The 144,179-nt window shown below is 44.4% G+C and overlaps 1 pseudogene; it reads right to left on the bottom strand.

Annotated features, from left to right (window-relative positions):
• Window positions 1-66,728: 66,728 nt before the first annotated feature.
• LOC138666479 (zinc finger protein 432-like) lies at window positions 66,729-134,120 on the bottom strand (annotated as a pseudogene).
• Window positions 134,121-144,179: the final 10,059 nt, after the last annotated feature.

Here is a 144,179-nt window from a genome sequence, read left to right as displayed (position 1 = left end):
GGGAAGAAGACTTCCAGATCCACAATTGCAAATTGGATCAAAAGAGCAATCCTGGAGGCTTATCAAATTCAGGGCCTTCCTCCACCAGGAAAGCTTACAGCCCATTCTACTAGAGCAACAGCTGTCTCCTGGGCCGAGAAAGCCAGTGCTTCCATCGAGCAAATATGCAGAGCGGCTACATGGTCCTCGGTCCATACGTTCTCCAAACATTACAGGCTTGACCTGATGTCAAAAGAAGACTTAGCCTTCGGAGAAAAAGTCTTTAGTGCTGTAGTCCCTCCCTAAAATTACTCTTGGGTACTGCTCCAGGTGTGCTGTCGTGGGGGGTTACTAGAGAAAATAGAATTATTCTTACCGTTAATTCGGTTTCTAGTAACCCACCACGACAGCAGGAGTAATCCCTCCCTTTGCTTAATATACGTTCTGTCAATTTCCTGTCCCTATTAGGAAAGGGGTAACATCCTCCAGGTGTGCTGTCGTGGTGGGTTACTAGAAACCGAATTAACGGTAAGAATAATTCTATTTTTTGTACTATTGTATGGTTACTATGTGCATGTTGCATCTTTTACATGTAATTTAATAAAGTATTGTTACCTTTTCTGACTACCTTTATGCTCCTTATGTACTCCTTGTTCATATATCTTATGGAATTGGTTCTTTTGTTTGGTGGGGGGTTATTTTGCACTATTTAGTGCCTTTATCCCCCTCCTGTATCTATTATGTTGCCTGGTTGTGTTATCACAGTTAATAACTTACTTACAGATAATGACTTACCGCTGACGTCCTGTCTAATGGAATCGTTCACTTTTCCATATGGCCCAGACCAACATGACAACTTCTTCCAACCAGGACTCGTCTGCAGAGAATATAACAAAGACACATTTCACTTCTCACATTCCAGCCCCATCACCATCTATTCCCAACCTGCACAAACTCCTCATCCTGCTGATACCCCAATACTGAGCCGCTGCTGCCGTATGTGTCCCTATTACTGCACCTGATACCCCAATACTGAGCCGCTGCTGCCGTATGTGTCCCTATTACTGCACCTGATACCCCAATACTGAGCCGCTGCTGCCGTATGTGTCCCTATTACTGCACCCGATACCCCAATACTGAGCCGCTGCTGCCGTATGTGTCCCTATTACTGCACCTGATACCCCAATACTGAGCCGCTGCTGCCATATGTGTCCCTATTACTGCCCCTAATACCCCAATACTGAGCCGCTGCTGCTGTATGTGTCCCTATTACTGCCCTTGATACCCCAATACTGAGCCGCTGCTGCCGTATGTGTCCCTATTACTGCACCCGATACCCCAATACTGAGCCGCTGCTGCCGTATGTGTCCCTATTACTGCACCTGATACCCCAATACTGAGCCGCTGCTGCCATATGTGTCCCTATTACTGCCCCTAATACCCCAATACTGAGCCGCTGCTGCTGTATGTGTCCCTATTACTGCCCTTGATACCCCAATACTGAGCCGCTGCTGCCGTATGTGTCCCTATTACTGCCCCTGATACCCCAATACTGAGCCGCTGCTGCCGTATGTGTCCCTATTACTGCCCCTGATATCCAAATACTGAGCCGCTGCTGCCGTATGTGTCCCTATTACTGCACCTGCTGTGTGGTTCTCTGTGCCCTCTAAATTCTAAAGTAACCCTCTATAATATAGTTATGCCAGGTGCAAGTGCCCTAGAAATCCGCGCCCACATTTTGCCCCCTAGAAAGTAATATTGCCCTGTGTGCCCCTTTGATAGTCACAGTAACCTGAGTTCCCCTATAACAATAAGTGCCCACTTTACATTTAATAATGTCCAGAGTCTCCCCCTGTACAGCTCCCCTATGCACAGCATGATGCGCTCCTATACACAGTATAATGCCCCCTCACTGTATAGTACCACCCACACAGTATACTGACCCCTTAGTAGCCTCCAAACTGTTTGATGGCTCCAACACTGTATGATGGCCCCTTCACTGTAATCTCCACACTGTATGATGGCCCCATGGATAACCTCCATATAGTATAATGTGCCAGATAGTCATCAGTATAATACAAGGCAGCACCCCCATAGGCAGACCCTGTAGTATAAAGCAGCACCCCACCCCATAGGCAGATCCTGTATATAAGGCAGCACCCCACCCATAGGCAGATCCTGTATATAAGGCAGCACCCCACCCATAGGCAGATCCTGTATATAAGGCAGCACCCCCCATAGGCAGATCCTGTATATAAGGCAGCACCCCCATAGGCAGATCCTGTATATAAGGCAGCACCCTCTCCAAAAGGAGATCCTGTATATAAGGCAGCACCGCACCCACAGGCAGATCCTGTATATAAGGCAGCACCCCCTCCTATAGGCAGATCCTGTATATAAGGCAGCACCCCCCATAGGCAGATCCTGTATATAAGGCAGTACCTCCCATAGGCAGATCCTGTATATAAGGCAGCACCCCCCATAGGCAGATCCTGTATATAAGGCAGCACCCCCTCCCATAAGCAGATCCTGCATATAAGGCAGCACCCCCTCCCATAGGCAGATACTGTATATAAGGCAGCACCCCCCCATAGGCAGATCCTGCATATAAGGCAGCACCCCCTTCCATAGGCAGATCCTGCATATAAGGCAGCACCCCCTTCCATAGGCAGATCCTGCATATAAGGCAGCACCCCCTCCCATAGGCAGATCCTGTATATAAGGCAGCACACCCTCCCATAGGCAGATCCTATATATAAGGCAGCACCCACCCATAGGCAGATCCTGTATATAAGACAGCACTCCCCCCATAGGCAGATCCTGTATATAAGGCAGCACACCCTCCCATAGGCAGATCCTATATATAAGGCAGCACCCACCCATAGGCAGATCCTGTATATAAGGCAGTACCTCCCATAGGCAGATCCTGTATATAAGACAGCACTCCCACCATAGGCAGATCCTGTATATAAGACAGCACCCTCATAAAAAAAACAATAAGTACTCACCTTTCATCCTCCTTGTTCCAGCGGCGCTCCCGCTCATCTCCTGACAGTGGACGCCGGGCGATGACGTTATTGCGCCCGCTGTCAGACGATGTGGGGGGATGATGGGAGGAGTGCAGCGTAGCGCTCCTTCCCTCATCACTGCGGTCAGCTGTATTGGCTAGATGCCGATACAGCTCACCATGCGATTATGGCGGGGGACCCACTGCTGGCACCGGGCCCCCCCCGCCTGCTCAGGGGCCCCATAGCGGCAGAGCAGGGAAATCGATTCTCCCTGCTCTGCACCAGAATGTAACTATCGCCACGCGTACAGTTACAGTAGAGTAGCTCCGGGTGGGCCCCCTCAGAGCACCGGGCCCGGGGCGCCTGCACTCTCTGCCCCCCGGTAGCTACGCCACTGGTATAGGGGAACCTCAGCAGATGATCCTGCTGTAACCGAAAATAAATCAGTAAACAAAGACCAACACTAGCGCCATATGGTGACTATACAGTGGTAGATACCAGTGCTGCAGAACATATAAGAGATTACAGTACAGGAACAGATAATGACTTACAGCTGATGTTCATTCTTATGAAATCGTTCGCATTTCCATCTTGCCCAAACCGACATGATGACTTCTTGCAGCCAGGACTCGAGCAGAGATTACAACAAAAACACATTTGAATGCTCACATTTCCATCCCCATCACATCTATCCCCAACCTGCACAAACTCCTCATCCTGCCGATACCCCAGTACTGAGCCGCTGCTGTTGTGTCTCTATTACTGCACCTGCTGTGTGGCACAAAAGTGGTGCTCCTCATACGTCCCCACATAACAATGCCACCACTGTGTCTCTTACATAGTAATAATGCCTCCTTTGTGACTCCACAGTTTGACAGCCCCCCACAGTAGCACCCACACTGTATGTTGGCATCCACAGTAGCCTTCAAACTGTAAAATGGTCCTCACATTAGCTATCATAATGTATAATGGCAATCACATTAGCTGCATGCTGTATAATGGCCCCCGTGTCATGTCTCACGACTTGAGAAATCATTAATATTTGCATTGCTTGTGTTCAATCCTTCTTTCTAGGCAGAAGTTTGCCTTTCCCTGTATTTTGGCCCAACTCTCTCACTGTAGTCCTGTGATGTATGTTTGTTCCCGCCCTTATTCTCCATTTTGTTATCATTCCTCCATCTGTATGCATCCTACTACATGTCCTCTGTTGAATATTCCTTTTTACCTGCTACTTTCATCATAATACAAGAATTTCGGTTAAAGCAACTCTCTTTTCCTGGAGTCTTCTTACATGAGATCGTGGCTGAGTTAAGCTGTCTGATTAATCGGTATGAACGTGAGTACAGGTGAATACGGAAGCGCCTAAAAAGAAGGGTCTATCCAGGCACCACTACGTTCTACATATCCATGAGTCAGAATAGTAAAAAGGAATAGTCTGCCTTCAGAGACAGTAACTCAAGGTCTGTGCTGAACCTCAGTGGAAAGGGACATTTCCCAGATAGATAGTACCCAGTTCCCAGCCAGACCCCAGCGTGCATAGAAGCACACACTGCAGATAAACAGGGAGAAGTATATCCCTCATCCTCCACTCTTCCTGCCTGCAATCAAATCATGTCTGAAGCAAGGAATACAATGTCCCTACCAGACTTACAAACACAGGAAAGAGACCCAGATCCCCATCCACCAGCTAGTGAAAGGGGAAAACGTACAGTCAAACCTACGTGGAAAGTCATGGAGAATTTAGAGACTGCAAAACGTGTCGTATATAGTGATGTGTCTTCACTGTGGGAGAAAGTGCTGAATCACATAGACACTGTATCAAGGCCTGCTTCTCATGAGTTACCACTTGAGGGAGCCCTAGAACAATTATGCACAGCATACCAAATGTATGTGGAGAAGACTGACCAATACATTATTCTCCTGAAAAAACTGAATCTGCCAGAGACTTTAAACGAATTGCAAAGTTTCCGGCAGCTGAATTCTGAAAGAGACTGCACCGTACGTGACATTAAAACCAAGTTAGAGGCTAAAATTGCACGGACACCAGATGCATCAACTCGCTCATCCAAATTGTCCAAGCACTCAAAACGCTCATCTAGGTCAAGTTCATCAAAATATTCCACTCTCAGCGAGCAGCTTATAAGAGCACGTGCTAAGGCCGAAACGTCTAAGATACAAGCTGCCTTTGCGCAAAGGAGAGCAGAAATGGATGCAGCCACAGCACAAAGGAGAGCAGAAATGGATGCAGCCACAGCACAAAGGAGAGCAGAAATGGATGCAGCCGCAGCACAAAAGAGAGCAGAAATGGATGCGGATGCAGCACGCAAGGAAGCTCTGGAGAAGGAATGTGAGCACGCGACAGCCATGGCAGAGTTAAGGATCCTGGAGCGAGCTATCAGTGGGAGTCAAAGAGACAGCATCAGTTTGTGTGAAGTGGAGGCAGAAGACCCTATTGAACGCACAAGAGACTACGTGCTAAGCCAAAATGGCGAACTGCAGACCATTACTAACATTCCTGATGGCGTTCATGCTTCTCCAGGGCACCAGGATGCCGATCCACTTACAGAACCCTACATTCAAGGTCAGTACAATGCTCCCAAACTTGAACTTCCTTCGTATTCCAGTATGCACCAAGACCCCGCATCTCACCAAACTCCACAGGCTAATATCTACAGGCAACCCAATATGCCGGCAGTTCATTATACTCTCGACAACCGCGCAGTGCCAGCTCCGCATGTAGCAGAGACTATACCCACCAAACCGGTTGCTGGACTAAATGCATATGCCACTCCATACTTACCCACGTTTCAAGGCCAGGACGTCTCCACCCCTATGTACAACACTGCTCAGCCTACGTTCGTGCATCCTAAGTCAGAAAGAACAGACATGTCCGACTTCGCAAGGTACATGATTCGCCGCAAACTTACTAGAAACCGGTCCCACAAGGTTTGACGACCAACCTGAAAATTACAGAGGTTGGAAAAATGCCTTTAGAACCGTAACTAGTGACCTCGGCATCACTGCTACCGAAGAGCTGGACCTGCTAATCAGATGGCTAGGACCACAATCCACAGAGCGTGTCAAGAGACTCAGGTCTGTACATATCAGTAATCCAATGGCTGGTCTCATGGCTGCATGGGAAAGACTAGAGAAAAACTTTGGCAGTCCAGAAGCCATAGAGGATGCACTGTTCAAGCGATTACAGAGTTTTCCAAAGATATCAAGAAAAGACAGTTCAAAGTTCCTAGAGCTCAGTGACTTGCTGTTAGAGCTCCAGCTGGCCAAGGCAGACACCCACCTACCTGGCCTCAGCTACCTGGACACTGCTCGTGGAGTAAATCCCATTATCTCCAAGCTACCGTACAATGTACAAGAAAAGTGGACTACACTAGGGTCAAAATACAAGAAAGACCATCAAGTGTCATTTCCTCCATTCTCCTACTTCTGTGAGTTTATAAAAGACGTGGCAGAGCGTAAGAACGACCCAAGCTTTTCCTACGAAGAATCCAGTGGCCCAGCTTCACCTCCTTCTAAATACGTCAGCGCACGCTCGAATGACAGAAACCGCAGGGGTCCAGTGTCAGTGAAGAAGACGGATATTCTTCCCTTACCAACATCAGCCCCAGGCAACAGTAACAAGGGTGAAAAGATAGAGAACCCAAATCGTGAATGTCCCATCCACAAGAAGCCACATCCCTTAAAAAAGTGCATCGGCTTCAGGAAGAAACCGCTCCAAGAACGTAAGGAGCTTCTAAAGAAGTTCGGGGTATGCTACAGATGTTGTGCTTCTACTGAACACCATGCTAAAGACTGTAAAACTACAATTAAGTGCATGGAGTGTGACAGTGAGGACCACGTACAAGCACTCCACCCATTCCGTCCTGACTCTACACTTACTCCTTCCCCCACCATGAGCCATGGCGGGGAGGACGCAGCTCAAACTGCAAGCCATACCACAATATCTTCTTCATGCACAGAAGTCTGCGGAGAAGACCTCTGGGACAAGTCCTGTGCGAAGATTTGCCTGGTGAACGTGTATCCCAACGGTCACCCAGAGAAAGCCGTGAAGGTGTATGTCCTTCTGGATGATCAGAGCAACCGATCACTTGCAAGGTCAGAACTCTTTGATATGTTTAACTTAAAGGGAAATGCTTACCCTTACACCTTAGGTACCTGCAGTGGTGTTACAGAGGTTTCTGGGAGAAGAGCCAGTGGCCTTACAGCGACATCTCTCGAGAACACCATCGAGATACCGTTACCTACACTGGTCGAGTGCAACCAGATTCCATCCAATCGAGAAGAGATCCCAACGCCAGAGGCTGCTCTTCATCATCAACATCTCAAGAAGATAGCAAACAAGATACCAGCCCTCAACAACAAAGCAGATATCCTGATTCTGCTGGGCAGAGACATTCTCCGGCTGCACAAGGTACGTCAGCAAATTAACGGACCACACGATGCACCATTTGCCCAACGCTTAGATCTAGGCTGGGTAATCGTAGGCAATGTTTGCATACATAAGATGAAGAGACCTAACAACATCTCCTCTTACAAAACACACATCTTGTCAAATGGTCGCAGCACCCATTTCCAACCATGCCCACATCACTACTGGGTGAAAGAGAAAGTGAGCAACACCAAGTGGCAACAGGAATCCTTCAACAACATGAACACGCACCAGCCCAGGGATGAAAACCTCGGGTCATCAGTGTTCGACTCTACAAGTAGTGACAACAAGTTGGCACCCACAAGGGAAGATAAAGAATTCATAAAGGTTATGGATAAAGAATTTGCTCAAGATGACTCCAACAGTTGGGTAGCTCCTTTACCCTTTCGTTTCCCAAGAGTGAGGTTGCCGAACAACCTGCAACAAGCTACTGCAAGGTTCTCATCCTTAAAGCGTACCCTAAAGAAACCAGAGATGGAGAAGCATTTCATTGACTTTATGCAGAACATCTTTGACAGAGGTCATGCCGAACCTGAGCCACCACTGAGGGAGGGAGAAGAATGTTGGTATCTTCCATCCTTTGGTGTCTATCACCCTCGCAAGCCTAATCAGATCAGAGTCGTGTTTGACTCCAGCGCTCAGTTTGAAGGCCTCTCTCTCAATAACCTGCTCCTAACTGGGCCCAACCTGAACAACAGCCTCCTTGGAGTATTGATCCGCTTCAGACAAGAACCTGTCGCCATAATGGCCGACATTCAGCAGATGTTTCATTGCTTCATCGTGAAAGAAGACAACAGAAACTATCTTAGGTTCCTATGGCACAAAGACAACAATGTCAACAATCAGGTCATAGACTACCGGATGAAGGTCCATGTCTTCGGCAATAGTCCCTCACCTGCTGTGGCGATCTATGGTCTGAGACGGACAGCCCAGGAAGGTGAGAGAGAGTACGGATCCGATGCTCGGCAATTCATAGAGAAGAACTTCTACGTGGACGATGGGCTCAAGTCCTTACCCACAAGTGAAGATGCAATTGACCTACTCTCCAGGACACAGGAAATGCTATCCACATCAAACCTCAGACTCCACAAGATTATCTCTAACAGTCAAGAGGTAATGAACGCGTTTCCATCTGAGGACCATGCCACAAACCTAAAAGACCTCGACTTGGGTTCTGATGTTCCTGCAACACAGCGCAGCCTTGGTCTACTGTGGGATATCAAACGGGACACCTTCACCTTCCAAGTGTCAGCCATAATAAATGCTAGACCTTTGGTTCCAGTATCATCCGACCCCGATGCTCCAATGATCCTTACTCCAGCTACACTTCTTACACAGAAGACTGGAGCTGCTACAGTTCCGCCTGGGAATTTCGATAACAAGGACATTTACAAACGTCAGTGGAGGCAAGTACAACATCTGGTTAACGTGTTTTGGCATCGCTGGAAGACTGAATATTTGCACTTGCTTCAAAACCGTCACAAATGGCAGACGCCCAGTCCCAATCTCCAAGAAGGAGACCTTGTTCTCTTAAAGGACAAACAGGCTCATCGTAATGACTGGCCAATGGGACTTATCGCCAAGGTCCTACCCAGTGAGGACGGAAAGACTCGTAAGGTAGAAGTTAAGGTGACAAAAGGTGGCTCTACTCGAACCTTCTTCCGCCCGGTCACTGAACTCGTGCTGCTTCTACGAATGGAGGACATCACATGAACTGAACATGCTCCTGGACGTTGCTCACGGCGGGGAGCATTCCTCCTCGTTCCCCAGTTTATTGAATATTGATATTTTCCATTGGATTGAACTGTTAACATTCCCATTGGATTCTGGGTTGGTGGAAGAGTTGGCATGTTTGCAGCTTCCCCAATCTGAAGATGGGTTTAATATATTTGGACTTATCTTTCGGTGTGATCTACGGATCGACAACAACGAGTTGGACTTTAAAATCTTTGTTTATTATTGCATGCATGTTTTCTTTCCTCTTGTTTTTTCAGCTTCGAACGACTTCGAAGAATTACGGACATCGTGAAGTCCAAGGACTTCAGACGGGGAGTGTCATGTCTCACGACTTGAGAAATCATTAATATTTGCATTGCTTGTGTTCAATCCTTCTTTCTAGGCAGAAGTTTGCCTTTCCCTGTATTTTGGCCCAACTCTCTCACTGTAGTCCTGTGATGTATGTTTGTTCCCGCCCTTATTCTCCATTTTGTTATCATTCCTCCATCTGTATGCATCGTACTGCATGTCCTCTGTTGAATATTCCTTTTTACCTGCTACTTTCATCATAATACAAGAATTTCAGTTAAAGCAACTCTCTTTTCCTGGAGTCTTCTTACATGAGATCGTGGCTGAGTTAAGCTGTCTGATTAATCGGTATGAACGTGAGTACAGGTGAATACGGAAGCGCCTAAAAAGAAGGGTCTATCCAGGCACCACTACGTTCTACATATCCATGAGTCAGAATACCCCGCATTAGCCCCCACGTTGTATAATGGGCCCCGAATTAGCTCCCAAGTTGTGTAATGGCGCCCACTTTATCTCCCTTGGATTCTGGTCTCTGTCCCTTTCTGTAAGCTTCAGATTGCAGAAAATAAAAACAGCCAGTAAGTGCGTATAGAGTCCATCATATGGGTATAGGTCCCTGAATGCATCCTGGTAACCCAAAAAAGGAATACTTTTGTCTGGACAAGACCCTAAAGAGGGGAATGGAAAGCGAGAAGCAGAAGAGAGAGAGGGAGGTAAAATATCACACGTAAAGAAGAAAGTGCGCTCCCCCTCCCCCCTGTACATCTTCTCTTCTTTTTTTCCCTTCTCCTCCTTTGGGGTCCATATTATTCAGACTGAAAATACGGTACATGTGCATCTATAATCTATATGCGATTGTCTATACGCACCTACTGGCTGTTCCTATTTTATTCTATTTGGCTCTTTATCATATTGTGAGGTAGTGACCCTTGTTACAGCTAGGGGACGCTGATTGTGCTCTCCGGAATGTGACCAGCGGTATATGAAGGCCATAGGTGTGCATGGCAGTCGCAGGTGTAGCTGTGATTGCAATGTGAGGCAGTGACTCGTGTTACATGTAGGGGTCGCTGTGTGTTCTCCCCAAGTTGTGCATGAAGACGGATGGAGCCCATAGGTGTGCAAGAGAGTCATGGATTTCCAGTCCGGGTTTTCAATGTGGCTGAAGACCACAGGTTTGTGTGTTAAAAGCCCTGCAGTAAGGGGTATGGGTGTGTCAGGTGAGGTGCATGTCTGTTATGTTTGCTAATGACAGGTGTTATGAAGGCAATCCAGAAACACAGTGTGCTTAGCGATCAGAGCGCACACAGTGATCTGACAAATACCCAAAAATACAAGAACGAGCTCTGAGACGTGGAAACTCTGTAGACTGCACACCTGATCCTATCCTAAACACAACTAAAAGCGGCTGTGGATTGCGCCTAACAACTACCTAGGCAACTCGGCACAGCCTAAGAAACTAGCTAGCCTGAAGATAGAAAAATAGGCCTGACTTGCCCCAGAGAAATTCCCCAAAGGAAAAGGCAGCCCCCCACATATAATGACTGTGAGTAAGATGAAAAGACAAAACGTAGGGATGAAATAGATTCAGCAAAGTGGGGCCCGATATTCTAGGACAGAGCGAGGACAGTAAAGCGAACTTTGCAGTCTACAAAAAACCCTAAAGCAAAACCACGCAAAGGGGGCAAAAAAAAACCACCGTGCCGAACTAACGGCACGGCGGTACACTCTTTGCGTCTCAGAGCTTCCAGCAAAACAAAAGACAAGCTGGACAGAAAAAAAGCAACAAAAAAGCAAAAGCACTTAGCTATACAGAGAAGCAGGTCACAGGAACAATCAGGAGAAGCTCAGATCCAACACTGAAACATTGACAAGGAGCAAGGATAGCAGCATCAGGCGGAGTTAAGTAATGAAGCAGTTAACGAGCTCACCAGAACACCTGAGGGAGGAAGCTCAGAAGCTGCAGTACCACTTGTGACCACAGGAGTGAATTCAGCCACAGAATTCACAACACATGTCAGTGTCAGTCTGGTGTGTGCTGGTGTGCAGAGCAGAGGCCTGCAGAGCACTGGCTTGGTGCATGGAGGCACAGGCTAGCAGAGCCAGCACCCAGGGCAGCTGAATAGCCTGGCACCTGCAGCATATACAGCGATGCTAGTCGTCCATGGTGACTGATCTTGGATGTGGACAGTCCTGTGCCCAGAGGTGGATGTCCTGCGCCCGAAAGAGGACTAGCATGTGTAACGATTGCAAACAGGGGGATATGGTGCCCGACTGCTATCCAGGGGATATCTTGGGCTGTGTACGGCTGTGTGGTAGAGACTGTGATACAGCGATACAGGACACCCACGGGAACTATAGAGATATAAAAGACAGCGCCTCACATGGTGAAATAAATCACAATTTATTCTGCCTTCTGTGGCGACGTTTCGATCTCAAAGATCTTTTTCAAGCACAGCACAATACAGTCTTAATCCCCCTTAAGTAGTGTAAAACACCACCCCCTTATTAGCACGAACCAATCAGCACTTATGGATACATAAACAATCAATTAAATATCATAAAACACTTCACAAAATGCTGGGCTGGGAAAGTGTCCCAGATTGACACAAAGCGCATTTCCTGATCACTCATCCATCTATAGACTGTTCTAATACAGGCAAAGGCTCTCTAACATCTCCTACCACTGTAAAAAAGTCCTTCACCAATCGTATCACCGCATCTCTATTGTCATGGTGATGTTTGCTCATCAGCGCCATAAGGCCACACCTCCAGGTGCTTCGGACCAATCGCTATACATCTTGTAGTGCACATGCTCCGGCGCCTTCATCCCGTAGGTCACACTATGCAGCGCTACGTCACAGCTGTGAGTCTCTTCTCCAATCGATTGCATGCTTCCTCCGCAACTCAGGAAGCTGAATCATGGCGTCTACAACAACAATCCCCCAGGGGCACTCCGCCCCCATTAACCCTGTGCATGTCCCAGCAGAAGCCACACTCGGCTTCACCCGAACACAGAAACAAAGCTGCATACATGGTCAGTAAAACTGCTGTAACCCACCATATAAATAAAGCGCTAAACGTAGCATAACATAACAGTGCTAAATAGAGATACACAGCGATTAAATTGCCCAAACATAGATCATACGCAGCGATAAACTTTATGCATAAAAAGCCACATCATCATTTAGAAATAGACAAAATTAGAAAAAATACTAATTATACCCCAATCTCATATCACAGAATCTTATAATCACATCATATGTGGCAACATTCCAGATTAATCATAGCAAATGGCCTGAGCACAGTGGGAGACCCCAACCCCCTCTTTGTCCAAATATATATCTATAATATTTTATTTTAAAAGTGTATCAGATATCTAGGGGTACAGAGAGGTATCCCAGTGTGCTCTCACCAATACATCAAGATCATGTAGAGCGCATGTCATAGTCAGGGCCGGACTGGCCATCGGGCAGTTCTGGCAAATGCCAGAGGGGCCGGTGCCAGGAGTGGGCTGCTGCTGCTGCTGCTATCAGTGGCGCCAGGGCCGACTCCTCCCGCTAGCGCCGACTCACCCCCCCCGATCGCCCGGCCCGCATTCAACTATACCGGCGTCTATGACGCCGGTACAGTTGAATGCAATGATGGAGGAGAGCGCGTCTGCTGCCGCTCCCTTTCCCATCATTCCCCGCTCTGCCTGGCGCTGACACTGCGGGTGCGCGATGACGTCATATCATCGCGCACCTGCTGTGTGGCCGGCAGACTGCAGCTGCTGAGACTGGAGCCGGGAGCAGCACGGGGCTCGAGGAGAGTTTTATAAATATACTAGATTGTGGCCCGATTTAAACGCATCGGGTATTCTAGAATATGCATGTCCCCGTAGTATATGGACAATGATGATTCCAGAATTCGCGGCAGACTGTGCCCGTCGCTGATTGGTCAAGGCAACTTTTATGACATCATCGTCGCCATGGCAACCATTATGACATCTACGTCGATACTGTGCCCGTTGCTGATTGGTCGAGGCGAATTCGCGGCAGACTGTGCCCGTCGCTGATTGGTCGAGGCAACCTTTATGACATCATCGTCGCCTTGCTGTGCCCGTCGCTGATTGTTCGAGGCCTGGCGGCCTCGACCAATCAGAGACGCGGGATTTCCAGGACAGACAGACAGACAGACAGAAAGACAGACAGACAGACGGAAAAACCCTTAGACAATTATATATATAGATCAGTGAGTGATAACTGGATTGTGGGGCAATTGGGGGGGCTGTGTTGCATTCTATGGGGGCTGTGCTGTATTACATTCTATGGGGGCTGTGCTGTATTACATTCTATGGGGGGCTGTGTTGCATTCTATGGGGCTGGGCTGTATTACATTCTATGGGGGCAGGCTGCATTACATTCTATGGGGCTGTGCTGTATTACATTCTATGGGGGCTGGGCTGTATTACATTCTGTGGGGGGGCTGTATTACATTCTATGGGGGCTACATTATATTCCATGGAGGGTTGTATTATATTCTGTGGGGAGGTGGGCTGTATTACATTCTATGGGGTGCTGCATTATATTCTATGGGGGCTGTATTACATTCTCTGGGGGCTACATTATATTCTATGGGGGCTGTATTATATTCTATGAGGGGTGATTGCATCATACTCTATGAGGGGGCTACATTATATTCTATGGTGAGCTGCATTATACTATATGAGGAGGGCTGCATTGTATTCTAAGGAGGGGCTACATTATATTCTATGGGGGCTGCATTATGCTCTATGAGGGGGCTACCATATATATGCAGGGGCTGCATTATACTATATAAGAGGGCTGCATTATATTCTCTGGGGGGTTACATTATACTCAGGGGGCTACAATATATTCTGTGGGGTGGCTGCATTATACTCTGGAGTGGCATCATTATATTATGCTAGCTGAAGAGCCCGGCGTTGCCTGAGCATAGTAAATATCTGTAGTTAGTTATAGCACCTCACTTCTCTTATTTTCCCATCACGCCTCTCATTTTCCCCCTCACATCTCTCATTTTCTCCCTTACACCTCTCATTTTCCCCTTCACTCCTCTCATTCCCCCCCTAACACTTGTCATTTCAACCTCACATCTGTCATTTTCCGATCACTCCACTATTTTCCCTCCTCTCATTTTGCACTCACACCTTTTCATTTTCACCTCACACCTCTCATTTTCACCTCACACCATGGGCGCACATACCGCCGATTCAACCTGTGCAACTGCATCGGGCCCAGAGCGGGAGGGGGCCCCCGACGGACATACAAAGCAATGAGGTGATTGACAGCCGGCGGCAGGATTACTGCTAACAGGAGAAGCAGGGGCCCCGCTCTGCTGCACACGTGATATGACGGTCAAAAAGGGCCCCCCTTCCTGACCTCACCTGTTAGCATACATTACGCTGCTGTCCGGCTGTCACTGGTGCAGTGTGGTGAGGGACAGAAGACGCTGGAAGAGAGGAGTGAGGGAGGGCCTCCCTCAGTGAGTCTGTCACTGAAGCTGCGTCTCTGCTTGTGACTCCCTGCTGTGCAGGTGCGCATTCTTCCCAGAGCCTCAGTGATCGGCAGGACTGGGATACACATGAAAATAGGGGGAGGGGAGGAGGAATTACTGCTCTAGGTAGGAGAAGGCCTGGCCTGCCGGGAGTCTGCAGGTGCAGGGATGAGAGCTGACAGTCTAGACAGGCTCCATGTCTCCCCTGCTCATTTCCTGTGTTCTGGGCCTGACCAGTTCCCTGCAACTGCACTCTGTAGGTACTGTACATATTCCATGTGATGGATGTTGATCTGTCTAGTGTGTGTTTGTGTATACTGCTGTTTGTATATATAGCTAGTGTGTGTATACTGCTGTGTGTATATATATGCTAGTGTGTGTACTGTTCTGTGTATATATATATATATTGCTAGTGTGTGTGTGTGTGTACTGCTGTGTGTATATAAATTGCTAGTGTATGTGTGTACTGCTGTGTGTATATATAGCTAGTGTGTGTGTATACTTCTGTGTGTATATATAGTGTGTGTGTATACTTCTGTGTGTATATATAGCTAGTGTGTGTGTATACTGATGTGTGTATATATTGCTAGTGTGTGTGTACTGCTGTGTGTGTGTGTATATATATATATATATATATATATAGATAGTGTGTGTGTATATATTGCTAGTGTGTGTATACTGCTGTGTATGTATGTATATATTGCTAGTGTGTGTCTATACTGTTCTGTGTATATACGGCTAGTGTGTATACTGCTGTGTGTGTGTATATAGGGCTAGTATGTGTGTATACTGCTGTGTGTGTATACCGCTGTGTGTGTATATAGGGCTAGTATGTGTGTATACTGCTGTGTGTGTATATAGGGCTAGTATGTGTGTATACTGCTGTGTGTATACTGCTGTGTCTGTGTATACTACTGTGTGTGTATACAGGGCTAGTATGTGTGTATACTGCTGTGTGTGCATAAAGGGATAGTGTGTGTATTTTCTGCTGTGTGTATACTGCTGTGTGTATAGGGCTAGTATGTGTGTGTATACACATATGTTATTATAGGTATTTTATATACAGTGTACATGCATGAGGGGTGCCCTGAATATATTTCCTGCACAGGGGCCCATTGCTGCTTGTGTCCGCCCCTGCCTCACACCTCTCGTTTTCCCCTCAGTATATACATGCTTGTCATCTCCCTTATATATATAGTATACACCTGTATGTCATCTCCTGTATATAGTACAGTTAGGGCCAGAAATATTTGGACAGTGACACAATTTTCGTGATTTGGGCTCTGCATGCCACCACATTGGATTTGAAATGAAACCTCTACAACAGAATTCAAGTGCAGATTGTAACGTTTAATTTGAAGGGTTGAACAAAAATATCTGATAGAAAATGTAGGAATTGCACACATTTCTTTACAAACACTCCACATTTTAGGAGGTCAAAAGTAATTGGACAAATAAACATAACCCAAACAAAATATTTTTATTTTCAATATTTTGTTGCAAATCTTTTGGAGGCAATCACTGCCTTAAGTCTGGAACCCATGGACATCACCAAACGCTGGGTTTCCTCCTTCTTAATGCTTTGCCAGGCCTTTACAGCCGCAGCCTTCAGGTCTTGCTTGTTTGTGAGTCTTTCCGTCTTAAGTCTGGATTTGAGCAAGTGAAATGCATTCTCAATTGGGTTTAGATCTGGAGATTGACTTGGCCATTGCAGAATGTTCCACTTTTTGGCACTCATGAACTCCTGGGTAGCTTTGGCTGTATGCTTGGGGTCATTGTCCATCTGTACTATGAAGCGCCGTCCAATCAACTTTGCAGCATTTGGCTGAATCTGGGCTGAAAGTAGATCCCGGTACACTTCAGAATTCATCCGGCTACTCTTTTCTGCTCTTATGTCATCAATAAACACAAGTGACCCAGTGCCATTGAAAGCCATGCATGCCCATGCCATCACGTTGCCTCCACCATGTTTTACAGAGGATGTGGTGTGCCTTGGATCATGTGCCGTTCCCTTTCTTCTCCAAACTTTTTTCTTCCCATCATTCTGGTACAGGTTGATCTTTGTCTCATCTGTCCATAGAATACTTTTCCAGAACTGAGCTGGCTTCTTGAGGTGTTTTTCTGCAAATTTAACTCTGGCCTGTCTATTTTTGGTATTGATGAATGGTTTGCATCTAGATGTGAACCTTTTGTATTTACTGTCATGGAGTCTTCTCTTTACTGTTGACATAGAGACAGATACACCTACTTCACTGAGAGTGTTCTGGACTTTAGTTGATGTTGTGAACGGGTTCTTCTTCACCAAATTAAGTATGCGGCGATCATCCACCACTGTTGTCATCCGTGGACGCCCAGGCCTTTTTGAGTTCCCAAGCTCGCCAGTCAATTCCTTTTTTCTCAGAATGTACCCAACTGTTGATTTTGCTACTCCAAGCATGTCTGCTATCTCTCTGATGGATTTTTTCTTTTTTTTCAGCCTCAGGATGTTCTGCTTCACCTCAATTGAGAGTTCCTTTGACCGCATGTTGTCTGCTCCCAGCAACAGCTTCCAAATGCAAAACCACACACCTGGAATCCACCCCTGACCTTTTAACTACTTCATTGATTACAGGTTAACGAGGGAGACGCCTTCAGAGTTAATTGCAGCCCTTAGAGTCCATTGTCCAATTACTTTTGGTCCCTTGAAAAAGAGGACGCTATGCATTACAGAGCTATGATTCCTAAACCCTTTCTCCGATTTGGATGTGGAAACTATCATATTGCAGCTGGGAGTGTGCACTTTCAGCCCATATTATATATATAATTGTATTTCTGGACATGTTTTTGTAAACAGCTAAAATAACAAAACTTGTGTCACTGTCCAAATATTTCTGGCCCTAACTGTATATACCTGTATGTCATCTCCCCTGTAAATAGTATATACCTGCTGTATGTCATCTCCTCCTGTATATTGTATATACCTATGTGTCATCTCCTCCTGTATATATATATACCTGTATGTCATCTCTTCTGTATATACTATATACCTGTATGTCATCTCCTCCTATATATAGTATATACCTGTATTTCATCTCCTGTATATAGTATATACCTGTATGTCATCTCCACTGTATATAGTATATACCTGCTGTATGTCATCTCCTGTTTATAGTATGTACCTGTATGTCATCTCTCCTGTATATAGTATATACCTGTGTGTCATCTACTCCTGTATATAGTATATACCTGTGTGTCATCTCCACTGTATATAGTATATATGTGTGTGTCATCTCCTCCTGTATATAGTATGTACCTGTATGTCATCTCCTCCTGTATATAGTATCTACCTGTGTGTCATATCCACTGTATATAGTATATATGTGTGTGTCATCTCCTCCTGTATATAGTATGTACCTATGTGTCATCTCCTCCTTTATATAGTATATACCTGTGTCATCTCTTCTGTATATACTATATACCTGTATGTCACCTCCTCCTATATATAGTATATACCTGTATGTCATCTCCTGTATATAGTATATACCTGTATGTCATCTCCACTGTATATAGTATATACCTGCTGTATGTCATCTCCTGTTTATAGTATGTACCTGTATGTCATCTCTCCTGTATATAGTATATACCTGTGTGTCATCTACTCCTGTATATAGTATATACCTGTGTGTCATCTCCACTGTATATAGTATATATGTGTGTGTCATCTCCTCCTGTATATAGTATGTACCTGTATGTCATCTCCTCCTGTATATAGTATATACCTGTGTTTTCTCCCCTGTATATAGTATATACCTCTGTGTCATCTCCCCTGTATATACCTGTGTGTCATCTGTATATAGTATATACCTGTGTGTCATCTCCTCCTGTATATAATATATACCTGTGTGTCATCTTTCCTGTATATTTTATATATCTGTGTCATCTCCCCTGTATATAGTATATATCTGTATGTCATCTCCTCCTGTATTAGACCGTGTTCACACGTTATTTGGTCAGTATTTTTACCTCAGTATTTGTAAGCTAAATTGGCCGCCTGATAAATCTCCAGCCAACAGGAAGCCCTCCAGTATATGTTAGCTCACACATACACATAATAGACAGGTCATGTGACTGACAGCTGCCGTATTTCCTATTTGGTACATTTGTTGCTCTTGTAGTTTGTCTCCTTATTAATCAGATTTTTATTTTTGAAGGATAATACCAGATTTGTGTGTGTTTTAGGGCGAGTTTCATGTGTCAAGTTGTGTGTGTTGAGCTGCATGTGGCGACATGCATGTAGCGACTTTTGTGAGATGAGTTCTGAGTGGCGACATGCGTGTAGCAACTTTTTGTGTGTCGAGTTGCATGTGACAGGTTAGTGTAGCAAGTTGGGTGCAACAAGTTTTGCGCATGGCGAGTTTTGCGCATGGCGAGTTTTAGGTGTGGTGCCTTTTGAGTATGTGCAAGTTTTGTGTGAGGCAACTTTTGCATGTGTTGCAACTTTTGTGCATGTGGCAATTTTTCCGCGTGTGCAAGTTTTGCGTGTGGCGAGTTTTCCATGAGGTGAGTTTTGCACGTGTGGCGAGTTTTGCGTGAGCCTAGTTTTGCATGTGGCGAGTTTTGCACGTGGTGAGTTTTGAGCGGTGACTTTTGTGTTTCGACTTTTATGTGGCGAGGTTGGTGTATGTGTGGTGAAATGTGTGCTGAGGGTGGTATATGTGTGCAAGCACGTGGTAGTGTGTTCCGCATTTTGTGTGTGTTCATATCCCCGTGTGTGGTAAGTATCCCATGTCGGGGCCCCACCTGTTGTGAATTCTGTTTTCGAACTCCCTCCTGTGGTCATGAATGGTACTTCGGCGAGTTCTGTCCATGGACTCCCTCTGGTGGCTGTGAGTGGAGCTGCTGCTTCTGAGGTTCCTTCCACAGGTGACGTAGTTTATTCTTTGGCTGGCTGTTCTATTTAACTCCACTCAGATCGTTACTCCATGCCACCTGTCAATGTTCCAGTACTGGTTCAGTTCGCTCTTGGATCTTTCTGGTGACCTGTCTACTCCAGCAGAAGCTAAGTCCCTGCTAGCTAATTATTTGTTCATTGTTTCCTTGTCCAGTTGGCTATCATGATTTTGTCTTGCTAGCTGGAAGCTCTGGGATGCAGAGTGGCACCTCCGCACCGTGAGTCGGTGCGGAGGTCTTTTTTGCACACTCTGCGTGGTTTTTTGTAGTTTTTTGTGCTGACCGCAAAGATACCTTTTCTATCCTCAGTCTGTTTAGTAAGTCTGGCCTCCCTTTGCTGAAACCTGTTTCATCTCTGTGTTTGTGACTTTCATCTTAACTCACAGTCAATATATGTGGGGGGCTGCCTTTTCCTTTGGGGAATTTCTCTGAGGCAAGGTAGGCTTTATTTTCTATCTTTAGGGCTAGTTAGCTCTTAGGCTGTGAAGAGGCGTCTAGGTCGTGTTAGGTATGCTCCACGGCTATTTCTAGTTGTGTGACAGGATTAGGGGTTGCGGTCAGCAGAGTTCCCACTTCCCAGAGCTTGTCCTGTGTGAGTTTAACCATCAGGTCGTTCCGGGTGCTCTTAACCACCAGTTCCATAACACCCACTGTAGCAACTGTACGATATATACTCTTAGGCACCATCGCTCTCACTCCTTAACCCCTCTCTGACCTTAGATGTACTATCCCATCGAGGTGCCCTGGGCCTATCTGACCCTCGACGGGATAGTACGTCATAGCGATCGGCCGCGCTCACGGGGGGAGCGCGGCCGATCGCCAGCTGCCTATCGCAGCTGACATCCGGCACAATGTGCCAGGAGCGGTCACGGACTGCCCCCGGCACATTAACCCCCGGCACACCGCAATCAAACATGATCGCGGTGTGCCGGCGGTACAGGGAAGCGTCGCGCAGGGAGGGGGCTCCCTGCGGGCTTCCCTGAGACCCCCGCAGCAACGTGATGTGATCGCGTTGCTGCGAGGGTCTCCCTACCTCCCTCCCTGCTCCAGGCCCGGATCCAAGATGGCCACGGCATCCGGGTCCTGCAGGGAGGGAGGTGGCTTCACAGAGCCTGCTCAGAGCAGGCACTGTGAAGCCTGCAGTGCTCTGAGACAGATCGGTGATCTGACAGAGTGCTGTGCAAACTGTCAGATCACCGATCTGTGATGTCCCCCCCCCTGGGACAAAGTAAAATTTTTTCCAAATGTGTAAAAAAAAAAAAAAAAAAATATTCCTAAATAATAAAAAAAATATATATATTATTCCCATAAATACATATCTTTATCTAAATAAAAAAAATAAAATAAAAGTACACATATTTAGTAATGCCGCGTCCGTAACGACCCGACCTATAAAACTGTCCCACTAGTTAACCCCTTCAGTAAACACCGTAAAAAAAAAAAAATGAGGCAAAAAACAACGCTTTATTATCATACCGCCGAACAAAAAGTGGAATAACACGCGATCAAAAAGACAGATATAAATAACCATTGTACCGCTGAAAACGTCATCTTGTCCCGCAAAAAAACGAAGCACCATACAGCATCATCAGCAAAAAAATAAAAAAGTTATAGTCCTCAGAATAAAGCAATGCCAAAATAATTATTTTTTCTATAAAATAGTTTTTATCGTATAAAAGCGCCAAAACATAAAAAAATAATATAAATGAGATATCGCTGTAATCGTACTGACCCGAAGAATAAAACTGCTTTATCAATTTTACCAAACGTGGAACGGTATAAACGCCTCCCACAAAAGAAACTCATGAATAGCTGGTTTTTGGTCATTCTGCCTCACAAAAATCGGAATAAAAAGCGATCAAAAAATGTCACGTGCCCGAAAATGTTACCAATAAAAGCGTCAACTCGTCCTGCAAAAAACAAGTCCTCACATGACTCTGTGGACTCAAATATGGAAAAATTATAGCTCTCAAAATGTGGTAACGCAAAAAAATATTTTTGCAATAAAAAGCGTCTTTCAGTGTGTGACGGCTGCCAATCATAAAAATCCGCTAAAAAACAACTATAAATAGTAAATCAAACCCCCCTTCATCACCCCCTTAGTTAGGGAAAAATTAAAAAAATGTATATATTTCCATTTTCCCATTAGGGCTAGGGTTAGGGCTAGGGTTAAGGCTAGGGTTAGGGCTAGAGTTAAGGCTACAGTTAGGGTTGGGGCTAAAGTTAGAGTTAGGGTTGGGGCTAAAGTTAGGGTTTGGATTACATTTACGTTAGGAATAGGGTTGGGATTAGGGTTAGGGGTGTGTCTCCAAACGCGACATAGCGTCCGATCTCAATTCCAGCCAATTCTGCGTTGAAAAAGTAAAACAGTGCTCCTTCCCTTCTGAGCTCTCCCGTGTGCCCAAACAGGGGTATACCCCAACATATCGGGTATCAGCGTACTCAGGACAAATTGGACAACAAATTTTGGGGTCCAATTTCTCCTGTTACCCTTGGAAAAATACAAAACTGGGGGCTAAAAAATAATTTTTGTGGAAAAAAATAATTTTTTGTTTGCACGGCTCTGCGTTATAAATTGTAGTGAAATACTTGGGGGTTCAAAGCTCTCACAACACATCTAGATGAGTTCCTTAGGGGGTCTACTTTCCAAAATGGTGTCACTTGGGGGTTTCTACTGTTTAGGTACATTAGGGGCTCTGCAAACAATGTGACGCCTGCAGACCATTCCATCTAAGTCTGCATTCCAAATGGCGCTCCTTCCCTTCCGAGCCCTCCCATGCGCCCAAACGGTGGTTCCCCCCCACATATGGGGTATTAGCATACTCAGGACCAATTGGACAACAACCTTTGGGGTCCAATTTCTCCTGTTACCCTCAGGAAAATACAAAACTGGGGGCTAAAAAATAATTTTGTGGGAAAAAAATTTTGTTTTAGTTTTATGGCTCTGCATTATAAACTTATGTGAAGCCCTTGGTGGGTCAAAGTGCTCACCACACATCCAGATAAGTTGCTTAGGGGGTCTACTTTCCAAAATGGTGTCACTTGTGGGGGGTTTCAATGTTTAGGCACATCAGTGGCTCTCCAAACGCAACATGGTGTCCCATCCCAATTCCTGTCAATTTTGCATTGAAAAGTCAAATGGCCCTCCTTCGCTTCCGAGCTCTGTCATGCGCCCAAACAGTGGTTTACCCCCACATATGGGGTATCGGCGTACTCAGGACAAATTGTACAACAACTTTTGGGGTCCATTTTCTCCTGTTACCCTTGGTAAAATAAAACAAATTGGAGCTGAAGTAAATTTTTTTGTGAAAAAAAGTTAAATGTTCATTTTTATTTAAACATTCCAAAAATTCCTGTGAAGCACCAGAAGGGTTAATAAACTTCTTGAATATGGTTTTGAGCACCTTGAGGGGTGCAGTTTTTAGAATGGTGTCACACTTGGGTATTTTCTATCATATAGACCCCTCAAAATGACTTGAAATGAAATGTGGTCCCTAAAAAAAAAATGGTGTTGTAAAAATGAGAAATTGCTGGTCAACTTTTAACCCTTATAACTCCCTAACAAAAAAAAATTTTGGTTCCAAAATTGTGCTGATGTAAAGTAGACAGGTGGGAAATGTTACTTATTAAGTATTTTGTGTGACATATCTCTGTGATTTAATTGCATCGAAATTCAAAGTTGGAAAATTGCAAAATTTTCGCCAAATTTCCATTTTTTTCACAAATAAACACACGTATTATCAAAGAAATTTTACCACTATCATGAAGTACAATATGTCACGAGAAAACAATGTCAGAACCACCAGGATCCGTTGAAGCGTTCCAGAGTTATAACCTCATAAAGGGACAGTGGTCAGAATTGTAAAAATTGGCCTGGTCATTGACGTGCAAACCACCCTTGGGGCTTAAGGGGTTAAGTCCCCCTTGATCACATCTGGCAGCTGTCAATTTGCCTCCAACACTTTTCTTTTCACTTTTTCCCCATTATGTAGATAGGGCCAAAATTGTTTGGTGAATTGGAATGCGCGGGGTTAAAATTTCGCCTCACAACAAAGCCTATGACGCTCTCGGGGTCCAGACGAGTGACTGTGCAAAATTTTGTGGCTGTAGCTGCGACGGTGCAGATGCCAATCCCGGACATACACACATACACACACATTCAGCTTTATATATTAGATGTGGGCTGCATTATACTCTATCGTGGACTATGGGGAATACATTATACTATATGAAGAACTATGGGGTGCATTATACTATGGGAAGTGAATTGTACTACATGGATGACAATGGCGGTGCATTATACTATATGGAGCACTATGAGGAGTGTATTATACTATTTGGAGGACTGTGGCAGTATATTATACTATATGGAGGACTGAAGAGTGTATTATACTATATGGAGGACTGAGCAGTGTATTTTAATATATGGAGGACTATGAGGAGTGTATTATACTATATGGAGGACTGAGGAGTGTATTATACTATATGGAGGACTGAGGTGCACATTATAATATATGGAGGACTATGAGGTGTATTATACTAAACAAGCAAAATGCTGCCTATTCATCGAGTGATTGGATTGTTTATGTGGGAACAGAAATCCTTGTTCTCAGCAGCACATCGCCGGTGTAAACTGTAGTTGTGCTTCTGATAACATGATACTGTATGGGGACAGATTGATCTAATTGTGATTGTTCTGTCCCCATCATTCTTTCTCAGTTGGTGTAAAGAGGCCGGGAAACAAGCGAATGACTTCAGTATTGTCGATCACACTCGTATAGCGCCCTGAGATCAGGGCATGTAGATACAGCAGAAATGATTCGCAGGGAGACCAGGCAAGGATGATGACAGTTGTAGTTAGCACCTGACGCCTGGGAATAGCGCTAACTCTACTGCTTTTCCCAGCCGCCAAAGCATTTAATTCTGGTATGTGTAATGATTTTTAGGGTTGATGTCAGCTGCGTAATGTCAGCTGCTATCAATCCTTGGTGTAAGTAATGGAGAGGTGTCTATCAGACACCCCCACTACTAGCCCAGACCTGGCGAGACCCAGCGACTCTGAAGAGTGGTGACAGTAGTAACAGTACCTCTCTTTACAGTCGCCGAGCTCCGTGCAAAACCCGGAATATCTGAAGAACGGTGACGTTACTGATGTCACCGCTTTTCAGAGTCACTGGGTCTCATCCTGCACAGCGGAACCAAAAGTGGCTGTAGGCAAACTTTATGGCGCATCAGAATGAGGTTCCATAGCCTTTGGTCGTCTCATCCCTTCATTATCTACGAGATCCAGTTATGAAGGTAAAGTAGCGGCTTTTCTTGGTACTGCAACTAAAAGCAATAAATAGGACTGAGCTGTAATGCTGGATACAGCTGTAATTATATGTTATATAATCGTGTTACACTCCCCTCACTTCTTGTAACCTACAAGTGAACAAAGATATTATACAGTCACCATGTGACAAGTGGGCCTGTGTAACTTCAAATGCCAGGGCTGAATTTTAGTCCCAGTCCGGCCCTGGAGGTGTCCCAGGCTGAAGGTGTAGATGGAGAAGAGTAGGGGTCCTAAAACTGAGCCTTGAGGGACACCGACAAGGGGCAAGGTTAGGAGATGATGTGGGAGAGGGAGACACTGAAAGTTCGGTCTGTAAGATATTAGGAGATCCAGGATAGGGCAAAGTCTGTGATGCCGAGAGATGATTGACACTGTGGACCATTCCCTCCTGCTACAGATTCTAAGGCAGAAGACAGGTCAAGGAGAAGGAGGACAGAGTAGTGTCGCTTGCTCTTGGCTATTAGTAGGTCATTGGTGACTTTAGTTAGGGCAGTTTCAGTTGAGTGATGGGGTCGGAAACCAGATTGTAACCGGTCAAAGAGGGAGCAGGAGGAGAGGTGGGAGGACAGTTCAAGATGGACATGCTGTTCCAGTAGTTTGAGGCATAAGAGAGAAGAGATATTGGGTGATAGCTAGACACAAAGGATGGGTTGAGAGAGGGCTTTATGAGGATGGGTGTGATCATGGCATGTTTGAAGGATGAGAGGAAGACAAGTTGTGAGAGGTTGAAGAGGTGTGTTATGGTTGGGATGAAGACTGTGGTGAGGTTAGGGATGAAGTGGGATGGCAGCGGATCAAAAGTGCAAGTGGTGAGATGTGATCTTGACAGGAGGGTGGAGAGCTGATATTCTGTCATGGTGGAGAAGCTGGTTTTGGAGGAACAGGGTTGAGCAGCAAAGAGAGGCATTGGGTGCTGCGGGCCAAAGCTTTCTCTGATCATATCAATCTTTTGTTTAAAGAAGAAGGCAAAGTCTTCAGCAGAAATCAGAGGGGAGGGAGGAGTTGCTGGGGATGGAGTAGAGAATTGAAAGTGTTAAAAAACTGTTTAGGGTTATGAGACAGGGAGGATATGAGAGATGAGAAATAGGTTTGTTTTGCTGCAGTGGGTGTGGACTTGAAGCTGGCGGGGGACTGCTTGTATGCCATGAAGTGCTCGGCAGAGTGGGATCTCTTCCATCTTCGCTCAGCGACCCTGGAAGCCCATCTCAGTTCTTTGGTCAGGCTGGTCTTCCATGGCTGTCAGGTGATTGTACGAGTTTTGATATGCATGAGGGGGCGGTCGAATCGAGTGTTGCTGTTATTATGGTGTTATAAAAAGTGGCAGCAGCATCTGTGTCATGAAGGGAAGCTATGTCTGAAAGAGGGAGAAGGGACTCAGAGAGTGATTGTAAATTGAGGTGTCTGAGATTTCTGCGAGGGTGAGTGAGTTTGTGGAGTGGGGGTTGCGCACTAGGAGAAGAGAGGGAAGAGAACGTCAGTAGATTGTTGTCAGACAGGGGGAGGGGGGAGTTATTGAGATTAGTAATGGAACAGAAGCGGGTTAAGATAAGGTCTAGTGTGTGACCATCTTTGTGAGTGGCCGCAGAAGACTACTGAGTGAGGCCGAAGGAGGCAGTAAGAGATAAAAGTTTAGAGGCAGCTGAGATGGAAGTGTCAATGGGGATATTGAAGTCACCCATGATAATAGTGGGGATGTCAGCAGAGAGGAAATGAAGTAGCCAGGTTGTGAAGTGGTCGAGGAAGGTGGAGATGGCTAGTTCTGGGGGGCAGTAGATGACGGCCAGCTGGAGGTTGAACAGATGCGGATGGAGTGCACCTCAAACAAAGGTAGAGTAGCGGAGGGTGGTAGTGGGATTTGAGTAAAGGAGCAGGTGGTGGACAGGAGCAAGCCAACTCCTCCACCACATTTGGAGCTGGGGCAAGGGGTGTGAGAGAGGTGGAATCCGCCATAGGAAAGTGCAGCCAGAGAGGCTGAGTCAGAGGGGGTGATGTTGTGAATTCTGCTCTTGGGTTCCCTCCAGTGGTTGTAGGTGGGAATGCAGTTGTCTCTGAGTCGCAGTCGTGGCCAGGTGTATCTGCTGATTACAATTCTGACTGGGATATTTAGGTGTGCAGGATTCATTAGCCCTTGCCAGTTGTCAATGTTCCTTGTGAAGTGTTGGATCACTTTCTGGCTTCTCCTGCTTAGCTGCCAAATTCAGCAAAGATAAGTGTTTGGTTTTTTGTCTCTATGGCACACTGCTGTATGCTTGTTTTTGTTTGTATTCCTGCTCTGATTGTAGGATTCGCCGGAGTTGCAGATATACGCTCCTACATCTTTTAGTTAGATGTAGGAAGTTTTTGTATATTCTGCGGTGGATATTTTTGAAGGGTTTTAATACTGACTGCACAGAACTCTGTCCTATCCTGTCCTATTTAGCTAGAGGTGGCCTCCTGTGCTAAATCCTGTTTTTCTGCCTGTGTATGTTTTTTCCTCTCCAACTCACCGCCAATATTTGTGGGGGGCTGTCTATCCTTTGGGGATCTGCTCTGAGGCAAGATAGTATTCCTATTTCTATCTTTAGGGGTATTTAGTCCTCCGGCTGTGACGAGGTGTCTAGGATTATTAGGTACACTCCACGGCTACTTCTAGGTGCGGTGTTAAGTTCAGGATTGCGGTCAGTATAGTGACCACCTACTCCAGTGAAAGTTCTCATGCTGCTCCAAGGTCACCGGATCATAACAGTACAACTGGCCAGCAATGAGTTAAATGCATCTCAGAAGCAGGGAAGAAAGGTCTTGAGCCATTTTTTTTCTCCAGTCTCTTTTGTGTTCTCTTCCCTCTTAATATCTGGGTGGCTGAGGAGCCTGGTGCAAGCATGAATGTTCAGGAATTAGCTTCTCGTGTAGACCAGCTTGCTGCTAGGGTGCAGGGTATTTCTGATTATATTGTTCAGACTCCTGCTTTAGAACCGAAGATTCCTACTCCTGATTTGTTTTCTGGTGACAGGTCCAAATTTTTGAGTTTTAAAAACAACTGTAAATTGTTTTTTGCTCTGAGACCTCGATCCTCTGGTGATTCCATTCAGCAGGTAAAAATCGTAATCTCCCTGCTGCGTGGCGACCCGCAGGATTGGGCGTTTTCCCTGCAATCTGGGAATCTGGCTTTGCTTAATATTGATTCCTTTTTTCAGGCTTTGGGATTATTATATGATGAACCTAATTCTGTGGATCAAGCTGAGAAGACCTTGTTGGCCCTGTCTCAGGGTCAAGAGGCGGCAGAATTGTATTGTCAGAAATTCAGAAAATGGTCTGTGTTGACTAAATGGAATAATGATGCTTTGGCGGCAATTTTCAGAAGGGGGCTTTCTGAATCCGTTAAAGATGTTATGGTGGGGTTTCCCACGCCTTCCGGTCTGAGTGATTCTATGTCTCTGGCCATTCAGATTGACCGGCGCTTGCGGGAGCGCAGAACTTTGCACGCTGTGGCGTTATCCTCAGAGCAAATTCCTGAGCCTATGCAGTGTGATAGAATTCTGTCTAGAACGGAACGACAAGGTTTCAGACGTCAAAATAGGTTGTGATTTTATTGTGGCGGCGCTTCTCATGTCATTTCTGTCTGCCCTAAGCGGACAAAGAGCATCGCCAGTTCAATTACCATCAGTACTGTACAACCTAAATTTTTGTTATCTGTGTCCTTGATCTGCTCATTGTCATCATTTTCTGTCATGGCGTTTGTGGATTCAGGCGCTGCCTTGAACTTAATGAACTTTGAGTTTGCCAAGCGTTGTGGTTTTCCCTTGCAGCCTTTGCAGAACCTTATTCCTTTAAGGGGCATTGATGCTACACCCTTGGCTAAAAATAAGCCCCAGTTTTGGACACAGGTGACCATGCGCATGGCGCCAGCCCATCAGGAAGATTGTCGATTTCTGGTGTTGCATAACTTGCATGATGCTATCGTGCAGGTTTTCCGTTGTTGCAGGTACATAATCCTGTGTTGGATTGGAAGTCCATGTCTGTGACTAGTTGGGGTTGTCAGGGGGTTCATAATGATGTTCCTTTGATGTCAATCTCCTCTTTTTCCTCTTCTGAAATTCCGGAGTTTTTGTCTGATTTTCAGGATGTATTCGATGAGCCCAAGTCCAGTTTCCTTCCACCGCACAGGGACTGCGATTGTGCTATTGACTTGATTCCAGGCTGTAAGTTTCCTAAGGGTCGACTTTTCAACCTGTCTGTGCCTGAACATACCGCCATGCGGAGCTATATTAAGGAGTCTTTGGGGAAAGGGCATATTCGACCATCTTCTTCACCGTTGGGAGCGGGGTTCTTTTTTGTTGCTAAAAAAGATGGTTCCTTGAGACTCTGTATAGATTATCGCCTCTTGAATAAAATCACGGTCAAGTTTCAATACCCTTTACCTTTGCTTTCCGATTTGTTTGCTAGGATTAAGGGAGCTAGTTGGTTTACGAAGATTGACCTTCGAGGGGCATATAATCTTGTTCGTATTAAGCAGGGTGATGAATGGAAAACTGCGTTTAACACGCCCGAAGGCCATTTCGAATACCTTGTGATGTCATTCGGACTCTCTAATGCTCCATCTGTTTTTCAGTCCTTGATGCATGATATCTTCCGGACTTATCTTGATAAATTCTTGATTGTATATTTGGACGATATTTTGATTTTTTCCGATGATTGGGAGTCTCATGTGCAACAGGTCAGGATGGCATTTCAGATCCTTCATGACAATGCTTTGTTTGTGAAAGGGTCTAAGTGTCTCTTTGGGGTGCAGAAGGTTTCTTTTTTGGGCTTTATTTTTTCTCCCTCGTCTATAGAGATGGATCCGGTTAAGGTTCAGGCCATTCATGATTGGATTCAGCCCACATCCGTGAAGAGCCTTCAGAAATTTTTGGGTTTTGCAAATTTTTATCGCCGTTTCATTGCTAATTTTTCCAGCGTGGTTAAAACCTTGACCGATTTGACGAAGAAAGGCGCTGATGGGGCGATTTGGTCCTCTGCGGCTGTCTCTACCTTTCAGGAGCTTAAACGTCGATTTACTTCTGCTCCGGTGTTGCGCCAACCTGATGTTTCTCTTCCGTTTCAGGTTGAGGTTGACGCTTCTGAGATTGGGGCAGGGGCCGTTTTGTCTCAGAGGGATCCTGTTGGTTCCTTAATGAAACAGTGTGCCTTCTTTTCCCGTAAGTTTTCGCCTGCTGAACGCAATTATGATGTCGGCAATCGAGAGTTGTTGGCTATGAAGTGGGCGTCTGAGGAGTGGCGACATTGGCTTGAGGGAGCTAAGCACCGTATTGTGGTCTTGACTGATCATAAGAATTTACCTCGAGTCTGCTAAACGGCTGAATCCTAGACAGGCTCGATGGTCCTTGTTTTTTTCCCGTTTTGATTTTGTGGTCTCGTACCTTCCGGGTTCTAAGAATATTAAGGCTGATGCCCTCTCTAGGAGTTTTTTGCCTGATTCTACTGAGGTCTTAGAGCCGGTCGGTATTCTGAAAGAGGGGGTGGTCCTTTCTGCCATTTCCCCTGATTTACGACGGGTTCTTCAGGAATTTCAGGCTGACAAACCTGACCGCTGTCCTGTGGGGAAATTGTTTGTTCCTGACAGATGGACTAGTAGAGTGATTTCTGAGGTTCACTGTTCCGTGTTGGCTGGTCATCCTGGCATTTTTGGTACCAGAGATTTGGTTGGTAGGTCCTTTTGGTGGCCTTCATTGTCGCGTGATGTGCATTCTTTCGTGCAGTCCCGTGGGACTTGTGCGCGGGCCAAGCCTTGTTGTTCCCGTGCTAGTGGGTTGCTTTTGCCATTGCCAGTCCCAGAGAGGTCCTGGATGCATATTTTGATGGATTTTATTTCTGATCTTCCGGTCTCCCAGAAGATGTCTGTTATCTGGGTTGTTTGTGACCGGTTCTCTAAAATGGTTCATTTGGTGCCTTTGCCTAAATTGCCTTCCTCTTCAGATTTGGTTCCGTTGTTTTTTCAGCATGTGGTCCGTTTGCATGGTATTCCGGAGAATATTGTGTCCGACAGAGGTTCCCAGTTTGTTTCTAGGTTTTGGCGTGCCTTTTGTGCTAGGCTGGGCATTGATTTGTCTTTTTCTTCTGCATTTCATCCTCAGACAAATGGCCAGACCGAGCGAACTAATCAGACTTTGGAGACTTATTTGAGATGCTTTGTGTCTGCTGATCAGGATGATTGGGTGGCTTTCTTGCCATTGGCCGAGTTTGCCCTTAATAATCGGGCTAGTTCGGCTACCTTGGTTTCGCCTTTCTTTTGTAATTTTGGTTTTCATCCTCGTTTTTCTTCTGGGAAGGTTGAACCTTCTGACTGTCCTGGTGTGGATTCTGTGGTGGACAGGTTGCAGCAGATTTGGGCTCATGTGGTGGACAAGTTGGTGTTGTCTCAAGAGGAGGCTCAACGTTTTGCTAATCGTCGTCGGTGTGTTGGTTCCCGGCTTCGGGTTGGGGATCTGGTCTGGTTGTCTTCCCGTCATGTTCCTATGAAGGTTTCTTCTCCTAAGTTTAAGCCTCGGTTTATTGGTCCTTATAGGATTTCTGAGATTATTAATCCGGTGTCTTTTTCGACTGGCGCTTCCGGCCTCTCTTGCTATCCATAATGTCTTCCATAGATCTTTGTTGCGGAAATATGTGGAGCCCGTTGTTCCCTGTTGATCCTCCGGCCCCTGTGTTGGTTGATGGGGAGTTGGAATATGTTGTTGAGAAGATTTTGGATTCCTGTTTTTCGAGGCGGAAGCTTCAGTACCTGGTCAAATGGAAGGGTTATGGCCAGGAGGATAATTCTTAGGTTTTTGCCTCTGATGTCCATGCTGCTGATTTGGTCCGTGCCTTTCATCTGGCTCATCCTGATCGTCCTGGGGGCCATGGTGAGGGTTCGGTGACCCCTCCTCAAGGGGGGGGGGGTACTGTTGTGAATTCTGCTCTTGGGTTCCCTCAAGTGGTTGTAGGTGGGAATGTAGTTGTCTCTGAGTCGCAGTCCTGGCCAGGTGTATCTGCTGATTACAATTCTGACTGGTGTATTTAGGTGTGCAGGATTCATTAGCCCTTGCCAGTTGTCAATGTTCCTTGTGAAGTGTTGGATCACTTTCTGGCTTCTCCTGCTTAGCTGCCAAATTCAGCAAAGATAACTGTTTGGTTTTTTGTCTCTGTGGCACATTGCTGTGTGCTTGTTTTTGTTTGTATTCCTGCTCTGATTGTAGGATTCGCTGGAGTTGCAGATATACGCTCCTACATCTTTAGTTAGATGTAGGAAGTTTTTGTATATTCTGCTGTGGATATTTTTGAAGGGTTTTAATACTGACCGCACAGAACTCTGTCCTATCCTGTCCTATTTAGCTAGAAATGGCCTCCTGTGCTAAATCCTGTTTTTCTGCCTGTGTATGTTTTTTCCTCTCTGACTCACCGCCAATATTTGTGGGGGGCTGTCTATCCTTTGGGGATCTGCTCTGAGGCAAGATAGTATTCCTATTTCTATCTTTAGGGGTATTTAGTCCTCCGGCTGTGACGAGGTGTCTAGGATTGTTAGGTACACTCCACGACTACTTCTAGTTGCGGTGTTAAGTTCAGGATTGCAGTCAGTATAGTGACCACCTACTCCAGTGAAAATTCTCATGCTGCTCCAAGGTCACCGGATCATAACAGGGTGAGCCAGGTTTCAGTGATGCTGAGTAAGGAGAGTTTGTTGGTGATGAAGAGGTCATGGATAAATGGCAGTTTGTTGCAGATGGAGCGTGTGTTCCATAATGCTCCAGGTAGGGGGACTGGGGAGAGGGAGATGGATGAATGAGTATGAGGTTATCATGGTTGGAAAAACGTGTAGAAGATTGCGGCAGGGGGTTAGAAATGAGTGTGGGGATGTGTTGAGGAGGGCCAGGATTTTGGGGGTATGTCACCAGCAATGAGGAGTAGCAGAGAGAGCGTTAGAAGGTGGGAACCAGATAAAATGGATTGTATATGGAGGAACAGCTGTGAGAAGGAGGTTAGATGGCTGGAGAGGATGGAGGGTGAAATTACTAGTTCCTTACTAGGTGGGGGGATTACAGGAAGTAGGGAAAATAGAGTAGTATAGGTGTGAAAAGAAAAGAAACCGAAACATTGTAGTGGTTTGATATTCCGTTACCTTACAGTCAAATTCTAGTCCAATTCAAGTCTAATTCAAAGTATAGTAAAGTATAGTATTTAGAAAGATGCAATTTGAAAGATACATGGATCAGACTAAAGTCTTGATCAGACTCCTGGGTCTGAATATATCCCCTGCTAAGGGCAGTCAGGTGTGAATGAGGAGGTGTGTGGGTATGGCAAGACCAGATGTAGAGAGTTAAGGTCACAAAGAGAGGGAGGGGTTGGAGTGACCACTGAAAGATATGCCAGAATAACATAATGAGGGACATGAAACAAGTCATGGAAGCAAGATGATGGGTAAGAAGCATACCAGAAAAAGATTATATGCGCTGCACATAGACATTCAGATGCCAGAGAAAGCATAGAAAATCAATGCAATATACAGAGACATTCAGGATCCAGGGAGAGTTCGGGAAAGTCAGTGCATACCATATAAAATCAATGCAATATACAGAGAAATTCAGAATCTAGGGAGAGATGGGGAAAGTCTGTGCATACCATATAAAATCAATGCAATATACAGGGACATTCAGGATCCAGGGAGAGTTGGGGAAAGTCAGTGCATACCATAGAAAATCAGTGCAATATACAGAGACATTCAGGATCCAGGGAGAGTCAATATGTGAAACCCATTCACAGGGAACTGAGTAGCAATGGGTAGAGGATAAAATCCAAAAATGTAATCCAGAATGGGGATGTATTCACACAAAACAGGCATAGGAAATTTGCTCATTGAGTCCCTTAGGGGCTAGTCAATCCAGGCTAAAAATTCACTCACTTTCCTTTTTGAGGACACATCTTTTGTGATCACCTCCTCTCACATTGGGTGTAACCACCTCAATGATACAAAAAGAGACGTCTCCGGTGTCACCTCGAGGTACACTGTTCATATGTCTCACTAATGTGGGGTTCCAGCCATGGCGAATATCACACAAATGCTCCCCCTCTCTCCTTCTAGACTCTCTCTTGGTTGTGCCTACATAATCTAGGGGCAGGTGCATGTGGCCATATATATAAGTCCTGAGGTTTTACAATTGGAATAATGTATGGGCACTACAATAGCAGTTTGCAATTTTCACTATGCAACATCCATTGCGGTTTATTTCTGGAAAACACCCATGGAGTCAAAATTGTGCCTTTACCTGCAGACAAATTCCCAGTGGGGTGCAATTTCCAAAATGATATAACTTATGGGGGAGATTCAGCTCTTAGGGGCTCTGTATATGGAGACCACAAACTACAGTGGAGAAAATAAGTATGTGATACTGTTATATATTAATTATTGAATTTTGTACTGAGCACATTGCCTTTCGCTGACATTACAAAAGCTATTCCTGTATATTTAGCTCAGAGTAAACGTTAACACCATATAGAGAGCACATGTGTTCTATGTGACATATATAATCGCAGGTCTTAGGAGGGTAAAGGCGGTCACTTGGGGGCTGTCACCTCGGGGTTTTCTCCTTCACTCTCACAGACTCCACACAGAAGGAATGAACAGCTGGTAGCTGTGCGTATGAAGACTTCTACCATACTCCATGACAGGGACAGATGCCTTTTACCATTCAGAATCTCAGGAAAGATGGGGAACAAACTTTGATATGGACAAATGGACAATCTCTTTGTAACTATTTCACCTATTTTATGTTTTCCTGCAATTTGGTTTCTTTTTGTGGACAATCCAATAAACCACTACATTTTGTATGAAAATATCATGACATTTTTCTTTAAGAGTACCGCATTTGGTAAAGAGTCCTGATTAAATAAATATTCAAAATATGCATATTTAACAGATACACTGCCAATTTTGCAAGTTTTCCCACCTACAAAGAATGGAGAGGTCTGTAATTTTTATTGTAGGTATACTTCAACTGTGAGAGATAGAATCTAAAAATAAAAACCAGAAAATGACATAGTATGATTTTGAAATAATTAATTGGCATTTTATTGCGTGAAATAAGTATTTGATACAATAGAAGAACAGAACTTAACATTTGGTACAGAAACCTTTGTTTGCAATTATAGAGGTTAGATGTTTCCTGTAGTTCTTGACCAATATTGCACACACTTCTTCAGGATTTTTGGCCCACTCCGCCATACAGATCTTCTCCAGATATTTCAGTTTTCAGGGCAGTCGCTTGGCAATATTGAGTTTCAGCTTCCTCCAAAGGTTTTCTATTGGTTTCAGGTCTAGTACTAGGCCACTCCAGGACCCTGAAATTCTTCCTAAGTAGCCACTCGATAGTTGCCCTGTCTGTGTGTTTCGAGTCATTGTCCTGCTCAGAGACCCAGCTACAACCATTCTTGAATGCTCTTAAAGAGGGAAGGAGGTTGTTGGCCAAAATATCCCGATACATGACTCCATCCGGAGGCTGTTCACCAAAATCTCCCGATATGTGACTCCATACATCCTCCCTTCAATATACAGTTATATGAAAATGTTTAGGCACCCCTATTAATCTTAAGCTTAATGTTTTATAAAAATTGTTTTTTCTGCAACAGCTATTTCAATTTCATATATCTAATAACTGTTGGACACAGTAATGTTTCTGCCTTGAAATGAGGTTTATTGTACTAACAGAAAATGTGCAATCTGCATTCAAACAAAATTTGACAGGTGCATAAGTATGGGGACCCCACCAGAAAAGCGACATTAATATTTAGTAGATCCTCCTTTTGCAAAAATAACAGCCTCTAGTCGCTTCCTGTAGCTTTTAATGAGTTCCTGGATCCTGGATGAAGGTATTTTTGACCATTCCTCTTTACAAAACAATTCCAGTTCAGTTTGATGGTCGCCGAGCATGGACAGCCCTCTTCAAATGATCCCACAGATGTTCAATGATATTCAGGTCTGAGGACTGGGATGGCCATTCCACAACAGTGTAATTGTTCCTCTCCATGAATTCCTGAGTAGATTTGGAGCGGTGTTTTGGATCATTGTCTTGCTGAAAGATCCATCCCCTGCGTAACTTCAACTTTGCCACTGATTCATGAGCATTATTGTCAAGAATCTGCTGATACTGAGAGGAATCCATGTGTCCCTCAACTTTAACAAGATTTCCGGTGCCGGCATTGGCCACATAGCCCCAAAGCATGATGGAACCTCCACCAAATTTTACTGTAGGTAGCAAGTGTTTTTCTTGGAATGCTGTGTTTTTTGGCCGCCATGCATAATGCCTTTTTGTATGACCAAACAACTCAATCTTGGTTTCATCAGTCCACAGGACTTCCTTCCAAAAAGAAACTGGCTTCTCCAAATGTGCTTTTGCATACCTCAGCCGACTCTGTGGCATGCTTGCAGAAACGGTTTCTTTCGCATCACTCTCCCATACAGCTTCTCCTTGTGTAAAGTGCGTTGTATAGTTGACCGATGCACAGTGACACCATCTGCAGCAAGTTGATGCTGCAGCTCTCTGGAGGTGGTCTGAGGATTGTCCTTGACTGATCTCACCATTCTTCTTCTCTGCCTTTCTGATGTTTTTCTTGGCCTGTCACTTCTGGCCTTAGCAAGAACTGTACCTGTGTTCTTCCATTTCCTTACTATGTTCCTCACAGTGGAAATTGACAGGTTAAATCTCTGAGACAGCTTTTTGTATCCTTCCCCTGAACAACTATATTGAATAATCTTTGTTTTCAGATCATTAGACAGTTGTTTTGAGGAGCCCATGATGCCACTCTTCAGAGGAGATTCAAACAGGAGAACAACTTGCAAGTGGCCACTTTAAGTAGCTTTTCTCATGATTGCATACACCTGGCTATGAAGTTCAAAGCTCAATGAGGTTAGAAAACCAAAAAAAGTGCTTTAGTAAGTCAGTAAAAAGTAGGTAGGAGTATTTAAAACAAGAAAATGATAAGGGTGCCCATACTTATGCACCTGTCAAATTTTGTTTGAATGCAGATTGCACATTTTCTGTTAGTACAATAAACCTCATTTCAAGGCAGAAACATTACTGTGTTCAACAGTTATTAGATATATGAAACTGAAATAACTGTTGCAAAAAAAACAATTTTTATAAAACATTAAGCTTAAGATTAATAGGGGTGCCCAAACTTTTTCATATAACTGTATTGCAGTTGTCCTGTCCCCTTTTCAGAAAATAACTGCTCAAAGAAATTCACAGAAATTTTTATTAAGTTTAATAGGAAGACCCCATTAAATATTGAGCACCAACTGGATGAAGCATTTACAGTGGCGTGTAAAAGTTTGGGCACCCCTGGTGAAAATCATTGCTTTTGTGAACAGTTAAGCAAGTTGAAGATCAAACAATCTCAAAGGCCGAAAGTTAAAGATGACACACTTCCTTTGTGTTTTAAGCAAAATATATATACAGGTCCTTCTCAAAAAATTAGCATATAGTGTTAAATTTCATTATTTACCATAATGTAATGATTACAATTAAACTTTCATATATTATAGATTCATTATCCACCAACTGAAATTTGTCAGGTCTTTTATTGTTTTAATACTGATGATTTTGGCATACAACTCCTGATAACCCAAAAAACCTGTCTCAATAAATTAGCATATCAAGAAAAGGTTCTCTAAACGACCTATTACCCTAATCTTCTGAATCAACTAATTAACTCTAAACACATGCAAAAGATACCTGAGGCTTTTATAAACTCCCTGCCTGGTTCATTACTCAAAACCCCCATCATGGGTAAGACTAGCGACCTGACAGATGTCAAGAAGGCCATCATTGACACCCTCAAGCAAGAGGGTAAGACCCAGAAAGAAATTTCTCAACAAATAGGCTGTTCCCAGAGTGCTGTATCAAGGCACCTCAATGGTAAGTCTGTTGGAAGGAAACAATGTGGCAGAAAACGCTGTACAACGAGAAGAGGAGACCGGACCCTGAGGAAGATTGTGGAGAAGGACCGATTCCAGACCTTGGGGAACCTGAGGAAGCAGTGGACTGAGTCTGGTGTGGAAACATCCAGAGCCACCGTGCACAGGCGTGTGCAGGAAATGGGCTACAGTTGCCGCATTCCCCAGGTAAAGCCACTTTTGAGCTACAGAGAAGCAGCACTGGACTGTTGCTAAGTGGTCCCAAGTACTTTTTTCTGATGAAAGCAAATTTTGCATGTCATTCGGAAATCAAGGTGCCAGAGTCTGGAGGAAGACTGGGGAGAAGGAAATGCCAAAATGCCTGAAGTCCAGTGTCAAGTACCCACAGTCTGTGATGGTGTGGGGTGCCATGTCAGCTGCTGGTGTTGGTCCACTGTGTTTCAGCAAGGGCAGGGTCAATGCAGCTAGCTATCAGGAGATTTTGGAGCACTTCATGCTTCCATCGGCTGAAATGCTTTATGGAGATGAAGATTTCATTTTTCAGCACGACCTGGCACCTGCTCACAGTGCCAAAACCACTGGTAAATGGTTTACTGACCATGGTATTACTGTGCTCAATTGGCCTGCCAACTCTCCTGACCTGAACCCCATAGAGAATCTGTGGGATATTGTGAAGAGAAAGTTGAGAGACGCAAGACCCAACACTCTGGATGAGCTTAAGGCCGCTATTGAAGCATCCTGGGCCTCCATAACATCTCAGCAGTGTCACAGGCTGATTGCATCCATGCCACGCCGCATTGAAGCAGTCATTTCTGCCAAAGGATTCCCGACCAAGTATTGAGTGCATAACTGAACATTATTATTTGTTGGTTTTTTTGTTTGTTATTAAAAAACACTTTTATTTGATTGGATGGGTGAAATATGCTAATTTATTGAGACAGGTTTTTTGGGTTATCAGGAGTTGTATGCCAAAATCATCAGTATTAAAACAATAAAAGACCTGACAAATTTCAGTTGGTGGATAATGAATCTATAATATATGAAAGTTTAATTGTAATCATTACATTATGGTAAATAATGAAATTTAACACTATATGCTAATTTTTTGAGAAGGACCTGTATATGTAACGTGTCCCTCCCCCGGCCTGTGTCCCTGGACTGCCATGTAATCAGGCTTGAGTCAACGAGTAGGGGGAAGCCCTCCCCATGGAGGGGTGTATCCCATGACACAGAATAATAGACTCATGTGTTTGCCGAATTCAATTGTGTGGTTACTTGCGAAGGGCTGGGATCTTATGCTGAGGCGAGATCCTGGTGCCTGTGTGTGGAGGGTTAAAAGCTGCCACGTAGAATGGTGTTATGCCCCTCATTTGTTGGATCCAGTGAACCCTGGATTATTTGTCTTTTCCCTAGCATCAGATTACCAGGTGGCAGCCCCGAATCTGCTCCCTTTGTGTGGACTCATTGTGGACTCATTACGGACGCTGCAGAATTACTTTCATTTGTGTTGTCCCAGTTCCCTGTTCCAATAAATCTTGTTGGATTGTTTATCGGCCTGTTGTCTCTTCCTGCTCTGTCGCATACCCCGTCACAAAGTGGTGGCAAGCAGAGGGGTCAGAGCAGAGGGAATGGAGGACAGCAGCTCATCAATGTCTGGAATCGGAACCTCAGGATACAGGAACTGGACTGTGGGGAGTTTATAAACAAAGGCTCGTGAATTAGGAGTCTGCTATAAAGGACTGACCAAGGACCAACTAATTAAGGATTTGGAAGGAGCTTACCTGCAAGATGGAACCGAAGAAGGATTCCCACAGCAAAGAGAGGAAAGACAGGAGCTGCAGGGAAATACCCAAAAAAAGTCAGTGGGTTGTGTGGTATGAGGAGCCGATGGCATTGCTTGGGGATGAGGCCACCATAGAGGATAAGAGGGAGGCCATTCGCACGGCTAAGGAGTGGCAGTGCATGGTGGAAGCAGCTAGAAGCTCCAGACAGACTGTAACCAAAGCATCTGCATCCCTTAAAGACTTTAAGTTGTTTAATGAGGCTGCAGGTGACATTGAAGGCTTCTTCCAAGACTTCGAACATCAATGTCGATTAATAGAAGTCCCGGAAAGGGAGCGAGTCAGACATCTAGTGGGGCTCTTAGAGGGTGGAGCTGCTGAAGCCTATAGAGCTATGGACCCTCGGTGGAACTGCGATTATGGGAATATTAACCCCTTCATGACCAGGGGATTTTTCGTTTTTCCGTGTTCGTTTTTCGCTCCCCTCCTTCCCAGAGCCATAACTTTTTTATTTTTCCGTCAATTTGGCCATGTGAGGGCTTATTTTTTGCGGGACGAGTTGTACTTTTGAACGACATCATTGGTTTTAGCATGTCGTGTACTAGAAAACGGGAAAAAAATTCCAAGTGCGGTGAAATTGCAAAAAAAGTGCAATCCCACACTTGTTTTTTGTTTGGCTTTTTTGCTAGGTTCACTAAATGCTAAAACTGACCTGCCATTATGATTCTCCAGGTCATTACGAGTTCATAGACACCAAACATGACTAGGTTATTTTTTATCTGAGTGGTGAAAAAAAATTCCAAACTTTGCTAAAAAAAAAAAAAAAAAATTGCGCCATTTTCCGATACTCGTAGCGTCTCCATTTTTCGTGATCTGGGGTCGGTTGAGGGCTTATTTTTTGCGTGCCGAGATGACGTTTTTAATGATAGCATTTCGGTGCAGATACGTTCTTTTGATCGCCCGTTATTGCATTTTAATGCAATGTCGCGGCGACCAAAAAAACGTAATTCTGGCGTTTCGAATTTTTTTCCCGCTACGCTGTTTAGCGGTCAGGTTAATACTTTTTTTTAATTGATAGATCGAGCGATTCTGAGCGCGGTGATACCAAATATGCGTAGATTTGATATTTTTTTTATTGATTTATTTTGATTGGGGCGAAAGGGGGGTGATTTAAACTTTTATGTTTTTTTTATTTTTTTCACATTTTTTTAAACTTTTTTTTTAAACTTTTGCCATGCTTCAATAGCCTCCATGAGAGGCTAGAAGCAGGCATAGCACGATCGGCTCTGCTACATAGCAGCGATCTGCTGATCGCTGCTATGTAGCAGAATTGCACGTGTGCTGTGAGCGCCGACCACAGGGTGGCGCTCACAGCGACGGGCAATCAGTAACCATAGAGATCTCAAGGACCTCTATGGTTACCATTCACAAGCATCGCCGACCCCCGATCATGTGACGGGGGTCGGCGATGACGTCATTTCCGGCCGCCCGGCCGGAAGCGGTAGTTAAATGCCGCTGTCTGCGTTTGACAGCAGCATTTAACTAGTTAATAGGTGCGGGCAGATCGCGATTCTGCCCGCGCCTATTACGGGCACATGTCAGCTGTTCAAAACAGCTGACATGTCCCGGCTTTGGTGCGGGCTCACCGCGGAGCCCTGCATCAAAGCAGGGGAGCCGGCATCGGACGGTATAGTACGTCCGATGCCGGTAAGGGGTTAAAGAGACCATCTTGGAACATTATGCTGTAACTCCAGACACTTAAAGAGCGTAGTTCCGCTCCTTAGCCTGTGAGGGGGAAGTGTCTTACAAGATATATGCCCACAGGCTCAAACAAGTATGTCACCGCTGGCTGGAGGGAGAGGGGGCCTTAACTTGGGAGGCCTTCCTCCAGGTCATCCTAAAAGAACAGTTCTACACCAAATGCCCTGCTGAGATCTGGGAATGGGTATGTGAGAGGAGACCAGCGACAGTGGATCAAGCTGTTGCTTTAGCTGATGAGGTTCTCACCATCAAGCCTCAGTGGAAAAATATGCTGGTGGATAGAGTAAAAACTACCAACACCCCCACCACCAGTGGTCTCTTGTCCTTCAGTCCCCAAAGTTTGCTGTCCCACTAGACCACCACCATGTTGATACCCATGTGACTTACTTTCCAGCTAGTCCTGCCTCTTCCTCTGAAATGCTACAAGAAAAGAAAGTAGTAGAGCGCAGGTGTTATGGATGTGGGCATCCCGGGCAGCTGCAGGCCACATGCCCAGCTATACAGTGGAGAAATCGGTCTCAACCCCAACAACCACCTCATGCACCGTCACATAGATATCAGCCTCCAGGTTCCCTTACCTCCATCCCCAGAGTGCACATGGGAAGTAGTGCGATACAGCGCAGCTGTTACCGATGTGGGCAGACTGGGCATCTGCAAGACACCTGCCCTCAGGGTCAATTGAGGATTGACCCTGCATCAAATCGGCCTATCAATTATTTACAGCCAAACACAATGGAGGAAGAGGTGCCAGCCCTACAAATTGATTTGCCTAATACCATTAGGGGTTTATGGGGTGCGGGCCACAGCCACGAGTTCCTTTAACCCCTTAATCCCATATGACGTACTATCCCGTCCAGGTGACCTGGGACTTAATTCCCATGGACGGGATAGTACGTCATATGCGATCGGCCGCGCTCACGGGGGGAGCGCGGCCGATCGCGGCCGGGTGTCAGCTGCCTATCGCAGCTGACATCCGGCACTATGTGCCAGGAGCGGTCACGGACCGCTCCCGGCACATTAACCCCCGGCACACCGCGATCAAAGATGATCGCGGTGTGCCGGCGGTGCAGGGAAGCATCGCGCAGGGAGGGGGCTCCCTGCGGGCTTCCCTGAGACGATCGGTACACGGTGATGTGCTCACCGTGTACCGAGCGTCTTCTCCCTGCAGTCCACGGATCCAAAATGGCCGCCGGGCTGCATCCGGGTCCTGCAGGGAGCACTTCCGGGTCAGGATCAGGCTGCAGCTGCAGCTCTAATCCTGCCCGGCTGTATGTCAGATCACCGATCTGATAGAGTGCTGTGCACACTGTCAGATCGGTGATCTGTGATGTCCCCCCCTGGGACAAAGTGAAAAAGTAAAAAAAAAAAAATTTCCACACTTGTAAAAAAAAAAATAAAAAAAAAATTCCTAAATAAAGCAGAAAAAAAAAAATATTATTCCCATAAATACATTTCTTTACATAAAAAAAAACAAAAAAACAATAAAAGTACACATATTTAGTATCGCCGCGTCCGTAACGACCCGACCTATAAAACTGGCCCACTAGTTAACCCCTTCAGTGAACACCGTAAGAAAAAAAAAAAAAAACGAGCCAAAAAACAACGCTTTATTATCATAACGCTGAACAAAGAGTGGAATAACACGCGATCAAAAAGACGGATATAAATAACCATGTTACCTCTGAAAACGTCATCTTGTCCCGCAAAAAACGAGCCACCATATAGCATCATAACCAAAAAAATAAAAAAGTTATAGTCCTCTGAATAAAGCGATGCCAAAATAATTATTTTTTCTATAAAATAGCTTTTATCGTATAAAAGCGCCAAAACATTAAAAAAATGATATAAATGAGGTGTCGCTGTAATCGTACTGACCCGAAGAATAAAACTGCTTCATCAATTTTACCAAACGCGGAACGGTATAAACGCCTCCCCCAAAAGAAATTCATGAATAGCTGGTTTTTGGTCATTCTGCCTCACAAAAAAATCGGAATAAAAAGCGATCAAAAACTGTCACGTGTCCGAAAATGTAACCGATAAAAACGTCAACTCGTCCCGCAAAAAACAAGACCTCACATGACTCTGTGGACCAAAATATGGAAAAATTATAGGTCTCAAAATGTGGAGACGCAAAAACTTTTTTGCTATAAAAAGCGTCTTTTAGTGTGTGACGGCTGCCAATCATAAAAATCCGCTAAAAAACTCGCTATAAAAGTAAATCAAACCCCCCTTCATCACCCCCTTAGTTAGGCTAGGTTCACATTGCGTTAATGGGTTAACGCTAACGGACAGCGTTGCACGGCGAAAATGTCACAATTAACGCCGTGCAACGGGTCCGTTAGCACAACCATTGACAGCAATGTGATTTTCAGGTGTAGCGCATCGCTAGAGCGTGCCATTTTCGGCTCACGCTAGCAAGGTGCCATTCTTTTGTGGCGCGCCTCAGACGCTGCTTGCAGCGTCCGCGGCGCGCCCGAGGTCCGATCCCCGATCTTCCAGAGCGGGGACGTTAACGCGACCACTAAACACGACACCTAAAAAGACATTGTGTTAGCGCAATCCGCTAGTGCTAAACGGATTTCCCTAACGCAATGTGAACCTAGCCTTAGGGAAAAATAATAAAATTAAAAAAAATGTATTTATTTCCATTTTCCGGTTAGGGTTAGGGTTAGGGCTAGGGTTGGGGCTAGGGTTAGGGTTTGGATTACATTTACGGTTGGGATTAGGGTTGGGATTAGAATTAGGGGTGTGTCTGGGTTAGGTGTGTGGTTAGGGTTACAGTTGGGATTAGGGTTAGTGGTGCGTTTGGATTAGGGTTTCATTTATAATTGGGGGGTTTCCACTGTTTAGACACATCAGGGGCTCTCCAAACGCGACATGGCGTCCGATCTCAATTCCAGCCAATTCTGCATTGAAAAAGTAAAACAGTGCTCCTTCACTTCCGAGCTCTCCCGTGCGCCCAAACAGGGGTTTACCCCAACATATGGGGTATCAGCGTACTCGAGACAAATTGGACAACAACTTTTTGGGTCCAAGTTCTCTTGTTATCCTTGGGAAAATAAAAATTTGGGGGGCTAAAAATCATTTTTGTGGGAAAAAAAAGGATTTTTATTTTCACGGCTCTGCGTTGTAAACTGTAGTGAAACACTTGGGGGTTCAAAGTTTTCACAACACATCTAGATAAGTTCCATGGGAGGTCTAGTTTCCAATATGGGGTCACTTGTGGGTGGTTTCTACTGTTTGGGTACATCAGGGGCTCTGCAAATGCAACGTGACGCCTGCAGACCAATCCATCTAAGTCTGCATTCCAAATGGCGCTCCTTCCCTTCCGAGCTCTGCCATGAGCCCAAACAGTGGTTCCCCCCCACATATGGGGTATCAGCGTACTCAGGACAAATTGAACAACAACTTTTGGGGTCCAATTTATTCTGTTACCCTTGTAAAAATACAAAGCTGGGGGCTAAAAAATCATTTTTGTGAAAAAAAAAAGAATTTTTATTTTCACGGGTCTGCGTTATAAACTGTAGTGAAACACTTAGGGGTTCAAAGTTCTCACAACACATCTAGATAAGTTCCATGGGAGGTCTAGTTTCTAATATGGGGTCACTTGTGGGGGGTTTGTACTGTTTGGGTACATCAGGGGCTCTGCAAATGCAACGTGACTCCTGCAGACCAATCCATCTAAGTCTGCATTCCAAATGGCGCTCCTTCCCTTCCGAGCTCTGCCATGCGCCCAAACAGTGGTTCCCCCCCACATATGGGGTATCAGCGTACTCAGGACAAATTGGACAACAACTTTTGGGGTCCAATTTATTATGTTACCCTTGTGAAAATACAAAACTGGGGGCTAAAAAATTTTTGCGAAAAAAAAATAAATTTATTTTAACGGCTCTGCGTTATAAACTGTAGTGAAACACTTGGGGGTTCAAAGCTCTCAAAACACATCTAGATAAGTTCCTTAGAGGGTTTAGTTTCCAAAATGGTGTCACTTGTGGGGGTTTTTAATGTTTAGGCACATCAGGGGCTCTCCAAACCAACATGGCGTCCCATCTTAATTCCAGTCAATTTTGCATTGAAAAGTCAAATGGCGCTCCTTCCCTTCCGAGCTCTGCTATGCACCCAAAAAGTGGTTTACCCCCACATATGGGGTATCGTCGCACTCAGGACAAATTGCACAACAACTTTTGTGGTCTAATTTCTTCTGTTACCCTTGGGAAAATAAAAAATTGGGGGCGAAAAGATCATTTTTGTGAAAAAATAAGATTTTTTATTTTTACGGCTCTGCATTATAAACTTCTGTGAAGCACTTGTTGGGTCAAAGTGCTCACCACACATCTAGATAAGTTCCTTAAGGGGTCTACTTTTCAAAATGGTGTCACTTGTGAGGGGTTCCAATGTTTAGGCACATCAGGGGCTCTCCAAACGCAACATGGCGTCCCATCTCAATTCCAGTCAATTTTGCATTGAAAAGTCAAATGGCGCTCCTTTCCTTCCGAGCTCTGCCATGCGCCCAAACAGTGGTTTACCCCCACATATGGGGTATCGTCGCACTCAGGACAAATTGCACAACAACTTTTGTGGTCTAATTTCTTCTCTTACCCTTGGGAAAATAAAAAATTGGGGGCGAAAAGATCATTTTTGTGAAAAAATAAGATTTTTTATTTTTACGGCTCTGCATTATAAACTTCTGTGAAGCACTTGTTGGGTCAAAGTGCTCACCACACATCTAGATAAGTTCCTTAAGGGGTCTACTTTTCAAAATGGTGTCACTTGTGAGGGGTTCCAATGTTTAGGCACATCAGGGGCTCTCCAAACGCAACATGGCGTCCCATCTCAATTCCAGTCAATTTTGCATTGAAAAGTCAAATGGCGCTCCTTTCCTTCCGAGCTCTGCCATGCGCCCAAACAGTGGTTTACCCCCACATATGGGGTATCGTCGCACTCAGGACAAATTGCACAACAACTTTTGTGGTCTAATTTCTTCTCTTACCCTTGGGAAAATAAAAAATTGGTGGCGAAAAGATTATTTTTGTGAAAAAATATGATTTTTTATTTTTACGGCTCTGCATTATAAACTTCTGTGAAGCACTTGTTGGGTCAAAGTGCTCACCACACCTCTAGATAAGTTCCTTAAGGGGTCTACTTTCCAAAATGGTGTCACTTGTGGGGATTTCAATGTTTAGGCACATCAGGGGCTCTCCAAACGCAACATGGCATCCCATCTCAATTCCAGTCAATTTTGCATTGAAAAGTAAAATGGCGCTCCTTCCCTTCCGAGCTCTGCCATACGCCCAAACAATGGTTTACACCCATATACGGGGTATCAGCGTACTCAGGACAAATTGGCCAACAATTTTTGAGGTTCAATTTCTTCTCTTACTCTTGGGAAAATAAAAAATTGGGGGCGAAAAGATCATTTTTGTGAAAAAATATGATTTTTTATTTTTACGGCTCTGCATTATAAACTTCTGTGAAGCAATTGGTGGGTCAAAGTGGTCACCACACATCTAGATAAGTTCCTTAGGGTGTCTACTTTCCAAAATGGTGTCACTTGTGGGGGGTTTCAATGTTTAGGCACATCAGTGGCTCTCCAAACGCAACATGGTGTCCCATCTCAATTCCTGTCAATTTTGCATTTAAAAGTCAAATGGCGCTCCTTCCCTTCCGAGCTCTGCCATGCGCCCAAACAGTGGTTTACCCCCACATATGGGGTATCAGCGTACTCAGTACAAATTGTACAACAATGTTTGGCATCCATTTTATCCTGTTACCCTTGGTAAAATAAAACAAATTGGAGCTGAAATAAATTTTGTGTGAAAAAAAGTTAAATATTCATTTTTATTTAAACATTCCAAAAATTCCTGTGAAACCCCTGAAGGGTTAATAAACTTCTTGAATGTGGTTTTGAGCACCTTGAGGGGTGCAGTTTTTAGAATGGTGTCACACTTGGGTATTTTCTATCATATAGACCCCTCAAAATGACATCAAATGAGATGTGGTCCCTAAAAAAAAATGGTGTTGTAAAAATGAGAAATTGCTGGTCAACTTTGAACCCTTATAACTCCCTAATAAAAAAAAATTTTGGTTCCAAAATTGTGCTGATGTAAAGGAGACATGTGGGAAATGTTACTTATTAAGTATTTTGCGTGACATATCTCTGTGATTTAAGGGCATAAAAATTTAAAGTTGGAAAATTGCGAAATTTTCAAAATTTTCGCCAAATTTCCGTTTTTTCACAAATAAACGCAAGTTATATCGAATAAATGTTACTACTAAAATGAAGTACAATATGTCACGAGAAAACAATGTCAGAATCGCCAAGATCCGTTGAAGCGTTCCAGAGTTATAACCTCATAAAGGGACAGTGGTCAGAATTGTAAAAATTGGCCCGGTCATTAACGTGCAAACCACCCTCGGGGCTTAAGGGGTTAATCCTCAAAGAAAGCACTTACAGGAGGTCATGCTGGATGGTTGGAGAGTTCTTGGCTTTTATGACTCGGGGGCATTTCTCACCATAGCTGATCCCAGAGTGGTTCGGTCAGAGGCAATACAGCATGGAGCTGGGATTACCATTGAATCAGCTGGAGGCCAAAGGAAGAATATCCCAAAATCAAGTGTCGAACATGTCCCTTGTATGTTGCTTCCTCAATTAAAAATATTAACACACTCCCCCAGCAGTGACATCACTATAATTAATTATATGCAAACACATGTAGTGGATCAATAAATTTGAATATCAAAATATGTACAATATTCCAAAATTTAAACATTGCTTCACACAGCAAACAAAACAATAAAACAAAGGCAAGAAAAAACAAAACATTTTTTTCAAAAAGATTTTTTCCTTTCTCTTTAATTTTCACATTGCAATTGTTATTTTTGCTGTTCAACATTCTTTATAGCTTTTATTTTTTTAGAATCTCTTTAGATTAATCTATTCTGAATCATATATTGTTGTTCAGAAAAAAATGCAGAGTCTGAACGGGTACAAATCATTTCACCATAAAGGATAACATTTAAAATGTGTCTGGGATGACATCTATCCTCTTTAACCTCTTTCCGACCATAGATGTGTAGGTACGTCCAAGGTCACCTCCCCTTGTTTCATGCGAACTCCACCGCTGAGCCCACAACTTTTCCAGCACATGTCAGCTGATTTAATAAGCTGGCATGTGCCCTAACAGCTGTGGGTGGAATCACAATCCACCTGTGGCTGTTAATCTGTTAAATGCTGCTGCCAATTTCTGACAGCAGCATTTAACATGATCGCACCAGAAGCGCATCACAAACCGCCCCATCGGCGCCCGTGTCACATGACCGTGGGTCGCCGATTGGTTGGCATGACAAACCAAGATCTGCAGGAGACCCCTGTGGTTGTCATCGCCGAGCTGCTTTGAGCGCAGTCCTGTGGCCGGCACTCATAGCAGATGAGCATTATAGCTACACACAGCAGGCTGAAACCCTGCTATGTGTAGCAGAGGCGATCGGATGATCACAGCTTCAGGTCTCCCACGCAAATTATTGAACCCCATAAAAAGTGAAAAAAGTTTTTAAAAATATAAAAATTTCTTAAATAACATAAGTTCAAATCACCCCTTTTGCTCTATTCAAAATACACTAATTAAAAATACACATATTTGGTATCGACACAATCGGAATTGCCTGATCTATCAATATATAAAAAGAATTAATCTAATCTGCAAATGGTGCAATGAGAAAAAAAATCAAAACACCAGAATTTCGTTTTCTGGTCTCCGCAACATTGAATTGAAATGCAATAATGGACGATCAAAAGATAGTATCTGCACCAAAATGGTATCAATAAAACAGCTCAGCACTCTTTTTTTTTTTAACAAACTTTGGAATTTTTTTCACCACTTAAATAAAAAAGAACTTATCCATGTTTGGTGTTTACGAACTCGTAATGATGTAGAAAATCATATTGCCAGGTCATTTAGTGAAAATAGTAAAAAAAAAATCAATTGTGGAATTGCAGTTTTTTTTTGCAATTTCACCGCACTTTGGGCCCGGTGCTCAGAGGGCCCATGTAGAGCTGAGATACCCTTAACTATATCAGCCTGCTGTGCACGCTAATATAGTTAAGCTCTGTGGAAGAACAGGGAGACAAGCTCCCTGCACTGCCGCGGTCTGTTCTGTAGAGGAGCATGTGCCCAGGGACGCTGGGTGCCGGCACTTTACCTGCTGCCTCTGGCATACTGCAGACACCCACACATTGCTGGCTGTGTGGTGTCTACTGAAGAGACTTCAGGAAGCTGCTTCTTCCTTCCCTGAGCGCTGCATAGAGAAGCAGGACAGGAGACAGGACGGCTCTGTAAGTAGGAGCTCAGGCTGCAGGTGGCCGTATCCGGGCTGGAGGTGACTGCACTGTGCAGTGAGGAGGAGGCAGGACACTGTTCCCCTCCTGACAAGTCCCTGAGGATTCTTGCATCCATTTTGTTTTCTCAGTCTCTCTCTAGTCTCTCTCTCTCTGTTTAGTCTCTGTCTCTCTCTTTAGTCTCTCACAATTCAATTAATTTCAATTCAAATGAGCTTTATTGGCAGGACTAAGTACATGTTAGCATTGCCAAAGCATATGGTAAAGATAGGGGGGTAGGGTAGAGAGGCATATAGAGGTCAAGGATATATCAGGCTCCTTTTAGAGGAAAGGGGACATGTCTAGGATGGGGTATAGGAGTCCATGACATATCGAGCTCCTCTTAGTCTGTGGCAGGCACTGACATATTCCGCTGCTATGGCCACTGCACTTTCCTCTTCCCCCATATTATCTGTAGTTTTTCTTCCTCCTCCATGGAGGTGAAATCTGGGAGGAGATCAGACAGTCTCTTGAGGTGGGTGTCCCTCACTGCGGAGTATTTGGGGCACCTCAGCAGGCAGTAGGCCTCATCCTCCATGGCCTCATGGGGGCACTGCTGGCAGAGTCTATTCTCTTGGGGCTTATAGTTCTGTCGGTTCCGCCTGGATTCGATGAGTAGACTGTGGGCACTCAGTCTGTATCGGCTCAGGATCTGATGCTCTTTGGAGTGTTCTAGTTTCTCTAGATATGGGGCCAGTTTGTACTTCCTCTGTAGGTTCTAGTATATCGTCAGTTTCTGGGATTGTTTGTGTCGTTCCTACAGATGCTGAGATATTCCTCTTTGACTTTGTGTACCATCTTCTGAATTGCACCTTTTGTCAGGCCATGTAGGTTTACGGCTTGGTCAGACTGGTTTTGGGTACTTCTTGTTGGGACGCTTGCTGGGGCTTCCTGATGTAGGAAGGCTTTGTGATGGTAGGAGCTGGGACTGCTACTTTGTAGATGAGCCTTGAATGACAGCGCCGCCTTCTTCTTCTGCTGTGCTCGGCAGGCGCTGTTTGATGTGCTTCGATGGACTTGGAGAAGATGCTTGCACAACTCTAGGTGGAATATTTCAGTCGGCCCAGCGTCCCACTTTGACCAATTTGGGTATGAGACGGGGCCCCAGACCTCACTGCCATACAGATGGATTGGGGCAATGATGGAGTCAAAGATTTTTAGCCAGAGGATTACTGGTGCCTTGAGATGGTACAGACTAGTGATGAGCGAGTATACTCATTGTTCGAGTTTTCCCGAGCACGCTCGGGTGATCTCCGAGTATTTGTTAGTGTTTTCGGAGATTTAGTTTTTGTTGATTCAGCTGCTTGATTTACAGCTATTAGACAGTCTATGTACATGTGGGGGTTGCCTGGTTGCTAGGGAATACCCACATATAATCAAGCTGTCTAGTAGTTGCAAATCATCTAGCTGTGGCAAGGTAAACAAAATCTCGAACACTAACAAATACTCGGAGATCACCCGAGCGTGCTCGGGAAAACTAGAGCAACAAGTATACTCGCTCATCACTAGTACAGACGTCTGCTGATGGCATAGAAGGCTTTGGATGCCTTGTCTTTTAGTAACTCTATGGCTTGTTTGAAGCTTTGAAGAGAAGGAATATAAACCAGCTCACCCGTGATGCATAAGCTGAATTTCGGGAGCACGAACCCGCTGTGTCCAGGTGTGTAGAATCCAAAAGAAGCTTCCTGACTGGCTGAGTTCTAGGCCCAGGTAGGTGTACCTGTTGGTTTCTGTAAGTGGACTGTTGTCTATCGTAAAGGTAGGATGGCCAGTAGGTTTCTGCTTTCCTTTCTGGAACACCATGATATTAGTTTTCTTCTAGTTGATTGGCAGTGCCCATGTGCTGCTGAAGGTCTCTAGGATTTTCAGATGCTCTTGGAGGCCTCTCTCTGTCTGTCTCTCTAGTCTCTCTGTCTCTCTCAGTTTATCTAGTCTGTCTCTCTCTGTCTCTCTCTCTATAGTCTCTGTCTCTGAGTGTCTCTCTCTAGACTGTCTCTCTAGTCCCCCTCTGTCTCAGTCTCTCTCTAGACTCTCACAGTCTCTGTCTCTCAGTTTCTTTAACTAGTCCCTCTCTCAGAGACTAGAGAGAGAGACTAGAGAGAGACTAGAGAGAGAGAGACTCTCAGTTTCTGTCAGCCTCTCTCTGTCAGTGTCTCTCTCATTATATATATATATATCATTATATATATATATATATATATATATATATATATATATATATATATATATACACATACAGTATATATATATATATATACAGTTATATGAAAAAGTTTGGGCACCCCTATTAATCTTAAGCTTAATGTTTTATAAAATTTTTTTTTTTTGCAACAGTTATTTCAGTTTCATATATCTAATAACTGTTGGACACAGTAATGTTTCTGCCTTGAAATGAGGTTTATTGTACTAACAGAAAATGTGCAATCTGCATTCAAAAAAAATTTGACAGGTGCATAAGTATGGGCACCCTTATCATTTTCTTGTTTTAAATACTCCTACCTACTTTTTACTGACTTACTAAAGCACTTTTTTTGGTTTTCTAACCTCATTGAGCTTTGAACTTCATAGCCAGGTGTATGCAATCATGAGAAAAGCTACTTAAAGTGGCCACTTGCAAGTTGTTCTCCTGTTTGAATCTCCTCTGAAGAGTGGCATCATGGGCTCCTCAAAACAACTGTCTAATGATCTGAAAACAAAGATTATTCAATATAGTTGTTCAGGGGAAGGATACAAAAAGCTGTCTCAGAGATTTAACCTGTCAATTTCCACTGTGAGGAACATAGTAAGGAAATGGAAGAACACAGGTACAGTTCTTGCTAAGGCCAGAAGTGATAGGCCAAGAAAAACATCAGAAAGGCAGAGAAGAATGGTGAGATCAGTCAAGGACAATCCTCAGACCACCTCCAGAGAGCTGCAGCATCAACTTGCTGCAGATTGTGTCACTGTGCATCGGTCAACTATACAACGCACTTTGCACAAGGAGAAGCTGTATGGGAGAGTGATGCGAAAGAAGCTGTTTCTGCAAGCATGCCACAAACAGAGTCCGCTGAGGTATGCAAAAGCACATTTGGAGAAGCCAGTTTCTTTTTGGAAGGAGGTCCTGTGGACTGATGAAACCAAGATTGAGTTGTTTGGTCATACAAAAAGGCATTATGCATGGCAGCCAAAAAACACAGCATTCCAAGAAAAACACTTGCTACCCACAGTAAAATTTGGTGGAGGTTCCATCATGCTTTGGGGCTATGTGGCCAATGCCGGCACCGGAAATCTTGTTAAAGTTGAGGGACACATGGATTCCTCCCAGTATCAGCAGATTCTTGACAATAATGCTCATGAATCAGTGGCAAAGTTGAAGTTACGCAGGGGATGGATCTTTCAGCAAGACAATGATCCAAAACACCGCTCCAAATCTACTCAGGAATTCATGCAGAGGAACAATTACACTGTTGTGGAATGGCCATCCCAGTCCTCAGACCTGAATATCATTGAACATCTGTGGGATCATTTGAAGAGGGCTGTCCATGCTCGGCGACCATCAAACTTAACTGAACTGGAATTGTTTTGTAAAGAGGAATGGTCAAAAATACCTTCATCCAGGATCCAGGAACTCATTAAAAGCTACAGGAAGCGACTAGAGGCTGTTATTTTTGCAAAAGAAGGATCTACTAAATATTAATGTCACTTTTCTGGTGGGGTGCCCATACTTATGCACCTGTCAAATTTTGTTTGAATGCAGATTGCACATTTTCTGTTAGTACAATAAACCTCATTTCAAGGCAGAAACATTACTGTGTCCAACAGTTATTAGATATATGAAATTGAAATAGCTGTTGCAGAAAAAACAATTTTTATAAAACATTAAGCTTAAGATTAATAGGGGTGCCCAAACATTTTCATATAACTGTGTATATATATATATATATATATATATATATATATATATATATATATATATATATATATACTCGAGTATAAGCCGAGAGTTTCAGCTTATGCTCGAGTCATACCCAGGGTTCGGCAGGGGAGGTGGAGTGGCAGTGGTCTAAGCATACTCGCCTGCTGTTGGCGCGGTCCCTGGTTCCCCGGCAGCTTCTTCCTGTAGTGAGTGGTCACATGGTCACATGAGCGTTACCATGTGACCGCTCACTACAGGAAGAAGCTGCCAGCGCCGGAGAACCAGGGACCGCGCCAGGAGCAGGTGAGTATAAGCAGTGCGCTATATTCACCTGGTCCCCGTTCCACCGTCGCCAGCCGCTGCATCTTCTGCATCCTCTGCAATGATGCTCAGGTCAGAGGGCGCGGTGACGCGATTAGTGCGCGCCGCCCTCTGCCTGAGCAGTCAGTGCAGTGGAAGGGGGACATAGTGGTGGCTGGCAGCAGTGGAACGCGGAGCAGGTAAATGTAGAAAGTGCCGGGGGCCTGAGCGACGAGAGGTGAGTATGTGATTTTTTTTTTTATCGCAGCAACAGCATATGGGGCAAATGACTGTATGGAGCATCTTATGGGGCCATAATCAGCATTTATGGAGCATTACATGGGGCAAATGACCGTTTGGAGCATCTTATGGGGCCATAATCAGCATTTATAGAGCATTACATGGGGCAAATGACTGTATGGAGCATCTTATGGGGCCATAATCAGCATATATGGAGCATTATATGGGGCAAATGTCTGTATGGAGTATCTTATGGGGCCATAATCAGCATTTATGGAGCATTACATGGGGCAAATGACCGTATGGAGCATCTTATAGGGCCATAATCAGCATTTATGAAGCATTACATGGGCAAATGTCTGTATGGAGCATCTTATGGGGCCATAATCAGCATTTATGGAGCATTATATGGGGCAAATGACTGTATGGAGCATCTTATGGGGCCATAATCAGCATTTATGGAGCATTATATGGGGCGTATTTTATATGGAGCATCTTATGAGGCCCATCATGAACTGTATAGAGCATTATATGGGGCTCCTGAATCAATATGGATATTCTAAAACACATAACCTACTGATGTCTCAATTAATTTTACTTTTATTGGTGTCTTTTTATTTTTGACTTTTACCGGTAGCTGCTGCATTTTCCACCCTAGGCTTATACTCGAGTCATTAAGTTTTCACAGTTTTTTTGTGGCAAAATTAGGGGTCTCGGCTTATACTCGGGTCGGCTTATACTCGAGTATATTCGGTATATGTATATACAGTATAGACCAAAAGTTTGGACACACCTCATTCAAAGATTTTTCTGTACCTTCACACCGAAGGCATCAAAACTATGAAATAGCACATGCTGAATTATATTCTTAACAAAAAAGTGTGAAACAACTGAAAATTGTCAGGATCCTGTCAACACATAAGCACTGTCACAGCTGGACAGGGTGACTCACCCACACTACAGGAGGGCCCGGGGTCAGATACCACAAAGAAAACTAAGACAGACGGGACCTGCACAGCGTCCTGAATATGGTAGAGAACAGAAGGACCTACAATCATGTGACCACAGGGGGCGGGGCTTAGCGTCCCGCAGTTAGGGATGAATGTAGGATTTTACAGTGAAACTGAAGTGAAGAAGAGGGGAACTCAGGTTGGACAGGCGGGGGTCATACACGGAGAGGGCGGCGCAGTACACAGGGGCAATCAGAAGAATAGTCAGGACGTAGCAAGAAATCAGTAAACCAGGGCGAGCAAAATACGGTACAATAGGGACAAATCAAGACAGAGTCAGTAACCAAGCCAGGAGATCAGAATCAAAGAATCAATCAGAACAGACAAACGCAGGGAAAGAGCAGACAGAGGGGGATAGCAGACACAGGACAAGTCAGGGTTCACAGCAGGACAAACCAAGGGTTTTCAGAGTCAGGTTCACAAGCCAAAGACAGAACTATAACTGACACTGCCAGTGAGATTCATGGGAGCTTAATAGCAAACCCGAACCCAGAATGAGGCAGAGCAAAGTTAACCCTTGATATGATCCGTCCAAAAAAGGGCAGACACTAATAAACCCTGGAACGGATCATGACAAAAATATGTCTTATATTCTAGGTTCTTCAAAGTAGCCACCTTTTGCTTTGATTGCTGCTTTGCACACTCTTGGCATTCTCTTGATGAGCTTCAAGAGGTAGTCACCGGAAATGGTTTTCACTTCACAGGTGTGCCCAGGCAGGTTTAATAAGTGTGATTTCATGCATTATAAATGGGGTTGGGACCATCACTTGTGTTGTGCAGAAGTCTGGTGGATACACAGCTGATAGTCCTACTGAATAGACTGTTAGAAATTGTATTATGGCAAGAAAAAAGCAGATAAGTAAAGAAAAACGAGTAAACATCATTACTTTAAGAAATCAAGGTCAGTCAGTCCGAAAAATTGGGAAAACTTTGAAAGTATCCCCAAGTGCAGTTGCAAAAACCATCAAGAGCTACAAAGAAACTGGCTCACATGAGGACCGCCCCAGGAAAGGAAGACCAAGAGTCACCTCTGCTTCTGAGGATAAGTTTATCTGAGTCACCAGCATCAGAAATCGCAGGTTAACAGCAGCTCAGATTAGAGACCAGGTAAATGCCACACAGAGTTCTAGCAGCAGACACATCTCTACAACAACTGTTAAAAGGAGACTTTGTGCAGCAGGCCTTCATGGTAAAATAGCTTCTGGGAAGCCACTGCTAAGGACAGGCAACACGCAGAAGAGACTTCTTTGGGCTAAAGAACACAAGGAATGGACATCAGACCAGCGGAAATCTGTGCTTTGGTCTGATGAGTCCAAACTTGAGATCTTTGGTTCCAAGCAAAGGGCCTCTGTGCGACGCAGAAAAGGTGAAAGGATGGACTCTACATGCCTTGTTCCCACCGTGAAGCATTGAGGAGGTGTGATGGAGTGGGGGTGCTTTGCTGGTGACACTGTTAGGGATTTATTCAAAATTGAAGGCATACTGAACCAGCATGGCTACCACAGCATCTTGCAGCGGCATGCTATTCCATCCGGTTTGCGTTTAGTTGGACCATCATTTATTGTTCAACAGGACAATGACCCCAAACACACCTCCAGGTTGGGCAAGGGCTATTTGATCAAGAAGGAGAGTGATGGGGTGCTATGCCAGATGACCTGGCCTCCACAGTCACCAGACCTGAACCCAATCAAGATGGTTTGGGGTGAGCTGGACCAAAGAGTGAAGGCAAAAGGGCAAACAAGTGCTAAGCATCTCTGGGAACGCCTTCAAGATAGTTGGAAGACCATTTCCGGTGACTACCCCTTGAAGCTCATCAAGAAAATGCCAAGAGTGTGCAAAGCAGTAATCAAAGCAAAAGGTGGCTACATCGAAGAACCTAGAATATGACATATTTTCAATTGTTTCACACTTTTTTGTTAAGTATATAAATCCACATGTGTTAATTCATAGTTTTGATGCCTTCAGTGTGAATGTACAATTTTCATAGTCATGAAAATACAGAAAAATCTTTGAATGAGAAGGTGTGTCCAAACTTTTGGTATGTACTGTATATGTATATAATTATCCCTTGATTAGAAGATTCACTGACAAAAGTATAAAACTAAACATTATTAATTCCAAATGTAAAACTATACCCATAATTCACCCCCTGAAGGTTAGTCAGAAGGTGACTAATAGAAAAAAACATTTACCCCACATCTCAGTATATAAGGTGAGGTGACATATACACACTCACTCTCCAAGCTTTCCGTTTCTACGCTTTTCATCGTCCTCCCCAAACATGACTCATAAAGAGACTATTTAATATTGACCTATATTCAAGCGAGACTAGACGAAAAAAATAAATTTAAATCATGTGTAACACCTGCACTGGAAACTGTCAGGGCAGCTACTGGTATACTGGGACTTACAAACACTAAGAAGAGCTTTGCAGCTGCTGTTAAACAGGGACGTACAGACTTTAGCAGATTTTCCCCTGAGCTGCAGTGGACTACACTTTACAGTGCCTAGAAGAGTGGCAGTGCACTGATGCTGTAAAGAAGCAGAGAATAGTAGAAAGCTTGAAGGGTACGGCTATGGAGGTGGTGCAGGCTGCTTGGCGGAGCGAGCCTCTGGCAACTTATCAAGATTATATGAGTGCTTTAGAAGATGCTTTTGGATCCCCTGAAGATGCTACTGACCTACTCTATAAACTCTGTACCACCCAACAACAGCCAGATGAGAAGATGTCTGACTATCTATACTGACTAGATAAGATGGTTCATAGAATAGTATCTAAAAGGTGGAGTCAGCCCTAAAGAAGTTGATCAGTGTCGTCTGGAACAAGTAAGTAAGGAAAAAAAATCCAGCTCCGGAGTAAAAGTCATCAATTTTATTTCCACAAATTTAAAATTCGGAAAAAGCTGCTTGCAAGTAACTGCACAACTATTCCAGAAAAGAAGCCATAAGTTAGCTGAACGCGTTTCGAGCACGCATGGTGCTCTTTGTCCACAGCATAAGCTTGAATAGCCCAACAAGACATATAAAAACAGATTTAACAGGTGAATAGCCATGAGAATAATTAACTCCACCCCGACAAATCCCATTGGACATCCAGAACATGCAGTCATTAGGACAGGTACAAAAGGAAAAAAAAAAAAAAAAAAATCATTGAGCACATATTATATACATATACCATAAATACTGCACAGGCAGGTGTAATTATCCCGGGGAAAAAAAAAAAAAACAACAACAATAATAACATGTTAATAATGTAACATCATCTCTTTTCTCAGGTTTAACCCTGTGGGCACTCTGGTGTTCAATAGATAAATCCAGAAAGCCTCTCTATCGCGTAATTTACTTTCTCTATCACCGCCTCGTATATTTTTATAAGTTTGTTCTATCGCATAAACCTTTAGGTGATTTGTGTGTCTGTCATGTTTATTAATGAAATGGCTTGATGCATTTGACACATGACGTATTGTTGGTTGAACAATGTCCAATAAATGTTCCCTAAATCTGTCTTTTAGTCTCCTTATTGTCGATCCAACATATAGGAGTCTGCATTCCAGACATTCAATAATGTAAACCACGTAGTCGGAATTGCAGTTTAAGAAACTTTTTATCGGAAAATTTTTTTGATTGCTAGAACAATGAAAACCTACAGTTTTTTTTGGTGTACGAGCAAGTCTTGCATGGGTGTGAACCACATCTGAAAAACCCTTTTGTTGATAGCCAGTGAGTGGGAGTTTTTGGTTTAGTTTGATTCAGAAAACTGGGGGATAACGCATTACCTAATGTGGGTGCGCGTCTAGAGACTATTTTGATACCATTCTGTAAGATTATATCCATGGTTTGATCATCTCTCAGCAAATTTAAATTGTGCAGTACAATTTCTGAGATGGATTTGAAATGTGTACTATATGTGAGTACTAACACTGGCTGCTCAACCGGCAATTCTGATTTTATCTGTTCATTATGGACATTAGTAGTTTGTATAAGATCTGATCTTGTTTTTTTATCTGCAATAGAAAAAGCACGATCTATAGTCCAATTAGGGTATGCTCTGTTATTGAGACGTTTTTTAATAATATTTTTTTCCCGGGTAAAAGCTGGTTCATTATTACAATTTCTTTTGGCTCGTAATACCTCTCCTACTGGAATTGAATGAATGGTGTGGGGAGGATGAAAACTGCGTGCATGTAATATAGTATTGCCAGCGGTTTGCTTGCGATATGTTTTACTTTGAATGATGGTATCAGGAAAGCCCTGAAGACATAAATCCAAAAAATTTATAGTGAATTTATCAAACATGTAAGTGAATTTTAGATTGAATGGATTGTTATTTATATAAAAGATAAATTGCTCCAAGCAGTTCTGATTGCCCTTCCAAACCATTAATAAATCATCAATATATCTTAAATACCATTCAATGTCCTGAGAAAAAGGGTTATTATCACTGAAAATGTACATTTCCTCCCACCAAGCCATTACTAGATTTGCTACTGAGGGTGAGAATTTAGCCCCCATGGAAACTCCCTTACTTTGAATGAAAAATTTATTATCGAATAGGAAATAGTTATGAGATAATAAAAAGGATAAAACTGTTCCAATAAATGTTTGTAAGTCATGGGTTAAATTACTGTATTTGTTTAGATGGAATTGTACAGCCACTAAAGCAATTCTGTGCGGGATGGATGTGTAAAGTGCAACTACGTCTGGAACAAGTACTCAGAGGAGCTCTCACTCATGATCCAATTGCCCAGCGGATGAGGTCTTGTGATAGAGAGAAGATTCCAGGTTCTTTTCATGAGTTGCTTAAGGAAGTTCGGAAGGAGGAGGTTATTTTGGCCGCAAGAGAGAAGACATCCCCTCGGGTGACTACTGTTGCCTTGAAGCCAGTAGCCGACTGCCGAGAGGTAGAGCTGTTGAAAGTCATTGAGACTCAGGCCAAGACAATACAGCGGATACAAAGTGCTGCAGAGGTAGCCGAGAAGCAAACCCTGGTTTCAGGAAGAGAGAATGATGACCTCTGTAGAGTAGAGAGTAGGAAACCAGAAGGGTGCTTTGTCTGTGGGAGTCCAGGCCTTATAGCTCGTCAGTGTCTGAAGAGGTGGAGCCCAAAGAACTCTTCACATCTTCCCCATCACCCTCAGAGGCAGTCGGGAAACGGGACAGGGGACCAGTAGAACCCCATACTAAGCCCCCATCAGCAACTAAGACCTACTTTACCACCCCATCCAATAGTGCCTCATCGAAAACCCTGCCTGAAGGTTTAGTTGGACCATCCCCACATGTCCCCGCATATATCAATGGTCAACCTTGCACAGTATTGTTGGATAGCGGGTCTCAAATATCCATCATCTTTGAAGGATATTATAAGAGATATTTATTCAACGTGCCTCTGAAACCGTTGTCTAGACTCGTGGTGTGGGGACTAAGTGATCACAGCTACCCCTACAGAGGATACTTGTCTGTGACGCTATGATTCCTAAAGACTGTTGTTGGAGTGGATAAAGAGATACCCATCATAGCGCTAATCTGCCCAGAGGCCGAGGCAGATGAGAGACCAACACCTGTCATAGTGGGAACAAATGCCAACATCTTCCGTGCGTTAGCTCCATGGTGTTGGGAAGTTGGGGGAGAAAATTACTCGCAGACGCTATCCATCCACCCAGTCTGCCTGGAGGCCTATGTGAGAACGGAGGAGGAGAAGAGGGAACTACAGCCTGAAAGCTTTGACCCTTGTTTTAAAGGAAGTGAGCTAAAAGGAGAAGATACGGGGTTGATCATTGACGGCCTGATGATGCGGGGTGCAGTTTTTTCTCTAGGTGAATGGGACATGGGCCTCGCCCAAGGAGTGGAGCATCGCATTCGGTTGAAGGATCAAAAGCCTTTTCGAGAAAGATCCCGAAGATTGGCCCCGGTGGATATCGAAGATGTCAGGCAGCATATACGCGGTATGTTAGACACAGGAGTCATCATAGAGTCTAGTAGCCCCTATGCTTCCCCCATCGTGATAGCTCGAAAGAAAAATGGAGCTATTCGGATGTGTGTGGATTATCGTACCTTGACGTACGATCCCTGACCAGTACACTGTGCCCCGAATCGATGAAGCTTTGGATTGCCTGCAAGGGAGCCAATGGTTTTCTGTGTTAGATCTCCGGAGTGGCTACTATCAGATACCCATGTCAAAAGAAGATCAAGAGAAGACCGCTTTTATCTGCCCCATTGGGTTCTTCGAGTTTCAGAGACTGCCTCAAGGACTGACAGGTGCTCCGGCCACTTTTCAGAGATGTATGGACAAAGTAGTGGGGGACATGCACTTACGTGAGGTCCTGGTTTATCTAGATGATCTTATTGTTTTTGGGAAGACTCTGGAAGAACACAACCAGCGGTTGTTCAAGGTGCTGGATTGGTTGAAGGAGGCTGGGTTGAAGTTGTCCCTTGACAAGTGCCGGATTTGCCAGACGACTGTGAAATATGTGGGGCACATAGTCAGCAGAGAAGGAATTTCCACCGACCCCGCCAAAGTGGAGGCTGTTGTAAACTGGCCTAAGCCCACCAAACTGAGGGAGCTTAGGTCCTTTTTAGGATTTTGCGGATACTACTGAAGATTTGTACCCCATTACTCTCGGATTGCGAATCCGATAACTGCCCTTACCCAGGGGTATCCCCCTTCCGGGAGGACAGCCCACTCCTCAAGGTCAGGAAAGAGGGTCTACTTCAAAGTTAATTAACTTTTCGGGGATAGATGGACACTGGCATGCGACGAGGCATTCGAGAAAATGAAGTCATGCTTGACCCAAACCCCAGTGTTGGCCTATGCAGACCCCAGTAAACCATATGTGTTACATGTAGATGTTTCTCTTGACGGACTAGGAGGGATTCTCTATAAAGACCATGAAGGCTGTCTGCGTCCTATTTACTACATTAGTCGAGGATTGACTCCCAGTGAACCAACTACTCAGCTCACAAACTGGAGTTTCGGGCTTTGAAATGGGCTGTAGTGGACATGCTGCATGACTACCTCTATGGGGTACACTTTGTGGTTCATACCGACAACAATCCATTAACCTACGTGAGAACCACGGCAAAACTGGATGCCACGGGGTACCGGTGGCTTGCCGCACTCTCTTTTGTATGATTTCAGCTTAAAGTATCGACTGGGGATCAGTAACATTGATGCAGACACACTCTCTCGCCTGTCTAGGGAACCCTTAAATGAGGAAGAAGAAGGGGGATGGATACAGGTCCCTGCCCCTGAGGTGAAGACTCTGTGCCATAGAAATCATACTAATGCTCTCCCTATGCAGGGTTGTGCTGAATTCTTGGGAGTATCCAGTGAAGCGCTCCCATTGTTGTACTGCCGAGTGACAAATGTAACCCCAGACTTGCTCCCTCAACTGACTCGTAATCAAGTCCGAAAGGCACAGCAGGAGGATCGATCAGTGGGGGTAGTCCGATGGTGGGTTAAGATGGGCTCGAGGCCAAAAAAGAATGCAATACGAACAGAGGAATTTGTCCTGCTAACTCGGCAGCTAGAGTCTCTAGTAGTAAGAAATGGACTAATATATCGGGAGGCAAAGCGCCAGAAGGGAGGAGTCCGCCGACAGCTGGTGTTACCCACCCGATTTCGGAGGATGGTCATGAAGTCCCTGCATGATGACCATGGACATCTTGGCACCAAAAAGACCACGAGTCTTGTGGGTGACCGATTTTACTGGCCTCGGATGGAAGCGGATATTGAAGAATACTGCAAATCATGCTCCCGGTGTGTGATGAGAAAAACCTTGCCCCCCTTGCGAACAATACCAGTGATGGCCCACTTGAGCTAGTGTGCATTGATTTCCTCTCCATCGAGCCTGATGAAAGCAATGTCAGTAATGTGTTAGTGGACACTGATCATTTCACCCGATATGGCCATGCCTACCCCACCAAAGATTAAAGGGAAATTACTGTAGCAAAAACACTATGGGATAAGTTATTCGTACATTACGGGCTGCCTGCCCGCATCCATACTGATCAAGGAAGGGATTTCGAAAGTAGACTAATCAAGGAGCTATGCACCATCTGTGGGATCAAGAAATCCAGAACCACCCCGTATCACCCCCAAGGGGTTCCTCAACCTGAGAGGTTTAACCGTACTCTTCTGAACATGTTAGGCACTTTGGATCCCAGGAAGAAGGGACAATGGAGAAGGCATGTGAGTCAGTTGGTTCATCCCTACAATTGCACCACAAATGAGTCAACGGGATACTCGTCTTATTTTCTCATGTTTGGAAGAAAAGCCCGACTACCAGTGGATATTAGTTTTGGGACATCCTTTGACAGCTCTAGAGGGAAGACCTACCTAAAATATGTGTCCCAGCTAAAACAAGATTTGAAAAAAGCTTACAGATTGGCAGAGCAGGCCTCTGATCGGACAGGGAAGCGCAATAAGACTCGCTACGACTGTAGAGTTCGGGAACAAGTTTTACTGCCTGGAAATAGAGTCCTTATCCAACTTATAGGTCTTCCTGGGAAGCACAAGCTTGCTGATCGGTGGTGTCCTGACCCTTATGTGGTGATGGAGCAGCAGCCTGGTGTCCCGGCCTACAGAGTGAAGCCCAAGAGAGGGGGTGGAGCTGTCAAAACCTATCATCGACACCATTTGTTGCCTGTGGGAAAAAACATCCCTTTACTGCCATTGCCAACCCAAGGAGGTCATACAGCCCTTCCATGCGATAGGAGAAGTCGTAGGTGTCAACAACCACCTCAGCCTGGAGTTGCTTCAGGAGGAAGTGACAGCAAGTCTGGGGATGAATGGGGACCCGACGGTCAACGATGACCCATGCCCCATAGGCGCGGGCCCTGAAAACCAGACTCCTGAAGTGGAAGCACAAAAAAGGGACATTTGTCAGGAGGCGAGTGCGCTCTGCCCACCCTTGGGGGAGAGTCCAGAAGAGGGACATTTATTAAATGAAGAGATCCCCCTGGAGGAGCCCGTTCTTGACAGACAAGAATCGGGGGCTGAGGAGGGGGCCCCCTCAGTACACACTCATCCCAAACGGGACACTAGGGCACCCATGATGCTGACCTATGATAGAATGGGACATACCACTGAGGTCCCCAGGCTGATACACTTTAAATCAAATTCTGTTTGGCCTTATTTCCCAGTATCTCCCATGTGTCCAGGAGGTGGTTTGTGTTCAGGTAAATTTGGTGTTAGTCAGGATGCTTTAACCCCCATTCATGTTTCAGGTGGTGAGTCCTCATGTCATGATGGGACACTTTCAATGACTCACCAGGGGGAGAATGTAACACCTGCACTGGGAACTGTCAGGGCAGCTACTGGTATACTGGGACTTACAGACACTAAGAAGAGCTTTGCAGCTGCTGTTAAACAGGGACGTACAGACATTAGCAGATTTTCCCCTGAGCTGCAGTGGACTACAATTCCCAGGAACCCTTGTTTCAGTCAGATGACACAGCCTGGATTGGATGAGGAGGGACTTGGAGGGAGGAGCTGGGCAGAAAGTGAAAGAAAGAGTTCAGAGAAAGAGAAGTGCGTGGCAACTTGCTGTGAGAGACTGAGCACGGCGGATTTGCATCCCTCTACGCTGCAGTGTTGCTGTCCCCTCGGATATACCCGCACTGCTGGAGAGAGCGTGGCTTTTCTTTACCCTCTGAAGCAAGTTGCATCAAGAACTTGAAGAGTTCTGCCGGCACTCCCACCGTATAAAGGACTGAATCCGGCCTCCCCCAGCTAGTGTCCAGAGACCCATCCGACTGTTGGAGACACGCAGTGAGTGCCCTTCTGAGACTTGTGGTTCTACCAGTGCTATTTACAGTGAGTACACTACAGCCCAGACTATTGCCATTAATATTCATCTAAGTGCACCAACTGTTCTAATTTGCGCGCCAACATCCGCGGCAACTGGGCCCCAACGTTTGGACTCAGATAAACCAGAAGAGACAAAAAAACCCTGCTATGTTATACTTGCAGGGTTGAAGTAGAATTAGAGTGTGATGTGTATATGACTTTGACAGAGCACAGTTACTTGTATCGCATGTTATTCTTTTAAATCCATCTAATTTATGCTGCATAGCAATAAACATGTTAAACTGTTTTACTCCTGATCCCTGTGAGTGTGTACTGAGTGTGGCAGGGGCTTCCCGAGTCAGCCCCTGGCAGAAGATAATAGTCCTTCTGCAGTCCCAGAGAGAGAGAGCTCCAATCAAGATTCGGGTTGAGGCACTGCGCCCTGGAGAGGTGAGACCCCCATAACACCCAGTGTACCGTGGTAGCCCTAAAGGGGTGTTACACATGTATCATGTTATCCGAAATAGTCAGGAAACTACCCAAATATTGGCCGACCACAGACTTCAAACTATATACCGAACTTCGTAAGTTTATAAGCCACTCCAGTGTTAGGAATAGAAAGTATGTGAAAAAACAGTATATACCGCTCAGGGAACACAACTTCCAGAGATAATTTCCATATTCATACTAAGTAATAGCACAGATCTCCCAGACATCATAGTTGCACATATCCTTAGTCTTTGTAATAATATTGCACTCATTGCGTGACAGATCACAGCATGGCCATTAGTTAGAAGCTGCTAATGATCTTTGGAGCAGGTAAGTTTCACTGAGTGGTACATATTGGGCCATCTGAAAAATGAGTTCAGTCTAGGACTATTTGCCTGCACTACTAATAGACAGCTGTTACAATATCAAACTAGTGCAGTCCCTATAGGAGAAAAAAAATTATAATTATACTGTATTTTCACATACTATCTATTCCTAACACTGGAGTGGCTTATAAACTTACGAAGTTAATAGTTTGAAGTCTGGGATCTGCCTATATACGGCTAGTTTTCTGACTGTTTTGGATAACATGAAACACTATTTTAGTTTGTTTTTCCCATCTAGTCTGGCTTGAATATAGGTCAATATTAAATAAAGTCTCCCGATGAGTCGTCTTTGGTGAGGACGGTGAAACCCATAGAAATGAGAGGCTTTGAGAGTGAGTATGTATACCTCACCTCACCCTATATACTGAAACGTGGGGTATATGTTTTTTCTATTAGTCACCTTCTGACTAACCTTCAGGGGGTGAGTTATGGGTATAGTTTTACATTTGGAATTAATAAAGTTTTAGTTTTATCCTTTTGTCAGCAAACATGAGGAATGACATGAGACAACCCCTTTAAGAAGATCCAATTTTGCTTAAAACTATTCCAACATTATGAACGTAAAAATGGCTTCTCCGCTATGTGACATCTCTGATGTTTATTAACAGTTGATTTCCAAGTAAAATATTTCCCACATTAAGAAAATCAAAATGGCTTCTCCTCTGTGTGAAGGCTCTGATGTCTAACAAGACGCTCTTTCAGGTTAAAACATTTCCCACATTCTGAACAGGAAAAAGGCTTCTCCTCCGTGTGACTGCTCTGATGTCTAATAAGATGCTCTTTCCGATTAAAACATTTCCCACATTCTGAACAGGAAAAAGGCTTCTCCTCTGTGTGACTGCTCTGATGTCTAATAAGATGCCCTTTCCGATGAAAGCATTTCTCACATTCTGAACAGGAAAAAGGCTTCTCCCCTGTGTGAGTTCTCTGGTGCTCAACCAAAATTGATTTCCATTTAAAACATTTCCCACATTCTGAACAGGAAAAAGGCTTCTCACCTGTGTGACTGCTCTGATGTCTAACAAGTAGCGCTTTGTGGTTAAAACATTTCTCACATTCTGAACAGGAAAAAGGCTTCTCCCCTGTGTGACTGCTCTGGTGCTTAACCAAATCTGATTTCCATTTATAGCATTTCCCACATTCTGAACAGGAAAAAGGCTTCTCTCCAGTGTGAGTTCTCTGATGCCTAACCAAATCTGATTTCGAGCTAAAATATTTCCCACATTCTGAACAGGAAAAAGGCTTCTCCCCTGTGTGAGTTCTCTGGTGCTTAACCAAATCTGATTTCCATATATAACATTTCCCACATTCTGAACAGGAAAAAGGCTTCTCCCCTGTGTGAGTTCTCTGGTGCTTAACCAAATCTGATTTCCATATATAACATTTCCCACATTCTGAACAGGAAAAAGGCTTCTCCCCTGTGTGACTGCTCTGATGTCTAACAAGAAGCGCTTTCTGGTTAAAACATTTCCCACATTCTGAACATGAAAAAGGCTTCTCCCCTGTGTGAGTTCTCTGGTGCCTAACCAAATCTGATTTTGAGCTAAAATATTTCCCACATTCTGAACAGGAAAAAGGCTTCTTCCCTGTGTGAGTTCTCTGGTGCTTAACCAAATCTGATTTCCATATATAACATTTCCCACATTCTGAACAGGAAAAAGGCTTCTCCCCTGTGTGACTGCTCTGATGTTTAACAAGATGCGCTTTCTGGTTAAAACATTTCCCACATTCTGAACAGGAAAAAGGCTTCTCCCCTGTGTGGGTTCTCTGGTGTTTATCAAGTTCTGATTTCCATTTAAAACATTTCCCACATTCTGAACATGAAAAGGATCTGTCCCCTGTGTGAGTTCTCTGGTGAGTAACAAAATTTGGTTTCCGTGTAAAATATTTCCCACATTCTGAACATGAAAATGATTTCTTTGCTTTAGGAGCAGTTTGTTTTTTAATACCTCTTTTGTGACTTTGATTTCCCTTAGTATTCAGTAATGAATCAGAAGAAGGGACCTGTTTCAAAGGATCAGCTGACAGTTCTTTGCTGTGAAGGGATGATGTTATAACTGGAGTAATAGCATTCACTTCAGTTGTATCTTGTAGGATCTCAAGATCATCAGATTTAAAAATTGAAGATGTCAGCCGTCCTTCTGATCTCCTAATACAGTCATCTGCTGAGATAAAAAACAATGATTATTTTTTAATAAAATATCCATGAGTTTTATGTTCTTGAACATTTCTAATTAAACTGTCCATAAAAATGGCAAGCTATGTAAAAAACTTTAATTATTTACCAAGACAATGACAGTTCACAGTCTAATAGAAAACCTTATTAGATGAACCAGTAGTGTGTGGTGTTCAACTGTTTGTTCATTCTGCCTCCCAAATATAGAATAAAAAGAAACCAATCAATGTTATGTAGGCGAAAATAATACCAATTCTCATCTCACAAAAAATAACTCCAAACAGGTCCATCATCTGTCAATGGAAAAACATTAGGCTTTGTGCACACATTGCGGATTTTGATGTGGATCCGCAGCATTTTTGGACGCGCGGAATTGCATCAAATCCACAGTGTAGTGCACAAGCAATATTAGTCAATGTGAAATTGACATTTGTTGTGCACATGCTGTGGAAAGAAATGGGCGGAATTGCAGTTTTTTTTCCCGCAGTAGTCAATGTGAAATTGACATTTGTTGTGCACATGCTGCGGAAAGAAATGCGCGGAATTGCAGTTTTTTTTCCCGCAGCATGTCAATTCTTTTTGCGGATTTGCAGCGTTTCTGCACCCATTGATTTCCATTGTGTCAGGCCACTCCGCAGCAAAGCCGCCGGTTTAAAAAAGATCTGCGGATGTGCCTGCAAGAAAAGCTGCAGATTGGGAGGGGGAAGAGTGTGTGGTTGGAGACTGTGTTTGGGAGGAGACCGTGTGTACGGAGAAGATGTGCGTATCTGTGTGCGTGGCGGTGTGTGTGTATGTGGCTGTAAGTCCCATCTGGCTATGCCTGCTACAGTGACAGGAAGCTGGATAATGGGACAGTAGTAGTCCCATCATCCGGCTACTGTGTTCAAGTGTAAAAAACAAAAAGAAAAAACACATACATATGCAGTACATACTCACCATACACCTAGTCTCTGAAGCCTTCGATCACCTGTAAAAAAATTAAAATAAAAAAACAACAGTATACTCCCTGATCTGATGTAATCCATGCAATAACGAGTGTCCAACGACGATCTCCCAGATGCGACCGCTCACCAGGGGCTCCGGTGATACAGTGAGAGGAGGTAATCCTCTGCACTGTATCCCTCCGCCGTGAGTTCAGTATAGTTCATACTGTCACTTGTGGCTCCGCTGCATGGGAAAATTCTAATGCAGCGTCGCCATAAAGTGAGAGCCTGAACTCAGGTAACCTCTTCAGTGATGCACTGCAGGAGCCATTGTCTCCTGTCAGTGTGTCACTGGAGGCCTATAGAGCTATCACATCTCCTGATGTTTTTTTTTTTTTTTTTTGGGGGGGGGCTATTTTAATAGCCAGTAAAGGCTAAAAATAAAGCTGCGGGCTGATATTCATAACCTGGGAAGATCCATGGGTATTAATCCCTTCCCAGGCTATAAACATCGGTCCCTAGTCGCTGGCTTTCCCTCTATGGTGCAGAAAATTGCGCGGGAGCCCATGCCATTCTTTTAATTTTTTTTTTATAAATTAAACAGATACTGCATTTAAGGCCAGGGTCACACTTGTGAGAAACTCGCACGAGTCTCTCGCATGAATACTCGGCACTGCCACCGGCACTCGGGACCGGAGTGTACGGCTGCATGTATTTCTATGCAGCTTACCGCTCCAGTCCTGAGTGCCGGCGGCAGTGCCTGGTGTTAAGGTCCGAGACTCTTGCGAGTTTATCGCAAGTGGGACCCCGGCCTAACGCAGATTTTGTGTGTGTGTGTCCTTATTTCACTTTGAATGTACTATTTTATTATGATTATTCCTAAACATCAGGCTTGGTATTATCTATCTATCTGTAGATCTAGCCTTGAGAAAGGCTCTACATGAGCTGAAACGTCGCCATGATGGGCTATTAAACTTGAACACTTTTTGAACTCATTTGCAATGGTGTGCTGCCTTTGACTTCTTGGACTCTCATTATAAGGTTTGGTACATGCCTGAGGGGCTTTGCACCCAGAATTTGTTTTTTCTGTGCTGCTCTCACTTTTTGCTATAGTATCTATAGATCTATCTATTATCTATCTATCTTTCTTTCTGTGTGTGTAAACATTATTGTTCAATGGAGTATGTAAATGAAGAGGTTGGACAAGAAATTACATCACAATTTTTTTTTCTTTCTTTCAATAATAGATCTCTATTTAGCTTTCAAAAACACATACAAATCCGCAAAAAAAAAAATGCATGAAAATCCGCATCAAATCCGTGCAGATTTTTACCTGCGTTTTTTGCCAAGAGATGCAGAATATGCACAGAACATTTCACAGGAAAATCAGCAACGTGTGCACAAAGGCTGTTGAGAAGCAACAGGGTTTCCATACACCAATCCAGCAAAATGTCACCGGCGATGGTGGCGCCTGCGCAGTAGCATCTATTCAGTAGCATCTATCAGGCGCTGCCGGTGTCATTTTGGTGGATGTAATTTTTTTTATAAGCCTCCCAATAGCCACAATATTATAGGCATTATCAACAATAATATCAACATTATTATATGCATTATGTAAAACAGGGGGCAGCTCACTCAGGGATCAGTGACCTGCCATAAGCCAATACAGATGAAGATGTAATCAGAGCACCACATAAAGCCCCACCAGAGCAAAAGAATCTCATTCACTGAAAACTACAAATAAAGATTAAACAACCACAAGACGGATTTCATCACCGGGTATCATTGTAATCAGTATAACGGCACCGACCTGACACTGTCTTTAGTTACTGTGCACAATCCTGCTGACAGGTTCACTTTAAATTTAAATCTTAGGCATTTCGAAGAGGCAATGGAGAGGTTTTTTTAAGACTATCAGTTACACACTCACATAAGTGAGGTAGTCCGATCTCACCACAATCAAACTATCATAACGAGTGAACAGGTAAAAAAAAAAAACAGAATAAAAAAGTATGTTACATCCCCAACAACAACAGAAGGGGAGAACTCCAACACTAAACCAGAGTTGCACTCATTTATGGTGGACCATTGGATCTATTATGGGTCCTGACCAGAAGATTAGAGAAAATAATATTGCTCCTCATTTCAGGAGAGATTGTGCAGTAAGGTGAACTCCTTCGGATCGAAAACAATGTCATTTAGGACGTGGAGTGAATCCATGAAACCAGGGGTCGAGCCAATACATCTCCTGCGGGAGTGAATAAATGTATATTACAGCCATCAGCCACACACAGCTCAGAGATCTATCATGGAACAGGTATAATGATTTTCCTGTAGTTTATCACAATCCTGTTTGAAGTTAGAAGGCTTTAAAATAAATTAAAAAGTCAGGATAAAGAGAAACTCTGTTGTTATTGTAAAATTCACACTTGGCCTCACTGCACATTTACTGTTGTCGATCATAAAGGCAAAATTTGTACAGGAAGACTGGACCTGGTCTTGTAGGGACCATATGATCACATTCAGCAGCACAGAAGGAAGAGAAGGAAGATTCATCCAATAAGATATCAGGGATCTAGGAAGCCAACAGCATCATTACCTTCCGCTTTCTCTTACAGGCCCATCATAAAATATTTCTACATACGCTGTCATTTGTCTTTGCAGTTTACAAATCTAGGCAGTTAACGGTCAGTGTCTTCTATCCCCAGCATACAGTAGGTGGATCCTCCAGTTGGAAAGTTCTATAGAAAATGGCTTTCAATGTTCAAAGTCATTTGAACAGTTTTGGATGGAGGAGAATGTTGTGGTCTTGAGGCCAAATGGTGATCACACGATTGTGATATGGCCGGACTACACCACCGATAAAGCAGCCACAGCCGGTGACCGAGAAGAATCTGTGACTTCTCTGCATTTAGTGGTTTCTACTCACCTAGGTAGTCATATGTAGGAATCTCCTCTTTACACCGCTCATCACCCCTCACATATGTCTCTGTAGTATTAAAATGGGTCAGATCTTCACCCTGAAACAAATATTGTAAATGTCACAGACAGATGGAGAAGTCACATCTATGATCAGCTCTAATCCTGCCATCTCCACCGTTCTCATTACACAAGTATAAAACACAATACTGGTGGATAAAACAAGACTGAGCACAAGACCTTCACAGCCGTCTACACATCATAGGGGAGATCTCATCACAGCTTCTCTCCATCTACCTGACGATCCTGAGGAACATTTGGATCTTCTGGTTTACAGTCCTGTGGAAGAAGAAGATGGGGACATCTCTCTGGTGTTGTCCTCTTACTGGATAGATCTGGAGGAAACACATACAGGGACTGAATTCTTTACATACAGATAATTATAGGCCGTGTGTTTTTAGTCCTGTCTATTACCTGGTGATGTGAGGGGCTGGGGAACCTCCATTATGATGTTCTTGCACAGATCTTTGTGCCCTTCTAAATACTCCCACTCCTCCATGGAGAAATAGACTGTGACATCCTGACACCTTATAGGAACCTGACACATACAATGATACCGTCATCCCCCGATCCCTTCATAATGTTACTGTATAATGTCCGAGCATTCCCAGCAGTGTCACCTCTCCAGTCAGCAGCTCAATCATCTTGCAGATGAGGTCTAGGATCTTCTGGTCATTGATGTCCTCATGTACAGGGGAGTGAGGTGGAGGTCCCGTGATTGGGTTCATAGGTCTTATGCATCCCTCAGGGTCCTGACAGTGATCACTAGAGGTCTTCTTCACTACTGTGTACTCCTGGTTATGGAGAGACACATTAATAAATCTCACTACAGACATTTCCAGAGTTCTCACCTCTCCAGTTCTGTCCATCTGTTATTCCCATAGATAAGAATGATGTAATGTGACGTCACCAGAATCTCTCACCTCTCCAGTAAGCCGGAAGAGGATCTCTAGGGTGAGGTGTAATATCCTCTCCACCATCTTGTCTCTGTCCATATCCATCCTTGATGGGTAAATCAGGAAAATGTTCTTATATAGAAGATCTTCACTGAGAGGATCCGATATTGTAGAGACCTGAATGAGAAGATGAGCCGATGTAACATCATAAGAATCCTGTGTAATAATACAATTACTGGAGATAATAAGGGAAACATATGAGGAGATTTATTATTTTACAGTATTTAGTTTCTTCTTTACATCTACTAATAAAACCTATATATTTAGGCCACAGACAACAAGCAGCTTCTTCCGCGGAGTCGGCAGCTGAATACGTTTCTCATAGACTCATCTTCCATAACGCTAATTCTCGTCTCATTTACCGACCCTGGAATCGGCATTAGCAATACTGCAGGAGATATTCATTACACATGACAGGAGAAATAACTACTTCATGATGAGGACGACATCTTCATCTTCTACTACGGCTCTAGAAACATATTTGTCCAGAGTCCGTCACGGACTTCATCACCACCGGCCGTCTATATGAAGGTTTCCCGTCTTCCTCGCACTGTAATCTTCTATCACGTTAGATCTCATGTCTAATTCACACACAGAAGTTTGAGGCTTTTATAAAAGATTTTTTGTTTCCACAAACACCACGGACAGAAATGATCTGATCCCAAAGTCTCCATGTACAGTGATTTATGGGGTTTATTTCTGGCCCTAGGCTTTACTATATTAGAAGAGAAACACCAGAAAAGAAACAGATATTAAAATGTTTCTAAAGAAAATTGGCTCCAACAATTCTTGTGAAAATTAAAAAACATGGAAAAAGCAGAAGACACATTTTATTTTTTCACACAATAAACAATTGTTTAAAAAAAATTAACTCTTTTGGCCACCAGAACATAGATGTACACCACAGGGACAGCACAGAGGCGGCTGCAACAAAAACCCTGGCAGTTTAACCACTTACTGCTTACAAAAGCAAACATGGCACCTAAGGTGTGAGAGTTTGGCTGAATGCCCCTTCGCCCCCAAGTACTCGATAGTATACTATGATATTTACATGCATAATAATGGTGTCTGGGATGCAATGTTTGAAGGTCTATTAGGCCGGGCCAGAGGCAGAGTCCAATAAGTCACCTTTTAACGCCCCCATACACATTAGACACAATTCAAAAGCATACATGGTCCGACCTGGTTATCTAGATCATATATTAGTTATACCAGCCATGCCAACCACGGCGGACCTAGGACCTCAAATGGACAACTGCATATACGAGTAATACACAAACAAAGCACCAAAAACGCAGTCAAAGAACGTCCAATTAATGCAAATATGAAACAACTTTATTAGATAAAAGACACACAGGTATGCAGCATGGCAGGCAAACAGATCCCCTACACAAGCCCGCACACACATCTCATGTTAAGGGACCGGACTGGAGTGCACAAATATTTATTATGGACCATATGGGTAAAAAGTCCATATACGTTTCAATAGCATCAGTGATGAAGAAACGTCTATCAACAAAATATGTGACCCCATACACATTAGACTAAAGTTCCATGAATGCACTGATTTGGAGGTTTTGGGCGACTGGATAATGTATTTGGGGGCCTCCCGACAGATGATGTCAGGGCAAAGAAGGATCTGGCATCCTGAATTTCAGAGGCTAATCCGTTTGTTCTTCCTGTAGATAATCCTCCGCTAGAGGAGTCTGGAGGCGACTCTCTCATACAGACCCACAGGAAAGCTGGAATATTTGTGTGTATGGGGGAGTCGGGAGAGATGGCCGTCTGCCAAATGACCGTTCACCCAACACTTATCTCATGTATATGGGGCTGTTAGTATTACACTGACAGGCAGTGATGATACACGGCACTACAGTAGTACAGGGCATCACCGGAGCCATCAGAAGCTTGTATGTTGTATGATCGCACTAATCAGAGGTGCTTAAAACTGGTTTAAAAAAATGTTTCAAGCGAAAAAAAAATCATAGTTTTAACAACCAGAAATATCCGTCACTATAGGGAAAACCGAGTCACTGCACAATGTTAGTTACTTCACGTCCATAACAACTTTTTTATACTATTTTATAATCCTATACACAGTGGAGTAGATAGAAATAACAAGTCTGACAGCAATAGCTGGAATTGGGCCCCAAACCTCAAGAGGGAAAAAAATAAAATAGAAAATATATTTGTAATGTCACCTACAGGTGTTTCTCAAAAAATTAGAATATCATCAAAAAGTAATTTATTTCAGTTATTCAATACAAAAAGTGAAACTCTTATATTATATAGAGTAATTACAAATAGAGTGATCTATTTCACGTGTTTATTTCTGGTAATGTTGATGATTGGCTTACAGCCAATGAAAACCAAAAGTCATTATCTCAGTAAATTAGAGTAATTAACAAAAACACCTGCAAAGATTTCCTAAGCGTTTAAAAAGGTCCCTTATTGTGTTACAGTAGGCTCCACAATCATGGGGAAGACTGCTGACTTGACAGTTATCCAGAAGGCAGTTATTGACACACTCCACAAGGAGGGTAAGTCACAAAAGGTCATTGCTAAAGAATCTGGCTATTCACAGATTGCTGTATCTAAGCATATTAATGGAAAGTTGAGTGGAAATTAAAAGTGTGGTAGAACAAAGGTACACAAGCAACTGGAATAAACGCAGCCTTGAAAGGATTGTTACGAAAAGGCCATTCAAAAAATTGGGGGAAATTCACAAAGAGTGGACTGCTGCTGCAGTCATTGCTTCAAGAGCCACCACACACAGACATATCCTCCATGGGCTACAAGTGATAATGTGTGCAAAATGTAAAGCGCTGCGGAATATGTTAGCGCTATATAAAAGTAAAAGATTATTATTATTATGAGGCTGAAATATCGGCTGGTTGTATAGGCACTACTACAACCACTACCGATAATTTAGCAAAATTAGTATTATCATGTACTGGCAGTGGTGGTATAGCGTGCCTGCCGAGGGTTCAGAGAGCTGGAGCTGCAGCAAGGCAGGGTTTGTGCTGATGACAATGTTATGGTATGCTGTGGACCCCTGGCTGACATGCTGATGTGAAGCAAATGAGAGAAAAATTTGTTAATTGAGCACTTACTTGCGTTATCGGTGGTGATACAATAACACACCATGTTTTCTATTGATAAGTATTTATTGTTCTCAACCATTTTTATGAAATGGGTTGTAAGAAGGTGTACCTCTGTGGCACATGTGCTATACTCAAGTGCTACTACAGGAGACCTAAGCCTTAAGATGGGCCCTGGCCCGCGTCACAGTGGGCCACTGCATTGTGCTTGCCCCCAGGCTAAAATTTGCCAGCCAGCTCCTGGCCCCTGATGCACCTAAACAGTGGAAACCCCCCACAATTGACACCATTTTGGAAACTAGACCCCGTTGGGACCTTATCCTGATGTGTATTGAGCACCTTGAAATCCCAGGTGCTTCACAGACGTTTATAACATTAAGCTATAAAAATTTTAAAAAATCACATTTTTCCCACAAAAAAATCTTTTATAGCTACAAATTTCATACTTTCACAAGGGCAAAAGGAGAAAATGGACACAAAAGTTTGCTTTGCAATTTCTCCGGAGTTCATTGATACCCCAAATGTGGTCGAAAACTACTTTTGAGGCACAGGGCAAAGCTTAGAAGGGAAGTAGCACCATATTACAGGGCAGATGTACCCCACATAAGGGACCCCATTTTGGAAATTATACCCCTTTAGGAATTTATCTACAGATGTAATGATGATTTTGACTCCATGGGTGTTTTCCAGAAACAGGTATCAGTGGATGTTGCAGAGTGAAAATTGCAAACTGCCATTGTAGTGACCAGTACATTATGCCCAGCTCATGCTTCTGGAGACACGCCCCTGTAAATTAGGCAGGCTGTCATCACTACAGAAATGCCAAACATGTGGGCGCTAAATGTTGCTTAGGCACACTGGAGCTCAGAAGGGAGGGGGCTGTTATGACCTGGTGGTTAGGAGCACCCGGAATGACCTGATAGTTAAACCTCATACAGGACTAGCTCTGGGATGTGGGAGCTCTGCTGACCGCAAGCCCTAATCCTATCACACACACTAGAAATAGCCGTGGAGCGCTCCTGACCAGACCTAGGCGCCTCATCACAGCCTAAGAACTATCTAGCCCTAGAGATAGAAAATAAAGCCTACTTTGCCTCAGAGAAATTCCCCAAAGGTAAAGGAAGCCCCCCACATATATTGACTGTGAGTAAAGATGAAAGTCACAAACGCAGAAATGAAACAGGTTACAGCAAAGGGAGGCCAGACTTACTAAATAGACAGAGGATAGGAAAGGTAACTTTGCGATCAGCACAAAAACCTACAAAAGACCACGCAGAGTGTACAAAAAAGACCTCCGCACCGACTCACGGTGCGGAGGGACCACTCTGAATCCCAGAGCTTCCAGCTAGCAAGACAAAATCATGAAAACCAGCTGGACAAGAAAACAATGAACAAATAATGACTATCAGGAACTTAGCTTCTGCAGGAGAAGGCAGGTCACCAGAGAGATCCAGGAGCGAACTGAACAAATGCAAAAACATTGACAGCTGGCATGGAGTAACGATCTGAGAGGAGTTAAATAGAGCAGTCAACCAAAGGATAAACCACGTCACCTGTGTAAGGAACCTCAGAAGCAGCAGCTTCACTCACAGCCACCAGAGGAAGCCCATAGACAGAACTCGCCGAAGTACCACTCACGACCACAGGGGGGAGGTCGACAACAGAATTCACGACAGTACCCCCCCTTGAGGAGGGGTCACCGAACCCTCACCAGAGCCCCCAGGCCGATCAGGATGAGCCAGATGAAAGGCACGAACAAGATCGGCAGCATGAACATCAGAGGCAAAAACCCAGGAATTATCTTCCTGACCATAACCCTTCCACTTGACCAGGTACTGGAGTTTCCGTCTCGAAACACGGGAATCCAAAATCTTCTCCACCACATACTCCAACTCCCCCTCGACCAACACCGGGGCAGGAGGATCAACGGAGGGAACCATAGGCGCCACGTATCTCCGCAACAACGACCTATGGAACACATTATGGATGGCAAAAGAAGCAGGAAGATCCAAACGAAATGACACAGGATTAAGAACTTCAGAAATCTTATATGGTCCAATGAAACGAGGCTTAAACTTAAGAGAGGAAACCTTCATAGGAACGTGACAAGATGACAACCAAACCAAATCCCCAACACGAAGTCGGGGACCAACACAACGCCGGCGGTTACGAAACGTTGAGCCTTCTCCTGGGACAATGTCAAATTGTCCACCACATGAGTCCAAATCTGCTGCAACCTGTCCACCACCGCATCCACACCAGGACAGTCCGAAGGCTCAACCTGCCCTGAAGAGAAGCGAGGATGGAAACCAGAATTACAGAAAAAAGGAGAAACTAAAGTAGCCGAGCTGGCCCGATTACTAAGGGCGAACTCAGCCAAAGGCAAGAAAGACACCCAATCATCCTGATCAGCAGAAACAAAGCATCTCAGATATGTCTCCAAAGTCTGATTAGTTCGTTCGGTTTGGCCATTAGTCTGAGGATGAAAAGCCGAAGAAAAAGACAAATCAATGCCCATCTTAGCGCAAGAGGACCGCAAAAACCTCGAAACAAACTGGGAACCTCTGTCCGAGACGATGTTCTCTGGAATGCCATGCAAACAAACCACATGCTGGAAAAACAATGGCACCAAATCAGAGGAGGAAGGCAGTTTAGATAAGGGTACCAAATGGACCATCTTAGAAAAGCGATCACAAACCACCCAAATGACCGACATCTTTTGAGAAACAGGGAGATCAGAAATAAAATCCATGGAAATATGCGTCCAGGGCCTCTTCGGGATCGGCAAGGGCAAAAGCAACCCACTGGCACGAGAAAAGCAGGGCTTAGCCCGAGCACAAATTCCACAGGACTGCACAAAAGAACGCACATCCCGTGACAAAGAAGGCCACCAAAAGGATCTAGCCACTAAATCTCTGGTACCAAAGATTCCAGGATGACCAGCCAATACTGAACAATGAATCTCCGAGATAACTGTACTAGTCCATCTATCAGGGACAAACAGTTTCTCCCTAGGACAACGGTCAGGTCTATCAGCCTGAAACTTTTGCAGCACACGCCGCAAATCAGGGGAAATGGCAGACAAAATTACCCCTTCTTTAAGAATACCCGCCGGCTCCGGAACACCCGGAGAGTCAGGCACAAAACTCCTTGACAGGGCGTCAGCCTTCACATTCTTAGATCCCGGAAAGTATGAAACCACAAAATCAAAACGGGAGAAAAAGAGCGACCATCGAGCCTGTCTAGGATTCAACCGTTTGGCAGACTCGAGATAAGTTAAATTCTTGTGATCCGTCAAGACCACCACGCGATGTTTAGCTCCTTCAAGCCAATGTCGCCACTCCTCGAATGCCCACTTCATGGCCAACAACTCCCGATTGCCCACATCATAATTGTGCTCAGCAGGCGAGAATTTCCTAGAAAAGAAGGCACAGGGTTTCATCACCGAGCCATCAGAACTTCTTTGCGACAAAACAGCCCCTGCTCCAATTTCAGAAGCATCAACCTCCACCTGAAAAGGGAGCAAAACATCTGGCTGGCACAACACAGGGGCAGAAGCAAAACGACGCTTCAACTCCTGAAAAGTCTCTACAGCCGCAGAGGACCAATTGACCACATCAGCACCTTTCTTGGTCAAATCAGTCAACGGCTTAGCAACACTGGAAAAGTTAGCGATGAAGCAACGATAAAAATTAGCAAAGCCCAGGAACTTCTGCAAGCTCTTCACAGATGTCGGCTGAGTCCAATCGTAAATGGCCTGAACTTTAACAGGGTCCATCTCAATAGTAGAAGGGGAAAAAATGTAACCCAAAAATGAAACCTTCTGAACTCCAAAGAGACACTTTGACCCCTTCACAAACAAGGAATTCGCACGAAGGACCTGGAACACCATTCTGACCTGCTTCACATGAGATTCCCAATCATCCGAAAAGACCAAAATGTCATCCAAATATACAATCATGAATCTATCCAGGTACTCTCGGAAGATGTCATGCATAAAGGACTAAAACACAGATGGAGCATTAGAAAGCCCGAATGGCATAACCAGGTACTCAAAATGGCCCTCGGGCGTATTAAATGCCGTCTTCTATTCATCACCCTGTTTAATTCGCACAAGATTATACGCACCACGAAGATCTATCTTGGTGAACCAACTAGCCCCCTTAATCCGAGCAAATAAATCAGACAGCAGCGGCAAAGGATACTGAAATTTGACTGTGATCTTATTAAGAAGGTGGTAATCAATACAAGGTCTCAAAGAACCATCCTTCTTGGCCACAAAAAAGAACCCTGCTCCCAATGGTGACGACGACGGACGAATATGACCCTTCTCCAAGGATTCCTTTATATAACTCCGCATAGCGGCGTGCTCTGGCACAGATAAATGAAACAGACGGCCCTTAGGAAACTTACTACCAGGAATCAAATCAATAGCACAGTCGCAATCCCTATGAGGAGGTAGGGCACCAGATTTGGGCTCTTCAAATACATTCCGGTAATCTGATAAAAACTCAGGGACTTCAGAAGGAGTGGAAGGTGAAATTGAGAGCAATGGAACATCACCATGTACCCCCTGACAACCCCAGCTGGACACAGACATAGATTTCCAATCCAACACTGGATTATGGACCTGTAGCCATGGCAACCCCAAAACGACCACATCATGCAGATTATGCAACACCAAAAAGCGAATATCCTCCTGATGTGCAGGAGCCATGCACATGGTCAATTGAGTCCAGTACTGAGGCTTATTCTTGGCCAAAGGCGTAGCATCAATTCCTCTCAATGGAATAGGATACTGCAAGGGCTCCAAGAAAAAACCACAGCGCCTGGCAAACTCCAAGTCCATCAAATTCAGGGCAGCGCCTGAATCCACAAATGCCATTACAGAATAGGACGACAGAGAGCAAATCAGAGTAACGGACAAAAGAAATTTAGACTGTACCATACCAATGATGGCAGACCTAGCGAACCGCTTAGTGCGCTTAGGACAATCGGAGATAGCATGAGTGGATTCACCACAGTAAAAACACAGCCCATTCCGACGTCTGTGTTCTTGCCGTTCAGCTCTGGTCAAAGTCCTATCACACTGCATAGGCTCAGGCCTATGCTCAGAGAATACCGCCAGATGGTGCACAGCTTAGCGCTCACGCATGCGCCGATCAATCTGAATGGCCAAAGACATAGACTCATTCAGACCAGCAGGCATGGGAAATCCCACCATGGCATCCTTAAGGGCTTCAGAAAGACCCTTTCTGAAAATTGCCGCCAGGGCACATTCATTCCACTGAGTAAGCACAGACCACTTTCTAAACTTCTGACAGTACACCTCCGCTTCATCCTGACCCTGACACAAAGCCAGCAAGATTTTCTCTGCCTGATCCACTGAATTTGGTTCATCATAAAGCAATCCAAGCGCCAGAAAAAACGCATCAACATCACGCAATGCCGGATCTCCTGGCGCAAGGGAAAATGCCCAGTCTTGAGGGTCACCACGCAACAAAGAAATAATGATTTTCACCTGTTGAACGGGGTCACCAGAGGAGCGGGGTTTCAAAGCTAGAAACAGTTTACAATTATTTTTGAAATTCAAGAACCTAGATCTATCCCCAGAAAATAAGTCAGGAATAGGAATTTTAGGCTCTAACATAGGATTCTGAACCACAAAATCTTGAATGTTTTGTACCCTTGCAGAGAGATGATCCATACAAGAGGACAGACCTTGAATGTCCATATCTACACCTGTGTCCTGAACCACCCAAAGGTCTAGGGGAAAAGAAAGACAAAACACAGTGCAAAGAAAAAAAAATGGTCTCAGAAGTTCTCTTATCCCTCTATTGAGATGCATTAATACTTTGGGCCAGCTGTACTGTTATGACCTGGTGGTTAGGAGCACCCGGAATGACCTGATAGTTAAACCTCATACAGGATGAGCTCTGGGATGTGGGAGCTCTGCTGACCGCAAGCCCTAATCCTATCACACACACTAGAAATAGCCGTGGAGCGCTCCTGACCAGACCTAGGCGCCTTGTCACAGCCTAAGAACTATCTAGCCCTAGAGATAGAAAATAAAGCCTACCTTGCCTCAGAGAAATTCCCCAAAGGTAAAGGAAGCCCCCCACATATATTGACTGTGAGTAAAGATGAAAGTCACAAACGCAGAAATGAAACAGGTTACAGCAAAGGGAGGCCAGACTTACTAAATAGACAGAGGATAGGAAAGGTAACTTTGCGATCAGCACAAAAACCTACAAAAGACCTCCGCACCGACTCACGGTGCGGAGGGACCACTCTGCATCCCAGAGCTTCCAGCTAGCAAGACAAAATAATGAAAACCAGCTGGACAAGAAAACAATGAACAAATAATGACTATCAGGAACTTAGCTTCTGCAGGAGAAGGCAGGTCACCAGAGAGATCCAGGAGCGAACTGAACAAATGCAAAAACATTGACAGCTGGCATGGAGTAACGATCTGAGAGGAGTTAAATAGAGCAGTCAACCAAAGGATAAACCACGTCACCTGTGTAAGGAACCTCAGAAGCAGCAGCTTCACTCACAGCCACCAGAGGGAGCCCATAGACAGGACTCGCCGAAGTACCACTCACGACCACAGGAGGGAGTTCGACAACAGAATTCACAACAGGGGGCCTTGGATTTGGGAGCGGAAAATTTGCTGAATTTCTTTTGGCTGGTGAGGAGCCATTTTGATTTCCACAGCCTTTGTACTACCAGTAACGTGGAAGCCCCCTATATTTCCGTTAACAGATGACGGATCTGAGTGGGGACTTGCTTTTTTTGTGGATTGAGTGATCTGATCTGACACCTAGCACTGCTGAGTATCAGATCAGTGATCTGACAGGCAGTGAAGGAGACTTCAAAGGTCTTGCTTTAAGCAGGCGCTGACAAGCCACCTCCCTGCAGGACCCGGAAGGACCCTGCGGCCATCTTGGTGCTGGGGTTCTCCATGGAGACCCTCAGGACAACGAGATCGCATCGCATTGTTCGGAAGGAAACAGACAGGGAGCCCCCTCCCTGTGCGATGCTTCTCTATGCCGCTGTCACTACTGACAGCAGCATCAGAGCGGTTAAACGCCCACGATCGGTGATAGCACTGATCGTGGGCATTGCTGCTGGGTGTCAGCTGTTACATACAGCTGACATCCACACGCAATCGCCACGGCCCTCACCGTGAGGCCGCGGTAATCGCGACACGGTAGTAGTACTGCTCTGGGCACAATCGCAACTCCCGCAGAGCTGTACTAGTATGGCGCATGTCGCGAAGGGGTTGGATTTGGGAATGTTTAACTTGCTAAAAGAAGGCCAAGAGGAGACTTAATAACGGTCTACAAATATTTGAATGGATGTCACAGTGTAGAGATCATCCTTATTCTTGCTTGCACATGGAAACACGAGAAGCAATTGAATATAACTGAAACTATGATTCTAAGTATAAAACATATAATACTGGTGGATAAAACAAGACTGAGCACTAGAACTTCACAGCCTTCTACACATCATAGGGGAGATCTCATGACACCTTCTCTCCATCTACCTGATGATCCTGAGGAACTCTGGGATCTTCTTGTTTACAGTCCTGTGGAAGAAGAGGACGGGGACATCTGTCTGGTGTTATCCTCTTAATGGATAGATCTGGAGGAAGCACATACAAGGATTGAATTAATTATTTACATACAGACAATTATAGGCCGTGTGTATTTAGTCCTGTCTATTACCTGGTGATGTGAGGGGCTGGGGAACCTCCATTATGACGTTCTTGTACAGATCTCTGTGTCCTTCTAAATACTCCCACTCCTCCATGGAGAAATAGACGGCGACATCCTGACACCTTATGGAAATCTGACACATACAATGATACCGTCATCTCCCGATCCCTTCATAACCTTACTGTATAATGTCCCAGCATTCCCAGCAGTGTCACCTCTCCAGTCAGCAGCTCAATCATCTTGTATGTGAGTTCTAGGATCTTCTGGTCATTGATGTCCTCATGTATCAGGGGGTGAGGTTGAGGCCCCGTGATTGGGCTCATGGGTCTTCCCCATCCCTCAGGGTCCTGACAGCGCTCACTAGAGGTCTTCTTCACTACTGTGTAATCCTGGCAATGGAGAGACACATTAATAAGTTTCACTACAGACATTTCCAGAGTCCTCACCTCTCCAGTTCTATCCATCTGTTATTCCCATAGATAAGAATGATGTAATGTGACGTCATCAGAATCTCTCACCTCTCCAGTAAGCCGGAAGAGGATCTCTAGGGTGAGGTGTAATATCCTCTCCGCCATCTTGTCTTTGTCCATATAAATCCTTGATGGACAAATTAGGAAAGTTCTCTTATATAGAAGATCTTCACTGAGAGGATCCGAGATTGTAGAGACCTGAATGAGAAGAAGATGAGCCGAGGTAACATCACAAAATCCCGTATAATAATACAATTACTGGCGATAATAAGGGAAACATTTGAGATTTATTATTTTACAGTAGTTTTCTTCTTTACATCTACTAATAAAACCTATATATTTAGGCCACAGACAACAAGCAGTTTCTCCCTCGGAGTCGGCAGCTGAATACGTTTCTCATAGACTCGTCTTCCATAACGCTAATTCTCGTCTCATTTACCGACACTTGAATCGGCATTAGCAATACTGCAGGAGATATTCATTACACGTGACAGGAGAAATAACTACTTCATGATGAGGACGACATCTTCATCTTCTACTATGGCTCTAGAAACATATTTGTCCAGAGTCCATCACTGGCGCCATCACCACCAGCCGTCTATATGAAGGTTTCCCGTCTTGCCCGCACTGTAATCTTCTATCATGTTAGATCTCAGGTCTGATTCACACACAGAAGTTTGAGGCTTTTAGAAAAGCTTGTTTGTAAGAACAACAAGACAGGAGTTGTTTGACGTCAATATCTCCATGTACAGTGTTTTATGGGGATTATTTATGGCCTTAGGCTTTCCTATATTACAAGAAAAAAAAAAAGGAAAAAGCAGATATTAACCCCTTCATGACCTTGGGATTTTCCATTTTTCAGTGTTCGTTTTTCGCTCCCCTCCTTCCCAGAGCCATAACTTTTTTATTTTTCCGTCAATATGGCCATTTGAGAGCTTATTTTTTGCAAAACAAGTTGTACTTTTGAACAACATCATTGGTTTTAGAATGTCGTGTACTAGAAAATGGGAAAAAAATTCCAAGTGCGGTAAAATTGCAAAAAAAAGTGCAGTCCCACACTTGTTTTTTGTTTGGCTTTTTTGCTAGGTTCACTAAATGCTAAAACTGACCTGACATTATGATTCTCCAGGTCATTACGATTTCATAGACACCTAACATGACTAGGTTATTTTTTTATCTACGTGGTGAAAAAAAAATCCAAACTTTGCTAAAAAAAAAACAAAAAAATTGCGCCATATTCCGATACCCATAGCGTCTCCATTTTTCATTATCTGGGGTCGGTTGAGGGCTTATTTTTTGCGTGCCGATCTGGCGTTTTTAATGATGCCATTTCAGTGCAGATACGTTCTTTTGATCACCCGATATTGCATTTTAATGCAATGTCGCGGCGACCAAAAAAAGTAATTCTGGCGTTTCAAATTTTTTTCTATTTAGCGATCAGGTTAATCCTTTTTTTATTGATAGATCGGGCGATTCTGAACGCGGCAATACCAAATATGTGTAGATTTGATTTTTTTTTAATTGATTTATTTTGAATGGGGCGAAAGGGGGGTGATTTAAACTTTTATATTTTTTTCACCTTTTTTTTACTTTTTTTTTTTTTTTTACTTTTCCCCTGCTTCAAAAGCCTCCATAGGAGGCTAGAAGCTGGCACAACTCGATCGCCTCTGCTACATAGCAGCGATCATCAGATCGCTGCTATGCAGCAGAAATGCAGGTGTGCTATGAGCGCCGACCACAGGGTGGCACTCACAGCTACCGGGGGATCAGTAACCATAGAGGTCTCAAGGACCTCTATGCTTACTATACAGAAGCATCGCTGACCCCCGATCATATGACAGGGTCGGCGATGCGCTCATTTCCGGCCGCCCGGCCGGAAGTGCTGGTGAAATGCCGCTTTCAGCGTTTGACAGCGGCATTTAACTAGTTAATAGCGGCGGGTGAATCGCGATTTCACCCGCTGCTATTGCGGGCACATGTCAGCTGTTCAAAACAGCTGACATGTCCCGGCTTTAATGCGGGCTCACCGCCGGAGCCCGCATCAAAGTGGGGGTTCTGACCTCGAACGTACTATCCCGTCCGAGGTCAGATAGGGGTTAAAATGTTTCAAAAGAAATTTGGCACCAACAATTCTTGTAAAAATAAAAAAAAACACAAAAAAGCTGAAGACACATTTTATTATTTTTAATAAGTGAAACATTTTTTTTACAAATTAACTCTTTTGGGCACCAGAACATAGATGCACAAGGCAGGGACAGCACAGAGGAGGCTGCACAAAAACACTGACAGTTTAACCACTTGCTGCTCTGAAAAACAAACATGGCATCTAAGAAGATGTGACAGAGTTTGGCTGAATGTCCTCCTTCCCCAAGCACTTGATAGTATGGGGCGGTCTAGTTGCTACGAAACCTCAATGCCTCCGTTCTGCTAATGACCTGAGGAATTTAACAACTTATACATAATTTTAGAGGGATTATTCGTATTAGGCTCACAGATATCCACCCTATTATTTTAAAATTTAAACCTTTATTAAACCTTAATAAAAATCTTATAAATAATAAACTACAGACCAACACCAAAAGAAAGAAAACAACCAGGGGGGGGGGGGGGGGTGCCTGCCCCTAAACTGGCCTACCTCAACCTACCTACTTGCGGAGGTTGGCACCCTAAACCTGCGCAGTGGTGCCCCCGCTCCTCGACGGCTCTCCCTGCTCACCCTGCTGGGCCCTATAGTGGCAGTGCTAATGACCTGAGGTTAACATCCTTAATCAGAACCTCCCACTCCCGTCTCCAAGACTTTTCACGTGCTTCGCCAATTCTTTGGAATGCACTACCCAGGTTAATACGATTAATCCCCAATCCCCACAGTTTTAAGCGTGCCCTAAAAACTAATTTGTTCAGACTGGCCTACCGCCTCAACGCATTATATAAAGAAGAAGGACTGAGTCAATGCTAGTTTATCAAAAAATGGGAACAAGTCTTTATTTCAACCAATAAATCACACAAGAAATTTTTTAAAAAGGTTCTAAAAAGCGACATGTAGAGCAATACTTGTGATGTAAATTCTTTGTCAGTGACAAAAAATCCAATTAATGAGTGCCGATCACAATGCACAGGCACCGCGGGTAAATAGTAAGTAAGGTTACTGCTGTAGATATAGTGTCAATATAGGGCGGTAGGTTGGTTCTGCTCAGGGGAAGCAAGTAGATATCTAAAGAGTGCTAGTAGTCACTAAACAATGTCATGATCACAAAGAAACCCCTATAAAGCAACACCTGGCTACCATCCATCTCCAATTGCCAAAAATATAAGCAGTTAAATAGCAAAGGAATGATTAAATGCTATTACCAGTCATGGTGCCGAGCAGGTGATCCGGGACTCACTTCCCGACGTACGTTTCGGTACAAATCTCCTTCCTCAGGGGGTGTGACTTGAAAGGGTAAATGTCCCTGTATTTGTATCCATCCTCTCTGATCATCTGATCAGGAGGCAACCGTTAGGATGCACCTACCGTGCGAGCACGCGGCCGCAAAGCCGCCCACCACTGCACACCGACGTTACCAGCCCGCGCCAGGTCACGTAGGGCGGCCGGCTAGGTCACCACGCATCCAAGCACACAGGAGGCGGCGACGGCACGCCCCGGGGAGCGGACAGAGAGACAGCAGTGCACGCGCATGAGGACAAACTCCGATTTCGGACATAAAGGTACATTACTAGTGCAAAGTGACTATCATATGGGCCAAACTTACATTCATCTAGATCACAAGAAAAATGCAACGCACATTTGATATCAAATGAATACTATAACCTATAAATCCAGTTACATAGTTACATACACAGAAGCATAGATGTGCAAACAAAGGGGGAAACAAAGACCGCCAATGCTTTGAGGTGTAATAAGGTCCATTTGTTCAATTTAGATGAGAACCACAGCACACCAATTCTTTAGCGTTGCAGCAGACTTTGCAATGTCCATAGAAAAACGGGGATGAGGAAAATTTTCATCCATCTGGAGGATACCACTTGAAATCGCATAAATGTCATAGGTAAATTGAAATAGTCACTATAAAGCTAAAAAAGACACAAAAAGTGAGTGAACAGGATAAAATACAAAATAAAAATAGCCATAAAATCATCAAGTAACAGGAAGGCAGCAAGGACAGGAGGAGGCAGAGGGAAACAACATCAATTATTCTATAGATATGAGGCAAACCCTTGCGACTCATTAAGTCCATTAGGAGACATAGTCCCCAAGATGGTAATCCATCTACACTCCTTTTGGGCTAACAAACGCTAAAATGTCACCACCTCGGACACCGCACTAATATGTTGTATGCCTCTGACCGTAAATGATTGGGGGTTAGTTTGTCGCTACAGGATCCTGTTCATTTAATAATTCTTCAAGGGCATGTAAGGCCTCTTCTTCTGCCTGATCATTATTACGAGTATATTGCTCACGTACGCCTTTTATATTTAACTTCCTGAGGATCAATTTTATTGAGAATAGGAAGAGGTCTTTTATCGCTGTAAAAGAGTCAAAATTGTTAACAGGGGAAAAAGTCAGACCCTTAGAAAGGACCTCTATTTGGGGTTGTGTAAGGACATGTTCTTAATTACCTCCAAATGATTATTCCTATTCCTTTTATCCTGTTAGGCTGTGTGGTTTTACATTTAACCACTTGGGCCTCCCTATTAGGAAACATTTTGTGAGGCTCCTTTATTGTTATTTGTGATTTTGAAGATTCCTCACTAGATGCATGAGATGTCATAGACATTGACGTAGATCTTCTTCTAGATCCTTTTAATGGCCGGCGTGGTTTAAGATTCCATTTATACACAGTGTTAGACTGCTAATCACCAATGTCCCTCTGAAATTTTCGTAGTCTTAATTGTACATACTGTATGTCCTTTTCCCATTTTTGAAACTCACAATCGAGTTCACGGTATAATACTTGCAGATCAATTTCCGACAGTTCTTGTTTCAATCTATTCTGAACTATTTCAATCTCTTTATCTAAGGAGTCCATCATGTCCTTATTAAGTTGTGCCTCAACGCATTAACCTAACTATTCCTTGGCGGCCCATTCAAAAAACTTAAACCATAATCAGGTTCCTCGCATCATGTTCTCATATACTTTATACGGTTAATAGCTTCTGTGTCTGTACTGCTACATACTTAGGCTGTATTCACAAGATTTGCTCTATAGTGTTACTAAATGTCCCTCAAAAAAAGGGGACACTGTACCATACACATTAAGCTATATCACTAAAGGTGTGATCACAACCAAATAAATTGACCTCACCATGGTACAATATAAAATCACATTTATTAAAGTAATTAAAAACAACATATATAAGTAACAAACAAGGGTACTGGAACCACAGAAAGAGGGACTTTTCTACCATAGGTTACCCACAAATATTATATGGACTATCACAGTCCATAAGAGTAATATCTCACAAGGATGACATGCCTGTATGTGCTATGTGGTGCACATGCCCACCTGGCTATAATAATGTATAAAACTAGATAGCTAAACGCTAGTATTCCTTGTTTCCCAGATAAGCCATGCACCCCCAAGAAAAGGCATAGACATCCGAAACATGAGAAAATATACCTGATAGTTGACCAAGAGAGGGGAAAAACCTTGGCGTCCCTCTGCCGCCCCGACGCGCGTTTCGCCCCTTTCCTTCCTCTCTCCGTAATCCAGACGGAGTACGTCTAACCGGAAATGACTTAGGGTATGTGTCCACGTTCAGGCTTGCTTCAGAATTTGGTCAGGATTTTATGCAGGTAAAATCCTGACCAAATCTGCACCTGAGGTCACTGGCAGGTCACCTGCGGTGTTCTTGCGTTTTTTGCTCATTGTAACAACATGCTGCGTTCTGAAAAAACGCGCCGCATGTGCGTTTTCGCGGCAAAAACGCATGCGTTTTTTCCTGCATAGTGGAGACAGGATTTCATTAAATCCCCTCCACTATGCTGTAACATCTGGACGCTGCGTTTTTGACGCTGCAGAAAAATGCAGCGTCAAAAACGCAGCGTTTCCTGAACGTGGACACATACCCTTACATTACATGCTTGGTCCCCGCTCATTCATTGGTTGTCACTTGTTTAAAAGACCGCACCTTCCATCCTTTGGGCACAAAAAGGCACGCTCCCGGAAGAAGCCAAGGGCGAAACGCGTGTCGGGGCGGCAGGGGAGCACGGAATCACCCGGAATCACCCGACATCGGATCCACTGTTCTATGTAACCACCAGACATCGGACCCTCTGCTTTATTTATTTATTTAATCTACAACTGTGAGGTAATATATGCTCTAAATCTGAGCCTACATTTGTATGATGTACTAAGTATGCCCGTTTAGGGCACTGTGTAATGTTCCTTTTCATGCGTTGGGCAGATTAGGCAATATCTAAGTGGCCTACAGTATTGATTATCTCTTAGAAATTGTGGAATTTCCTCTCTTTTGCCTTAGGTGGTGATATACCATCATGTTATATTATTATGGGTGTATTCCTGGTCCCCTGGGTGTTTTTTGTATTTGTATCATACCTGTTGAATTTTAATCTTTGGTAATAAAATATGACATTTTATGGGCATTTTTTGGTTCTCTTCTTTTTGGGCTCAGGGGTTAATGCGTAATGAGTTCCTCACATGTTGATTAACCCCTTTACCCCCAAGGGTGGTTTGCACGTTAATGACCGGGCCAATTTTTACAATTCTGACCACTGTCCCTTTGTGAGGTTATAACTCTGGAACGCTTCAACGGATCCCAGTGAATCTGACAATGTTTTCTCGTGACATATTGTACTTCATAACAATGGTAAAAATTCTTTTATAGTACCTGCGTTTATTTGTGAAAAAAACGGAAATTTGGCGAAAATTATGAAAATTTCGCAATTTTCCAACTTTGAATTTTTATGCAATTAAATCACAGAGATATGTCACACAAAATACTTAATAAGTAACATTTCCCACATGTCTACTTTACATCAGCACAATTTTGGAACCAAAATTTTTTTTGTTAGGCAGTTATAAGGGTTAAAAGTTGACCAGCAATTTCTCATTTTTACAACACCATTTTTTTTTAGGGACCACATCTCATTTGAAGTCATTTTGAGGGGTCTATATGATAGAAAATACCCAAGTGTGTCACCATTCTAAAAACTGCACCCCTCAAGGTACTCAAAACCACATTCAAGAGGTTTATTAACCCTTCAGGTGTTTCACAGGAATTTTTGGAATGTTTAAATAAAAATGAACATTTAACTTTTTTTCACAAAAAATTTAATTCAGCTCCAATTTGTTTTATTTTACCAAGGGTAACAGGAGAAAATGGACCCCAAACATTGTTGTACAATTTGTCCTGAGTACGACAATACCCCACATGTGGGGGTAAACCACTGTTTGGGCGCATGGTAGAGCTCGGAAGCGAAGGAGCACCATTTGACTTTTCAATGCAAAATTGACTGGAATTGAGATGGGACGCCATGTTTCGTTTGGAGAGCCCATGATGTGCCTAAACATTGAAACCCCCCACAAGTGACACCATTTTGGAAAGAAGACCCCCTAAGGAACTTATCTAGAGGTGTGGTGAGCACTTTGACCCACCAAGTGCTTCACAGAAGTTTATAATGTAGAACCGTAAAAATAAAAAATTATATTTTTTCACAAAAATTAACTTTCCGCCCCCAATTTTTTATTTTCCCAAGGGTAAGAGAAGAAATTGGACCCCAAAAGTTGTTATACAATTTGTACTGAGTACGCTGATACCCCATATGTGGGGGTAAACCACTGTTTGGGTGGATAGGAGAGCTCGGAAGGGAAGGAGCGCCGTTTGATTTTTCAATGCAAAATTGACAGGAATTGAGATGGGACGCCATGTTGCGTTTGGAGAGCGCCTGATGTGCCTAAACATTGAAACCCCCCACAAGTGACACCATTTTGGAAAGTAGACCCCCTAAGGAACTTATCTAGAGGTGTGGTGAGCACTTTGACCCACCAAGTGCTTCACAGAAGTTTATAATGCAGAGCCGTAAAAATAAAACAAAAAATTTTTCCCACAAAAATTATTTTTTTAGCCCCCCGTTTTGTATTTTCCCGAGGGTAACAGGAGAAAGTGGACCCCAAAATTTGTTGCACAATTTGTCCTGAGTGCGGTGATACACCATATGTGGGGGGAACCACTGTTTGGGCGCATGGGAGGGTTCGGAAGTGAAGGAGTGCCATTTGAATGCAGACTTAGATGGAATGGACTGCAGGTGTCACATTGCGTTTGCAGAGCTCCTAATGTACCTAAACAGTAGAAAACCCCACAAGTGACACCATTTTGGAAAGTAGACCCCCTAAGGAACTTATCTACATGTGTCGTGAGCACTTTGACCCACCAAGGGCTTCACAGAAGTTTATAATGGAGAGCCGTAAAAATAAAACAAAAATTTTTTCCCATAAAAATTATTTTTTTAGCCCCCAGTTTTGTATTTTCCCGAGGGTAACAGGAGAAAGTGGACCCCAAAATTTGTTGTCCAATTTGTCCTGAGTGCGTTGATACCCCATATGTGGGGGGGAACCACTGTTTGGGCGCATGGGAGGGCTCGGAAGGGAAGGAGCTCCATTTGGAATGCAGACTTAGATGGAATGGTCTGCAGGTGTCACATTGCATTTGCAGAGCCTCTAATGTACAGAAACAGTAGAAACCCCTCACAAGTGACACCATTTTGGAAACTAGACCCCCTAAGGAACTCATCTAGATGTGTTGTGAGAGCTTTGAACCCCCAAGTGTTTCACTACAGTTTGTAACGCAGAGCCGTGAAAATAAAAAATCTATTTTTTCCCACAAAAATTATTTTTTAGCCCCCAGTTTTGTATTTTCCCAAGGGTAACAGGAGAAATTGGACGCCAAAAGTTGTCCTATTTGTCCTGAGTACACTGATACCCCATATGTTGGGGTAAACCCCTGTTTGGGCACACGGGAGAGCTCGGAAGGGAAGAAGCACTGTTTTACTTTTTCAACGCAGAATTGGCTGGAATTGAGATCGGACGCCATGTCGCATTTGGAGAGCCCCGATGTGCCTAAACAGTGGAAACCCCCCAATTATAACTGAAACCCTAATCCAAACACACCCCTAACCCTAATCCCAACAGTAACCCTAACCACACCTCTAACCCTGACACACCCCTAACCCTAATCCCAACCCTATTCCCAACTGTAAATGTAATCTAAACCCTAATCGTAACTTTAGCCCCAACCCTAACTGTAGCCTTAACCCTAGCCCTAACCCTAGCCCTAACCCTAGCCCTAACCCTAGCCCTAGCCCTAACCCTAGCCCTAACCCTAACCCTAGCCCTAACCCTAGCCCTAACCCTAATGGAAAAATAGAAATAAATACATTGTTTTAATTTTTCCCTAACTAAGGGGGTGATGAAGGGGGGTTTGATTTACTTTTATAGCGGGTTTTTTAGTGGATTTTTATGATTGGCAGCCGTCACACACTGAAAGACGCTTTTTATTGCAAAAAATATTTTTTGCGTTACCACATTTTGAGAGCTATAATTTTTCCATATTTTGATTCACAGAGTCATGTGAGGTCTTGTTTTTTGCGGGACGAGTTGACGTTTTTATTGGTAACATTTTCGGGCACGTTACATTTTTTGATCACTTTTTATTCCGATTTTTGTGAGGCAGAATGACCAAAAACCAGCTATTCATGAATTTCTTTTGAGGGAGGCGTTTATACCGTTCCGCATTTGGTAAAATTGATAAATCAGTTTTATTCTTCGGGTCAGTACGATTACAGCGATACCTCATTTATATCATTTTTTTATGTTTTGGCGCTTTTATACGATAAAAACTATTTTATAGAAAAAATAATTATTTTTGCATCGCTTTATTCTGAGGACCATAACTTTTTTATTTTTTTGCTGATGATGCTTTATGGCGGCTCGTTTTTTGCGGGACAAGATGACGCTTTCAGAGGTATCATGGTTATTTATATCTGTCTTTTTGATAGCCTGTTATTCCACTTTTTGTTCGGCGGTATGATAATAAAGCGTTGTTTTTTGCCTCGTTTTTTTTTTTTCCTTACGGTGTTTACTGAAGGGGTTAAGTAGTGGGCCAGTTTTATAGGTCGGGCCATTACGGACACGGCGATACTAAATATGTGTACTTTTATTGTTTTTTTTTATTTAGATAAAGAAATGTATTTAGGGGAATAATATTTTTTTTTTTTTTCATTATTTAGGAATAATTTTTTTTATTTTTTTTTTACAAATTTAGAAAAATTTTTTTTAACTTTTTTACATTGTCCCAGGGGGGACATCACAGATCAGTGATCTGACAGTGTGCACAGCACTCTGTTAGATCACCGATCTGAGAGCAGTGCAGGCTGCTTCACAGTGCCTGCTCTGAGCAGGCTTCTGTGAAGCCACCTCCCTCCCTGCAGGACTCGGATCCGTGGCCATCTTGGATCCGGGCCTGGAACAAGCAGGGAGGTAAGACCCTCGCAGCAACGCGATCACATTGCGTTGCTGCGGGGGGCTCCCTGCGGGCTTCCCTGAGCCCCCCGCAGCAACGCGATGCTTCCCTGCACCGCCGGCACATCGCGATCATGTTTGATCGTGGTGTGCCGGGGGTTAATGTGTCGGGAGCGGTCCGTGACCGCTCCTGGCACATAGTGCCGGATGTCAGCTGCGATAGGCAGCTGACACCCGGCCGCGATCGGCCGCGCTCCCCCCGTGAGCGCCGCCGATCGTGGTCATGTGGGCCCACCCCACCTCGACGGGATAGTACGTCCGATGTCAGAAAGGGGTTAATATGTTTTGAAGTGTTTTTGCATTTTTGGGACATTTGGTTGAATAATGGTCTGACACTAGTCTGAACTTCCTGCCTAATACATAGTACCTTAGATTATCCAACGCCCACTTGGTGGCTAAAGGTTCCTTCTCCACTATGGAATAATTTTTCTTGCAGCATGACAACTTCCGGCTAAGATACATTATGGGGTGCTCGACCCCGTTCACCTTTTGTGATAAGACAGCGCGCAGCCCGACATCCAACGCGTCCTTTTGGACCACAAACTCCTTGGGGAAATCGGGTGATACACAGGACCAGCTTCAGTTCCTGGAAGGCCGTCTCAGCTTCAGGAGACCACTTAGCCATAGCCAACTTTGTCCCTTTAAGGAGGTCTGTGAAGAGAGGCAGCTACCATGGCGAAGTTTCGGATAAACCGGTGGTAATAGCCCATAATGCACAGGAATGCCCTAACCTGCTTCTTTGAGAGGGGTTGTGGCCAGCCTTGGATCGCTTCAACTTTATTTATCTGGGGCTTTATTTTTCGCCCCTGCCTACAACATAGCCCAAGTATTTCACTTCCTCCATTCCCAAGGCACATTTCTTTGGGTTTATGGAATACCCCGCCTTCCATAGAGCATCAAATATCGCCTGAACCATGCTCAGATAGTTTCCCCAATCCTAGCTTAAGATCACAAAGTCGGTAGGCCGCTGCATACCTCTTGTGAGGAGCTAGGATCTCATGGCTATCTGGAATGTGGCTGGAGCACCTTGTAACCCAAATGGCATCCTAGTGTATTTTAAGCACCCATCTAGCATTGAAAAGGCAGTCTTCTCTTTTGTGAGGTCAAGTGTAGTAATGTACCGAGCTGGCCCTAGCCTCTTATTTAATTAATTGACCCGGAACATCGGGTATGCATCAAACTTAGAAACTTCGCTCAGCTTCCTATAGTCATTGCAAAACCACCACTCGCCATCTGGTTTTGACATTAACACTATTGGACTGGACCAGCCACTCTTGGATTCCTCGATGACTCCTAGGCTCAGCATTCACTTCACCTCTTTTGAGATCACCTCTTGGCGGGCTTTGGGAATCAGATATGGTTTCAAGTTAACCCGGACATTAGGCTGCATCAGAACCTCATCCTCCATAACCTTCGTACAACCTGACAGCTCCGAGAATAGGTCCCTGTTCCACTGTAGCAACTCTTGGCACTGTTGCTTTTGGGCACGTGACAGCGTCTCTGCCACTTAACTTCCTCCACATCTGCTTCACGCTTGGCCACCCAACACGGGCTCCCTTTCTCACCGTGGCTTAATCAAGTTGATGTGGTATACCTGGTAGGGCTCTTCTTCCTGGTTGGTGGACTTCATAGTTGACGTCTCCAACCTTTTCAACTATTTTGTAGGGGCCCTGCCACTTGGCCAGGAATTTGCTCTCCACCGTAGGTACCAGCACTAGTACTCGATCCCCATGGTTGAAGTGTCTCACCCTCGCCGACCTATTGTACACCCTCTGGAGGATGTATTCCTGGGTTTTTTCTACACCCAGGTGACCACCTAACACGTGTATGGACCGTGTCTAACACTCTGCATCTGTACGGCCCTAGCACCAGTAACTGCTCAATTACCTCCCCTCTCAACTTGGTGATCAGATATATCATCTCCCCATTTATGGCAAAGATCACCGATCTGAGAGCAGTGCAGGCTGCTTCACAGTGCCTGCTCTGAGCAGGCTTCTGTGAAGCCACCTCCCTCCCTGCAGGACCCGGATCCGCGGCCATCTTGGATCCGGGCCTGGAACAAGCAGGGAGGGAGGTAAGACCCTCGCAGCAACGCGATCACATCGCGTTGCTGCGGGGGGCTCAGGGAAGCCCGCAGGGAGCCCCCTCCCTGCGCGATGCTTCCCTGCACCGCCGGCACATCGCGATCATGTTTGATCGCGGTGTGCCGGGGGTTAATGTGCCGGGAGCGGTCCGTGACCGCTCCTGGCACATAGTGCCGGATGTCAGCTGCGATAGGCAGCTGACACCCGGCCGCGATCGGCCGCGCTCCCCCCGTGAGCGCCGCCGATCGTGGTCATGTGAGCCAACCCCACCACGACGGGATAGTACGTCCGATGTCAGAAAGGGGTTAATATGTTTTGAAGTGTTTTTGCATTTTTGGGACATTTGGTTGAATAATGGTCTGACACTAGTCTGAACTTCCTGCCTAATACATAGTACCTTAGATTATCCAACGCCCACTTGGTGGCTAAAGGTTCCTTCTCCACTATGGAATAATTTTTCTTGCAGCATGACAACTTCCGGCTAAGATACATTATGGGGTGCTCGACCCCGTTCACCTTTTGTGATAAGACAGCGCGCAGCCCGACATCCAACGCGTCCTTTTGGACCACAAACTCCTTGGGGAAATCGGGTGATACACAGGACCAGCTTCAGTTCCTGGAAGGCCGTCTCAGCTTCAGGAGACCACTTAGCCATAGCCAACTTTGTCCCTTTAAGGAGGTCTGTGAAGAGAGGCAGCTACCATTGCGAAGTTTCGGATAAACCGGTGGTAATAGCCCATAATGCACAGGAATGCCCTAACCTGCTTCTTTGAGAGGGGTTGTGGCCAGCCTTGGATCGCTTCAACTTTATTTATCTGGGGCTTTATTTTTCGCCCCTGCCTACAACATAGCCCAAGTATTTCACTTCCTCCATTCCCAAGGCACATTTCTTTGGGTTTATGGAATACCCCGCCTTCCATAGAGCATCAAATATCGCTTGAACCATGCTCAGATAGTTTCCCCAATCCTAGCTTAAGATCACAAAGTCGGTAGGCCGCTGCATACCTCTTGTGAGGAGCTAGGATCTCATGGCTATCTGGAATGTGGTTGGAGCACCTTGTAACCCAAATGGCATCCTAGTGTATTTTAAGCACCCATCTAGCATTGAAAAGGCAGTCTTCTCTTTTGTGAGGTCAAGTGTAGTAATGTACCGATCTGGCCCTAGCCTCTTATTTAATTCATTGACCCGGGGCATCGGGTATGCATCAAACTTAGAAACTTCGCTCAGCTTCCTATAGTCATTGCAAAACCACCACTCGCCATCTGGTTTTGACATTAACACTATTGGACTGGACCAGCCACTCTTGGATTCCTCGATGACTCCTAGGCTCAGCATTCACTTCACCTCTTTTGAGATCACCTCTTGGCGGGCTTTGGGAATCAGATATGGTTTCAAGTTAACCCGGACATTAGGCTGCATCAGAACCTCATCCTCCATAACCTTCGTACAACCTGACAGCTCCGAGAATAGGTCCCTGTTCCACTGTAGCAACTCTCGGCACTGTTGCTTTTGGGCACGTGACAGCGTCTCTGCCACTTAACTTCCTCCACATCTGCTTCACGCTTGGCCACCCAACACGGGCTCCCTTTCTCACCTTGGCTTAATCAAGTTAATGTGGTATACCTGGTAGGGCTCTTCTTCCTGGTTGGTGGACTTTATAGTTGACGTCTCCAACCTTTTCAACTATTTTGTAGGGGCCCTGCCACTTGGCCAGGAATTTGCTCTCCACCGTAGGTACCAGCACTAGTACTCGATCCCCATGGTTGAAGTGTCTCACCCTCGCCGACCTATTGTACACCCTCTGGAGGATGTATTCCTGGGTTTTTTCTACACCCAGGTGACCACCTAACACGTGTATGGACCGTGTCTAACACTCTGCATCTGTACGGCCCTGGCACCAGTAACTGCTCAATTACCTCCCCTCTCAACTTGGTGATCAGATATATCATCTCCCCATTCATGGCAAAATATGGGTATCGGGTGTCAACACCCATCTCTTGAGTAACACCATTAAATACAGTCACATTATCAAATGTCCCTTTTAGAGTTAAATCCCTGAGCTGGGCAGTTTAAAGTTTCTCTCGGACACCTCCAGCTCAGGAATGTTTGCCTCTGGGGATGCTTGCCTCATCCTCATCGCCAACAAGCACACAAAATGGAAACCTGTCAGCTGTGGACAGCGATGAGGTTTCTTTAGGAGCAACCTGGCCGGTGTCCAGACAATCAGATGTCCTCCCTTTCCCCCATAAGTCCCAAAATAATGCAAAGTCCCGACCTATTATAATAGGGTGCAATAGGTCCTTGACTTCGCCCACCTCATGGGATAAAGTTTGTGTTTATGACCACTTGGGCCACAGAGTAGTCCTTAGTGTCGCCATGGATACATTGGACGCCCACACTCTTTTCAGGAATCAGCCAATGGGGAATTGTGGCCCTCACTAGTGTTACCAAATTCCCTGAGTTCAACAGACCAGTCATTTTACCAAGTTTACTGTCACATGGCATGCCTGCGGTCCCTCACCTGGTTGAGCGACAGCACTACAGGCAGTATATGCAAAATATGAGCAGTACCATCCTATGCTGCAGTCCATTGGCTCAGTGGTCATGGGGAAATGGGTGGCTATGTGACCTGGGGCATGACACCAACAAATTACATTATCGGATGGGGGCCTTTGACATTAACTCAGATGTCTCCTGGGCTCTTGGATGTCCCCCACATACTGCTCTAGCTTCCTTCATTTGAGTCTCAGACCCCCTTTGAGAAGCCTGGTATTGGGATGCTCCGACCCCTTGTTTCCCCAAGGAACTCCTGACCGCCTGGTATCTCTACACCAGACTCGCTAGGTCATCGGCATTACGGGGATCTCCCTGGAGAACCCAGGATTGCACCGATCTTGGTAGGGAGTGTATTATCCTGTCCATGACAACCTTTTCCACCAAATGTGCTGACGAAGGAGGATTCAGGTTGCAACTATTTTTGGACCAGGTATTGAGGTCAACATTTGGGACCGGGGAGGTTTGTCACTGCGATAGCCCCACTGATGCTCCCGTTGCGCTGTGACTGTCAGAGTCACTCCTAAGCGTGCCAAGATCTCAGCTTTTAACTTGTTGTACTCTTTTCATCCTACAACACGAAGTCACAATAAACCTTCTGTGGTTCCCCTGTTAAATATGGTGCCAGGACCTCCACCCACTGCTCCGGAGGCAATTTCTCCCACTCCGCCATCCTTTCAATCACCGTCAGGAACACCTCAATGTCATCACCCGGAGTTATGTTTTGCAATGCTCTGCTTACTGTCTTCCTCATGTATGAGAGTCATCACCTGGAATTGGGGTTGGTACGGTTGCCCTGCTATGGATTGCCTCAGCTAGGAGTTCCATGTGCTGACTGTGCTGCTGCTGCATCTGCTGCTGTTGTTGATGCTGCCACATCTGTTGCTGCTGAAGATTAGCCTGCACCAGTTGCTTTATTAGCTCCTCCATGTTGTCGGCTTTTGCTCCTGCAGTTGCTTTCACCCAGGACATGCGGTATCTGTGAGGCAGTCACACTGCCCCTTGGGATTCGTGCCTGTGTTTCTATCACCAGTTGTACAGGTTTGTACTAGCTCGGCTACGTTTGAGGTAGGCACAGGAAGGGTTATTGCTGTGTAAGCAGGATCTGGATGCAGTAACGGACAGGTGGCAAAGCAAGAGTTAAGGCTATTGGTTTACTGGACAGGGATATACTCCACACAGGGAGAGGAGGAGTTAACAGGGGTATAACAAAGGAAGGCAAGGGAACAATGACGGGTATGGAGGGGTTAAACTTAACAGTCCGACGGCTTCCTGACTGAAGAGTCCATGATAAAAACAGTTGCGCTAACGCTGTCAGCGCGTGATGAATCCGGTGTGGTCCTGGAGGCAGCGATGATCCGGGTCCCAATGACGATTCTATGATGTCCACGACGAGGTCCAGGGTCCTGGGCCTGCTGTGGCAGGCGAGGCGATGTCTCTGCAACAGTCTGAGCCCAATGGGGCTCGACAAGGATATGCTGGGAGAGACGAGCACAGTGTACAGTGAGTCTGCCGGCCCTCCACTTGCAGTGAGCGTTCAGCACCAACCAAGCCCGATGCAAGCCAATGGGCCCAAAGTACCAGTACTGTCACAGTCTCTGTGCACGCTTGCGGGGGAGCATGGGCACGGGTCTGCACTACACCCAGGCTCAGGAGACAGAGCCTCGACGCCCTGCTGCTGCTCCTCCTATCTTCCCACCAAGTCTGCCCGCTTCCGCATGTACTCTCTGCTACTTGGCTTAGCCACACCCCCCTGCTGTACAGTGCAAAGGTCGGTCCCGATCTATATGTCTTCTCCTGGACAACAAAAGGGATCAGGAAATACAACCCAACACCAGAAGTGTATCGGAGAAAGTTCCTGGACCTACAACGTGGATTCACTGACAGCTATGCGGATGTTGTGGACACCTTGAGGACCACATTCCACCAATGGATCAGGGGACTTTCTGTTAACAGCTTTGAGGACTTAATGAATTTTATGGTCAAGGATCAATTTCTTAACATGTGCCCCACGGATGTACGACAATTTGTGTGTGATCGGGAGCCACAAACTGCGGATCAAGCTGCAAAGCTGTGATATGTGGCTAAAAGATGCCTGAGGTGCGGAAGCCATCGGGATTCAGCTGGAAGGGAGGTAAGCCAAATGGGGACACTTCTCATTCTGCTGGCCGATCACCAGTGTTGTCCAAGCCCACCTCTTATGGGGTCCCGGGGAATAGACATTCTCCAGGTGATGCACGCCGGTGCTTCTCCTGCAACAAAGTGGGACATGTTAGCGCTCTCTGCCCTGATAGAGAGAAACGTTCAACCACAACCACAAAGCCGTATGTGTCCCCACCATCTGTCCTCTTTGTGGCCGGCTCTGATGCGAGGGCTAATGAGAACTGTCAATATGTCACTGATGGCAATAAAGTCACCATTGGTCTCAGGGACACTGGTGCAGAGGTGACCCTGGTGCGTCCAGGCATGATAACCCCTGCTGATATAATTCCAGGAAAGACTATGTCTATAACCGGGATTGGAGGGGTCAGCCCTGCCATGCCCACGGCTCATGTGTACCTGGACTGGGGAGCAGGGAAAGGATTGAGAGAAGTGGGAGTATCAGAGGCCATTCCCACCAATGTGTTGCTAGGCACGGACCTGGGGAGGATGGTGTCCCACTATATTTCTCCCCTGCAAGTAAATGATACAGAGAAAGTGGAAGCAAGTGACCCACCTGAGATCCCGTGTGAGGAGGGAAAATGTCCCAATGCACAGGACTGTACATATGTGGCAGCTGTGACCTGGAGTCAGGCTGCGGCTCAGACTCAGCCCGAGATTAGAGGATGAGTCTCAGACAGAACTGCCAGAACAGGAGGCCCATACTGTGGCCCCGGAGCCTCCTTACATGGCAGACCCACCAAGGTCCCTGATAACAGACACTGAAGACTCAGCTTCAGACCAGAGCATGACAGTCACACTAGGCCAGGGCCTGCAGACTGACAGTCAAAGCTTCCAGGAGGCCCTGCAGACAGATGTCAGTCTGGAGGAACTCAGATGTCTTGCAGGCCGACCCCCTGCTGCTTCTGACAAAGAGAGAGTATACTGGGACCAGGGCAGACTGTATAAAGAGACTCTCCCCACGGACACTACAGAATCTTGGGACTATGAAAGGCGGCTTGTCGTTCCTTATCCATTTAGGGAACAATTATTGAGAATTGCCCATGAAATTCCTCTGGCCGCACACCTTGAAATACAAAAGACTAAAGCTCACCTGACACATAACTTCTATTAGCCCAAGATGGGGACAGATATTGCCAATTACTGTCGATCATGTGTAGTTTGTCAGAGAGTTGGAAAGTCCGGGAATATACAGAAAGCTCCACTGATACCACTGCCTGTGATCGATGAGCCTTTCCAGCGAGTGGCTGTGGATATCATAGGGCCACTTGCAATCCCTAGCAGCTCTGACGGGAAGTACATCCTCACAGTGGTGGACTATGCTACACACGATACCCAGAAGCTGTGGCACTGTCCTCCATCCGAGCAGACAAAGTGGTGGAAGCTTTACTGACTGTCTTCTCTCGTGTGGATTTCCTCATGGAGATGTTGACCAATCAGGAAACCCAGTTCATGTCCAGATGTCCTGATGGAAAGCCTCTACGAGAAAATACAAGTGTAGCATTTTGTGGCCAGTGCCTATCACCCTCAAACCAACGGACTCTGCGAGCGTTTTAACGGAACATTAAAACAAATGCTGAAAATGCTGGTGGAGACTGATGGGAAAGACTGGGAGCGGTACCTTCCCCATCTGTTGTTTGCCTACCGAGAGGTACCCCAGGCGTGTACAGGATTCTCCCCCTTTGAACTGGCTTATGGGAAGAGGGTCAGGGGGCCACTTGGTTTGATTAAGGACTGTTGGGAGGGCGACCCCAAAAAGCCGGATTACTTACCGGTAATACTCTTTTAATGAGTCGTGGACTCATTAAAAGAGTATTACCAGTAAGTAATCTGGCTTTTTACCCTTCGCCACGACAGCACCCCACATGAGAGATTTTCAGAGAGCCATTATCTGGGTGGGATTACTGTACTAAGGACAGCTCTACCAAAGGCCAGGTCAGAAGATATAGATAGATCAAGTCTATAATGGTTGTAAAAAGTAGAAGGTGTTGACCAGGTTGCGGCCTTACATATTAAATGGATTGGTACATCTGCTTGTTCCGCCCAGGAGGAAGCCATGGCTCGAGATGAATGTGTTTTTATACCCACTGGAGGAATTTCACCTTTTGATGTATAGGCCAAGCAGATAGCTTCTCTGATCCACCGAGATACAGTAGCTTTTGTGACCCCATGTCCTTTCCTGCGGCCCTGAAAGGAGACAAACAGAGCCCTACTCTGCCTCCATGTCTGAGACCTTTCTATATAGGTCAGGATGGCCCTTCTGACATCTAAGGTGTGGAACTTATGTTGTTCTGGAGTTAAAGGGGAATCAAAAAGGGAAGGGAGAAAAATTTCCTGTGATCTGTGGTAGGTGGATGCCACCTTAGGGAGGTATGAGGAGTCTGGTTTTAGGACTACCTGATCTTGGAATATTAGTAAGAAAGGTGGGTCTACTGAGAGGGCCAGGATGTCGCTAACCCTTCTGGCTGAGGTTAGAGCTACCAATAGGGCTACTTTATATGTTAGAACATTTAAAGGTATGGAATCTAGTGGCTCAAATGGGGAGTCGGTTAAAGCCTCCAGTACTAGATTTAAATCCCACAGAAGTAGACGGGGAATATGGAGCGGGTTACAACGCTCACAAGACTTTATAAATCTGGAGATCCACCTATTAGCTGCTATATTGCATCCATATAGGGCTCCTAATGCTGAGACTTGTACCCTTAAGGTGTTTACCGATATCCCTAATTCTCGGCCCTTTTGTAAGAATTCTAGAATAGGTGTCACCGGAACTTGCCTCGAGAACGGTAATGTATAAAAATCTAAGAATTTATTCCATACCCTACTATATATTAGAGTGGTAGATTTTTTTTTCTACTTAGTAAAAGGGTGTTTACTAGTTCTACTGAAAACCCTCTTGAACTTAATAGCTGCCTCTCAAATTCCACGCCGTCAAGTGAAGACCTTTCACTTGCGGGTGGAAAAAGGGGCGCTGGAACAGCAGCTCCTTGTTTAATGGAAGAACCCACGGTTCACATAGACACATTATCTGGAGACCAGAAACCCATGGTCTTCTTGGCCAAAAGGGTGCAATGAGGATAATACTTCATACTGTAATGGACGGGTATGAAATTGAGCCCACGGCACGGCTGGAATACATGAGGATAATGATCCCAGTAAGGACATAGCATTCCTTAGTGTCATGTGTGGGTTTTCCATCGCCCATGACACCTTTGATTGTATAGTCAATCTTTTTGACTGTGGGAGGAAGCACTTCTACCTTACGGATTCTAGCTGGATTCATCTAGGTAGGGTATTATTAAAGTGTCCTGTTGGCGTAGATGAGCCATCACTTCTAATATCACTTTTGTGAAGATGCGGGGAGCCATTGCAAGCCCAAAGGGCATTGCTGCATATTGAAAGTGACGAACCTCTCCTGCCAGGATGACCGCTACCCTTAGGTATCGCTGGTGTTCGGCATGTATGGGAAGATGATAGTAGGCATCTTTTAGGTCTATCCCCGCCATGACACATCTAGGGAACCAAAGTTTGATGGTAGAACCAATGGATTCCATTTTAAAAGTATGATTATGCACAAATGAATTTAATTTTTTGAGATTTATAATGGTTCTGAATTAATCATCTGGTTTATTGATCAAAAATAAAGGGGAATAGAACCCCTTCCCTTCTTGATCCTGGGGAACTTCTATCAAGACACTTTTAGATAGTAGGGATAGGATCTCTTATTCCAGAGCTTTTTGTTGTGCTCGTTCTTTTGGTGATGTTACTGCAAAAGAATCCCAAGAGATTCGATCAAATTCCAATCTTAAACCGTATTGTATAATGTCCAGAATCCATTGGCTAGATGTTATTTGTTTCCATTTGGGAAAAAAAAAATTTAATCTGCCGCCCACTTTATGGTCAGCGATACTTGTTACGCTTCGTATTATAGGATCCGCTAAACAGAGCACCTTTTTGTTTTGGATCCTTTGACTCCCAGCGCTCCCTTTGAGTCTCAAACGGTTTGTTTCTGGTAAAGCGGCGTCTTCTAAAGGCTCTCCTGTAAGATGGAAGAGATTGATTAGGGAAGCCTTTCTTTCTCTCTCCCGCTTTATTTAGATGATCATCCAATGTTTTCCCAAAAAGGAACTCACCCTGGCAAGGTATCGCACAAAGTTTTGCTTTTGCCTGTGCGTCCCCCTTCCAATTTTTCAACCAGAGTGCTCGCCGGGCTGTGTTTACTATGCCGGCTGATCTGGCTACTAGGCGTAGCGAATCCACAGAAGCATCTGCCAGGAATGCTATCGCTTCTTTTATTAGAGGGATTTTTGGCAAGATTGATTCTCTCGAAATTCTACCTCTAAATTGTTCCTCCAGCTGTTCCATCCACACTAGTAGTGACCTTGCGGTGCAGGTACTAGATATAGCTGGCCTGAATGCCCCCGTGTTAGCCTCCCACGATCTTTTTAGAAAGGCTTCTGCTTTACGGTCTAAAGGGTCTGTCAGGACCCCCGAATCATCTACTGGTAAGACTGATTGTTTAAAAGTGGAAGCAACTGCGACATCAACTTTTGGCACATTTGACCAGACATTTAGTTCCTCATCGCTGAAGGGATAGCGTCTCTTAGAGGATGATGGTAGGAAACCCCTTGTATTCTGCTTATCCCTTTCTTTTTTAATTAAGTATTTAATAGTGGGTATGATGGGGAAGGATCTACGTTTTTTCTGTCCTAACCCCACAAACATGATGTCCTGAGACAATTTTTTCCCTTTTTCGTCTGGACACCCCATCGTGCTTCTGACGGATTTTACTAAGTTGTCTATACTGCTGTTAGGTAGACAAAGTCCCCCTTCATTTTCAGATGAACTCGGCTGGGATCTAGATTCGTCCGAGGATCTATGTACATCCTCTGATTCTGAGTTTGCTGGCGACAGGGACCTGCTTGGTTGGCGGGTACTGGTGCTTCTTGTATGCGCCAAACCCTGCATCTCTTCCCGAATTATGGCTCTAACATCCGATGGAGTCATTATATTATCTTGTCGTAATGTTAACATGATACATTCTGAGCACAACCTTTTAGCATAAGAATCTGGAAGGGGCTGCATACATAAGGTGCATTCTTTGTGCTTGGACTTGTGTGTCCGTTTCTTAGTCAAGAGGAAGAAGGATAAAGGAGGAACAAATATCAGCAAATAGGAAGAGGATTTTAACAACTCACCCAGTGAAGCTGACAGGTAGCGGTTCTGGAGGCGGATCTTTTGGCAAATGATCCTTGGTATTCTGTTTGGTGGTAGATCGCTTCTCTGGGGGCAACCACCACTCTTGGTGCTGCTCCTAGCGCTTCTCTCTTTACTGGGAAAATGTTGCTCTGCTGCAGGCAGGTGCGCTTCGTCGGCCGGTGAAGCCATACTCACACACACCGGTCCGACGCCAGCGCCGCTTTTTTAATCTAGCGCCGATCTCCTGCCTCCCCGGACTCAACCCGGAAGTGCTCCGGCGACTTCCGGGTTAGACGCGCTGCTCTCTCTCACCATGCGGCAGCCGGAAATGTTAAAGCAGGCTGCTGCAGTGCGCGCGCCCTCATGGAGTCGGGCGGACCAGCGGTGACCGGACCTGGACCACGGATAGCCGATCAGATGAGGGGGGAGGCTGCAAGAAGGGGCTCCCCAGCCGCTGCTTCTGGAACCGCAGCCCCTGCCGTTCCCTCAGAACCAACACAGGCGGATGCATGGCCCAGGAATCCTCTTCATCTGTAGGTAAGCTGGGATTCCTATAGGAACAGGAAACCTAAACTGAGGAGGAGAGGGGACCGCCTCCTTTTATTCTGTAGGTTTCCTGTTCCTATGCGCGGATCCCTCTCTCTCATGTGGGGTGCTGTCGTGGCGAAGGGTAAAACTACGGGCATCTCAGTAGTTGAATATGACTGCGGCTCAGAGAGAGAATGCAAAAACTGAGCAACCTGGCCCATGAGAACGTGACCCAGGCCCAAATCAACCAGAAGGTCTGGTACGACTGTAATGCCAGACTGATGGCCTATGAGGAGGGGCAGAAGGTTTGGGTGTTGGTCCCTATGTTACAGAATAAATTACAGGCTGCATGGGAGGGACCATACACTGTACACAAGCGCCTAAATGATGTAAATTATGTGGTGACCCTAGATGAGCATGCAAAGCATCAGAAAGTATTTCATATAAATATGTTGAAGGCTCATCATGACAGGGAGACCTGTGTCTTACCTGTCTGTAGCCTGCCTGAAGAGGGGGAGGCTGATCTGTTACTAGATGGGTGGGCTGGGACTCAGTACATGGAGTCCCTGGAATCAGCAGAGTTTAACCCTGAGCTATCCTACAGTCAGAGGTCTGAGCTGATGGGGGTGCTCAGCGAGTTCACTGAAGTCTTCATAGGGGAGCCTGGGAGGATGCACTTAGCAACACACCATGTGGATACTGGTACCAATCCCCCAGTACGGCAGTCTGCATACCGGGTGTCAGCAGAGGTGAAGGCACACATGAGGGAACAGGTAGAGGAGATGCTAAACCTCAAGGTAATACAAAAATCCAAGAGTGCCTGGGCCTCGCCTGTGGTTCTTGCCCAGAAAAAGGACCATACCACCTGGTTCTGTGTAGACTGCAGGAACTTAAATATACTGACTACATGCATGGTCTACCCCATGCCGAGGATAGACGAGCTGTTAGAGCAGTTAGCTAAGGCATCGTACCTCACCATCATGGACCTAAGTAGGGGATATTGGCAGATACCCCTGACCTGAGAAACTCAGGAGAGGTCTGCCTTTATAACGCCATTCGGGCTGTTTGAATTTCTGGTGATGCCATTTGGTATGAAGAATGCCCCTGCCACCTTCCAGAGGTTGGTCAATCACTTATTGGTAGAATGTGATGGTTTTGCGTCGCTTATCTCGATGACATAGCCATTTTTAGCAATTCTTGGGAGAAACACCTCGTACATCTTTCTCAGCTGTTGCAAAGGGTTAAGACTACAGGTCTTACTGCTAAACCAGGGAAGTGTCAGGTAGCCATGTGGGAAGTACAACACCTAGGACACCGGGTGGGGGGGAGGACTGCTAAAACCTGAGCTAGGCAAGGTAGAAGCCATTACAGCCTGGTCCTCCCCACGAACCAAGAGGCAGGTACTGTCCTTCCTGGGTACGGCTGGCTACTATAGGAGGTTTGTACCAAACTACAGTGCTCTGGCCAAACCGTTAACTGATCTGACCACGAGGAAACTTCCCAAAATTGTCTCCTGGAGTCCTCAGTGTGAGGAATCATTTTCTGCCCTAAAGTCAGCATTGGTTAGTTCACCCGTCCTTCAGGCGCCAGATTTCACTTGCAGGTTTGTAGTGCAGACAGATGCCAGCACCTATGGGCTAGATGCGGTTCTCAGCCAGGTGAACCAACAAGGTGAGGAGCAACCAATTCTGTACCTAAGCAGGAAACTCCTGCCCAGAGAAGTGGCTTATGCCACTATTGAGAAGGAATGTTTGGCAATTGTGTGGGCTCTGCAGAAGCTGCAACCTTACCTCTATGGGCGCAACTTCACCGTAATAACATATCATAACCCACTGAGCTGGCTCAACAGAGTAGTTGGGGCAACGGGAAATTGCTTAGATGGAGTCTGATATTACAACAATTATTTCACAATTCAGCATAAGAAAGGAATCGATCATGGCAATGCTGATGCCTATATCGCAAGGGTGGGGCGGAACCAAATACGTGCTCGGGAGCTGACCTGTAAGTCAACCTCCATGCACGTTCATAAGGAGGGAGGTATAGTGAAATATGTATAAATATGTGTGCAGTGAAATATGTTAGGTTCACATGTGTAACTTGCAGTGGTTTGGTATCTGCCCTGAAGGCTGCAGGTCTCACCAAGGTGTTAATATGTATTATCCTGAGAAGCAGTCTCCTGTCTTCACTCTCACCAGGGGGCCTCCTAAGAATCAGGAAGGAGAGGAAATACTTCACACCTTCTAGCTCTTTTGAAGAGAGATGTCAATTACAGCCTGACACTATCTATCTGTGGGAAGCTTTACACAAAGGATTTCAGAGAAACTAATATATTCATTGGGGGGCGGCCTTGGTCCAATCAAAAACAGGCAATTAGAATATCAACTTTAGGGGTTGGTCTAGAAATCTGACCTCCAGGGTGACACTATAAATTAGGCTTGTATACATTCAAAATTGTTCACAGATTGAGGGGCAGCCGAAGCTGATGTGATCCAGTCCATCCATTCTCCCCCTCAGGGAGCAGAAAGCAGACTACAAGATTAGGATTTCTGTAAGTTTTCTCCTGTTTATTTTATACTGTTTTGCATACCTGCATGTCTTTTTATTACCATATTTTTAGATCTTTTTCTTTACTGTAAGCACAGTACTTTTTGTATTAAAGCATAAAACTTTAATAAGTTGAACCTTGTATGTTCTAAAGAATCCATAGCCTTAAACTGTATGATCCGTATGATTGACAGACAGTATTAGTAATATTTCCGGGACTCATCGCCCGTGTTCGGTGAGTGGTGGCAGCGTGTATGAGCCGGTGTTGCCTGGGTCGGTGTGTGATTTATGCTCCCATTACAGCATAGGACAGAGGTTGAGTGCTGGACTGAGAGGGGGAGATAGATTGACCCTCGCAGGCGCAGCCTCAAGTCACGTGCTGAGAGCGGGTACGTGGCAAATTAGTGACAGCATGGAGGGATCTGTGACCATTATAAAGTATTGAGCACTGTGTGGCCATTATACAGTACTAGCTGTACTACCCGGCTTCGCCCGGGTTAATAACTGCTGTTAGCAAAATAGAATGTGTTAACAAAAATGTATTCTGCACACACAAACCACAAAACAAATAGATAGAAATGTAATTATTAAAAGGCAAAAACTAAGCTAATAGAAGCATTACACAACATATATTTCAACACCAGAGATATTCCACACAGATTTAACTAAATTAGACAAGTAATATGAAGTAATCTTCAACTACCGTGTATACTTGAGTATAAGCTGAGATTTTCAGCCCAAATTTTTGGGCTGAAAGTGCCCCTCTCGGCTTATACTCGAGTCACGGTCGGCGGTGGGGTCGGCGGGTGAGGGGGAGAGAGGTCTGAGGCATACTTACCTGCTTCCGGGGCTCCTGGCGCTCCCCCTGCCTGTCCCACGGTCTTCGGGTGCTGCAGCTCTTCCCCTGTTCAGCAGTCACGTGGGACCGCTCATTAAAGTTATGAATATGGACTCCACTCCCATAGGGGTGGAGCCAGATAATAATTTCTGTAATGAGCGGTGCCAGTATCCGCTGATGGAGGAAGAGCCTGCGGCACCCGAAGACCAGCTGTCCGGGAGAAGGAGCCAGGGACACCGGGAGCAGGTAAGTATTACATATTCACCTGTCCGCTTTCCACCCGCCGGGCGCCGCTCCGTCTTCGCGTCCTCTTGCAGTGACTGTTCAGGTCAGAGGGCGCGATGACATACTAGTGTGCGCGCTGCCCCCTGCCTGAACAGTCAGTGCGGAGAGATGCCGAGACGGGACGCTGAGGAGCTGCAAGCAAGAGAGGTGAGTATGTCATTTTTTTTATTTTATTGCAGCAGCAGCATTATATATGGCACATCTATGGGGCAATAATCAACGGTGCAGAGCATTCTATATGGCAGAGCACTATATGGCACAGCTCTCTATGGCACATCTGTGGGGCAATAATGAACGGTGCAGAGCACTTTATGGCACAGCTTTATATGGCACATCTATGGGGCAATAATGAACGGTGCAGAGCATTCTATATGGCACAGCTTTATATGGAGCATCTATGGGGCCATAATGAACGGTGCAGAGCATATGTGGCACAGTTTTATATGGAGCATCTATGGGGCAATAATGAACGGTGCAGAGCATTATATATGGCACAGCTTTATGTGGAGCATCTATTGGGCCATAATGAATGGTGCAGAGCATTATATGTGGGGCACAGCTTTCTATGGAGCATCTATGGGGCCATAATGAACGGTGCAGAGCATTATATATGGCACAGCATTATACGGAGCATCTATGGGGCCATAATGAAATGTATGGAGCATTATATATGGCACAGCTTTATATGGAGCATCTATGGGGCCATAATGAACGGTGCAGAGCATTATATGTGGCACAGCTTTATATGGAGCATCTATGGGGCAATAATGAATGGTATGGAGCATCTATTTTTATTTTTGAAATTCACCGGTAGCTGTTGCATTTCCTACCCTAGGCTTATACTCGAGTCAATAAGTTTTCCCAGTTTTTTGTGGCAAAATTAGGGGGGTCGGCTTATACTTAGGTCGGCTTATACTCGAGTATATACGGTACTTATTTGAGAGCCTTTTGATAAACGACATTCTTAGTTTTTCCTTCAGGTGCTAAGACGACATATTTGGCTGTTCCAACCCTTGAACAGGCCACATAAAGTTGACCATGAGAAAAGCATGGAGATTGTAAATCGAATGACAACCTTGTAATCGTCATTTGGCATGCATTCAAGTGCAGTCTTGAAAAGTTGAACATATGGATTGTTGGAGTGAAGGAACTGCTGCAAAATAGTGACAATATCAATGCGAGTGTTAGGAATTAAAGAGCATCTCCGCTGAGCCTCTGCTTCTGCATTTCCCATGAAGAAGAGTTGAAGAAATTGAGGTTCTTCTCCTTGTAATGGAAGCAGTGAGCCAATTGAGTGGTAAACCTGTCCTTGAACTTTAAATGTCGGCATAAATCCTGTTGTAAACATTTCTTTTGTTGCACCAAATGATGTCATTTGGAAGCAGGAGTTGTACTTCCTGATGTTGTCCAAGAAATGCTTTAATATTGTATTGGTACCTGTCATCAGAGACTTTAGGGGATCTGGTGGTGACAGGAGAGGTAGAAGTTTTATCTTGCCATTTGCACAGCATAAACCTGGTGGTTCATCTTTCCATTTCAGGGCACTGCAGTACATGCAGACCACATCCATTTTCCCTATCTGAACTTTAGGATTATCCTGATAGTTTATAGTCTGACTGTTACCAAAAGGTAGCATGTTTCAAATCTTCAACCATTTCCTGTTCCCTGGAGGAAGAAATAGCAATTCTCTTAGTGGCAAGTCAGCCTTCTCTCTGCTGAGATCACTCATTGGCCCTTGAGGAAGCAGCTCTTCTCTTATCTGCAAGCCTCGCTTCTCTCTCCTCAGAAAGTTCATTGGCCCTTGAGGAAGCAGCTCTTGTTTTCATGTCTGCAAGCCTCGCTTCCCTCTCCTCAGAAAGTTAATTGGCTCTTGAGGAAGCAGCTCTTGTTTTCTTGTCTGCAAGCCTCGCTTCCCTCTCCTCAGAAAGTTAATTGGCTCTTTAGGAAGAAGCTGCTGTTCTCATGTGTGTCAGCCTTGTTTCTCGGTATTCACATTTTTCATTGGCCCATAATGCAGCTTTTCTTTTCACATCAGCTAACATTCATGCCAAGGAATTTCTTTTCTTATGAGGCATTATTGTGGTAAAAATAGTCTGCAACTGGCAGTTTCTATATCCTCTCACATAGAGTTAATGTGACTGACATCAGCCTTTCCACCAACACACCCTAACTGACATGCTATTACCTCACACAAGCTTTGTTATACTGAGAATGTCCTTTGTTGCCTATATTAACCAATCAGAGCTCAGATTAATTAACTGTAGCTAAATAGAAGCTGAGCTGTGATTGGTTGCTATTGGCAGCCTGATAAATTCCCAGTCAACAGGAAGCCCTCTCCCCAGTAGTATATATTAGCTCACACATACACGTAATAGACAGGTCATGTGACTGACAGCTGCCGTATTACCTATATGGTACATTTGTTGCTCTTGTTTGTTTGTCCGCTTATTAATCAGATTTTTATTTTTGAAGGATAATACCAGACTTGTGTGTGTTTTAGGGCGAGTTTCATGTGTCAAGTTGTGTGTGTTGAGTTGCGTGTGGCGACATGCATGTAGCGACTTTTGTGAGATGAGTTTTGTGTGGCGACATGCGTGTAGCAACTTTTTGTGTGTTGAGTTGCATGTGACAGGTTGGTGTAGCAAGTTGTGTGCAGCAAGTTTTGCACATGGTGAGTTTTATGCGTGGTGCGTTTTGAGAATGTGCAAGTTTTGTGTGAGGCAACTTTTGCATGTGTTGCAACTTTTGTGCATGTGGCAATTTTTCCGCATGTGCAAGTTTTGCGTGTGGCGAGTTTTCCATGAGGTGAGTTTTGCATGAGCCTAGTTTTGCATGTGGCGAGTTTTGCATTTGGCGAATTTTGCGTGTAGCGAGTTTTGAGTGGCGACTTTTGTGTTTTGACTTTTATGGAGCACTGTGTGGCCATTATACAGTATTGAGCATAATGTGGGGCCATTATACAGTATGGCGCAATGTGTGGCCATTATACAGTATGGAGCATCATGTGGGGCCATTATACAGTATGGAGCACTGCGTGGTCATTATAAAGTATGGAGTATCATGTGTCAGTGGCCATTATACTGTACGCAACATCATGTGGGGCCATTATAGTGTGTAATAAACTCTCCTTCTTCCATGACTTCTTCCTTTCTAATTCTCTTAAAAGGAACCTGTCACACCCAAAATGGAAGTTAAGCTAAGCCCATCGGCATCAGGGGCTTATCTACAGCATTCTGGAATGCTGTAGATAAGCGCCCGATGTATCCTGAAAGATGAGAAAAAGAGGTTATATTATACTCACTCAGGGGAGTTCCCGCTGTGGTCTGGTCCAATGGGCATCGCTGTCCGGTCTGGGCCTCCCATCTTCATAGGATGACGTCCTCTTCTTGTCTTCACGCTGCGGCTCCGGCGCAGGTGTACTTTATCTGCCTTGTTAAGTACTTCTATTTTGGGGGTGACAGGTTCCCTTTAACCTCCTGGCTCTTACTGACACCTGGATCCAGCAGTCAGACACCACCGCTGCTGCTGCTCTTTCTTATGGTGGACTACATTTCTCTCATACGCCAAGATCGGACAACAGAGCAGGTGGAGGCATTGGTCTGCTCCTATCAACCAAATGTACCTTCCAAGTTATCCCCCAAGTACCCTCACTTGTCTTCCATTCTTTTGAGATCCATGCTGTCAAACTCTACACACCCTTCTCCATGTGAGTGGCGGTGGTGTATTGTCCTCCGGGCCCCTCTCATCAGTTCCTGGATCACTTTGCCACCTGGCTTCCACACTTTCTCTCCAGTGACATCCCCACCTTCATCATGGGTGATTTCAACATCCCCATTGCTTTTCTCCTCTCCCCACCTGCTTCTCACCTTTTATCTCTAACCTCCTCTTTCGGCCTCTCGCAGCATACTAAATCTCCAACGCATAAAGACAGAAATTCCCTCGACTTGGTCTTCTCCCGGCTTTGCTCAGTGGACAATTGCACAAACTTCCCTCTCCCTCTCTCTGACCACAACCTTCTTTCATTCTCTATCTTTCCACACTTATAGAAACATGCAGGCCATTAACACCCAGAAACTTAAGAAGAACTTGCGGTCATCATTGGCCCTTACAGTATCTGCTCCATCTTATGTCCTGATTCTGCACTGAAGCATTACATAAAACCCTGCCCTGGATGAAATTGCAACTCCTATACATAGAACAACTCGGCACAGACGGCGACAACCGTGGCACACGCTGCAAACACGTTTCCTGCAGCAGTGCTCCAGGTGCACCGAACGCCTGTGGAGAAAATCCAATCTACCCAAAGATTTCATCCATTATAAGTTCATGCTTAAAACATACAACTCTGCCCTTCACCTCTCAAAACAAACCTATTTCAACACCCTCATCACCTCACTGTCCAATAACCCTAAACGTGTCTTTGACACTTTTCATTCCCTTCTCAAACCAAGAGGGCAGGCCCAAACCATAGATCTCCACGCTGACGATCTGGCCAACTACTTAAAAAAAAAATTGACCACATCCGACAGGAAATGATCTCCCAATCCCCTCATACCATGCACTGTCCTACCTCCCCCACTGCATCTAGCTCACTCTCTGACTTTGAACCAGTTACAGAAGAAGAAGTAATCAGGCTCCTTGCATCTTCTCGCCTGACCAATTGCACCAGTGACCCCATTCCGTCACATCTCCTCCAGTCCCTTTCTCCTGTTTACCTCTCACCAAACAAAAATACTCAACCTCTCTCTCTTCGGGTATCTTTCCCTCCTCATTTAAGCATGCCATCATACATCCATTACTTAAAAAACCGTCCCTCGACCAAAACGGTGCTGCTAATTATAGACCTGTCTCTAATCTTCCCTTCATCTCCAAACTCCTGGAACGCCTGGTACACTCCCGTCTTAATCGCTATCTTTCAGATAACTCTCTAATCGACCCTCTGCAATCTGGTTTCTGCTTTTTACACTCTACTGAACCTGCCCTCACTAAAGTTTCTAATGATCTTCTAATAGCTAAATCTAATGGTCACTACTCCATGCTAATTCTCTTGTATCTCTCTGCAGCATTCGACACTGTGGATCATCAGCTCCTCCTCACTATGCTACACTCCATCGGCCTCAAGGACACCGTTCTCTCCTGGTTCTCCTCCTATCTCTCTAACCACTCCTTCACTGTATCTTTTGCTGGTTCCTCCTCCTCTAACCTTCCCCTGGTGGGGTTCCTCAAGGATCTGTCCTAGGCCCCCTCCTCTTCTCTTTGTATACTGCCCCTATTGGACAAAAAATCAGTAGATTTGGTTTCCAGTACCATCTCTATGCTGATGACACCCAATTATACACTTCTGCTCCTGAGATCTCGCCTGACTTTTTAGAAAACACCAGTGATTGTCTTACCGCTGTCTCTAACATCATGTCCTCCCTCAATCTGAAACTGAACCTGTCAAAAACTGAACTCGTGTTTTCTCCCTCTACTAACCTACCTTTGCCTGACATTGCCATCTCCGTGTGTGGTTCCACCATTACCCCCAAGCAACATGCCCGCTGCCTTCAGGTTATACTTGATTCCAAGCTTTCATTCAGCCTCACATCCGATCACTCGCTCTTCTTATCTGCATCTCAAAAACATTTTTTAAATTCGCCCTTTTCTTATTTTTGACTCTGTAAAGACTCTTACGGTTTTCTTATTCATTCTCGTCTGGACTATTCTAACTTTCTACTAATCGGCCTCCCTCTTACCAAACTCTCCCCTCTCCAATCTGTCATGAATGCTGCAGCCAGGATCATATTTCTCACCAATCACTATACCAATGACTCTACCTTGTGCCAGTAATTACACTGGTTACCCATCCACTCCAGAATCCAGTAAAAACTTATTACCCTCATCCACAAAGCACTCCGTGGCTCCGCACCACCCTACATCTCTTCCCTGGTCTTAGCCTACCACCCTACCCATGCTCTTCGTTCTGCTAATGACCTGAGGTTAACATCCTCAATAATCAGAACCTCCCACTCCCGTCTCCAAGACTTTTCACGTGCTGCGCCAATTCTTTGGAATGCACTACCCAGGTTAATATGATTAATCCCCAATCCCCACAGTTTTAAGCGTGCCCAAAAAATGCATTTAACAGACTGGCTTACCGCCTCAACGCATTAAAAAAACTTAAACCATAATCAGGTTTCATGCATCATGCTCTCATACACTTTATGTATTTAATTATCCCTCTGTGTCTGTACTATTACATATTTAGGCAGTTAACTGGTTCATGCAGCTTTACATGAACACCCGATTCTTACACTATGGCTGGTCCGAACAACGAAAGCAATTGTTACCATCCACCTCTCGTGTCTCCCCTTTTTCCTCATAGTTTGTAAGCTGGCGGGCAGGGCCCTCATTCCTCTTGTATCTGTTTTGAACTGTATTTATTGTAATGCTGTAATGTCTACTGTCTGTACAAGTCCCCTCTATAATGTAAAGCACTGCGGAATAAGTTGGCACTATATAAATAAAATTATTATTATACAGTATGGAGCACTGTGTGGCCATTATACAGTATTGAGCATCCTGTGGGGCCATTATACAGTATGGAGCACTGTGTGGCCATATTTCTTTCTGTTTATAATTATTGTTTATGAAAGTGTGATCAGCATTGCTAAATGGGTGTGGTTGGGGCGTGGATATGGGTGTGACTAGTTGTGAAATGGGTGTGGCCTAAAATTTACCTCACTGCGCGCGCTGCTACCTTTATCCCTCTTTACCTTCTTCAAAAGTTGGGAGGTATGCTACAGTGGTACAGTGCATCACCGGAGCCGTCAGAGGCTTGTATGTTGTATGGTCGCACTGATGAGGGATGTTTAAAAAAAGGTTTAAATAAAAGTTGAAACTCCGGCACTCAAGACAGAAAATGGTAGGTTTTCAAGAAAAAACGTCTTTATTATAAGACCTTCATTTCGGACGGTCACTGCCTCCCGGACCTCCACACCGGATACATTAGCGGCGCCTGTCTCTTAGTGGGAGTTCCACCCTTATACCAAGGCTGATAAACAGTAATCTCTTGAAAAAGGCACTAAAAGCCGAAATGTTGAGAAACATATACACTGTTTAGAACCATTCAACCATCATATGTGGATTCCCACCAACATTGTGTCTTATAATAAAGAAGTTTTTTCTTGAAAACCTACCATTTTCTGTCTTGAGTGCCGGAGTTTCAACTTTTATTTATATTTGGATTTTTTTCTCCTGGCACCTATATATACAGTAGAGCACCCCCTTTATCGTTGACATTGTAAAAAAAGGTTTAAACGTGAAAAAAACACGTCCATAAAATTTTATTAGACCCTATTATCCTATACACTCTGGCACAGATAGAAATCACAGGTCATAAAGCAATAGCTGGAAGTGGACCCCCAACTTAAAAGAAAAATACAATATATATACAGTTCCTGACAGAAGTCGCTTATCCATGTTATGTAAGTAAAAGCTTATAACCTGACGTTAAATTCATCCATTGGTTGTATTACTTATTCTTTTGAAAGCTCAAACCCTCCGAAATGTGGTTTAGGTTAAGAAAATAAATTGGCATCAATACAGAAATATTGATCAGTTAAAGAACACAGAATGGTCAAAATTTGGCAAGACAAAAGTTTTGTCGCCTGGTCATATAATGCACCCAATCCTAGTTTACCTAAAGAAAAAAGGAATGTAGTCAGCTTACCGGTCTTAGACGAAATCCCCAGACCTACCAACGCCCAGCACGGTTCGGGGTGAGCGCCCACAGCAAATGAAGACAAAAAGAGAAATGATCCAGCTGGAGGTGGAGGCAGTTCAGACTTTGTGAGACTTTATTAGACAACTAAAGCGATAAAAAGTTCTTCAACAAGAAAAATATTTACATAGCAAACACCTGGCACACCAGTGAGGAGGATCAACGCGTTTCAACTATGAAGTCTTACTCATGATCTACCTAATAGTGCAATAAGAGCATATATATAGTGTGCACAAGGCATTGATTGGACAAACAATTAAAAATGCAAAAAAAAAAAAGAAAGACAAGAGAAGAAAAAAAAAAAAAAAGGGAAAGAAAAAGGGGAATCACCAGTTAAAATAATCATAAAGATAACAGATTGATATATGAAATACCCTTGAGAGACATTGCTAGAACATTACTTGAACATTAATTAATATTGCTTTATTAAATCATGTCTAGCATTAAGGCCATAGGGAATACGTGTGTCTAACATAAACATCCAATACGTTTCCCGATTAAAAAGTTTCTGCTGTAAATTCCCTCCTCTCGGAGGTTTGTAAACCTTTTCTATTCCACAGAATCTGAGACTAGTTAAGTTACCTTTGTGCACGTTGTAAAAGTGTCTGGACACAGCTGAGGCAGAGAGGGCTTTAGAATTCACTGCATCTGATAGATGCCGTCTCACTCGTACTTTAAGTGGACATGTAGTGCAGCCTATGTACTGAACTTTATATGTAATACATTCCACTACATACACTACATTTTCGGTGTTACAATTAATGTAGTCATGTATATCAAATTGTTTATGGTTGTGAAAAGATGAGAATTTGTTAGTTTTATGCACATAGTTACATGTTTTGCAACGAGTGGCTCCACATCTAAAAAACCCTGTGGCGTTGAGCCATGTAGCTCTGTTAGTGTCCCGTAGAGAGCTGGAGAATAGGCTTGGAGATAGGATCGAGCCCAAGGTGGGAGCTCGTTTAGCAACTAATTTGATATCGCTCTGTATTAAAATTCGTTTTAATTTGTCATCTTGTTTTAGCATGGGTAAATGATTCTTGACAATAGCCACGATCTGCCTGTATTGTGAGCTATATGGGGTACTGAATACTACATTATTGTTGTTTTTCTGGGGATTATTATAAGTAGATTTATAATTTTTCGTTGTTAATAAATTTTTGCGATCTACTTTGGAGATTTTTCTACGTGCTTTGTCCAGATTCCATTTAGGATACCCTCTATGAGAAAGACGCTCACAGGTTTTCTCTGTCTCTGCCAAAAAGACGTCATTATCAGAGCAATTCCTTCTTGTTCTGATAAGTTCACCATATGGAATGTTACTTATGACATGATTTGGATGGCAGGAATTGGCTCTAAGAATTGAATTACTTGAGGTAGGTTTTCTATAGGGAGTAATCTCAACAGCATGTTTTAGTGTATTACCTGAGAGATTCAAATCCAGAAAATTGGTGTGTTTTTTCTGAAAGGAATGGGTGAATTTTAAATTAAAATTATTATTATTGATATGATCAGCAAATTTAGTCACTTCCTCCAGTGAACCCCTCCATACTAGGATCAGGTCATCTATATAGCGACCATACCACACAATGTGTTTGCATATATCATTATCATCATTGTAGATATGGCTCTCTTCCCATTTCAACATAACAATATTCGCTAAAGAAGGCGAAAATTTAGCGCCCATACTCACTCCCGTTAGTTGTCTGAAAAACCTATTGTCAAAACAAAAATAATTATGATTAAGTAAAGTACAGCATTTTCACTAGCAGCATCTGAAAGAAAATGGCATTTTACTGTCAGGTTAGGCTACTTTCACACTAGCGTTAACTGCAAACCGTCACAAAAACGTCTTTTTGCCAAAAAAACCGGATGCGTCAAAAAAGTGCAAAATGTATGCAACGCATACAGCATTTCAACGGATCCGTCTATTTGGGGATGTCTGGTCAATTAGCTAAAAAAATCCTGTTTCTGAGCATGCTCAGTAGAAAAAAACGTATTGCAGCGCTGCATTGCGTCGTACGACGTGTCTCGACGCATCCGTCGCTCATAGACTTTCATTGTAGCCAAAGACGCATGCCGACGGATGCGCCGAGACACGTTTTTTTGTCGGAGCCAAAAAACGTTGCAATCTACGTTTTTCCAGACGACGTGTCGCCTAATTTCGACGCATCCGTCGAAAGACGTAGACCAACGTATGCAAATCCGTCGCAATGCGTCGCCAATACAAGTCTATGGGGAAAAACGCATCCAGCAAAATATTTTGCTGGATGCGTTTTTTTCTGCAAAACGACGCATTTTAACGTATTGCAGTTAACGATAGTGTGAAAGTAGCCTTACGTGCAAATTTATTCAAGTCAAGTAAGGTTTTAAATATATCAAAGTCAATAGTTGGAGAAAAGCTTAAGAATTGCTATCTGTTCTTCCGAGATCACATAGCTGGATAAATTCCACACTGAACTTTACATGTAATACATTCTACTAAATACACTACATTTTCGGTGTTACAATTAATGTAGTCATGTATATCAAATTGTTTATGGTTGTGAAAAGATGAGAATTTGTTCGTTTTATGCACATAGTTACATGTTTTGCAACGAGTGGCTCCACATCTAAAAAACCCTGTGGCGCTGAGCCATGTAGCTCTGTTAGTGTCCCGTAGAGAGCTGGAGAATAAAAAACGCATGGAAACGTGCAGGCCGGAAGCAGAAGAGGAAGAAGATATCCAACTCGGAACAGGAATCGCCGCCACTACTAGAGGCTCCAGTGTGGAATTTATCCAGCTATGTGATCTCGGAAGAACAGATAGCAATTCCCAGCAAGGGATTAAGCTTTTCTCCAACTATTGACTTTGATATATTTAAAACCTTACTTGACTTGAATAAATTTGCACGTAACCTGACAGTAAAATGCCATTTTCTTTCAGATGCTGCTAGTGAAAATGCTGTACGTATAGAGAATCTTGATTATTCCACTACTGATAATATACGCATGTTTTGTGAACAAAAAGCACTTCTCAGTTTAAAAGCGTTGGAGAGAGAATCTTTTTAGGTTCTGTCTCTCTTAATGATTCTTTTCCTGTCAGTAATCCATCTTTTTATCCATTGAAATCCAGACCAGTAGTCTTGGATCAATTTCAGGACCTAGTTGAAAAGGAATTAGTCGATCTGAACAAATCTGTTTTAGATTCCAAAAATAACTATTCTTATCTGACAAAAAAGGAAAGACAAGCGCTGAAAGAGCTGCATGATAACCAGGATCTTATAATAAGACAATCAGATAAAGGAGGCACTATTGTGTTACTAGACACAGGGCTGTATAAAAAACTGAATTTACAAGACTTGGAAAATAAGGAGATGTATTCTGAACTTAGTTCTAACCCTACCGAAGAATTTAACTCACTGTTGCACAACCTATTACAGGAAGGTGTACATATGAATGTTATTGACGATAGAATAGTAGAATTTTTAAAAAAACGATCATCCAGTCACACCAATTTATCATTCATTCCCTAAAATACACAAAAATGTGTTTCCTCCCCCAATGAGACCAATAGTTGCAGGCATTGGTTCCATAGGGGAAAGATTGGGATCTTGGGTGGACCATTACCTGCAACCATTGGTGCAAAATACCCCTAGGTTTATACGTGATTCAAAATATGTAACTTCAGTTTTTGATCAATTTTACTGGAAGGAAGAATATGCATGGCTTACATGTGATGTGGTAGGCTTATATCCATCAATTCCCTATTCAGTGGCATTGTCGAGTTTGTCATACTATCTGGATACATACTCTCCCTATAATAATGATACAAAAAGTTTTCTAATATCTGCAGTGGACTTTTTACTTAATCATAATTTTTTTTGTTTTGACAATAGGTTTTTCAGACAACTAACGGGAGTGAGTATGGGCGCTAAATTTTCGCCTTCTTTAGCGAATATTGTTATGTTGAAATGGGAAGAGAGCCATATCTACAATGATGATAATGATATATGCAAACATATTGTATGGTATGGTCGCTATATAGATGACCTGATCCTAGTATGGAGGGGTTCACAGGAGGAAGTGACTAAATTTGTTGATCATATCAATAATAATAATTTTAATTTAAAATTCACCCATTCCTTTCAGAAAAAAACACACCAATTTTCTGGATTTGAATCTCTCAGGTAATACACTAAAACATACTGTTGAGATTACTCCCTATAGAAAACCTACCTCAAGTAATTCAATTCTTAGAGCCAATTCCTGCCATCCAAATCATGTCATAAATAACATTCCTTATGGTGAACTTATCAGAACAAGAAGGAATTGCTCTGATAATGACGTCTTTTTGGCAGAGACAGAGAAAACCTGTGAGCGTCTTTCTCATAGAGGGTATCCTAAATGGAATCTGGACAAAGCACGAAGAAAAATCACCAAAGTAGATTGCAAACATTTATTAACAACGAAAAATTATAAATCTACTTATAATAATCCCCAGAAAAACAACAATAATGTAGTATTCAGTACCCCATATAGCTCACAATACAGGCAGATCGTGGATATTGTCAAGAATCATTTACCCATGCTAAAACAAGATGACAAATTAAAACGAATTTTAATACAGAGCGATATCAAATTCGTTGCTAAACGAGCTCCCACCTTGGGCTCGATCCTATCTCCAAGCCTATTCTCCAGCTCTCTACGGGACACTAACAGAGCTACATGGCTCAACGCACAGGGTTTTTTAGATGTGGAGCCACTCGTTGCAAAACATGTCACTATGTGCATAAAACTAACAAATTTTCATCTTTTCACAACCATAAACAATTTGATATACATGACTACATTAATTGTAACACCGAAAATGTAGTGTATTTAGTAGAATGTATTACATGTAAAGTTCAGTACATAGGCTGCACTACATGTCCACTTAAAGTACGAGTGAGACGGCATCTATCAGATGCAGTGAATTCTAAAGCCCTCTCTGCCTCAGCTGTGTCCAGACACTTTTACAACGTGCACAAAGGTAACTTAACTAGTCTCAGATTCTGTGGAATAGAAAAGGTTTACAAACCTCCGAGAGGAGGGAATTTACAGCAGAAACTTTTTAATCGGGAAACGTATTGGATGTTTATGTTAGACACACGTATTCCCTATGGCCTCAATGCTAGACATGATTTAATAAAGCAATATTAATTAATGTTCAAGTAATGTTCTAGCAACGTCTCTCAAGGGTATTTCATATATCAATCTGTTATCTTTATGATTATTTTAATTGGTGATTCCCCTTTTTCTTTTCCTTTTTTTTTTTTTTGCATTTTTAATTGTTTGTCCAATCAATGCCTTGTGCACACTATATATATATATGCTGTTATTGCACTATTAGGTAGATCATGAGTAAGACTTCATAGTTGAAATGCGTTGATCCTCCTCACTGGTGTGCCAGGTGTTTGCTATGTAAAGATTTTTCTTGTTGAAGAACTTTTTATCGCTTTAGTTGTCTAATAAAGTCCCACAAAGTCTGAACTGCCTCCACCTCCAGCTGGATCATTTCTCTTTTTGTCTTCAATCCTAGTTTACATCCTCACCTGTGCTCAGTAAATGATCAGTTAATTAATGTGTGTGTTTAAAAAGAAACCCAGCACCCCAGACCTTCACTTGAACAGCAATTTGAGCTCTCAAAACATGCCAAAAATCCACCCTGCGACCAAAGCCTGGATTATCAAGAGGCTGAAGACTAGATCCACTGAAGAGGTGGCTGGCACCTTTAATATGTCTCAGCATCAAGTACAAAGAATTAAAAAAAGATTTGAAGAGATTGGAGATGTGTTTGAAAAGCCCAGGACCGGCAGACCCCACAAGACAACTGCTCAGGAGTAGCGTTTGTTGGTTAGAAAATCCAAAGCAAATCAAATTCTGCAGCAGGATGGTGCTCCATCTCATAAATCCTTCTTTACAACAAAGTTCCTCCAGGCACTAAAGATCAAGGTGCTCAAGGACTGGCCAGCCCAGTCACCAGACATGAACATCATTGAGCATGTTTGGGGTAGGATGAAAGAGGAAGCTTGGAAGACAAAACCAAAGAATCTAGATGAACTTTGGGAGGCATGTAAGACTGCATTCTTTGCTATTCCTGATGACTTCATTAATAAATTGTATGAATCATTGTTGAACCGCATGGATGCAGTCGTGCAAGCTCATTGAAGTCACACAAAATATTAAATATGACTCTAATAGCACCACAACTTCATTCACCAATGTTATGCAACATATATTTGTATTTTAAGTTAATTATTTGTTTGAATATCACATTACTTTCTGTGGGCGACAAACTTTTGTCTTGTCAAAATCTGACCATTCTGGGTCCATTAACTGATCAATATTTCTGCATTGATGCCAATTTATTTTCTAAACATAAACCACATTTCGGAGGGTTTCAGCTTTCAAAAGAATAATTTATACAACCAATAGATGAATTTAACGTCAGGTTATAAGCTATTAATTACATAACATGGATAAGCGACATAACTTCTGTCAGGGAGTGTATATATATATTTGGCGGAGTCATATCTCCCAAATCCGCAGACGGATGAGATGAATGAGGGAGACCAAAAGTTCAAAAATAAACTTTCCTTACCAAGTACTTGATGAGAAGTATATGCATCACATAACAGTCGTAGCACTTTATGAATGCTTCTTCTGCATTATGCACATTCAGGAACTTTCCGGTAACGTGTGGCGGACTGGCGGTATATAACTTTAGTTTTAAGCCACAATAGCCCAGCAAACCTGAGCTAAGGACGTCGCCCTACTCTTTGTCTCTGCTAGGCTCCCTGCCTGGAATCTGAATCCCCTCTGCCATTCTATCCTTGCTTTCCTTCAGAACGTACTATCCGATGTCTTCCTTCAGGCACACAACCCATATTAATTTAAGTCTGCAATCAGATAAACCAAAGGTCTGCATTTCTAACTTATTTATCCCTATCTGACTCATCACAAGGAATTTATCATCCTGTGTGTCAAGGTAACTCAGTATGAGGGCTTCCACACAGTATGACGGCCCCACAGCACCTCACACAGTATTATGGCCCCCACAGACCTCCACACAGTATTATGGCCACCACAACCTGCTACAGAAAATAAGGACCAGTAAGAAGGCCCTTACTGTCCACCACAACCCCTTACTCAGTATAATGGCCCCTACCAGCCACACATTCAGTATGAGAGTCCCAACAGCTCTTTTCTAAATATTAAGCCCCCACACAAGCACCTGGTCCTTAAAGGTATATGCCCCTTTTTTTGTTTGGCACTATGGCACTTTGCAGTCTTATACACGGGTGTATTGTATATTTATCATGACACTAGTGCACTTTAATTCTTACATCTGTGTAAGAATTTCGATGTTATATATAAATTACACACTTTCCCTAATAGTTACATGCATGGTATTGCTCTGATCCATAATTGGATATTGTGTTATACTTGAAAATACTCATTTTTATTGCGTACCTTGTCACATCTATTGGTATTAGCCACATTATTCTCTTTTCCACACTTATATAATTATTTTTGTCCATCACTTTAATTATGGTAGTAATACCTTTATCCACCATTTTAATGTTTTAATATTAATATACTAATCATGTATTAAAATATCTATATATACGATATACCTTGTGTCTTGCTTTTCTTGTACCATTTTTTGCCATTACCTAATAAAGATATGTAATAATTTTTATATTTCCTGTCTGGACATCTTTGCTTTTCCATGCTGGTTTTTGGTTTTTCTTCTATACTGTGTGGAGAGAATGGCAGTACTGTGAGAAGATTATAGTGTGTGTGGTGGGATGGTGATAATGTGAGATTATACTGTGTGTGGCGGGCTGGTGATACTGTGAGAAGATTATACTGTGTGGTGGGATGGTGATACTGTGAGATTATACTGTGTGTGGTGGGATGGTGATACTGTGAGAAGATTATACTGTGTGGTGGGATGGTGATACTGTGAGATTATACTGTGTGTGGTGGGATGGTGATACTGTGAGAAGATTATACTGTGTGGTGGGATGGTGATACTGTGAGAAGATTATACTGTGTATGAAGGGAACTTCGGTACTGTGAGAAGATTATACTGTGTGTGGGGGTACGGCGGAACTGTGGAAATATCTTTTGTGTGAGAGATGCCAATACTGTGGAAACTTTATATCGTGTGAGGGGCATCATATATATTGCATAAGGGGTGTAAAATGGTGTGTCATAAGAAGAACAATTCCCCAGGGTTGTGCGGCATTTGTACAAAAAGACTGCCATCTGCCATTCAGACAGGACCCTACGGAATCAATGGGAAGAGGGAGCGTTTCAGGAAGAAAGTCTAGAAGGTGCACCAGGTCAGGTGACCTTGATGATACAATTTCCTGCTATTATAAAGGCCATAGCCCAAATGCCAGAGCAGATTTGGCGCCAAGCAAAACAGGGTACCAGGGAAGAATGTGATGTTCCAGGCTATGGTAAATTGCCCGAGCCAGCTGGTTGTGGCAGAACCGAGGCGCCACTAGACAAGTCCCAGAGTCCAGACTACGCCAGCCAAGGCCTGAGAACAGGGCCGGACTGGGACTAAAATTCATGCCTGGCATTTGAAGTTACACAGGCCCACTTGTCACATGGTGACTGTATAATATCTTTGTACACTTGAAGGAAGGGCCGGTTTTAGGCAAAGTGGGGTCCTAGGGAAAGTTTAAAATGGGGCCCCAAATGCTAACATATTGCACATCACACAAAAGCATTTTGGTTGTATTTACATGCACTGATCTCAGGCCGCTAAATGAGTTTGATCGACAATACTGAAGTTGTTCAATGCTTGTTTCCCAGCCTCTTTCCATCAGCTGAGGAATAATGATGGAACAGAACGATCACTAATAGATCACTAACAGATCACCATACAGTATCATGTTATCAGCAGCACATCTACAGTTTACACCGGCGATGTGCTGCTGAGAACAATGATTTTTGTTCCAGTAAAAACAATATGAATATGCAGCATTTTACTTGTTTACTAAAATACTCCCCATAGTCCTCCATATATTATAATGTGCACCTCAGTCCTCCATATAGTATAATACACTCCCTATAGTCCTCCATATATTAAATTACACAGCTCCGTCCTCTATATAGCATAATACACTCCTCATAGTGCTCCATATAGTATAATGTACCGCCATAGTCATCCATGTAGTACAATTCACTTCCCATAGTATAGTGCACCCCATAGTTCTTCATATAGTATAATGTATTCCCCATAGTCCTCAATATAGTATAATTCAGCCCACATATAGTATAATGCAGCCACCACCTTACAGAATATAAAGCAGCCACCACAGAGTAAAATGCAGCCAACCCAAAGTATAATGCTGCCACCCCATAGGATATAATGCAACCCCCTCATAGTTTAATGCAGCCCCCTCATAGAGTATGATGCAATCACCCCTCAAAGAATATAAATATAATACCGCCCCCATAGAATATAATGTAGCCCCGAATAGAATAGAATACAGCCCACCTCCCCACAGAATATAGTGCAGCCCCATCAAAGAGTGTGATGCAATCATCCCTCATAAAATCTAATACAGCCCCCCGTAGAATTGTTATTTTATTATTATTATACATTTTTATAGCGCCATTTATTCCATGGCGCTTTACATGTGAATACGGGGCAAATATAGACAAATACATTAAACATGAGCAGATAACAAGGCACACGAGTACATAAGGAGGGAGGACCCTGCCCGCGAGGGCTCACAGTCTGCAGGGGGTGGGTGAGGATACACTAGGAGAGGGAAGAGCTGGCTGTGCGGCTGTTCAGTAGGTTGAGGATCACTGCAGGCTGTAGGCTTGTCGGAAGAGATGAGTCTTCAGGTTCTTTTTGAAGGTTTCTATGGTAGACGCGAGTCTGATGTGTTGGGGTAGAGAGTTCCAGAGTATGGGGGAAGCACGGGAGAAGTCTTGGATGCGGTTATGGGAAGAAGAGATGAGAGGGGAGTAGAGAAGGAGGTCTTGAGAGGATCGGAGGTTGCGTGTAGGTAGGTACCGGGAGACCATGTCACAGATGTATGGAGGAGACAGGTTGTGGACGGCTTTGTATGTCAGTGTGAGGGTTTTGAACTGGAGTCTCTGGGCGATAGGAAGCCAGTGAAGGGCTTGACACAGGGGAGAGGCTGGGGAATAGCGGGGGGACAGGTGGATTAGTCGGGCAGCAGAAAGTAGGATGGATTGGAGTGGTGCCAGAGGGGAGTCCAGAGAGTAGGAGGTTGCAGTAGTCTAGGCGGGAGATGATAAGGGCATGCACTAGCATTTTTGCAGTGTTGCGGATCCGGGAAATATTTTTGAGTTTGAGACGACAGGAGGAGGCAAGGGCTTGGATATGTGGCTAGAAAGAGAGGGCAGAGTCGAGGATCACCCCGAGAATATAATACAGCCCACCTCCCCATAATATATAATGTAGCCCCCATAGAATATAATGCACCCCCCCCATAGTATATGACACAGCCTCCCCATAGAATATAATATACCCCCACAATAGTATATAACACAGCCACATAGTATATAACACGGCCTTCCCCATAGAATACAATATACCCCCATAGTATATAGCAAAGCCCGCATAGTATATAGCACAACCCGTATAGTATATAGCAAAGCCCGCATAGTATATAGCACAACTCGCATAGTATATAGCAAAGCCCGCATAGTATATAGCACAACCCGCATAGTATATAGCACAACCCGCATAGCATATAGCACAACCCGCATAGCTGATAACACAGCCCACGTAGTAGTATACAGCACAGCCCACACAGTAGTATACAGCACAGTCCACGTAGCAGTATACAGCACAGCCCACGTAGCAGTGCACAGCCCACGTAGCAGTATACAGCACAGCCCACGTAGCAGTATACAGCACAGCCCACATAGCAGTATACAGCACAGACCATGTAGTAGTATATACCACAGCCCACGTAGTAGTATACAGCACAGCCCACACAGTAGTATACAGGACACCCCACACAGTAGTATACAGCACAGCCCACACAGTAGTATACAGCACAGCCCACACAGTAGTACAGTGGGGCAAAAAAGTATTTAGTCAGTCAGCAATAGTGCAAGTTCCACCACTTAAAAAGATGAGAGGCGTCTGTAATTTACATCATAGGTAGACCTCAACTATGGGAGACAAACTGAGAAAAAAAAATCCAGAAAATCACATTGTCTGTTTTTTTATCATTTTATTTGCATATTATGGTGGAAAATAAGTATTTGGTCAGAAACAAAATTTCATCTCAATACTTTGTAATATATCCTTTGTTGGCAATGACAAAGGTCAAATGTTTTCTGTAAGTCTTCACAAGGTTGCCACACACTGTTGTTGGTATGTTGGCCCATTCCTCCATGCAGATCTCCTCTAGAGCAGTGGCTTTTCGCTTGGCAACACGGACTTTCAACTCCCTCCAAAGGTTTTCTATAGGGTTGAGATCTGGAGACTGGCTAGGCCACTCCAGGACCTTGAAATGCTTCTTACGAAGCCACTCCTTCGTTGCCCTGGCGGTGTGCTTTGGATCATTGTCATATTGAAAGACCCAGCCACGTTACATCTTCAATGCCCTTGCTGATGGAAGGAGGTTTGCACTCAAAATCTCACGATACATGGTCCCATTCATTCTTTCATGTACCCGGATCAGTCGTCCTGGCCCCTTTGCAGAGAAACAGCCCCAAAGCATGATGTTTCCACCACCATGCTTTACAGTAGGTATGGTGTTTGATGGATGCAACTCAGTATTCTTTTTCCTCCAAACACGACAAGTTGTGTTTCTACCAAACAGTTCCAGTTTGGTTTCATAATACCATAGGGCATTCTCCCAAAACTCCTCTGGATCATCCAAATGCTCTCTAGCAAACTTCAGACGGGCCCGGACATGTACTGACTTAAGCGGTGGGACACGTCTGGCACTGCAGGATCTGAATCCATGGTGGCTTAGTGTGTTACTTATGGTAGGCCTTGTTACATTGATCCCAGCTCTCTGCAGTTCATTCACTAGGTCCCCCCGCGTGGTTCTGGGATTTTTGCTCACCGTTCTTGTGATAATTCTGACCCCACAGGGTGGGATTTTGCGTGGAGCCCCAGATCGAGGGAGATTATCAGTGGTCTTGTATGTCTTCCATTTTCTAATTATTGCTCCCACTGTTGATTTCTTCACTCCAAGCTGGTTGGCTATTGCAGATTCAGTCTTCCCACCCTGGTGCAGGGCTACAATTTTGTTTCTGGTGTCCTTTGACAGCTCTTTGGTCTTCACCATAGTGGAGTTTGGAGTCAGACTGTTTGAGGGTGTGCACAGGTGTCTTTTTATACTGATAACAAGTTTAAACAGGTGCCAATACTACAGGTAATGAGTGGAGGAAAGAGGAGACTCTTAAAGAAGAAGTTACAGGTCTGTGAGAGCCAGAAATCTTGATTGTTTGTTTCTGACCAAATACTTATTTTCCACCATAATATGCAAATAAAATGATAAAAAAACAGACAATGTGATTTTCTGGATTTTTTTTTCTCAGTTTGTCTCCCATAGTTGAGGTCTACCTATGATGTAAATTACAGACGCCTCTCATCTTTTTAAGTGGTGGAACTTGAACTATTGCTGACTGACTAAATACTTTTTTGCCCCACTGTATATAGCACAGCCCACATAGTAGTATATAGCACAGCCCACATAGTAGTATATAGCCCAGCCCACATAGTAGTATATAGCACAGCCCACACAGTAGTATACAGCACTGCTCACATAGTAGTATACATCACAGCCCACACAGTAGTATATGGCACAGCCCACATAGTAGTATACAGCACAGCCCACATAGTAGTATATAGCACAGCCCACACAGTAGTAGATAGCACAGCCCACACAGTAGTATACAGCACAGCCCACACAGTAGTATACAGCACAGCCCACATAATAATATAAAGCACAGCCCACACAGTAGCATATAGCACAGCCCACATAGTAGTATACAGCACAGCCCTCATTTCTCCTCCCCCTAGAATGGCCCTACAGTCCAGTAAAAAAACACACACTCACCTCTCCTCGTGCCCACGTTGCTCCCTGCTCCTGTCTCGGCGGCTGCTGCTGCACTGTCTGGGACACAGTGAGTGCGCGCGCACACGCAGTGTCATTGGCAGAGCGGGGAATGATGAGAAAGGGAGCGTCGTCAGACGCTCTCTCCTCCATCATTGCATTCCACTGTATCGGCGTCATAGACGCCAGTATAGTTGAATGCGGCGGCGGCGCTGGTGGGGGGTGAGTCGGCGCGCAGCAGCCCACTACTGGCACCGGCCCTTCTGGCATTTGCCAGAGCTGCCCGATGGCCAGTCCGGCCCTGCCTGAGAACCACACCTGTGCTGGTCAAGACCCGGAGTCCAGAATATGCCTGCCAAGGCCTGAGAACCTGACCTGTGCCAGTCAAGACCCAGAGTCCAGACTATGACAGGCAAGAGCTGAGTCCCAGCTTTTATTTCTTATGGAACAAGAGACATCTGCTGTTGGTCAAGCACTGAAGATCTGTGAGGAGACTCTGCTCAGTAGTATATGCCTGCAGTGAAGAGCAGGAGGCGGGCCATTGCTTCCAGCACTGATGTCAGTATAGTTGTTTACCTAGGGTAGTACAAGAGACAAGGCGAAAGCTGGTTGAAGTGAAGGAGGTGGCCCAGCGAGCCCTGATAGACTAGGAGAGTTAGGAGACGGAGACCCCGCTAGGGTCTGTGTTCTTAGAAGAGACAGAGTGTTGTCGACCATATGTATCAGGAAAATCACCCTTGTCAGTAGCTAACGTAACATGTGGTTAGAGGCTGCTATTACAGTGAGAGTGAGCCGGAGAATTCATTGTGTATCTGATATTGGATATTAAACCTCGTAATCACCATGTTTTGCATTATTCACTGTTACCACACTGATCACAATTCCCATTTTCAGGAAATAAATAATTATATTGGTTACTTCCAGTTTGTGTGTTGTATCTGGTCACCTGCTTAAAGGGGCATTATACTGTGAGGAGGGCATCATATATACACTGTGTGTGGGGCCAAGAAAGGGGCCCTGTACTATGAGAACAATACGGCTATGTGCACACGTTGTGGTTTTTACAGCGGAACCGCTGCGATTTTGATGCTGCGGGTCCGCAGCAGTTTCCATTGCGTTTACAGTAAACATGTAAACTAATGGGAAACCGCAAACCGCTGTGCACATGCTGCGGGAAAAACCGCGCAGAAACGCAGCGGTTGACAACCCGCAGCATGTCACTTCTTTGTGCAGAATCGCAGCGATTCTGCACACATAGAAATGCATTGATCCGCTTACTTCCCGCATGGGGCTGTACCCACCATGCGGGAAGTGAGCGGATAATGTGCGGTTGCTACCCGGGGTGGGGGAGAGGAGACTCTCCTCCAGGCCCCGGGAACCATATTTGTGGTAAAAAAAGAATTAAAATAAAAAATAATGATATACTCACCTCCCAGCGATGCACGTGGCCGTCCGGTCTCAGGTTTGCTATGCGAGCAGGACCTGCGGTGACGTCGCGGTCACATGACCGTGACGTCACAAAGGTCCTTCTCGCACAGCATCTTTGGAACCGGACCGCCGCCTGCAGCACCGAGGAGATCGGGACGTCAGTGGTTGAGTATAACCATTTTTTTTCATTTTTAACATTACTATTGATGCTGCATCAATAGTAAAACCAGTGCAGGAGTAAAACCCGCAGCGGAAACCGCAAGAGAAACAGTGATAAATGTGCAGGGATAACAGCAGCGGTTTTGCCCTGCAGATTTATCAAATCCGCTGCGGGAGAACCCGCAGGGACCCGAACCTTCGTGTGCACATAGCCTACGTTTCCTCACTTCCTGTCTTCCATAGTTGGGTCGTATGTATCTATTACAGGAAACAGAACAAAAACATTATGATTCTTATAAAGAGCAACAAAAAACCCATAAGTCTCAGTGCTGAAGGGGTTAATGTCCCCCACGCTCAGTAATGGGGAATCTCCACATACCTCCACCTGCAGTCACACTCCACATGGCTACTCTGTGCGCACAGGACCTGTGATGAGGTCACAGGAGGGGAGGAGTCAGGGGTCACATGATCAGGGGCCTCAGGGAATGATAGCCGCAGTGTAGACACTGCATGGAAACTTCTCCTCAGTCAGTGACATTTCCGCCATTATTTGCCCTCACTACTGGCACAATTACCCCGCGCCGCCTTTTCTACACAATTTTATGTGTGGAATGTAACGTGTGATTTCTCTGCTGGAGACAAATAGACCCCACACATGAGGGAATTATCACCAGTTACCGGACGTCTACTATATGGTGACATATGATTGTGCTCCTGACTCCATACCAGGAGCTAAAATGCCGAAATATCGGTTATTTAACCCCTTCCAGAGGATTTTAGAGAGATTAATAAAATCACGGTTCACAATCCCTATCGTTTACCCCTTATACCTGACCTGTTTAGCCAATTACCTGGAGATAAATGATTTTACAAACTCGGCGTGAGTGGGGCATATAACCTTATTATTATTTATATATATATATATAGCACCATTGATTCCATGGTGCTGTACATGAGAAGGGGTTACATACAAGTTACAGATATCACTTATAGTAAACTAACAATGACAGACTGATACAGAGGGGCGAGGACCCTGCCCTTGCGGGCTTCCATTCTACATAATGGTGGGGAAGGAGACAATACGTTGAGGGTTGCTGCAGCTCCGGTGTTGGTGAGGCGGTGGCTTCGGTAGTGATGAGGAGGCAGCGGGGTCAGTGCAGGCTCTAGGCTTTCCTGAAGAGATGGGTTTTCAGGTTCCGTCTGAAGGATCCGAATGTGGTTGATAGTCGGACGTGTTGGGGCAGAGAATTCCAGAGGATGGGGGATATTCGGGAGAAGTCTTGGAGGCGGTTGGATGAGGAGCGAATAAGTGTGGAGGAGAGAAGGAGGTCTTGGGAGGACCGGAGATTACGTGAGGGAAGATATCGGGAGATTAGTTCAGAGATATATGGAGGAGACAGGTTGTGGATGGCTTTGTAGGTCAGCATTAGTAATTTGAACTGGATACGCTGAGGGAATGGGAGCCAGTGAAGAGATTTGCAGAGGGGGGAAGCAGAGGAGTAGCGAGGAGAGAGATGAATTAGTCGGGCAGCAGAGTTAAGAATGGACTGGAGAGGTGCAAGGGTGTTTAGCAGGGAGGGCGCAGAAAAGGATGTTGCAGTAGTCAAGGCAGGAGATGATGAGGGCATGCACAAGCATTTTAGTAAATTGACGATTGAGGAAGGGACGGATTCTGGAGATATTTTCGAGCTGGAGGCGACAGGAGGTGGAGAGAGCTTGGACGTGCGGTTTGAAGGACAGGGCAGAGTTGAAGGTTACTCCGAGGCAGCGGACTTCTGGTACAGGGGAAAGCATGATGTCATTGATTGCGGTAGATAGGTCAGGTAAGGAAGATCTATGGGATGGAGGAAAGATGATGAGTTCAGATTTGTCCACATTGAGTTTGAGGAAGCGAGAGGAGAAGAAGGAGGATATGGCTGATAGGCACTCTGGGATTCTGGACAGCAGAGCGGTGACGTCTGGGCCAGAGAGGTAGATCTGAGTGTCATCAGCATAGAGGTGGTACTGGAATCCATGGGACTTTATGAGTTGTCCCAAGCCAAGTGTATAGATTGAGAAGAGTAGGGGTCCTAGAACAGAGCCTTGGGGTACTCCAACAGAGAGAGGGTGGGATGAGGAGGTAGTGTCGGAGTGGGAGACGCTGAGTATGCGGTTGGAAAGGTACGAGGAGATCCAAGATAGGGCGAGGTCTTTGATGCCAAAGGAGGAGAGGATCTGTAGTAGGAGGCAGTGGTCAACTGTGTCGAAAGCAGAGGACAGGTCTAGAAGGAGGAGTACAGAGTATTGTCCATTAGCTTTCGCGGTAAGTAGGTCATTAGTGATTTTGGTCAGGGCGGTCTCAGTTGAGTGATGGGGCGGAAACCAGATTGTAGATTGTCAAAGAGCAAGTTAGATGAGAGGTGGGAGGAAAGTTCAGAGTGGACGTGCTGCTCCAGGAGTTTGGAAGCGACCCTTATATATGTACGCCATGGTGATGAATGGAAGACCGCATTCAATACACTTGAGGGTCATATTGAAAATTTGGTGCTGCCATTCGGATTAAGCAATGCTCCATCAGTCTTTGAAAATGTCATAAATTATGTGTTTTTCTCACTGGTGGGTAGATTTGTGGTAGTTTACCTGGGTGATATATTGAGTTACTCACGTACTCTGCAGGAGCATGGCGAGCATATCAGGCAGCTGGAGTGGGAAAAACATTACCTAGCAATCCCTCTTTGACATTTGGAAGAGATCCATCATTTAAAAAATGTCCTAGCACCAAGAAAGATAAAAGAGAAGAAGGAAGATTCGCTAAAAGTGGCATGTCTTCCTAATAAAATCATTGCATGCAATCATAATGATGAGCGAACATACTCGCCACTACTTGGTACTCGCCCGAGTACCGCTATGCTTGGTATACTCGGCGTTTCTGTGATTATTCGTTGGGAGCTCGGGTCTCCACCCTACAATTTTGGCGCTCTTTAGAGCTCCAATCAACATGCAGTGATTGTCTGCCATGCACTGTAATGCCGCAGCCATCTTTGTTGTGGTATTACAGTGATTGGCTGGCCGCACAGTAGCATCAGGTCTGTAAGAGACCTGCCGCCGCCCTGCTCGCCGCATTCTGCTGCGGACTCAGCTAGTGTTAGGGAGAGTTGCTGCTGAGATAGGGACAGATTTGTGCTTTTATTAGATACTCTGGGTATACCATCCTAGAATCCACGAATCCAGCTAAACCAACAGTCCTTCTAAGGACTAATTACAGGGTATATAGATTGCAGCGCTAGGTAGGCAGTGAGTATATGTGCATATATACATATCAGTGCAAGGCATGCAGGCACTGCATGTGGGCATATACTGTAGATATCATTGCATGCATCAAAAGGGTCCATTACTGTCTGTTGCTGCTGCTATTACATATATACCTGTCACGATACCTGGGTATTAATGCTGCAGAGGAAACTGCACCCAGCAGCAACGGAGCTGGACCAGACACCGGGTAACTAACCTGATCACCAACGGGATCTTCCACATGAGACAGTGATCAGGTAAAGCAACAGGACCTTAGACCATGTGACAGAGTGGGAGGCAGTCAGGGGGCAGAACCAGAAACAGAGAAACAGAGAAGGAACAAGCATAAAAGAACATAGAACATAGAAGAGGATTCTTTACTGTTAGGGCAGTGAGAATCTGGAATTGCTTGCCTGAGGAGGTGGTGATGGTGAACTCAGTCGTGGGGTTCAAGAGAGGCCTGGATGTCTTCCTGGAGCAGAACAATATTGTATCATACAATTATTAGGTTCTGTAGAAGGACGTAGATCTGGGGATTTATTATGATGGAATATAGGCTGAACTGGATGGACAAATGTCTTTTTTCGGCCTTACTATGTTACTATGTTAGTGAAACAAGCAGAGGTTGTAGCCAGGAGATAACGAGATACCAACAGGGAGAGTCAGGGAATAGTCAGAAGCCAAGCCAGAAGTCAGTAATCCAGGAAAATGGATAAAGCACGTGACAGCAAGACACTAAGCAAGCCAGCACACACTTCAGAGGTCAAGCATACAGACTGCAGAAAACCCTATAGCTGACAAGGATACCAGGTAAGGAGCGAGTATAAATAGCTCTCCCATCTTGAAAGAGAGGCTAACAACATTAACCCTGAGAGAACAGGACATTAACCTTGTCCTAACCATGACTACCCCCCTTAACGGGGGGCAACTGGACCCCCAAGCTTCTCAGGGTACCTGGCATGAAAGCCCCGCACCAGTTGATCAGCTTGCACAGAACTGGCCAGAACCCATGATCGATCCTCAATAGAATATCCCTTCCAATGTATTAAGTACTGAAGCCTTCAATGCATCCACCATGAAACACTGGTGGAACATTGGATGAGGAATCTTCTCTAACCGTCCCCACAGGTTTTAATAGGGACCTGTGGAAGACATTAGATATTTTGAAGGAGGCGGGCAACTGTAATCTATATGCCACCGGGTTGATCACCTCTGTAATCTTGTATGGACCTATAAACCTGAGGCCCAACTTCATAGAGGGTACTTTAAGTTTGATGTTACGGGTAGACAACCACACCATCTCCCCCACCATAAGTGTAGGAGCTGACCCCCTCCTCCTGTCTGCAAAATGTTTGTACCTCCTTTGAGCTTTGGAGATATTACCCTGAACCTCCCTCCAAAAGGTTCTTAACTGTTGCACCAGACCCTCGGCACCAGGGCAACCAGAATCCATGCGGGAAAATTCTCCAAATTGTGGAACAAACCCATAATTGACCTGAAAAGGAAATATGCCAGTAGACTGATTAATACGACAGTTGAACGCAAATTCTGCCATGGGTAATAGCTCACACCAGTCCTCCTGTCTGGAAGAGGCAAGGCATCTTAAAATTTGTTCCAACGACTGGTTGGTGCGTTCAGTCTATTAGATTCCGGGTGATAAGCAGAGGAGAAAGACAACATAACCCCCAACTTCTTACAAAAAGTCCTCCAAAATCTAGCAACAAATTGCACACCCCTATCAGACACCACATTCACAGGGACCCCATGCAACCAAACTATATGCTGAATGAACAAACGAGCTAAGGTTTCAGCAGAAGGCAACGCAGATAACGGAACAAAGTGGGCTTGTTTAGAAAACCTATCAACCACCACCCAGACTACAGAGATGCCCTTTGAAGGAGGAAGATTAGTGATAAAATCCATGAACAGGTGTATCCAAGGTTTATCCGGAATTGGCAAAGGTACCAATTCCCCGGCCGGTCGGACCAGAGAGCTCTTAGAACGAGCACACACCCCACAAGTATTTACAAATTTTTTAATATCAGTACCCATAGAAGGCCACCAGAAATTCCTAGCTACCGCCCCCCGGGTAGCTGCAATCCCAGGGTGTGTACTCAACACAGACTCATGAAATTCTTGCAGAAGTGTGAGAGGGAAATGATCGGGTACAAACAGTTTGCCAGAGGGTTTATTCTTGGGAGCTTGTGACTGTGCTTCCAAAATCTCACTCTGTAACTCAGATGAGATTATAGCCACAACCACTCCAGGTTGAAGAATGGAGGAAGGAGGTTCTGGAGGGGGACACACAATCAAAACTTTGGGATAAGGCATTCCCCTTTACATTTTTAGACCCTGATCGGAACGTAACGGTAAAATGAAACCGAGAAAAAAAAAGTGCCCACCGAGCCTGTCTGGGTGTCAAGTCTTTTAGCAGACTCGATATAGGCCAAATTTTTATGATCAGTGATGACCGTAACGGGATGAACAGCCCCCTCCAAAAAAATGCCTTCATTCTTCGAAGGCCAATTTAGTTGCCAACAATTCCCTGTTCCCGACATCATAATTTCTTTCAGCTGAAGAGAATTTTTTAGAGAAAAATGCACAGGGTTTAAGGTTAGTAAGGGTGGACAGGTCATGAGACAACACGGCCCCCACCCCCACCTCCGATGCATCAACCTCCACGATAAAAGGTCTCGACGGATTGGGTTGTATCAACATGGGGGCTGAAAAAAAAACATTTCTTCAGTGTCTGGAAGGAACTTTTTGCGGCCACGGACCAATTTTTTACCTCAGCCCCTTTCAGTGTAAGGTCCGTTAAGGGTTTCACCACCTGCGAAAACCCTTTAATGAACTTCCTATAATAGTTAGCGAAGCCCAGAAATCGCTGCAACCCCTTCAGGTCATGAGGTTGCACCCAATCAGAAATGGCCTAAACCTTCCCCGGATCCATGCGGAACCCATCCCCAGATACAATTAATCCCAGAAAATACAGTTCTTGCATAAAGAATGAGCACTTCTCCAGTTTTGCGTATAAATGGTTCTCCCTGAGTCTCACAAGAACTGTACGAAGATAGTGTAAGTGAGACTGACTGTCCTCTGAGCATATCAAGATGTCATCCAGGTAAATGACAACACAGAACCCAATCAGGTCAGAAAAAACAACATTAATGAAATTCTGGAACACAGCAGCGGCGTTAGTGAGACCGAAGGGCATAACCAAATTTTCAAGCAAACCCTTGGTAGTCAGAAACGCTGTTTTCCATTCATCTCCCTCTCGTTTCCTTATCAGGTTATAAGCCCCGCGTAAGTCAAGCTTAGAAAACCATTTGGCCCCAGTGAGTTGATTACATACATCAGGAATCAGAGGAAGAGGATACATGTTTTTTACAGTAATCTTATTCATTTCTCGAAAGTTGAGGCACGGTCGCAAACCACAATCTTTTTTCTTCACAAAGAAAAACCCCGCTGCCACGGGTGAGACAGAGGACTGAATATGCCCCTTCCGGAGACTCTCAGTGATGTACTCTTTCATGGCTTGGTGCTTGGGTCCAGACAAATTGTATACACGAGCCTTTGGTAATTTGGCTCCTGGGATTACATTAATATCACAATCATCGGGTCGATGTGGTGGAATCGTCTCGGCCTCACTTTTGGAAAACACGTCTTTGAAGTCTTTCAGGTACTCCGGAATACCCTCCAGACCGACAGACGACACCGATACAGACTTTACCGGGTAAACAAGAGGTCCCAGGTTACAACATGGACCATTACCCTTACATCTCCATTGAGTAATCTCCCCCGCCACCCAATCAATGGCAGGATTGTGACGTTGCAGCCAAGGCATTCCCAGAACCAGTCCTACAGGCAGATTATTCAATACAAAATAACTTAATTGCTCCATGTGAGTGGAACCCACTTTCAGAGAAAAAACATCAGTTTTGAAACAAATTCCATCCCGGGTAAGAGGGGACGAATCAACAGCCACAATTTTAACAGGGTTTTTCAGCCTAACTGTCCATATCTTATTACGAGTCACAACTTGGGCATCAATCAAATTAATGGAAGAACCGCAGTCAACAAAAGCGGTGGTTACCACAGGACTGCCAGCAAGTTCAAATTCCACCTGGAGCACAAGTTTTGTAAGTGAGAAAAAATGTACCTGGTAGTCTGGACAACCTCCTAGATTTTTGCACACACTTCAGAGGTCAAACACACAGACTGCAGAACAACCTATAGCTGACAAGGATACCAGGTTAGGAGCAAGTATAAATAGCCCTCCCATCTTGAAAGAGAGGCTAACAATTTTAACCCTGAGAGAACAGGACATTAACCTTGTCTGTTGTGAATTTAGCTTTTGGGCTCCCTCCGGGGGTTGTAGAGGGTAATGCAGTTGTGCCTGGACTACAGGATTGGACAGGTGAATCTACTAATTGCAAAACTGACTGGGGTATATAGCTTTGCAGGACTCTTTAGTCCCTGCCAGTTGTCCATTGTTTTGGAGGATTCACTTCCTGCTGGTCTCTCCAGTTTGCTGTGCTTTTCTACAAAGATAAGTCCTGGCTTTGCTTTTGCTGTCCACCTGCTGTGGACCTTATAGTTCTGTGCATATTCATGTTTTTGTCTTGTCCAGCTTTGTCTGTGAAGGATTTTTTTCAGCCAAGCTGTGTCTCTGGAGATGCAGATATACCCTCCATGTCTTTAGTCAGATGTGGTGATTTGTATTTTCTGTGGTGGATATTTTCTAGTGTTTTAATACTGACCGCATAGTACTCTGTTCTATTCTTTCTTTTTAGCTAGTATGGCCTCCTATGCTAAAATCTGATTTCATATCTGTGTATGCTATTTCCCTCTCCTCTCACAGTCAATATTTGTGGGGGGCTATCTGTCCTTTGGGGATTTTCTCTGAGGCAAGATAGGTTTCCTGTTTCTGTCTTTAGGGGTAGTTAGATCTTAGCCTGGGTCGAGGGGTCTAGGGAGTGTTAGGTACCCCCCACGGCTACTTCTAGTTGCGCTGCTAGGTTCAGGGTTTGCGGTCAGTACAGGGACCACCTTCTCCAGAGTCCATCTCATGCTGCTCCTAGGCCACCAGATCATAACAGTACAACTGGCCAACAATGAGTTAAATGCATCTCAGAAGAAGGGAAGGAAGCTCTTGAGCCATTTTTTTTTCTCCAGTCTATTCTGTGTTCTCTTCCCTCTTAATCTCTGGGTGGCTACGGAATCTAGTATTAACATGAATGTTCAGGAGTTAGTTTCTCGGGTGGATCAGCTTGCTGCTAGGGTGCAAGGTATTTCAGATTATATTGTTCAGACTCCTGCCTTAGAGCCTAAGATTCCCACTCCTGATTTATTCTTTGGTGACAGATCCAAATTTTTGAGTTTCAAAAATAACTGTAAACTGTTTTTTGCATTGAGAAACCGGTCTTCTGGTGATCATATTCAGCAGGTTAAAATCATCATATCTCTGCTGCGTGGTGACACACAGGATTGGGCATTTTCCCTGGAAACTGGCAATCCTGCTTTGCTTAATGTTGATTCTTTCTTTCAGGCATTGGGGTTGTTGTATGATGAGCCTAATTCTGTGGATCAGGCTGAGAAAATCTTGTTGGCCCTGTGTCAAGGTCAAGAAGCGGCAGAATCGTATTGCCAGAAATTTAGAAAATGGTCTGTACTGACTAAATGGAATGAGGATGCCTTGGTGGCAATTTTCAGAAAGGGTCTTTCTGAATCCGTTAAAGATATTATGGTGGGGTTCCCCACGCCTGCTGGTCTGAGTGATTCTATGTCTCTGGCCATTCAGATTGATCGGCGTTTGCGCAAGCGCAGAGTTGTGCACACTGTGGCGTTGTCCTCTGAGCGGAACCCTGAGCCTATGCAGTGTGATAGGATTTTGTCTGGAGCTGAACGTCAAAGATTCAGGCGTCAGAATAGGTTGTTTTTACTGCGGCGATTCTGCTCATGTTATTTCTGATTGCCCTAAGCGTACAAAGAGAATCACTAGTTCTGTTACCATCAGTACTATACAACCTAAATTTCTGTTATCTGTGACCTTGATCTGCTCATTATCATCATTTTCTGTCATGGCATTTGTGGATTCAGGCACCGCTCTGAACTTAATGGACTTAGAATTTGCCAGACGTTGTGGTTTCTCCTTGCAGCCTTTGCAGAACCCTATTCCTTTGAGGGGCATTGATGCTACACCGTTGGCTAAAAATAAACCTCAGTTTTGGACACAGCTGACCATGCGCATGGCGCCAGCCCATCAGGAAGATTGTCGTTTTCTGGTGTTGCATAATTTGCATGATGATATTGTGCTGGGTTTTCCATAGTTGCAGCTACATAATCCGGTGTTAGATTGGAAATCCATGTCTGTGACTAGTTGGGGTTGTCAGGGGATTCATGATCATGTTCCTTTGATGTCAATTTCCTCTTCCCCCTCTTCTGAAATTCCTGAGTTTTTGTCAGACTTCCAGGATGTATTCGATGAGCCCAAATCCAGTTCCCTTCCACCGCATAGGGACTGTGATTGTGCTATTGACTTGATTCCGGGTTGTAAGTTCCCTAAGGGCCGACTTTTCAACCTGTCTGTGCCAGAACATGCCGCCATGCGGAGCTATATTAAGGAGTCTTTGGAGAAGGGGCATATTCGGCCATCTTCTTCACCGTTGGGAGCGGGGTTCTTTTTTGTTGCCAAGAAGGATGGCTCCTTGAGACCCTGTATTGATTATCGCCTCTTGAATAAGATCACGGTCAAATTTCAATACCCTTTGCCTTTGCTTACTGATTTGTTTGCTAGGATTAAGGGGGCTAGCTGGTTTACTAAGATTGACCTTCGAAGGGCATATAATCTTATTCGTATTAAGCAGGGTGACGAATGGAAAACTGCATTTAATACGCCCGAAGGCCATTTTGAATACCTTGTGATGCCATTCGGACTCTCTAATGCTCTATCTGTGTTCCAATCCTTCATGCATGATATCTTTCGGAGTTATCTTGATAAATTCATGGTTGTATATTTGGATGATATTTTGATTTTTTTCCAATGATTGGGAGTCTCATGTGAAACAGGTCAGGATGGTATTTCAGATCCTCTGTAATAATGCTTTATTTGTGAAGGGGTCAAAGTGCCTCTTTGGAGTGCAGAAGGTTTCTTTTTTGGGTTTCATTTTTTCTCCCTCATCTATAGAAATGGATCCGGTTAAGGTTCAGGCCATTCATGATT

Source organism: Ranitomeya imitator, chromosome 2 (genome assembly GCF_032444005.1).
Source record: "Ranitomeya imitator isolate aRanImi1 chromosome 2, aRanImi1.pri, whole genome shotgun sequence".
Classification (NCBI taxonomy): Eukaryota; Metazoa; Chordata; class Amphibia; order Anura; family Dendrobatidae; genus Ranitomeya; species Ranitomeya imitator.
The sequence above is the reverse complement of the archived record's forward strand: the minus strand, read 5'-3'. Positions and strand labels throughout refer to the sequence as shown.